General features: G+C 37.2%; 2 protein-coding genes across 4 annotated transcripts; one reads left to right on the plus strand and one right to left on the minus strand.

Moving 5' to 3' along the window:
- Window positions 1-2678: 2678 nt before the first annotated feature.
- On the minus strand, window positions 2679-106672 carry PSME4 (proteasome activator subunit 4). Of its 3 annotated transcripts, none has more exons than XM_047069962.1 (47): window positions 106429-106672; window positions 87206-87346; window positions 86454-86570; window positions 75702-75746; window positions 73515-73664; window positions 71947-72010; window positions 71347-71421; window positions 69858-69980; window positions 67495-67587; window positions 66480-66745; window positions 64073-64259; window positions 63226-63315; window positions 61784-61848; window positions 61372-61522; window positions 59215-59313; window positions 58924-58993; window positions 58361-58428; window positions 56078-56293; window positions 55421-55578; window positions 54377-54472; window positions 46956-47011; window positions 45873-45929; window positions 45615-45670; window positions 45423-45521; window positions 37653-37715; window positions 37410-37505; window positions 36307-36438; window positions 34061-34270; window positions 32845-32981; window positions 32094-32147; window positions 31245-31374; window positions 30265-30346; window positions 28927-29080; window positions 28317-28386; window positions 27174-27299; window positions 26465-26617; window positions 24636-24740; window positions 23750-23841; window positions 22855-22986; window positions 22284-22492; window positions 20039-20124; window positions 11132-11260; window positions 10292-10447; window positions 7590-7752; window positions 5639-5772; window positions 4753-4891; window positions 2679-4213 (listed from the first exon to the last, which is right to left on the minus strand). In XM_047069962.1, the coding sequence occupies exons 1-46, from the start codon at window positions 106668-106670 to the stop codon at window positions 4757-4759; spliced, it is 5532 nt and encodes a 1843-aa protein (XP_046925918.1). In that variant the 5' UTR covers window positions 106671-106672; the 3' UTR covers window positions 2679-4213; window positions 4753-4756. The 3 variants fall into 3 exon arrangements, with proteins under 3 accessions (XP_046925918.1, XP_046925921.1, XP_046925920.1); XM_047069965.1 differs by lacking the exon at window positions 106429-106672 and adding an exon at window positions 103869-104056; XM_047069964.1 differs by lacking the exon at window positions 37410-37505.
- On the plus strand, window positions 106669-119281 carry LOC124503910 (uncharacterized). The gene is made up of 4 exons (XM_047069183.1): window positions 106669-106672; window positions 106762-106929; window positions 106971-107274; window positions 118842-119281. The coding sequence occupies exons 1-4, from the start codon at window positions 106669-106671 to the stop codon at window positions 118990-118992; spliced, it is 627 nt and encodes a 208-aa protein (XP_046925139.1). The 3' UTR covers window positions 118993-119281.
- The last annotated feature ends 24898 nt before the right edge of the window (window positions 119282-144179 follow it).

Below are 144179 nucleotides of genomic sequence, written 5' to 3' on the forward strand. Positions count from 1 at the left end.
AAGCCCACAGCTAACATCATCCTCAATGGGGAAAAACTGAGAGCCTTTTCCCTGAGATCAGGAACACGACAGGGGTGTCCACTCTCACCGCTGTTGTTTAACATAGTGTTGGAAGTTCTAGCATCAGCCATCAGACAACAAAAGGAAATCAAAGGCATCAAAATTGGCAAAGATGAAGTCAAGCTTTCACTTTTTGCAGATGACATGATACTATACATGGAAAATCCGATAGACTCCACCAAAAGTCTGCTAGAACTGATACATGAATTCAGCAAAGTCTCAGGATACAAAATCAATGTACAGAAATCAGTTGTATTCTTATACACCAATAATGAAGCAACAGAAAGACATAAAGAAACTGATCCCATTCACAATTGCACCAAGAAGCATAAAATACCTAGGAATAAATCTAACCAAAGATGTAAAAGATCTATATGCTCAACACTATAGAAAGCTTATGAAGGTAATTGAAGAAGATATAAAGAAATGGAAAGACATTCCCTGCTCATGGATTGGAAGAATAAATATTGTCAAAATGTCAATACTACCCAAAGCTATCTACACATTCATTGCAATCCCAATCAAAACTGCACCAGCATTCTTCTCGAAACTAGAACAAGCAATCCTAAAATTCGTATGGAACCACAAAAGGCCCCGAATAGCCAAAGTAATTTTGAAGAAGACCAAAGCAGGAGGCATCACAATCCCAGACTTTAGCCTCAACTACAAAGCTGTAATCGTCAAGACAGCATGGTATTGGCACAAAAACAGACACACAGACCAATGGAATAGAATAGAAACCCCAGAACTAGACCCACAAACGTATGGCCAACTCATCTTTGACAAAGCAGGAAAGAACATCCAATGGAAAAAAGACAGTCTCTTTAACAAATGGTGCTGGGAGAACTGGACAGCAACATGCAGAAGGTTGAAACTAGACCACTTTCTCACCCCATTCACAAAAATAAACTCAAAATGGATAAAGGACCTAAATGTGAGACAGGAAACCATCAAAACCCTAGAGGAGAAAGCAGGAAAAGACCTCTCTGACCTCAGCCGTAGCAATCTCTTACTTGACACATCTCCAAAGGCAAGGGAATTAAAAGCAAAAATGAATTACCGGGACCTTATGAAGATAAAAAGCTTCTGCACAGCAAAGGAAACAACCAACAAAACTAAAAGGCAACCAACGGAATGGGAAAAGATATTTGCAAATGACATATCGGACAAAGGGCTAGTATCCAAAATCTATAAAGAGCTCACCAAACTCCACACCCGAAAAACAAATAACCCTGTGAAGAAATGGGCAGAAAACATGAATAGACACTTCTCTAAAGAAGACATCCGGATGGCCAACAGGCACATGAAAAGATGCTCAACGTCGCTCCTCATCAGGGAAATACAAATCAAAACCACACTCAGGTATCACCTCACGCCAGTCAGAGTGGCCAAAATGAACAAATCAGGAGACTATAGATGCTGGAGAGGATGTGGAGAAACGGGAACCCTCTTGCACTGTTGGTGGGAATGCAAACTGGTGCAGCCACTCTGGAAAACAGTGTGGAGGTTCCTCAAAAAATTAAAAATAGACCTACCCTATGACCCAGCAATAGCACTGCTAGGAATTTACCCAAGTGATACAGGAGTACTGATGCATAGGGGCACTTGTACCCCAATGTTTATAGCAGCACTCTCAACGATAGCCAAATTGTGGAAAGAGCCTAAATGTCCATCAACTGATGAATGCATAAAGAAATTGTGGTTTATATACACAATGGAGTACTACGTGGCAATGAGAAAGAATGAAATATGGCCCTTTGTAGCAACGTGGATGGAACTGGCGAGTGTGATGCTAAGTGAAATAAGCCATACAGAGAAAGACAGATACCGTATGTTTTCACTCTTATGTGGATCCTGAGAAACTTTACAGAAACCCATGGGGGAGGGGAAGGAAAAAAAAAAGAGGTTAGAGTGGGAGAGAGCCAAAGCATAAGAGACTGTTAAAAACTGAGAACAAACTGAGGGCTGATGGGGGGTGGGAGGGAGGGGAGGGTGGGTGATGGGTATTGAGGAGGGCACCTTTTGGGATGAGCAATGGGTGTTGTATGGAAACCAATTTGACAATAAATTTCATACACTGAAAAAAAAAATAAAGTTCCTAAAAAAAAAAAATAAAGTTCCTACTTTAGGAACCTTGCTAAGGCATAGTTTCATGCAGCTTGTTTAGAAAAATCTCAAAGTGGTTAATATAATGTAAGGCCTCACCATTCAAAGTGTGAGGGCCAGGCATCAATATCATGAGCTAGCAGCATGAATTAAAATTCACATTTTAACAAAATCCCCATGTGATTCTTAGACACATCTAGATCATCAATGATCTAGACCAGACCAGTGCTGCCCAACAGAACTTTCTGTGATAAAAACATTCATCTGTGCTACTCAGTAAGGTAAACTACTAGCCACAAGTGGCCATAGAGGCTGAAGAAATGAAATTTTATTTATATGTAAATAGTCATATGTAGCTATTAGCTACTATACTAGACAGGTCTGGTTTAGGTAATTCATTTTGGTTAGAGGGCATGAATTTATGGATCCAGATCTATGGATGGAAAAGGAATCCATGAGAGTCACTGCCTAGAAAACTGTCTTCTCTTCTTAATGAAGACAAAAGCCAGATGTTAAAAACAATCCATTTATTGGGTTTTAAACTAGTTACACAATTGAAATCATCAGTTTGGCACTACTCTATACAGGGATTAGGCCTGTGTATGCTGACAATTCAATACTATACCGGGACCTCTGCTGTGCTTAGGTCTGTATCGAGTCATTCAGCAAGTAGATACTAAAAAATATACTGTAGTGTTCCTTTAAGGAAGACTGTACAGGGTGTGTTCCAAGATGACATTCACCAACTTGTGAATTACTTTAACCTAGAAGATACCTTGCATTCTATAAACTTGTCACAGGCAAACATGTGGTGTTTGCATTTAAGGATGCACACAAAAAAGTTACATAAAAATCCAGACATTCTAACGATAAGTGAACTCAAACAAAAACCCCACACCTCAGCTTTTGTAACATGAATAGAGAAAATAATTTAAAAACACAAAAAATAGCATTCAATTGGTACAAAAGCCAAAATTTACTATAATAAAGAGCTACATGTGAATCTTTACAAATTAATTACACACAGGTGCTGTGTAAAAGGTTGCATCTGTACAAAGTCTTGCCAATGCTATCTCTACAGTTTATACAGTCTTTTACATCTATATAACATTTATTAAACAAGTTAATTAAATATAAAGACTCAGTCTCTCAACGATTCTGCAGGCAAAAAAAAAAAAAAAAAAGAAGAAAAAAGAAAAAAAACAAAAAAGAAAGAAAATTATGAAATTTCCACATACACAGCAGTTTTCCATTAGGTGATGTATAACAGTTTTCAAAGAGGGTCCAATAGTATATGCAAAGAATACAGGTAAAAATCAATCAGTCAGGGTTTTTGTTGTTGTTGTTGTTTATTTTCAAAATCACACATTGTATACACACACAACAATCAATCAAAAATTTATTCACCAAACCCCCAGTTTTTCAGCAACTGCTCTATCAGCACCAAAAACTCCAGTCTGTAGGAAGAACGTGGACAAAGACTTCACTTCTGTGTCTTGGTGGAGTGATCCATCAGGTCCTTGGTTAGGCTCCAAACTTGGCTCTCTTTTACTTCCCTCTTCATGGCTCTCCAGACCCAAGGCTCTCAGGCTTTGATTTATGGCCCGCAGCCCTACTACCATCTACACCCAACAGCCATTTGGAAAAAATTCAAAATAATTTGAGATGAGTGAAATGACAGGACCTGTATTACAGACAGGTATTCTCCATTACAAGTAAATTGTTTCTTAATGATTTCCTAGACTCTGTTTGTTCTTGGATGCCATGATCATATTGGGTAATTATTTCTAGTCTGAGACACTGTGGCTTTGTCAGATGCCTCAAAGAAAAAGTGTTCAGTATTCTGGAGATACTTCCAGACAAGTTAGGTAATCAAATGGCAGCTGAGAGCCTGTGGAACGTAGACTAATGAGACTAAACACAGAAACCACCAAACCGATGAGAGCTCAGCAGAGGCGGGGTTTAAAAACCTGCAGAGAGCCACCACAGATGGTACCTGAGGATCTGGAATTTTTGATGAAAAGAGCTTGAAGTGAGGACTACTCATCTGTATCAGGGAGGAAAAAAATTTCAGTTAGACAACAGAACATGCAAGAAGTGAGATTTTCTTTATTCTTCTTATCCCAGTGGAAAGGTTTCTGGGTTCTCATCTTTAATTCAGGATGAAAACAAAAAACAAAAAACAAAAAACTTAAGAATACAGATGAAATGTTCTCATAATTGTACAGTACCTAAGGTCCTTGGGGCAACCCAGAGTGCCTAGGCCCCACGCAGGAGGCAAGTAAGAACACAATTTCTCTTAACTAACCATTCCCAGGCTACTGAGCCTTCTCATTTATAAAGGTCCAAAAGCAGTCACATCAATTCTCTGCTTAATACCCAAAGCAGAGAAACAAGGAAGAATTTTCTGGAAACTTACTTCCACTGGTGATAGCAAAAGTCGTATATATATTTTAAATCTAAACAGTGACATCTAAGAATGTCAGAAAAAGGAAAAAACTTAGGAACACCTACTTCCCAATCACCAAACCAATGACATCTGCCTGGGGATGCCAGACTTCTTTAATCTCAATTTTGCTGACTCACCCTTCTATGCATAATAGCATGGTGACACAAGGAGATCGGTGAGAACAAGCAGCTGGTCATCTGTGAATTGCTGTTTGTGTTCTTGCCAGTTGTCATGGTGCGTCCTTCGGAAATTGGATAAGGTCTTTTTTACAGTCATCTGTAGAGTAGGCAACCCACACACATTTTATTTTAACCTCTGAAAAACTAGGATAACTAGTTTAGGATAGTTATGTGTTTAGGATACATATGTGTTTAGTTATCCTAGTTAGTGTTTAGGATAACTAAGTAAAGATCCCTCTAGACTTCAGATCTCACACTTAACTGAGTGCTGCAAAACTAACAAGCCAAATGGAACTTGGCAAAGCCACCAAGCTCACTTCTTTAAAACTATGAGCTGCACTTTAGGACAAGCCCCTGGAACTTACACCGCATGATTAAACCAGTTTGAATATACACCTACATCTACTTACCAAGGTGAAAAGGACAAAGTCATTGACCTTTTCAGCTATTTAGGTACATAGTTAGTCATGAATACTACCATCACAATTTCCTGTTTAATATTAGCTCCCAGTTAGATACTTCCTAGGTATAAAATGTTAGTGAAGTATAAAGATTAACTATCCAGACAACATTGACAGTATTTTACTTCCACTGAACTGGGAGAGACAGAAGCTACAGTATTTTCCTTGCTACCAAAAGATCTCAAATATACACAAAAGCAAGGCCTCTGCAAGATTTTAATAATCACTGATGAGCAGGCTTAGCCCTGGCAGAGGTAGTAGCAGCAGCAGTTTTATCATAGCTGAAGGTCCAGAGTGAATGGGAAATTATTAGCATAAATGATTTCTTACAAAACATCACTGATATAATATGCATGCAAAGAAACTAACAAGAAAGATTTTACCTCAATAGGCTGCGGATCATTTAGATGTGCACTGAGATTCATAAGGAGCTGTGGCATCCAGGTGGGAACATCATAAGGACTAGAAAGAACACACGCACCGAGTCCTAGCACCCCAGCATGACGTTTGACCAACTCTGCAAAAAAAACACCAATGTATGTTCCAATATTTACAGGACTCTACTGCACGTGTTACAGTGAAATGAAACTAGTTTTCAATTAAACTAGTGGTTTTCAGGATGCCTGGGCGGCTCAGTCGGTTAAGCGTTTGACTTTGGCTCAGGTCATGATCTCTCGGCTAGTGAGTTTGAGCCCCACGTTGGGCTGTCTGCTGTCAGCTTGGAGCCTGCTTCAGATCCTCTGTACCACCACCACCCCCGGCCCCTCCCCTGCTTGTACACTCTCTCTCAAAAGTAAACATTAAAACACACACACACACACACACACACACACACACACACACACACACACACACGGCTCTCAGGTGTGCCTGGATGGCTCAGTCAAACATCCGACTTCCCCTCAGGTCATGATCTCATGAGATCAAGCCCTGCTTGGGGCTCTGTGCGGACAGTGCAGAGCCTACTTGGGATTCTCTCTCTCTTTGCCCCTCCCCTACTCATACCCTCTCTCTCTTTCTCTCTCTCAAAATAAATAATTAAAAAATATATACATATATAGTTCTCAAGCAAAGCCACTAGAACATACATTGGCATTTTATTGGAAATTGCTATTAGGTAACTATATGACATAATTAAGACTCTCCTGTAATCAGCACTTAGGAGCTTCACATTCCAAGCATGTCCCATAAATCTGATAAGCCTCCTACTTATTAACAATCTTTCTATATATTTTTCATTCTTCCTGTGACTATGTAGTTAGCAGTCGCAATGTCAGATAGTTCTTTCCAACCATGTTTTTTTTAAAGATTTTATTTTTAAATAGTCTCTATACCCAACATGGAGCTTGAATTTACAACCCTGAGATCAAGAATCACATGCTCTACCGACCAAGCCAGCCAAGTGCCCCACAATCATGTTTAAATGTCTCTTTAAATGTGACATGGTAATCAGATCTGATTCTTAAACAGACTGTTTATCTTTATGCTCCGGTTAGAGTAGAAACTTCTACTCTGAGAGGACTCTTCTTACCCTCCCAACAAATGGCTAGTGAAGTAGTGAATAGACCCCTTTCCAAATAAAAGCAAGGCTGTTTTTACTTTGTATTTTCTTAGTACATTTATACCTAAGCAATAAAATCTAAAAAATGTTTTAGCCTCTCCAAAATAACTAATTCATGTAGGTGGGTAGACCTGATTAATTTAATAGTTGCATGCAGCGGTGTATAGGTTTCTTTGTTTTTATTATTATTATTATTATTATTTTATTATTTTTTTTTTTTGAGAGAGAGAGAGAGAGAGAGAGAGAGAGAGGATGAATCTTAAACAGGCTCCACAACCAGCACCAAGCCCAACTTGGGGCTTGATCTCACAATGGTGAGATGCCATCACGACCTGAGTCAAAATCAAGAGTCAGACACTGAACTACCCAGGCATCCTCAGGTCCCTTTGTACTTATCTCAATTTTTGCTTTTAAATTCCAGGTCTTGCCTTAATAGGCAAAGCTCATTAAAAGCAGGGACAACCTGGGGCGCATGGGTGGCTCAATCAATTAAGCATCCGACTTCAGCTCAGGTCATGATCTTGCAGTTCGTGAGTTTGAGCCCCGTGTCCGGGAGCCTGCTTCAGATTCTGTGTCTCTCTCTCTCTGCCCCTCCCAAACTTGTGCTCCCTCTCTCAAAAATAAACATTGAAAAAAATTATTAAAAAAAAAAAAAAAAAGCAGGGACAACCATTTCCAGTACCCAGGTACATACAAGTATTCAGTAAATATTTGTTAAGTAAGCCTGGTTAATTTCCCAAAGGATATGGGTATTTTTCTACCAGCACAGTTACCTGCAGAAGGAATTGTATCTCCTACAAAACCAGGGTCTCGCTTTCTTTTCTTCGGTAGTTTTGTTTTGCAAAGTTGCTCAAAATGAATCTGCATAGGACTGTCCATGGTCAGGAAATTACATTGTAACAGACCACTTAAGGTGGTAGCAGCCATTTCTCGAACCTGTAGAGATAATCACTTCTTTTAGAGTTGAGATCCTAAATCAAGTGGAATGCTAGGGAGGGTGGTTTTGGGAACTGGGCTGGGGGCTTTCGCTGGCATTTGTTTGCAAACTGTGTAAATACTCTCACATGCTATTTCTTAATGGAGACTTCATCAGATCCTCAAGGGGTCTGTGACCTCAAAACGGATGAAAGCATTAGGGTTGCAGAGAGTAACATACAAAATTAAATTTCTCCATAAAGCATTTTCCCATTGACCGACAGTTCTTATCAGGGCTATAACTGTTTAAAAGCAGTGCCAGAGCCTAACATTAAAACAAGGTTTTTCTGGAGTCCAGATCTCTAAAATCTACTGCTATTGTTGTTTTCATTGGTAACAGAGATACAGGACAATTTCTGCAATGGGCATATATTGTAGCTACTTCTGTGCAATTTACTTCTTAGGAATCTCACAAGCTTATGTCAGACTACAAACATCGTTTTCAGAAGTGCTAAATGCAGAGTGTATCATTTCAAAGTGGAATGGGAACTCAAGTTTTGTTGAAAACAAAAAAGCAGTAAAATGCTATCTTCTCAGATATATCACAAAATTCCTGCTAAATATTCATAAAGACAGGAAATAATGATTTGAAAAAAAAAACCTGAATATTTTGCTACTTATTGCTTCAAAAGGTTTTGTCTTAAATGTTTTAGTGTTGACAGTTTTTGCATACTTAACATTTTCATCACACTATTAAGTGAATTACATTATAAAATGTTTCACTACTTCATATTTGGTTGCATTATTTCTTTTAATACCATGATTCATTTTTATATCCAACTATTGATTAGAATGCTTTCAACTTCTATTGTGCTAAAAATATTCTTAATTTATGTATATAATTTTTTTCCATATTGTTATGTTTTCTTAAGTTGGATCCTAAAAATTGGGATTACTAAATTCCAATGTATGAACAATTTTACTGTGAATTTTGTGGCTATCAGCTGCTTTTCAAAGAGCCAGTGCTAACATACTATGACAGAAGACTAATGTGGAATACTCATTATATATCTTGACAACCCTGTCATCATCATTACACATTCTTTTTTTAAAGTAGGCTCTACACCCAACATGGGGCTTGAACTCACGACCCTGAAATCGAGTTGCATGCTCTACTAAATGAGCCAGCCAGGCACCCCTAAAAGTTTTCCTTTAAATCAATAGTTTTCTTTAAACATTCCTCATTTAGATTATTATAACGTTTTTTCAGTATTATGAGTAGCTGTCACTAATTATTACTGATACTCAATATTCTGTTTTAAAAAATATGACAGAGGTGCCCGGCTGGCTCAGTCAGTGGGTGGAAAACGCGACTCTTGATCTTGGGGCTGTGAGTCCGAGCCCCACACTGGGTTGAGAGATTACTTAAAAAAAAAAAAAAAAAAAAAAATCTTTAGGAAAAAAAAAGAAAGGTAGTTTTAATGAATGGCATGGTTATACTTATAGTAGCAGTTATGCTTAAGCCTACTACATGGAATATAAAAATAATTATGAAAATGTTCTACAAGGTCCAGCCAAACAGTAAATGCAATTTAATGTGATTACTGTAATATTTAAAATTAGGAAATACTGATTTCAAGATTTCCACCTTTTCATTTCCATTCAAGTTACTAAAAAATACAAGTTAAAAAGTTATGGATAACTGTAAATATTTACATTGAAGTCTGCTGTGGTTGTCATAACCAACTATGAGTATCTAAGGGACTAGACGATATTGGCTCCCATAAAACAATAAAGCTGTACTACAAAATGAATAGGCTCATTAGGGAGGTAGAAAAATTTCCATTCCTAGTTTCCTACTGATATAATCTATTTTCAGTGCTCTCAAATAGAATATATAATTACTGGGAGTGTTCTACCATACAGAAAACCCATAAAGCCCATAAAATTAAAAAAGTACAAATTTCACAAAAATTTCAATGAATTTTCTTTACCTAAGGCCAATTTCAAAAGTTGTATCTTAATCCGTATTTACTACAACATGCTTTTCTTACATTTGGCTATTTTAACTAAGAGATTTATCTTTTTGTACAAAATGTTAATGTAACCTCACCTCAAAAGCTACCTTTAATTTCTCTACCAAGAAAAATAAAAAGGGGCAACAATCCTATTTTAAGTCTACTGGATAATAGCATTTGTGTGTGGATTTTTATTCTCTTGAAATTGCCTTCATGGACATTCCTATTAGCTCTTAAGTTAGTAAGGAAAATATTATCACCTGCAATTTCACATATAAGAAAACTTTGGTTCAAAAATGTTATCTGTCCACGTTCAAAGAGATGCCAGAACAAGTACATGCCCAATGTTTGTTTCCATTTGTACGACAGGAAGTCATGATTAGGGTATCAAAACCAATCACACAGAGTATGTTAAAATGAAAGTTACTTTTAATAATTTACACTTTAAGAAAAGCAATCAGTGCATACTTATTAAAGAGGGGGTAGGGCATGATGCCTTCTTTAAATGTATTACATTTGATTTGCTGTATCTCAAACTTTACCTCTAGTTGCTCATCCTCCAAAAGACTTATAACCAGCCACCTGATGTCTTTAACTGCATCTTCATTGTTAAGGAAAATAAAGAGGTTATAAAATACCATGGTCTGGAGGTAGGTCAGTACTGTGTATCTAGCATGCCAAGAACTGCTTCTTGCTGTCTGTAAATGAGAAGAAGTAGAAACAATGCAAACAGTGCTACCAAGAACAAAAATGACAGAAATTACACGCAAATAATATAATCTACTACAACTCTACTTTTACAAGTATAGTTAGAGCAAGCTCATGTCCTATATCCTTCTAAATAAAAGGTTGCATAAACAATTTCAGGTAAACTTAGTTATTTAGAATGGTTGAAAGTAAAGGGAAAGGAACACATTCAAAAGTCAACTCTTGAAGAAAATTATTTATAACTAATGCTCTGACTCCTCTAAGAGTTGCACATTATTATTATTATTATTATTATTATTATTATCATCATTATTTTTAACCAGAAACCAGGAAATACAAGTGAATAAAATAAAGGGGATATTGATGAAAGGGAATGACCACCCCCCTCACTCATAAGCACATTGTATCTGAGGTGCTTCAGTAAGTGGCTCTTTGTGTATATAGAAAATCTGGGGGTTGAGTGATTGCCCCCAAGGTCACAGAAGTTGGTGGCAAAGGCAGGTACAGAATCTAGATCTGTTTCTTTGGTCAATATATGTCTTCCCTCATACTAAAAGAAAATTCAAAATGAAAAACAAATTTCAGGTTTTATGTGCACTACAGCGGACTCTGTGAAATTCTTAGAATGATATACCAAGTTCTAACAAAATCATATATTTGTTATACACTCTTACTTGTTTTAGCACCTGAAGTACCAAAGGCACTTGATGAGGGTAAAGCAACCCCTGAGACATTAGTGACAAACATAACTTTGCATCTCTTTTCAGTTCATCATAGCTATTGTCATTTTCCACTGGGGCAATCTAGAGAACAATAAAAAAGACAAACACGTAATTGAAAATAACAGCCAAGAAGTACAAAGGCATCCTTACATAAAAAAAAAAAATCACATTTTACTTTTAAAAGTAAACTTCTATGCAAATTTTCAGATATATACAAAAACTAGGGAATAGTACAAGGAGTCTCCATAAAATCAATTACCTCTTCAACAATAACAAACTCACAGGTAAACCCCTCATTTTTTACAACATCCCCCAATTATCTGAAGCAAATCCCAGACATACTTCACCCACGAATATTTTATTATAGATCTCTAAAAGATAAAATTACTTATTAAAAACAAACCTGGAATGACATCACCCACTAAAATTCATTATAGTTAAAATATAAAGTGTACAGTAGTGTTCAAATTTCCCCCAATTATTTTGTACATGTGTTACTGCAACTGGTTGTTTGGAATCTGGTTCAATATAATGACCACACACTGTATTTGGTTCATGTGGCTCTTAAATGTAAAAGATTCTGTGAAAAAATGTATTTTAAAAAATCTCTAAATTCTCTCCATCCTCTTTTAAAAGTCCTTGCCTTTTCTCTTATTTTTTAAATGTTTATTTTTGAGGCGGGGTGGAGGGGCAGAGAAAGAGGGAGACACAGAACCCCAAGCAGGCTTTAGGCTCTGAGCTGTTAGCACAGAGACTGACGTGGGGCTCGAAATCAGGAACCACGAGATCATGACCTGACCTGAAATCATATGTTTAAACGACTGAGCCACCCAGGCGCCCTGCCCACCCCCCGCCTCCCCCCGTTTTTAAAACAAAGTGGAGGAAGGCCTGGCTCCTTAGTTTTGTATTGTCCCCTATAAATGGCCTTCTCTTATTGCATCCCTGTGGTGGCATTCATTGGCTCCAGCATGATTTTTTTCAAGTTTAACTGTTTGAGTACAAAATAAATGGTGTGTACTTCCTTCACTTATGGTCAATATTCTTTGTGATGAACCATTATAAAAAGGTTTGCAAAATGCTGACACTCATATCTTCTTCATAGAGAAAAGCCTTCCCTCCTTCAGAAGGTTTCCTTCCTATTCTCCAAATGTGAACAATGAATTTTTTTTAAATGTCATTATGAACTAATGAATTTCAACAAATTTAATGGTTTTAATCTTAGTGGTGCTCAAAATGGCTCCTGAGTCCTTTAACATAACTGTAACATCCTTGATTTCTGCTATAAGATGAATGAGGTCTATCCTGTACATTTCTGGTCCAAACCTGAAATCAGCTATTTCTCCAAGGAGCCCTGATTCTTCTAGTGGGAAATGATACCTAGAAACCATAATCTGGGCACTACGAGTAGTGATCACTACTAGGCTGATTAGTGGTTATGAATTTTTGTGGACATTGCTAGGAAATAAGCATATTTTCTAAAGAGAAACAGATCATGAGATCATACTGATGTTTTCAAATTTAGGATGACTGAGATTTTACTAAACAGCTGTATTTTTATATCTCTTGTCACTCATGCTAAAAATTTCAGTTCCTATTGCTAAAAAAGGAACAGGCTCAAAATGATGTCAACTGCCCCCAACCCTGCAAACCAAGACTTAACTGTAGTTTTCAGTTAAGTCACGCCCAGGAATATGACCATCACCCAGGTAATGTGGAATTACCTTATCAGTGACAGTAATAGTAAACTCCAAGACAGACCTCTGCCCCTCCCCTACAGAAAGATGACCTTGTTGGAAAGAGTCCTTTTTGTTTATGCCCTTCCTTGTCCCATTCCCTTACAGCCTTTAAAAAAAACCTTCTATGTTGTAGAATTCCTTGAAGCTCCTTTCTATTTGCTAAAGGGGTACTGTCCCCATTCATGATCACTGGACAAACAAACCCAGTAAGATCTTCAAATTTATTCTGTTGAATTTTTTTTTTAACACTATTGGCAATTAATATTTGCTCTTCATTAAATAACATAATAGCTTCATTCCAATATTAGAGGATGCATTTCTCACAAGGCATGCATGATTTTTTTTAAGTTTATTTATTTTGAGAGAGAGCGAGAGAGCACGCAGAGCCTAATGTGGGACTGGATCTCATGAACCGTGAAATCATGACCTGAGCCATTATCAAGAGTCAGACGCTTAACTGACTGAGCCACCCAGGCACCCTGATTTTCTGTTTTAAAAGTCACCACTCTGTGTATTTATCCTTACAACCAGTTACATAGTGAGGTGAGATTCATTTCATTTCGCTTTTTGTAAAGGGAATTTTCATTTAATTTTGTTTTCTGATCATAAAAAGTATTTTTAAGTCTCCAAAGACAAATTGGTAAAATAAAGTACACTTAGGTAGCCTTCTTTGTCCCCAACCCTTAAATAAGTGTCCTCTAAAACAGCGTAAGTATATTTTATTTCTTTTTTCAAAATTTATTTATTTTTGAGAAAGAGAGAGAGAGAGAGAGAGAGAGCGCACATGTGTGTGCATGGAGAAGGGGCCGAGAGGAGAGACAGGATCTGAAGGCTCCACACTGACAGCAGGGAGCTGGATGCAGGGCTTGAACTCAAACTGTGAGATCAGGACCTGAGCCAAAGTCAGACACTTAACCGACTGAATCACCCAGGCACCTACCTCTCTTGTTTCTTCTGAAAGTATAGCTTTAATATGGGAAAAAAATTATTTTTTTCTAAAACACTAAGGAAGTCAATTTAGGGGAGATATTCAAAGTTTAGTATTCCCAAATTTCTTTGCATACCCATAACAAATGGGAACTTAACCATGCCTTTAACTATCCTTATTTACCCAGCTTTAGCCTGGTTACTCTGAGCTCTCTTTTAGTCCTTGGGCCTGCTGAGTCCAGTTGTAGCAAGAATCCTGACAAGTCTGTTTTTAGAGAAGACCTCACCCTCTGTATGTGATCCAATTCCTGACCTCCACCTTTGGTATCTGATCGTCATGGGCTGCTTTTCAGGAAGAATCCTGTCAAGTCAGTTTAGCAGGAATCCCCTGCCCTTGACGTCTCCTCTTAGTACACTATCCACTGACACCTCCTCCCATTCGTCTTGTTGGCTAAGTATCCGCAGCTGTCTGCTGTATTAGGCTTGGAGCCCAGTCTCTCTCCCCTACTCAGTCTTGACACCTATTGCAACAGACCTAAATAAAGTCTTCCTTATGATTTTAACAGGTATCAGAATAATTTTTCTTTAACAACTAAACCTCCAAGTAGAGTAAACTAATTCACCATGTTAATTTCCCTTAGCAGACTTTACTAAAACCAGCATATCAGATTCCATCTCAAATCAATCGAGAAAAGATAGATTATCTTGAAAAGTAAGCTGTACCTTTACATCAATACTTTATATAAAAGTAATCATATCAATTTTCTATCTTATACTGCGAATTTAAATTCAAAAGATAAAACCATAAAAATAAGACAAAAGTTGTTTAAAAAAATAATCTTGGACTAGCAAACTTCAAAACATCATTAAAAATAAAGAAACTTATGAAAATGGAACACCTTTATAACACAAAAGAAAACTGGCAAAATACAGATAGCTGGCAGAAAAATAAAAAGAGCCAATGTACAAGGAGGCAGTCTCACTAAAGAGGTACAGTGATTTTATTTTTAATTATTTATTTATTTAAAGTAGGATCCATGTCCAAAGTGGGGCTTGAAGTCACAACCCTGAGAGTAAGAGCTGCATGCCAACCAGGCACCCCAAGAACAATAATTTTTATTTGACCATCAAAGATTTAAGAAACATCAGGGTTTGCGGGAAAGAGATAAGACAGGCTCTTTGGAGGGCAGTATCCACTAAAATTACCAACACAAACAGACCTTTTACACAGCAATTTCATACACAGCAATTATCCTACAAAAATACTCATATTTGCAAAAGACTATTATCACTGTTTTTTTAACAGCCAAAAGCTGGGAATAACCAGTGACCATCCACAGAAAACTGATTAAACGGTAATACAGTCGTCATTATAAAGAGAGGCAGTTATGTGAAAAGATGGCCCTTATCAATTTGCAGCTTGAACTAGTTCTAGTTTTTGTACAACAAACCCATACACACACCAACCAAACTGGTGTATGGTACAGGTGTGTTCACAAAGGTATAAACAGATACACACCAAACAAATTCAGCGTAAAAATTATTACAAATACCCAACAGTACAAATGTCCAGGCCATGTAGATGGAGCTGTTTTCCTTTGTCATTTAACTCCTCCACAATAAAAATGAGGTGGTTTAGAGTTTGGTTAGTTGAACTGTAGTATAAAAAAGAAGATACTCATTTGCTGCCAGGCCTACCATTACCACCAGAAAAATTTAAGGTGACTCACTCACCTATTGAATCAGTAGTCTCTCTTCCTACCATTCATGAAAAAAATTTGTTTTATGAATAAAATTAGGACATAATGTTCTCAAGTTGAGAACAGATTAAAATGTTCTACTAAAACCAGTAAAATCCTGAAGTCCAATGGATAAACTTCACTATAAAGAATATCATGTTCCAAAGCAGCAAATTAACCATTATTAATTACCAGCATAGGATAACAATTCATTTGGAATAGACTACTTTTATATGCCAGTGAGATAAAAATCTCTTAGATATAATTTTTCAAGTTTTTATTTATTTAAGTAATCTCTACTCCCAATGTGGGGTAGAACTCACAACCTTGAGATCAAGAGTCACATGCTCTTCTGACTGAACCAGGCAGGCACCCCCAAATATCTTAGATATTTTACTTTGCAGGGATTTTCTCTATGAACAACATCCTGTTTGTGGAACGAAAACCTTTTCAGTTACAAATAAAGCCTCTAAGTTTGGAAGAGTACTCCCCCTCCAACACTTTTTTAAAAAAGTATTTATATATTTGTTTAAGTAACCTTTGTACCCACTATGGGGCTCAAACTCATGACCCCCAAGATCCAGAGTCACAGGCTCTACCAACTGAGCCAGGCCATCTCCACAAAAGTACTTTCTTCTTAGTTCATCTCAAGAAACAACATCTACATTTCTTTATCAGCAACTGCTCTATAGGTAAGTTTGCCTGAATCATACCAACTCACTTCAACTTTAAAATTTTCAACTTTAATATTTTCTTAAAAGCATTATTTTTCTTTCTAGATATGACTTTTAAAATAACACATGTGTACACTGTCTTAATGTTCTAACTACCATATGTGTAGTTATAGAAACACGAAGATTCACACAACCTTAAAGTTTGCGAATGTTCATCTGGGACCGAAGGGGGTATACACCGAAGGGGTGTATAGACTTATACACAGTATAAATTGGTTAAACGATTTCAATTTTCTGATGTTGAGAATACACTGCAGTTTAAAAAAAATGTAACTACTAGAGAAAATTGAGTGAAGAGTATGTGAGACCTCTTTGAACTATCTTTGTAACTTCCTGTGCATCATTATTATTTTGAAATAAAAAGTTTGGGGAAAAATGTGCCCATGAAATTTAGGGGCTTTCTTCGGGTAATGCTAATTATTATCATTTGCTTTCTGGTCACACTACAGAACAGACTGACATACAGTGATTTGGGTTTTCCTTAAGATACGAAGTAAGAAAGGTGTTTTATGGTCTATCTGTAGCATAAATATGTGCATTTCTTTGCCAATTTATTCATCCCTCCTGCTGATAACAACAGTTTGATTAACTTTGGAAAAGCATCCTTTTCTGTCATTCTGGTAGGTCTGTCAATCAAGGGATCATACAGCCTAGCCAAAGTGTAGCAAGAGACCCAAGCCCAGCCAATGAGACTTCTTCTGGACACCTGAAATCTTTTTTTTTTTTTTTTAATTTTTTTTTAAATGTTTATTTTTGAAGGAGAGAGAAATAGAGTGTGAGTGGGGAAGGGGCAGAGAGAGAAGGAGACACAGAATCTGAAGCAGGCTCCAGGCTCCGAGCTGTCAGCACAGAGCCCGACGTGGGGCTTGAACTCACAAACCGTGAGATCATGACCTGAGCTGAAGTTAGACGCTCAACTGACTGAGCCACCTAGGTGCTCCTGGACATCTGAAATCTTGAAGAGAGAAATGCAAGGAGACAGCATCTTGAGGAGGCTGTTAAATTCTGTTACCTAGGTCCCCAGGTACTGAACTGCCTAGATATTTCTAAGTGATCTATTAATTTCTGACTGAGCCACCCAGTCACCCCAATGGCATGTAACTTTGTACAACATCTGTAAATTTTTCTCTAAGTTTGGTATATGCAAAACTATTATTGTACAGTGGTGAGTTTTGATGAGCCCTTAGTGAAGTCTGAAATAAGATATATAATACATCCTCTCTTCCTCCCTGATTGTAGTCATCAGAACTCTTTATTATTCCAAACTAAAATGCGGTTAGGGGCGCCTGGGTGGCTTAGTCAGTTAAGTGTCTGACTTCAGCTCAGGTCATGATCTTACAGCTCATAAGTTCTGTGAGTTCATTTGAACTCACAACATTGGGGTCTGTGCTGACAGCTCAGAGCCTAGAGCCTGCTTTGGATTCTGTGTCTCCTTCTCGCTCTGTCCCTCCCTTGCTCTCTCTCTCTCACAAAAATAAATACTAAAAAAAATTAAAAATAAACAAAATAAAAAGCACTTAAAGATTATTAACAAAAATAATCTACAATAATTACAATATATACAAGTATCTGACACCGTGCTCTCTGCTTTACAGGCATTGTCTCATTTCATCCTTGCAACAACTCTGTGAGGGATATTGGTATTATCCCTCACTTTATATATAAGGAGTCAGTCTTACAAGTTCAGTAGCCTGTGCAAGATCACAAAATTGCACCTCTCACAAACAGGATTTTAAAGTAGGTCTCTTTTTTTAAGTCTAAAGCCAATGTTGTGTAAACTATTCCTGTTTGAAAATCCTCCTCCTTTAACCTTTAGCGGTATGCAGACTCTTCAACTAGAATAGGCAAATAATAGAAACTTGCACTTTGATATAGATTTCAAGGTTTTTTGTTTTTTGAATTGCTACACAACTGTTTTTTGTGGGATGAGATATATAACACTTTATTTAGAATCTAAGAAGCATCTCAAGTATGTCCAAAACAGAATTTCTGATCTCATCTCCTACCATTTCTGAGTGCCTCCCACAGTTTAATAAGCAACAATGTGCTTTCAGACTCCTTTCTTTACCTTCACTCTACAAAGCTGATGTGCATGCAAACTGACTGCTCATTTGTGTGCTATATAGTGTCTTTGTACCCCAGACCCCACTCACCATGATGACCTAAAGCAGATTCTCAATCTCAACATCTGAAGATGCAGGTGAAATGTTAGGCCTGTCACAAGCAATTCATACAATACAGCTTTCTGATGATTTCAGTTTTATAAATGTCACATGGATTCAAAATATCCTTCTATCAAACCTCACTCTCATACACCTCCTTACTGATTTTTTTTTTTTTTTTTAAATTCTACCCCTAACATGGGACTGAAACTCCCAACCCTGAGATCAAGAGTAACATGCCCTTCCAAATGAGCCAGCCAGGCTCTGCTCTCCTTCCTCCCTCCCCGTTTCCCTCCCTCTCTTCCTTTCTTTCTTTCTTTCTTTCTTTCTTTCTTTCTTTCTTTCTTTCTTTCTTTCTCTTTCTTTCTTTCTTTCTTTCTAAGTGAAAGAAAGGGGTAGAACTCCAACTATCCCCAAGTTCACCGCACATTATGCATGTAAGAACCTATGAGATCATGTTCTATATCCACTGCTTATGTGGCAGTGGAGAAAAGTTTAAGCACCACTGACCTAAAGAAAAACCCTATGTACCCCAATGACTTACAAGTAACATGGACCTATATACACTAATAGCTACTGTCCATTCTTCTATCCCAAAAGATCCCAGAGGTGCTCATGGGCTTTAGGCCCTACACAGAATTCTTAGAAGTATTTTAGTGGTGAATCTTTTGAAAATTACTATGTAGAGCTCTATTTTTTGAAATTTCCCAAAGACAAAGTATACTGTGGCAAAACAGAAGTTTAGCATTATACTTGGTGAGAAACAGTAACAAGGACGTTCCTACTGAAATGGTAACTATATTGAACAGTAACTGTCAAGTAGTGGTGATGTCTGTCCCAACGGTTCCAAATGTGCAGTGATACCAGACTGCTTCCTAACCACATGTGACTGTGGACTACAACTGTGGCAGCCAATGTATCAGTCTGCGACCTTAGTTCATTAGCTTCATCATCCGACTAGATGATAATTAGAACCACCTCAGGTTATACCTTTTGTCAATGTCGTTATAGGATTACCAGAAACAAGTTATTTCTGGCAGATATTTGTTACAAGCTATTATAGTCCCAATGAACACTGTAAAATAAATACGATATACTGTATGTAGAATATTTAATAAAACCTCAGATTATACACTAAATAAAAAAAATCAGAAATAGCTACATTCAAAAACTTCATTGTGTCTTTTTTTTTTTTAATTTACGAATATTTTCCTAAACTATTACTTTGAAATTGGTTATCGGTAAAACAGTACTGTCTATGAACTCTTCACGTATCTGTCAAGATCCTAGGCTTACCAAATGCTAAAAAGATTATTTAAACAAGTATTAAACTACCATCACCTCATGATTTCCCTGCAACTATTCTACTTCTTAGAGATCCAACCAGCTCCTACACAGTCTATAAAACTATAAGCCATCAGATGATAAATATAAAATATAAATTCCCGGTGAAGGTCAGAAGGGGATGCATTCTTTTTTTTCCCCTCCTTTCCAAGTTGTTATTTAGATTCCAGTTAGTTAACAGAGGGTGATGCATTCTTAATTTCAGCCATAAACTTACCTTAAAAAACAAAGGTAGAAGTTGAAGTTGTTCTGTGACAGCTGTAGAGAAGGATCTTCCGGCACTAGCCATCAGCCATTTCAATACTATTTGAAAACACACACACAGAATCAGTCTTTGCTATATAGTCAGAGAGCAAAAAGTAGAATAATATTGTAGTGCTGGTGTCAGAGAGTCACTCTGATAACTCCGGTAACTAACTCTTCAATACTAAGAAAGAGATCATCTACGTTACTTCATAAATTAGACACTTACTAATCAGCATGATGACAGGAACCACAATAACGGGTGTCAACCAACGAGGGTACCAAAGCCACTCTCAAAAATGAATCAGCAAAATTATTAACAACCTACTAAATAGCAACACCAACTACAAATTAAAACTAGCCTTCATTAATTTTCATGCAGTAAAAGTGATAAGTTAGTTGTTTATACTTAGAATGCTTGAAAAAATTTTAAATATAAAAGTAACAAGACACTTCCGATAACCAAGACAATTTTGAAAAAGAACAAAGTTAGAGGATTCATACTTCCAGATTTCAAAACTTACTAGTAACTACAGTATTCAAAATAGTGTGGCACTGACATAAGGACAGACAGACATAAAGACCAGTGGAATAAACTAGAGAGTCTATAAGCCCTCACACATATGGCTAATTTTCAGTAAGAGTGCCATATTCAATAAAGAAATGAGTCTTTTCAACAAATGGTGCCAGGAAACTGGGTACCCATCAGCAAAAGAATGAAGCTGACCCTCACCTTACACCATATACAAAAATTAACTCAGAGTGGATTAAAGATCTAAACTTAAGAACTATAAGTACAAAACTCTTAAAAAAAACTTAAAGGAAAAACTTCATGACATTGGATTTGGCAATGATTTCTTGGATATGATACCAAAAACAAAGACAACAAAAGGGAAAATAGATAAATTAGACTTCATCAAAATTAAAAACTTTGGTATCAAAGGATACTAATATTAGACAGTAAAAAGACAAACCACTGAGTGAGAAAATATTTGCAAATCGTATTATGAGATAAGGGGTTGATATCCAGAATATATAAAGATCTCCAACTCAATAACAAAATTAATAACCTAGTCCAAACATGGGCAAAGGACTTGAAGAGACTTGAAGAGACATTTCTCCAAAGATTAAAAAAAAAAAAAAAGGGGGGGGGGAATTAGCAAATAAAAAGATGTTTAACTACTGATCATTAGGGAAACACATCAAAACCACGGGGTTATCGGGGCGCCTGGGTGGCGCAGTCGGTTAAGGGTCCGACTTCAGCCAGGTCACGATCTCGCGGTCCGTGAGTTCGAGCCCCGCGTCGGGCTCTGGGCTGATGGCTCAGAGCCTGGAGCCTGTTTCCGATTCTGTGTCTCCCTCTCTCTCTGCCCCTCCCCCGTTCATGCTGTCTCTCTCTGTCCCAAAAATAAATAAACATTGAAAAAAAAAATTAAAAACAAAACAAAACAAAACAAAAAACACGGGGTTATCTTTTTCACACTCATCTGGATAGTTGTAAGTCACAAAAACAGAAAACAAGCATTGGCGTGAGCATGAAAAAAATGCAACCCTCTTGCAGTGCTTGCTGGTAGGAATAGAAAAAGGTGCAGCCAGAAGAAAAGAGCTTGGTTGCTCTTAAAAATTAAGTCAAACATAGAATTACCATATGGTCCAGCAATTCCACTTCCAATATCTCAAAGAATTGAAAACAGGGACTCAAAACAGATACCCATACAATACTGCTCACAGCAGCATTATTCACAGTAGCCAAAAGGCACAAATAGCCTACATGTCCCTCAACAGATAAATGGATAAATATTGAAAACACTATGCAAAGTTAAAAAAAACAGGCATAAGAGGACAAATAATGTATGATTCCACTTATATGAAGTACCTAGAATAGGCAAATTCAGAGACCGAGTGGAATGGTGGCTGCCAGGGCAACGGGAGGGTGGGAACAAGAATTTACAGATAGGAATATTGGGTGCAGAGCTTCAGTTCTGCAAGATGAAGTAATGGAAATGGACGAAGGCAATGGTTGTACAACAACATGAATGTATTTGATGCCACCAAACTGTAAATTTTATATTATGTATGTTTTACCAAGGTAAAAATAAGGGGGGGGGGGGAACGACAAAAGGATGATCTAAATAAATGTCTGTTTTGTTCGGTTCCCCCCCACCCCAGTTATAAATTGTCTGTTTTTAAGTGAGTTTCTATTAATTTTAGCCACTCACTAGTTTTCAAGAGTTTAATGCCTTGAGTTCGTTCATCTTCTTCACCAATTCCATTTTCTTCCATAACATGGTTCTGAATTTCTTCATCCACATCCATGAGGGGTTTCAGTTTGTCTAGAATTCGAGCAGTAAACTCAGGGACCCGAGGGGATGCTGTTGGCGCCGTGTTTGGCAAAGAAACATCTATCATAAATATGTAGGTCAGCACACTGTGAAACGAAATATGTATAATGAGAAGAAATCCCACATTATCAATAAAACTAAGGTTCAAAAGCGATGACCCAAGCAAAATAAATATTTGAATGATGACTCCTGTGAGAGAGTCTCTCGTGCTGTGCCTAGAATTTGGAGGCACTGAGAACCAGTCAAATGCTCACCTCTGGCTTATGAGCTCACTGCTGTCCTGTTTTACATGATGGCCTCCTGTCTAGTGTCCCAAACACAATATATAACACTACTTGAAGAGTACCATGGAATTCAATATAACATAACCAGTACTATGAGACACTAAAATTTAATTTAAAAAAAGAACTCAAGAAGTATACCATACCACAGAGAAAATAATACCTACCTCCCTATTCTTTCCCTAACATTTTTGTAAACCTGGGTGAGTTTGGGTTCCAAGTACTTCAGTAGTCTGTGCAATAGCTCTGGCACTCTCCACTCTTGCTGGGCAAGGCCACCTTGCAGCACATAGAGTCGACTAGAATTAAAGCACAGGACAGTTGTGTTAGAGCCTGTCCCTGCCTTTCCATATGACAGTATAGATTAATGGAGTCTAGACTCTACTTCAAATTGTTTCATTTTCTTACCTAATAAATAATAAAATGGACAATTCAAAACAGCACCTTTATGAAGATTTTATTACTTTTACTGCATCATTTTCTCTGTATTCTCATTTCCTCTCCACTACTACATAATCAAAAGAAATACTGACTTGAGAATATGAATTGATTTCTAAGCATCACAATATTCCCCATTAAATAGTAATAGCAACAAATTGTTATTCTTGTTAACAAGATTACCTAGATTTCCTTCTCTAGTCTACTAATTTTTTCCAGCTCCTTATATCCCACACCAAGAATACTTTTCCTTGAAAGGATTACTCTGTTCTTTCCTAATAAGAAAGAGTGAAAAAGGAGAGGATGTGATGAAGAAGTTAGTGTTGTCATGGCATAAAAAAGCAGCCCCAAAAGAAAAGATCTGACAGTGGAGATGGCTGAATCTAAATTTTGTCTGAATTGCTCAGGTTGCCTCCATTTCTACTTCTTCCCAGCTGGAGAAATAACTCTACTTAGTGTCATAAATTGTACTGAACTGGATCATTCATCTCTCACAAGAAAACAGTTACATCATCTAGCCTTTAGGAGTATAGACAGTTCACTTCCATTTACACATCAAGAGCAAAGCTGTTATCTTTTGTTGCAAAATCTTTTGTTAACCTTGTAAGTTTTCTTTTTATTTACCATGCATCTACAAAGGATCCTCCTTCACCACTCAATGGTGATTCCAACAGTAGCTCAAAGAGCCAATGAAGTTTCCGGGGATCTCTGCTTTCCTGTGTTGAAAACATAAAATAACAATAAAAAGAGGGGTCCTACAATTTTCTATATATACCAGATCCTGTTAGTTTAAAAAATTTTCTTTTTAAGTTTATTTATTTGAGAGAGAGAGAGAGCGAGCGAGCATGTACATGAGCAGGGAAAGGGCAGAAAGAGAGAATCCCAAGCAGGCCCTATACTGTCAGCACGGAGCCTGACGCAGGGTTCAAACCCACGAACTGTGAGATCATGACCTAAGCTGAAACCAGTAGGTGGACGCTTAACCAATGAGCCTCCCAGGCGCCTCTGGATCCTGTTATTTTAGCAGTATTATAAATAAATACAAGTATGAGAGGAGAAAATCAAACTAAAACTCATAGGTTAGTCAAATCCAAATATAGGTCATGTTAGAAAGACTAATAGTAAGAAAACTGTTCTTAGCTAAATGGATTGTCTTTAAATCAAAGTTTACAAGCTAGGGACATATTTAGTGTGGAAAGTAACATCTATATAACCTTGTATCATCTGGCTTTTACTATATGTAAGTCACATTTCCAGATATCTGATACAATTTGCCATTTAATCTAAGAATGCATTACCATGACAAAGAAGATGTAATTAATAATCACTTAAGAATTATCACTCAAGGTTTATGTGAAAGGCTAAACAGCCATCTTTAATTATGTTAGATGACAAAAACGTGAAGAAAAATTTCAAGACTCAGGAGATATAATGAGATTTCACAGGTTTTAAGAAAGGGCATGAAATAGTTTGAATAGATCAGTTAGACACAAAAAGAAGCAGCACTTACACAGGATGTCGCTATACAAGTTCCCCAGTCATTGTAAGTTTCTACTGTAATGTTGGACAGTGCTGTTCTAAGCAGAGGGCAAAGAAGCTCCCAAAGCTTCTCCACCTACTCAAAACGAAATACATGGAGAAAAGTTAATGACATATTCAGAACATTTCTTTTCAACCATCTTTCCCTACCTAGAAATACACACAGATACATGATCTGATACTTATTTAAATTATTTCTTAGAACACCCACATAATCCAGGAAAATTAACTTCACCATGTTATCATCATAAATACCCATGTATAAAAGTGAACTATTCAGAAAAGAGGAGACACCTTTTATGGTTCCTTACAATATCTCATACTACTGAAAAGCTTCCTTTTAAAAATCTTGAGTAACATAGTACACTGGACTGAAACAAAACCTCTTTTTTCTAAGTTTTGTATGCTTATCGAGGTCACTTGATTAAGTCCTAATATGAGAAGCAACAACTTTTTAATACAATTCAGTATTAGCCTGAAGTATAATCTTCAAGTTCCAAGTTTTAGATTACTATAAAAAGCCTTTTAAAAGTGCTCTTATACAGAGACTGCAAATACATGTGTATAGATGCTTCTCACAGGTTACTGAGAATACAAATCACCTTGAGATCTTGATAAAATGCAGATTCTGATTCATTAGATCAAGGTGAGACCTGAGATCCTACTTTTCTAACAAGCTCCAGAGTGATGCCCATGCTGCAGGTCCAGGGACTGCACTTTAGTCAAAAGGACCTACATAGGACAAATGGGGAGGGAGGGATTGGGATAAAATTTCCAGTGGTAGCATCAGGCGTTGAGGTGGCGGTGGGAGGGCGGGGAAAGCTGTACCATGAACAACTAATAAAGAAAGGAGATGTGCTCTGGAAAAGAGGTAACTACAAAATGACAGAGACAGGATGACAAGGATATGTATGACATGTTTAAATAAAACTGTTTCATGATATGTGAACAAGAAAAAGGCAATATTACAAATCCCAAAAAGTATGCATAATTAAGTCTGCCAAAACCAGCAGCTGCATCTCTTCCTTGAGGAAATGGTGGCCTGCCTTGTATTTTCGCATTCTGGATATTTTCAATCTAGTCCATCTTGCTAAGAAACTAACCTTAGGGTAGGTGTGTAAAACTAAATCTATCAATTAAAAGGAGGGATACTTAAAAAAAGGATGTCAGACTCAGACTGTAAGACTAAACGAGTGATGCAGATGAGCAAGAAGGCTAAGAGAAAGGATTTTTAAAAAAATGTTTATTTATTACTCTTGAGAGAGAGGAAGTATGTGTGTGCGAATGTGCACTCGCAAGCCGGGGAGAGGCAGAGAGAGAAGGAGAGAATCTGAAGCAGACTCCACGCTCTCAGTGCAGAGCCCAATGTGGGCCTGGATCCAACAACCCTGGGATCATGACCTGAGCTGAAATCATGTGGGACACTTAACTGACTGAGCTGCCCAGGAGCCCCTAAGAGAAAGGATTTAATGAGAAGCTAGAGAACACCTCATGAGGGGAGAAGCCCATGCCCGGCACACATGAGGCAATGCAATAATGTAAGACCAGTATCAGGATCTTCCCATTTTTCAAGAGTAATTAATATCTTTTTTTAGGGTTCTTCTCCTAGTGATGGCAAATAATTCAAATTCCAAAAGATAATGAATGTTGCCTTTACACCACTAGTTTGTGATCTATACTCAAAAGCAATATGGAATTTGAACACTTCATATTTTCAGTATTAATACTTACTGTGTTGGGAACTACTACATAAGTGGGTATTATAGCTTTAACAGGGAATGTGCTGTACAAATACATCACCTTTTCAAATGTCCAATGCTTAGAACCTCTGATTAAACCAGCTATAATTTCTGCAACACATCGCTGGGTGCTTTCATGTGAATCTGCAACCAAACGTTCTAAATGGGGCTTCAGAATTGGCAGAAACGCATCATCAAAGTTTCTGAATATGCCCTATAAAAACAACAACAACAAAAAGTTCTTCAGTGTTCAAATGACTCCATTATAATGATAATATGCTTATGTTTATTTACATTACTACTGTGGTTATAAAACCCCAAGTGTTCTTCCCTTTAGAAATGCTTTAACAATCGCTTCTCAGCCTTTTGGCTAAGATCAAGTGTAGAAATGCTTTACCAATGTCTACAAATTAAAATAAAAACTGTTACTTTACATATCGCATTAAAATATAATGAATGAAATCAAAATTACTAACCTTTCTGACCTTAAAAGTATCACACACCTCAAAAAACTCAAATGAACATCAAATGCATATAGTCTTGTGGGTTTCTCCTTAGGCTCTAATTACAAATATTAGAGATAAATATTAAAGGCTTTTCTTAAAAACTCCTAGACTTTAAGCTAAGATCAATATGACTGGGGTAACTTCCAGAGCCATTTTAGATGAAGACGGCAGATGGCCAAACTCAATTGTGACTTTAAAACTTATGAACCAACAAACTGATAGTCACTAAGCTTTATGAAGAAGGATATTAAATAACACATTTACCTTAAAGAGGCAAAAACGGCGAGGATTAAACTTATCTTTTCCTTTTCTGTCTTCTAAAGATAGAAAAGTAATTAACTGTTCAACAAATTTAGGATCAGAAAAATGATCAAATATAATCTGTTCAGCCTATAAAGTTAAAAAAAAAAAACAAAACAACATTCAGGGTTTAAGATCTATTTAAAAACAGGATTCTGAAACATCAAAATTCAATTGTAAAGTTTTAATTATCAACGGTAGGCTGTTATTTTTGTTGTAGAGTTTTTACTTCTCATAGAGGCTTTCTACAACCAAAATAATATCATCAGCTAGAAATGCTAAATCCGTAATAGTTTACTTTTCCTTCAGACCTTCAAGTTTGAATTCCATAATCAGGCTGCTTGTGAAATGAAGACAGAGCTATTGTGCCTTCCGGTGTATAATTTAGGAAAACCCCCCAAACTATAAACCAGACCCCAACAAATTATTTCCATTATTTATAAAACATCACAAGTTAAAAGGTAAACTTTGTTGAATTGTAAAATAAAAGCTAGGGGCACCTGCCTGGCTCAGTCAGTAAAGCCTGGGACTCTTGATCTCAGGATCATGAGTTCAAACCTCACATTAAACACAGGGCTTACTTTAAAAAAAAAAAAAAAAAAAAAAAAAAAAAAAGCTACATCATTAACTTACTTGAGAAACACATTAACTTACAAGTCTTTAACCACTTTCAAAATGGTGGAGAAATAAGCTTTATGAAAACAAAGGGGTTTCAACTTAAATCTGCAAACATCTAATTACTGAGTATCCAGCATTTATATGCAATAAAAAATTAAAAGCCAAACAAATAAACAAAAACCCACCTAAAAACCAGGCATTATCTTTGCCCTCAAGAAGCTTCTTACCACACAGAACTGATACAAGCAACATGCAGATAACTATATAAAGCAGTACCCAGGTAAAGTGGGGGTAGTAACATGAGAGTAACCTTAAATACAAAGACTTTTGCCAATAGGCCCTAACAGAATGGGGAGTACATGTTTACCAGTGTTTACCTAGTGATATCCTGAAATACACTGAACTCCGTTTGAAAACAAATCAGAAGCCCAAAGTAAGATTCATGTGTACTGGGTAAGTGTTTACACACAGTGAAAATGGAATGCTCACCTCTGTCAAATCTTCCCTGCTTCTGCCCAGCTTAGGCTGCTCTTCCACACCAGCATAAACAACCATATTCCTACACAGTAAGAGTTGATTTTGTAATACATATAGAAAAAATAGTAGAGCTTCATAGAGAGCATTAGAAGGCACTTTTAATGAACTCTAAATCAGATGCTAAGTTTGGTGGTATAAGTACATCGCTAACAATCTTGGCCTTAAAAATCTATCTGGTCACTGTGTGACATTAAGTCCTTGGAGCCAACAATAAGAATAAGTATTTCTCTGGGCTGGTTCAGGCATATGTAATAGTGATTGGTAAGAATATAATTTAGAGCAGCTATTAACAACTCCTTAGATGCATAAGGGTGGGACTAAGAAGGCTAAGGGTTTCAGTGGAAAGATAAAGAAAAAGGCAGGACTGAGGCATACATAGCATTAGTAGGAGCAAAAGAAAAAGAAGAAGGAAGAAGAAAAAAGAAAGAGATTGTGTGTTTTTGGTGGCATGTACCTCTACCTGCTTTAAGTGCCTCTGAATCTCTCCAAACATCCAAAATGATAAAACAAATTATATCCTAGACAAGCTGTTTAACGATGTATATGGCAAGCTGCCACTTACTGCGGCCAGGTGTAGTATCCCCAGTGAGTTTTTTCCACAAAGCAGCTTGACTCCCATTCTTTTTTGGTTCTCGGTATACTTTTGCTATCATAATGCAACCAATGATTATCAGGCCTATCACCAGCAAGAATTTGGGTAGGTTTAGAATATCCACCTTGAGGAAGAGACAATTACATCTGATAAACTTAAAAATAAAATAAAATGAATAAAAATGCATGCAATAATGATTCTCCAGTACTAGTGTGACTCTGTCTTCATAACAAGATTATCAAACTTGGCTCAAGGCAAGACCACATATATAGGAGGCATTACTCATTAATGGGATAATTATGGGGGGGGGGTAGAGGATTAAGTATGATACATACTTCAGCCCTTTTACCAAAATTTAAAGGATTAATTTTGTTAAAACCTTTTAGATTTGAATTATTTTCATGCTTAAAGAGCTCAAAGAATCCCCATATATTCTTCACCCAGACGCCCCAAATTGTAACATTTTACCGTGTGTAGTTTGACATTCTTTCTATACATGCACATTTTTTGGAACCATTAAATATTCATTTACTATGGGACCTACAAACGTGTGTCAAATGAGGATAAAACAAGGTTAGTAGTAGGGAGTGTAATGGAAGTCTTTCCCACATTTAGTAAACACTACTTTACAGTGTTCCCCCAAAAAGATGGTGGTGCATAAATACACTCTCCTCCCAAAGATGGGGTGGGAGAGGACTAAAGACAGCTGTCCGAATGTCACAGAAGCTCTCAGGGATAGAAAAAAATGTGGTAGCCAGAGGAGTAGAAATGACATCTTTCTTTCCAAAACCAAGTTAATTCATTATTTTTTCTGCGCACCATTCTCATTAGATTACTATTCAGAAAATCTGATAATATAGTAAGGAATAAAGAAAAAAATTAACCTTGCCTCTAATCCTACCACTCACAGAGAAACACTTAACATAGTGATACATTAATGATAATGGTATTTGGTAATTAATGTTATTTTAAGTCTGTGAAAACACAGTTTGATAAATAACTAGTATATTGCTTGGTTGGTTAGATAAATAAGTAGATAACATGTTTGTGGACAGTATGCAAAAGGTACATGTTATTATGAAGATACAGACTCCATCTATTTTTTTAAGGTGTATTTATTTCTTTTTGTAGTAATCTTTACACCCAAGGTGGGGCTCGAACTCATAACCCCCCAAGATCAAGAGTCGCATGTTCTTCCTACTGAGGCAGCCAGGTGCCCGAGAATCCATCTATTTTTTTTTTTTTAAAGCTTATTTATTTATTTTGAGAGAGAGAGACAGCATATTAATTACATTTGGTAGTACTTACCCATTTCATAAGGATTGATGGTCAGCTTTTTGTGGGTTCTTTTGAGCTGCTTAAGAATACCAGCCACAGCTGAGATTGCCATCTAGAAAAGAAATAGGTAAGGTACGTGTATCAACATTTTAAAATCTCTTGAATAGTTAGCTGCCTGTCTTGATCAAAGCAGAGGCTGGATTCTGCTTCTTTCAAAAGCAGGTAAATGCCTCATCTGTTGACATCTGGCAGCACGGCCATGTGAGTGCTAAATGTGAGTGGGAATGAGTCACTGAACGTTCTTACTTTCACCTGTGCAAGTCTGCCTAGGAAACTTCCATACTTTCTTTGTTAAACCAATATCTGCTCATACTTCAAATCTTAGCCTAGACATTTCTTCTTGAAGGTCTTTCTCTAATGCACCTGGCTGGGTCAGCCCCATTATATACTCCACCTCTAATACTTCGTGAATAAAACCAAAAAGTTGTATCCTCAGGTATCTTTCCCTTCCTGTAAGACCTCATACCTGTCATAAATTTTTCAAAATCAGTATTTCTCATGAATCTATAAATGTGTTCCCTACTATATCCCCAGTGTTGAAATGCACATTGCCTGAACATGTCCTCATATATTTGTTGGATAAAAAATTATCATCCCCGGGGTGCCTGTGTGGCTCAGTCGGTTGAATGTCCAACTTCGGCTCAGGTCATGATCTCACGGTTCGTGAGTTCGAGCCCTGCGTCAGGCTCTGTGCTGACAGCTCAGAGCCTGGAGCCTGCTTCTGATTCTGTGTCTCCCTCTCTCTCTGTCTCTCTCCCCCTCATGCTCTGTCTCTTTCTCTCAAAAATAAATAAACGTTGAAAAAAATTTTTTACATAATTATCATCCCTGAACCAACAATGATAAATTTCAAATCAATACACTTCAAGGCAAAGTGTCTTGGGAAGACTTTAAGAGCTTCAGGTGAGGTAAAAATTCTCAAACCCAAGACTACAGTTACAACAGAGTACCTTTCGGACTACAATCGCATCATGGTTGAGATTCTCAACAAAAAAACGTATGGCACGAAGAGGTAACACTTGGTCATCTCTCAAGAGTAGAGACAGAAGCCCAATGCCTATATGTTCAAATTTCCAAGGCCTAAAAAGAAGAGAGAAAAAAAAAAAATCACAAAACATATCACTCCTAAAACCATTTTTAAACTGTATTTGAACATTGCAATTTTAAGTATCCTAAGAATTAAAATAAGTATAGTGATGAACACCACTCCTATCACTAGCCCCAAAGTTCACCTGTTACTTTTCTTTCAATTCATGAATCAGACTGTAATTTTTTCTGACACAGTCATTCACTGCTTTCAGGGAAGAAACCTCCTACAGTATTTAAGGTAAAAGCTTTGAGAACTTAAAAAAAAAAAAAAAAAGAAGAAGAAATTTTGTAGGCACCTAGGTGGTTCAGTGCATCTGACCCCTGATTTTGGCTCAATCATGATCTCACTGGTTCATGAGTTGAAGCCCGGCATTGGGTTCTGTGCTGACAGCTCAGAGCCTGCTTGGGATTCTGTCTTCCTCTCTCTGCCCCTGCCCCCCTCACAAGCGCGTGCTCATTCTAAAATAAACATTAAAAAAAAAACTGGCGGTGCCTGGGTGGCTCAGTCGGTTAAGCGTCCAACTTCGGCTCAGGTCATGATCTCATGGTTTTGTGGGTTCGAGCCCTGCATCGAGCTCTGTGCTGACAGCTCGGAGCCTGCAGCCTGCTTTAGATTCTGTGTCTCCCTCTCTGTCTGCTCCTTCCTGCCTTTGCGCACTCTGTCTCTCTCTCTCAAAATTAAACATTAAAAAAAAAAATTTTGCACTTACAGATTTCTTTGCTCCACACCATCTAATAAAGTGTTTACCAAATTTTCATAGTTCCTTAAAAAAAATAAAAAAAGATTCAGGTGAGGTATTGTTTTAATACAGCACTAAGACGATCATCAAATAATGTAACATAAATTCAAATTCTAGCCAAATTCACCATTCTCTTACATGCTATCACCAGACTATAAAAGGCGTGGTGAGACTCAAGCCAGAATGAAAGCAGATGGGTGAAGAGAGATGGTGGGAAAAGACCACGAACAGCAGAGAGAAAACAACACAAAGCTCTAGGTACAACTGTTCCCAACAGATATTCAAAAGTAAACCTGTGAGTAGTAATCAATGTTAGAAGTGGTCTACCTATATGGCACTCTAGGTATACACAAGGTAGGCTATAATAGTTTATTCTTACGTAGGCATGTTAAAAAAAAATTAATATGCATAACCATAAGGCAAAGACAAAAATCAAGCTAGAAAGGCTCCCGCTTGAATGCTATCACTGAAGCCCTGAACTGCTTGGGTTCCAGAAATCTAAAACCAGTCTTTTGAGATAATTTTAAGATGGTGTTTTCCACTTCTATAGCTAAAAGTAACACAGGGACCTTCACAATAATTATTTCCTAACAGTTTGTATTTTTTTAGAATCAATGTGTAAATTTCATGAGGTATTCATGGTGCATCTATATTTCAGAAATACTTAAAACCAGCTGTCTTTAATGCCATCTATCTGGATAAAATGGGCATTCATAATTACCTCAGGGCATCAGCATTCTTTTCTTGTTGGCGTTTAAGTCCTTCTTTAATTTCTTCTGAACTAAGCATTATCTGGTTGGAAGAGGGGTTTTTTGATTGTTGAAGTAATTCTGCTATTTCAACACAGGACTTCGGGATCTTACAAAAAAGAAAAGCGAGGGGGAAAAGTGAGGTACTGATACATGCTACAACATGGACAAATCTTGACAACGTTATGCTCAGAGAGAGAAGCCAGATACGAAAGGCCACCTATCGTATGATTCCATTTCCATATAAATGATCTCCAGGGACTCCATATTAGTGATCTCCAGGGACTAGGAATGCTGGGGGAAGAGCAGTGACTGCTCCTGGGTACAGGGTTTCTTTCTGAGTGATGACAGTGTTCTGAAATGAGAGTAGTGATGGTTGCAGAGCCCTGAGAATATACTATTGTGAATATACAGTATGCTATTGTGTTAAGTTAAAACGGTATATTTTTTGTTATGTAAATTATGTATTAAAAAAAAAAAAACCCAAAACTTTTTTTAAAGAAAGCATAAGCTGGGGAGCCTAGCTGGCTTAACCAGTAGAGCACACAACTCTTGATCTCAGTGTTTTGAGTTTGAGCCCACGCTGGGTGCAGAGATTACTTAAAAAAATAAAATCTTAAAAAAAACAACAACACATAATCTAATGACAGCTGCAAATAACAAGACTATGTTTTACAGAAAAGGAATATGTTTAGAGCAGTGGTTTTCAAACCAAAGGATGGATGTCAAACACAATTACTTTAGAGAAGAAGGCAATTCATCTGCACTCACACCACTTTTATCCACCCTCAGTTATGATGGGTGTATACATATGTACCTGCTATATCTCTCCATATGAGCACCACTGAAATTGATAGCCTTCCTCATGTGTCAAATCATCCAATTTTAATATTCATCACTATAAATGATGAACCCTCTGATCAAACTTATGTGACTTTGACTATTAAGAGTGACCTTCTAAAATATAATCAACTCTGAAAAAACGAGCCCATGCATATACAAAGAATAATGGTAAATGCAACAGTGTAATAACTTTTTGTTGCCTCTTGGAAGAAAAACCTCCTACCTGTCTCCTGGCCAGGCTCCAAATTCACACTCCACCCTGCTACCTACCATAATGATTACTGAGTACAAAAAGGAAACAGAAAGCAAATGTTAATCTGAATTAAAAAAATGGTTTTTGCTTACTGAGAAGTCCAAGCCAATTGTTTCATATTGCCGATGAATCTTTTCTGCAAGATCATCAAATAGTCTCACTATTGATGGTTTTTCCAGGGACATCGCTTTGCTAAGCCCAGAAGAAACAATTGCTGGCCACGTCTGTACAATACAGTCCCAATCATGAAGGTTTGCCAAACATACACCACTGTGATTTCCAAGGAGACAATACAAGGCACCCTGCAGGAAAAAATAATTAATATGGGAAGTAAGAGCACCGTTTAGCTGTAGCCAATTCACCTACGAGTTGTTTTTAAATTTACTACTATTTAAGTGTCTGATACTGGTTGGTAAAATAGGTTCACACACTTAACATGTTACTTTTAGAAACCTGAACTTGACCTTTAATTCGCATTCAGTAATATTTTCCCTAAATCATCTACTAGAGGATTAGCTCAAAGAATAGCTATTAGTAAGATAACACAGAAATGTAAAGCTGTTGTTTTTAAAGATAGAGCTTCCGTTCCAATTCTCTTCTACTACAATTATATCACGGAGACCATAAAATATGCCACTCTTAGCATTTTAGGGCATGTCTGGAATAATTTCTAAAATCTGGTTGTGATGTATTTTAAGTATATAAAAACTAGGTTACTTTATTATACTGTGTACTTTTTACTCATAGACGCTGAATTAATCAGAATGATTCTGATGACACGGGGTACCCTTTTCAAAGATACCTCATTTTCATGAAAAGAGCTATTATGTTATTTTCTGAACATTCATCCTAACTCCATTCTGATCTGGCTTATTACCTACCATGTGCTCTACTCCTCTTTACAGGTTCTCATAGGTCACTGGTAATTTGGTTTTACTGACCTAATAGACATTTTTCACTTTTGGTCTTACTTGATCTACCTGATTTTGTCCCTTTAAGCTGCTCCCAACATGGTGGACAATGTACCACTCTACGAGTTAGACATTCCACAGTACTCCTGAATGCTACATCTACATCAGAGGTCAGCAAACTTTTTCTCTAAAGGGTTAACAGTAAATAGTTGGCCATATGGTCTCTGTCACAACTATGCCATTGTAGTGTGAAAGCAGCCACAGACATGACATGACTGTGTTCCAATGCAACTTTACTTATCAAAGCAACCAACTGAGCCCAAGCTATGGTTTGTTGACTGGTATTATAAGCCAACATCAAGGAACACGTAAAGTTGTAATCTTAACTCCCTCCGGAAAGCAAATGATCTGCTGAGTCTCTCTTCTCTCAGGGAAAGATCTCCCCGTGGCTTCTGTAACCTCTTGCTTCTTAGTATCTCTCGGATCTTTCCCTCCTTGGTTACCTCTTCTTCTTGGGGTTCTAATGGAGTTTTCTCAATACTTGTTACCCTGGTCCTCTTCTCTTCTCACTCTCCTCCTTGGCTCTCTTACCCGTGCCCAAAGGTTTCACTGTCATCAACACATGCTGAAATGGTGTGTTGCGGAGAAATGAGGTCTGCCTGCCTATTTGATAATGACTCTTAGTTTACAGGAAACACTTCAAATATAACTTGTTCAAACAAATTCATCATCTAGTCTTCCTGTTGTCTCTCTGATGACCCAATAACCAGCTGTACAATTTAGAACCTGTATAATTATGATACCTCCTTTCAGTTCACTACCTTCATATTCAGCCACCAAGTCTTATCAATTCTCTCTCCTAAATCATGTTCAATCAACCTACTTCTTACAGTATAAGCAATCATTATATTTCATCTATACTCTATTGTACTCCTGTGGGATATACTATTTTCCTTATGTCGTTCCCTTCCCCCTCTGCTCCAATCATACGAGCTTTGACTCAGTTACTCAAACTCACTATGTTTCTTCTGGTCTCAGGCCTTCCAACACGCTGGTCTCATTACCCTACACCTTTTGGTCTTTCACCTGCCTCTCCTACAGGCCAGCCAGGCTATTTACCACTGGTGCTCAACTCAAATAGCAGCCTGCATTTTCTCCACCGTAACAACAATCATAACATAGGTAAGTCAACTATTAGGGAGAAAAAACAACTGTATGTTTAAAGGTGAAGGGTATGGATGTCTTCAATTTACTTTGACATAAAAAAAAAAGGATGGATATAGAGACAGATATGTGATAAGGCAAACACAGCAAAATGTTAAATACAGAATCTAAGTGGTGGATATATGGATGTTTACAGTATAATTCTTTCAACTTTCTGTATATCTGAAAATTTTCAGGATAAAGTAAAACAGAAAACCTTATACCTTGAATTGCTGTTGTGTGACATCTTGTCTATCGGGCCGTAAGAACTCCAAAACCAAGGGAATGATATCTCTACAACAGAAGTTATATGCGCCCAAGGCAGCAAAAAACGTTTGCTGAGCCTTATTTCTGACCTGAAGAAAGTACAGAGGATGTTTATTAAATGGTAGACAAACTACAAAATGTTTCTAAATGAATTACCAAAAATAACTTAAATATTGGTGTAGTAACAGAAAAATACATCCAAGCACATACCTTAGCAAAAACAAATAAAGGACTATCTTTTTACTAAAAGGAATGCATATTACCACCAACCACATCCATGGTTTAGGTTACACAGGTTCAGATATTTTTGATAAAGGAGAGACTGAATAGAGCTGATATGTGCTTATTCCTTAACATAATCAGCAGACTAGTCAACTTTCTCTTCTGACTTACTTTTGATGAGAAGAGTTAAGATTTTCTTTCCTGTCTACACAGAGAAACATAAAGATTTTCTTGAACCCAAACAGAAGATTCAGTATAAGTTTATAACCCACAAACCAAATAGTAACAAATAATAACTATAGTAAAAGTGACACAATGTACATATTTCAAACTCTTTTAAACATTACTTGAGGTACAATCTTTGAGTTAGAGACTAGTTTCCTAATTTATATTATTTTATAAAGACAGAGTAATTAGCTGTTCATGAATTTTGGTTTTTCCAGTTGTCTCTGCTTAGAGATAATCTCTTGGTCCTATGCTACCTGAAAGGATGGACCCCATAATTCAGATGGCAGCAGGTTGCTGAAACCCAAGCATAACACCTAGGAGGAATTATACCACCTTCCCAGACTGGCCTTCATCATGTGATCTGATTAAGTGGGAGCAACATTACACAATCTACTAACTTTACATTTTTAAAGAAATTTGAGAAGCAATAACAAACCGTAAAAATCAACATTATTTTAAAAAGACTACTAAAATTAGCTTGAGAATATTTGCAATTTGAAAGGTGTTTTCTATGCCAATAAATTACTTAAACCTCCTTGGATTTGAAATGGGGATATTCAGATTGCCCTGTAATAAAATGGGAGGGGAAGGTCGAGTTGACTGGCTTTACCTGACTGTATGAACTTGTAGATAAACGAAGTAGATCTCTGATCATATCTTGATGTATCCTTTTATATTCACAACCCTCAACAGTCAGTGTTCGTAGCTATGAAAATTAAACAGTGTAAAATCAAACCCCAAAGTTTTTTACTAAAAAGTAAAAAGTTCATTTAACTATGAAGTAACACAAATAATGTCATTCATATGGAAAACTGTCATTTAAAAAAGTCGTCATGATTTTAAAGAGATTTACCTCATGCTGCAACATTACTCTGTCAATCAACAGTGCTCTGATATGTTGTTTTTTCCCATGGAGCTAAAAAACAAAGTAGAAGACACTTCAACATTGTCTGGAAGTTCCACACCAGTGGCTTCCCCTGAATCCTTTATAGAAAAATTAGTGCGGTCCTGGAAGATGGCGGCGTAGGAGGACGCTGGGCTCACCGCGCGTCCTGCTGATCACTTAGATTCCACCTACACCTGCCTAAATAACCCAGAAAACCGCCAGAGGATTAGCAGAACAGAGTCACCGGACCCAAGTGCAGACGAGAGGCCCACGGAAGAGGGTAGGAAGGGCGGCGAGGCGGTGCGCGCTCCACGGACTGGCGGGAGGGAGCCGGGGCGGAGGGGCGGCTCGCCGGCCAAGCAGAGCCCCCGAGTCCGGCTTGCAAAAGCGGAGGGGCCTGACGGACTGTGTTCCGACAGCAAGCGCGACTTAGCGTCTGGGAGGTCATAAGTTAACAGCTCTGCTCGGAAAGCGGGAAGGCTGGAGGACAAAGGGAGGGTGAGCTGCGGAGCCCCTGGACGACAGAGCTCAGTTTGGCGGGGAACAAAGGCGCTCGCCAGCGCCATCTCCCCCGCCCATCCCCCAGCCAAAATCCCAAAGGGAACCGGCTCCGGCCAGGGAAATTGCTCGCTCCGCGCAAACACCCAACTCTGTGCTTCTGCGGAGCCAAACCTCCGGCAGCGATCTGACTCCCTCCGGCTGCCACAGGGCCCCTCCTGAAGTGGATCACCTAAGGAGAAGCGAGCTAAGCCTGCCCCCCCTGCCGCCGTGCACCTTGCCTTCCCACCCCAGCTAATACGCCAGATCCCCAGCATCACAAGCCTGGCAGTGTGCAAGTAGCCCAGACGGGCCACACCACCCCACAGTGAATCCCGCCCCTAGGAGAGGGGAAGAGAAGGCACACACCAGTCTGACTGTGGCCCCAGCGGTGGGCTGGGGGCAGACATCAGGTCGGACTGCGGCCCCGCCCACCAACTCCAGTTATACACCACAGCACAGGGGAAGTGCCCTGCAGGCCCTCAACACACCAGGGACTATCCAAAATGACCAAGCGGAAGAATTCCCCTCAGAAGAATCTCCAGGAAATAACAACAGCTAATGAGCTGATCAAAAAGGATTTAAATAATATAACAGAAAGTGAATTTAGAATAATAGTCATAAAATTAATCGCTGGGCTGGAAAACAGCATACAGGACAGCAGAGAATCTCTTGCTACAGACATCAGGGGACTAATGAACAGTCACGAGGAGCTGAAAAACGCTTTAAAGGAAATGGAAAACAAAATGCAAACCACCACAGCTCGGATGGAAGAGGCAGAGGAGAGAATAGGTGAACTAGAAGATAAAGTTATGGAAAAAGAGGAAGCTGAGAAAAAGAGAGATAAAAAAATCCAGGAGTATGAGGGGAAAATTAGAGAACTAAGTGATACACTAAAAAGAAATAATCTACGCATAATTGGTATCCCAGAGGAGGAAGAGAGAGGGAAAGGTGCTGAAGGGGTACTTGAAGAAATAATAGCTGAGAACTTCCCTGAACTGGGGAAGGAAAAAGGCATTGAAATCCAAGAGGCACAGAGAACTCCCTTCAGACGTAACTTGAATCGATCTTCTGCACGACATATCATAGTGAAACTGGCAAAATACAAGGATGATGAGAAAATTCTGAAAGCAGCAAGGGGTAAACGTGCCTTCACATATAAAGGGAGACCTATAAGACTCGTGACTGATCTCTCTTTTGAAACTTGGCAGGCCAGAAAGAATTGGCACGAGATTTTCAGGGTGCTAGACAGCAAAAATATGCAGCCAAGAATCCTTTATCCAGCAAGTCTGTCATTTAGAATAGAAGGAGAGATAAAGGTCTTCCCAAACAAACAAAAACTGAAGGAATTTGTCACCACTAAACCAGCCCTACAAGAGATCCTAAGGGGGACCCTGTGAGACAAAGTACCAGAGACATCACTACAAGCATAAAACATACAGACATCACAATGACTCTAAACCCGTATCTTTCTATAATAACACTGAATGTAAATGGATTAAATGCGCCAACCAAAAGACATAGGGTATCAGAATGGATAAAAAAACAAGACCCATCTATTTGCTGTCTACAAGAGACTCATTTTAGACCTGAGGACACCTTTAGATTGAGAGTGAGGGGATGGAGAACTATTTATCATGCTACTGGAAGCCAAAAGAAAGCTGGAGTAGCCATACTTATATCAGACAAACTAGACTTTAAATTAAAGGCTGTAACAAGAGATGAAGAAGGACATTATATAATAGTTACAGGGTCTATCCATCAGGAAGAGCTAACAATTATAAATGTCTATGCGCCGAATACCGGAGCCCCCAAATATATAAAACAATTACTCATAAACAGAAGCAAACTTATTGATAAGAATGTGGTAATTGCTGGGGACTTTAACACCCCACTTACAGAAATGGATAGATCATCTAGACACACGGTCAATAAAGAAACAAGGGCCCTGAATGAGACACTGGATCAGATGGACTTGACAGATATATTTAGAACTCTGCATCCCAAAGCAACAGAATATACTTTCTTCTCGAGTGCACATGGAACATTCTCCAAGATAGATCATATACTGGGTCACAAAACAGCCCTTCATAAGTTTACAAGAATTGAAATTATACCATGCATACTTTCAGACCACAATGCTATGAAGCTTGAAGTCAACCACAGGAAAAAGTCTGGAAAACCTCCAAAAGCATGGAGGTTAAAGAACACCCTACTAACGAATGAGTGGGTCAACCAGGCAATTAGAGAAGAAATCAAAAAATATATGGAAACAAACGAAAATGAAAATACAACAATCCAAACGCTTTGGGACGCAGCGAAGGCAGTCCTGAGAGGAAAATACATTGCAATCCAGGCCTATCTCAAGAAACAAGAAAAATCCCAAATACAAAATCTAACAGCACACCTAAAGGAAATAGAAGCAGAACAGCAAAGGCAGCCTAAACCCAGCAGAAGAAGAGAAATAATAAAGATCAGAGCAGAAATAAACAATATAGAATCTAAAAAAACTGTAGAGCAGATCAACGAAACCAAGAGTTGGTTTTTTGAAAAAATAAACAAAATTGACAAACCTCTAGCCAGGCTTCTCAAAAAGAAAAGGGAGATGACCCAAATAGATAAACTCATGAATGAAAATGGAATGATTACAACCAATCCCTCAGAGATACAAACAATTATCAGGGAATACTATGAAAAATTATATGCCAACAAATTGGACAACCTGGAAGAAATGGACAAATTCCTGAACACCCACACTCTTCCAAAACTCAATCAGGAGGAAATAGAAAGCTTGAACAGACCCATAACCAGCGAAGAAATTGAATCGGTTATCAAAAATCTCCCAACAAATAAGAGTCCAGGACCAGATGGCTTCCCAGGGGAGTTCTACCAGACGTTTAAAGCAGAGATAATACCTATCCTTCTCAAGCTATTCCAAGAAATAGAAAGGGAAGGAAAACTTCCAGACTCATTCTATGAAGCCAGTATTACTTTGATTCCTAAACCAGACAGAGACCCAGTAAAAAAAGAGAACTACAGGCCAATATCCCTGATGAATATGGATGCCAAAATTCTCAATAAGATACTAGCAAATCGAATTCAACAGCATATAAAAAGCATTGTTCACCATGATCAAGTGGGATTCATTCCTGGGATGCAGGGCTGGTTCAACATTCGCAAATCAATCAACGTGATACATCACATTAACAAAAAAAAAGAGAAGAACCATATGATCCTGTCAATCGATGCAGAAAAGGCCTTTGACAAAATCCAGCACCCTTTCTTAATAAAAACCCTGGAGAAAGTCGGGATAGAAGGAACATACTTAAAGATCATAAAAGCCATTTATGAAAAGCCCACAGCTAACATCATCCTCAACGGGGAAAAACTGAGAGCTTTTTCCCTGAGATCAGGAACACGACAGGGATGCCCACTCTCACCGTTGTTGTTTAACATAGTGCTGGAAGTGCTAGCATCAGCAATCAGACAACAAAAGGAAATCAAAGGCATCAAAATTGGCAAAGATGAAGTCAAGCTTTCGCTTTTTGCAGATGACATGATATTATACATGGAAAATCCGATAGACTCCACCAAAAGTCTGCTAGAACTGATACATGAATTCAGCAAAGTTGCAGGATACAAAATCAATGTACAGAAATCAGTTGCATTCTTATACACTAACAATGAAGCAACAGAAAGACAAATAAAGAAACTGATCCCATTCACAATTGCACCAAGAAGCATAAAATACCTAGGAATAAATCTAACCAAAGATGTAAAGGATCTGTATGCTGAAAACTATAGAAAGCTTATGAAGGTAATTGAAGAAGATTTAAAGAAATGGAAAGACATTCCCTGCTCATGGATTGGAAAAATAAATATTGTCAAAATGTCAATACCACCCAAAGCTATCTACACATTCAATGCAATCCCAATCAAAATTGCACCAGCATTCTTCTCGAAACTAGAACAAGCAATCCTAAAATTCATATGGAACCACAAAAGGCCCCGAATAGCCAAAGGAATTTTGAAGAAGAAGACCAAAGCAGGAGGCATCACAATCCCAGACTTCAGCCTCTACTACAAAGCTGTCATCATCAAGACAGCATGGTATTGGCACAAAAACAGACACACGGACCAATGGAATAGAATAGAAACCCCAGAACTAGACCCACAAACATATGGCCAACTCATCTTTGACAAAGCAGGAAAGAACATCCAATGGAAAAAAGACAGCCTCTTTAACAAATGGTGTTGGGAGAACTGGACAGCAACATGCAGAAGGTTGAAACTAGACCACTTTCTCACACCATTTACAAAAATAAACTCAAAATGGATAAAGGACCTAAATGTGAGACAGGAAACCATCAGAACCTTAGAGGAGAAAGCAGGAAAAGACCTCTCTGACCTCAGCCGTAGCAATCTCTTACTCGACACATCCCCAAAGGCAAGGGAATTAAAAGCAAAAGTGAATTACTGGGACCTTATGAAGATAAAAAGCTTCTGCACAGCAAAGGAAACAACCAACAAAACTAAAAGGCAACCAACGGAATGGGAAAAGATATTTGCAAATGACATATCGGACAAAGGGCTAGTATCTAGAATCTATAAAGAGCTCACCAAACTCCACACCCGAAAAACAAATAACCCAGTGAAGAAATGGGCAGAAAACATGAATAGACACTTCTCTAAAGAAGACATCCAGATGGCCAACAGGCACATGAAAAGATGTTCAGCGTCGCTCCTTATCAGGGAAATACAAATCAAAACCACACTCAGGTATCACCTCACGCCAGTCAGAGTGGCCAAAATGAACAAATCAGGAGACTATAGATGCTGGAGAGGATGTGGAGAAACGGGAACCCTCTTGCACTGTTGGTGGGAATGCAAATTGGTGCAGCCGCTCTGGAAAGCAGTGTGGAGGTTCCTCAGAAAATTAAAAATAGACCTACCCTATGACCCAGCAATAGCACTGCTAGGAATCTACCCAAGGGATACAGGAGTACTGATGCATAGGGGCACTTGTACCCCAATGTTCATAGCAGCACTCTCAACAATAGCCAAATTATGGAAAGAGCCTAAATGTCCATCAACTGATGAATGGATAAAGAAATTGTGGTTTATATACACAATGGAATACTACGTGGCAATGAGAAAAAATGAAATATGGCCTTTTGTAGCAACGTGGATGGAACTGGAGAGTGTGATGCTAAGTGAAATAAGCCATACAGAGAAAGACAGATACCATATGGTTTCACTCTTATGTGGATCCTGAGAAACTTAACAGGAACCCATGGGGGAGGGGAAGGAAAAAAAAAAAAAGGACGTTAGAGTGGGAGAGAGCCAAAGCATAAGAGACTGTTAAAAACTGAGAACAAACTGAGGGTTGATGGGGGGTGGGAGGGAGGGGAGGGTGGGTGATGGGTATTGAGGAGGGCACCTTTTGGGATGAGCACTGGGTGTTGTATGGAAACCAATTTGTCAATAAACTTCATAAAAAAAAAAAAAAAAAAAAAAAAAAAAAGAAAAATTAGTGCAGTAAAGGTCCATGGTGGCTGGTGGGTAATAGAGGAATTTCATTTATTCTAAGTGATCAGGCTTATATTCAAAGATACTATTTCAGTTAATTTTATGGCTAATAGGAGAAATATTACCCCGCCCCCCGCCCCTTTTGAAGAAATATCCCCTTTAAATGGGTCATCCAACACTGTGTTTTTCTCTGGTAGTTTATTAACGGATCCATGCGTGGGAAAGGAACTAAGCTGGTCCTTATTCAGTCAAATACTGAAAAGTATAAAATCAGACTACTAAGAAAATTGCTTGACCCTGTTACATTTATACATAGCCTTTCCAGGTTAACTGTGTATGTTTACTACAGAAATTAGTATCTGTTATTTTTCTAAGAATTATCTTTTACGTTCTCCCCTACCACCCTACCTTCCACCTGCTCACTAACGGCAAATGGCTGGAACTCAAAGATTGCTCCTCTTTCATACCTTCTTCTCACTAGTCATTAAGTCCCCACAATTTCTTCTTTTTCAAAACACCTTATTTGCATCCCAATGCCACTGACTTGATTCAGGTTGTGTTTTTCCATCTGGACTGTTTATAATAGTTTAACTGTCCTGCCTGCTTACAGTCTTAATTTCCTATTGCTTATTTTTCACAGTGATGACAGAGCTTTTCAAAGTTCATTGAATTCATTTTAATTTTGATTGATCAAAGACTGGTCTTTCCAATATTCAAATCAGATCTACCTGAGAAATTTTAATGACTCCCCCAATGCTGAATATAAAACTGAAGCACTTTCTTGGGATGAAACTATAAACGACCTTGTTACCTCATGCCATTCTGTTCACTAGCCACTGTTCTCCAAAGCATGCCATGTTTGTTTGTTTCCCTGCCCTATTTTTTTTTTAATTTTTTTAAGATTTATTTATTTTTGAGACAGAGAGAGACAGAGCATGACCGGGGGAGGGTCAGAGAGAGAGGGAGACACAGAATCCAAAACAGGCTCCAGGCTCTGAGCGGTCAGCACAGAGCCTGATGCGGGGCTTGAACTCACGGACGGGACTGTGAGATCATGACCTGAGCCGAAGTCGGACGCTCAACCGACTGAGCCACCCAGGCGCCCCTCCCTGCCCTATTTTACATGCCATTCCTTCCAATAATGTACGTAGCGACCTTTGCCTAAGTAACACATTCCTACAACCTTTTTAGACTCAAATTCAATAAAAGTCTCCCACAGAAGAACACTGCTGTCAAGGTCAAAGGGCTGGCTTAAGTATTCTTTCTTCCAAATTCTCGAAAAGCTTGTACTGAGGTCTGGAGTGCAAAAATAACATAAGACATATTTTTCTGAGATCTCCATAAAGTGAGATGCTTTAAATTCATGCCTGTGGACAATTCCTCCTATCTTTTATTCCCTCAAGTTGTTACACAGCAGCCTGCCAAGTTATCACACTCCAAATACCCAGTAAGAGTTCAGAGACTCATGGAAATTCACAGAAGAGTTTATATCAGGAAAACATTTTTCTACAATCCTTCTGATTATACCACGATACAATATTTGAAAATCTACTATTTTTACGCATAGGGAAACTTCATGTGTATGTTGAGCAATCGCTAGATCAAGCGGCTACATCAATATTATACACATTTTAAAAAATTAATTCAGAGTTTGTAGGTGAAAATACTGACCCGATTTTCCATTGATTTCTTTACTAGGTTAAAGCTTTTCCAACGAGAGTCAAATTCATGCTTGTGAGATCCTTGGAACTGCAAAAGGTCTCCAATAACCTGTGTCAAAGAATTTTAAATTTTACATTTACAAGTGATCATGTCAAACCTCGTCACATTAATAATCATGCACCTACTAAAGGATAACTGTACCTTTATGATAAGAAACAAAGACTTGGTATCATCCTCTGAATTGTTAAGTATGTGGTCTATAATAAAAGAAGAAGGATTTTGTTTAAAATATTTGGAATTACTACAAGAATACTGATATATCAGTTAGGAATCTATTAGTTAAGAAAAAAAATACTACCTTATATTCTCTTTAGAATTTAGATAAAGTAAAAGCACATACGCTACAAAATGCCTAAATATTTATTAGTAAAAATAAGTTAAAAGCATACATGTACTTACTGAGAAGTTTCCTTATGACCCTAGCAATTGCTTCTCGGTGGTTCTCTCTGGATAGATCTATTTTTTAGAAAATGAGACAAGGCATTTTAGACACACCGAATGCTCCCCAGAATGCTGAAGCTTCTATCAAGTTTATGTCAGGAATAAATAATGTATCATGGAAAAAAACCAAATGGGTCTGCCTTTTATCACAGTTGGATTAGTGTCTAGGCATGATCCAGAGTAACTTTTAAAACCTTCACATTTACAAAGACCTGCTTATAAAACTTTATTGGGCAGTAAAGGAGGAGGGAGAAAAAAAACCACTTTGCCAATATTTCAAAGGCTCTAGACACTAAGTAGTGATCATAAATGCGTAGGATTCTCTAATTGGTTAGGGGTAACCCAAATCAAGCAAACAAAAATTACACCTTAGCAATTAATTCCACTGTTAATCCAGCAATAAGGAAATGTGCTAAATTTCTATTAATGTTAGATTCAGAACATTAAATTAACACGTTTTACATACTTATATGAAATTTAATTCACTATGACAGGAAGACACAAAGATCATTAGAATAAAGGTTGTACTATTCCTACATTCACATCAAATATAAAGTATCAGTTCTAAATCAATTCTCAACATAAATGCACATGACTAGATATGAAAAACTGCCTTTGCACACAGAAAGCATCCAAATATTGGGGAGCCTGGGTGGCTCAGTCAGTTAAGCATTCAACTCTTGACTTTGGTTCAGGTCATGATCTCATGGTTCACGGGATTGAGCCCTGCGTTGGGCTCTGTCCTGACAGCACGGAACCTGGTTGGGACTCTTTCTCCCTCTCTCTCTGGTCCTTCCCCACTCCCTCTCACAAGTAAATAAGAAAGCATCCAAACGTTTATCTTTTATTGACTTTTCTTGTATAAATAAATTTCCAGTTTCTCTAGGAAAAGCAAAGACAGCTATTATAGTTAACTAATATTCATTTTATATGGAAAAAAGACTAGGAAAATTCTAATGACACATTATTCCATGTTAATTATTATAGAGTAACTGACCAAAATTCTCCCCATAAAACTTATTCAGATCAGAATTTACATACCGTATTCAAGTCCAGTATACAACTTTGTCTCTTCCAAGGACACCATACTTGGTACCCTGTATAAAAACAAGAGTGCTTGCATTTATTAATAATACCAATAAGAAGGATGAAAGGGAAAAGTGTCATTGCTAGAATGTTTAAATCAAAACAAAGATGATGCTTTTTTAATAAACACATTTCTCATCTTCAATACTTCAACTCTTTACTCTAACCTTCTGAAGATTAATGCTATCTGTTTCAGTAAGGACAATATTAATTCATCTTAAAGAAAATGTTAATTAATGACTTTATGGGGGAAAATTCACCACCCAAATAAACAAACAATATTTAATATTCAAGTGTAAAAGCTTAAATCTGATGATAAACATTTACACATTTATCCAAAGAAAAGTAGGCTTTATAATGGTATAATAAAGGTTAAAACTAGACACCAAAAACTCAAGTTTTACTAAAGAATATACAGCTGACAAGCTTCTTTAAATAATCATTACCCTTCCCCTTAAAACCACCCACAATGATCTCTCCTAACACCTGCAGTAAAATGCCACTACTTCTGTTGAAAAACGATCAGATATAAAAACACTGCGTTTCCTAAATAAAGACCTGCCACAAAGAATTATGTTACCAGAACCAGACCTAGCTACTTAAACTCATCAAACAATTAAAAGCCACTGTTAAGGTATGTAAGAACAGATTTTACTAGGGAATATAAATCTTTATATTTGAAATCTAAATTTTCTTCAATGAAAAATATTTTCAACATTTAATTTCAAAATACGTATCAATTCAATGACTTTTTATAAACAAAAAGATAATACTTTCTAAGAGGAAGAGCATAGGCACAAATGCCAAGGGAACATGGGGTAAGCATATCCAACACAAAGCTAATTAGTAATAAACAGAAATCTTATAGTGATTACTCCTCATTCATGAACTACACATCACTTGTCATGAAGAAAAAACTAACCTTAAATCAACATACCCCTGTCTATATTGTATTTTTTAAACTTGAGTTAAGCAAGTTATCTCTATCTTAATATTTGGTAGTTACGAATTCTGGGATTTGTCTAAGTGGGCAATAATATTAAGATTAATAAACTGCCAATTATTTTACTATGTTCCTCACTAGCAATACTGTTTGTGTTTCAAACCAAGCCTAATAAATCACAATTATATACTTTTTAAATTTGTCTTTTATTTTTTTAACGTTTATTTTTGAGAGGGGGGAGAGAGTGCGCACTAGCGCAAGTGGGGAAGCAGAGGGAGAGAATTTTCAGCAGGCTCCACACTGTCAGCGCAGAGCGCAGTGTGGGGCTTGTACTCACGAACCATGAGATCGTGACCTGAACCAGTATCAGGAGTCAGACGCTCAACCGAGTGAGCCACCCAGGCACCCCAGAATGGTTATATCTTATAACATAAAATACGAATTTGCTTTTCAGAGACTCAAGTTCAAATTCAGATTCATAAAATTTGTGTTTTCATCCTATAAAGCTTCAACCTTTGGCAACATCTTGCAAACTGGAACATTCTGTAAAATTGTGTGTGATTAAATAATATATATGTATCCAAAATCCAGTCAGTTAAAACTAGAATCATATTCCTTTACAATGAAGGAGTCCAACATCTCTACTGAAATTAGATTTCACCACCAAAGAGAAAAAGACTGTGCTCAGGCACTAAGCATAAAACATAAGACCATCCCCCACTCCCCCATCCTTCCTTTCCTGTTACAGCACAGGAAATGTTTGCCATAAGCAATCACATGAGAGCTGATGTCTCCTCACTGCTGCTATATAAACATCAGTAGCTTTGTAAAGTAAGAATGCTCTTGTACCTTACCTGTCTGTACCTAATACCAAATAATATTGAACCAAGCAAGCATTTTAACTAGTCATAAAATTCTTCTTACAAATAACATAAAAAAGCAATAACCCTAACTATCAAACAAACAAACTAACAAACAAACAAACAAAAAAAGACTATTAGTTGGGAATTTGCAATGTTTTGCTTGTATGCATTTCTGACTCTAGTAATGGCAGTATAATCACATTCAAAAACAAGTCTCATGTAAGAGCCCTGATGCTAACCTTTAAAATTCCTGTGTCATTCTGAACTGTTACCCTACTAGAAAATCTGAAGAAATATTATCACTGATTACAAGTGTTTTAAAATATCTCAACCTGTACGGAATTTTGAAATATTAAGAAGTACATTTAAATAAAATCAGCTTAGGCTTTTACTTTTGAAACCTGAATTAAAACACATCTTTCCTATCTTAAGTGTACAAAAGGCATCTGGTCAGACATGTATTTCAGCTTTATTTGTTCTGATCCATCACAAATTCCTTCTACCTTTCTTTACCTAAGATTCTGTTTTAATAGATGTCTTCTTCTCTAACAAACTAATTAAACTCTGATTGGATTGACAGGTTTTACACTAAATGTTTCTCAGAAGTGTAAATACATATTTATACAAAATATTTACTCTGGTCTTTAGAAGAATAATTACCTAAAAGAAATCTCTATCCACTACCCAAGTAATACTGTGATTGTATCTTTTTGTGGCCACACTAAGTATATATGTACTGCCCTGTACTTTGACACTGAAAACTGCTCTTGCCATTTTTAGTTACTTACACAATCTTAGAGGAGGAGCATATTTAAAGTGACAATAGCACTTACAGATGTGCGTTCTGATTTAAAGCTATAGTAGCAATATGTATAATTTAAATCAAATACCATCACTACCCCAACCCACATGAAATTCATTCTTTTCTTCTTGGTGCATTTTACAAACAATCATAATTTGACCTCAAGAACCAAATAAAAGTCTGACAAAAATTCCAACACAACATATTATAAATAATACCATTTACACAACAATAATAAAGTTAAATCAGCTTCAAAGCACTAGACAGCACAAGGTCACCACCTCATTTATAAGAAAATGCGTTCAATATTTGTGCCACTAAAAAAGAAAAAAAAAAAAAAAAAAAACCTAGAAATTTTCAACAGCCATGTTATTTGTACCACTAGATGGCAATCTTCTCCAGATCGGATTAGAGTAGAACTATGAAAACAATCACTGGTGGGAGAGAGGGTGGTGAAAAAGGAAGAAATGACTAATAAAAGAAAAACAAAATATACAATGCTTATCAGATATGCAAACGAAGGCTAGGTGAACTGTCATGAAACAAGTACAAACAATAATTTTTTTCTGTAGGTGAAAGAACAGCCTACTCTTCCCAACAATCCCCCCCATCATGAAAGCAAACATAAAAAGTATAAAAACCAAGCCACTAATACACAAAGATTTTTTTTTTTCCCTTTCAAGGTTACAAGTGTTTCACAAGAAACAATTGGCCCATTTCTGTGTTCTGTTGTCCATTTCAGTCCTAGGCATCAGTAATAGCTATGAACACAAATGAAAAGCTGGCTCTTACTCTACCATGGGAATTAAAGGTTGCTAGGTTTAAAATTAACTCTGAGCAAAAGAGCTATTTCCACGTCTGACACACAAGCTTTTAAAAATCAATGAAAACAGTCAGAAGGTGAAATAAGGAGAAAACAGGGTTACTCACCGTGGAGTAGTAACTGTTTCCTTTCCTGTGTGCAGCTCCCCCAGCAGAGCTGGGTAGTTTCCTGGAGGTGCCAAGAGAGGTTAGCTAGCCCTGCCCCTCATCGCAGAACAACACATCCTTTCACATATTAATGAAATGGTCTCAACTTAAATATGAAGTTTTCTTTGACTGAGAAGTTAGTAAAAGCTGAGATCCTAAGAATGGTTTAACTAAGAATGACTTAACAGATCTATCAGAGGAAAGGGGGCACAAAGTAAAGAAGAAATATCTCAGATGAAAAATGGTGACTCCTCTACCTTGAGTAACCCTGTTTTTATAGATGTTAGTTTTTTGCATCCTGTGATAGCTGGTTAGACCTAAAAGATTATAAAGAGTGGACTGCAAAAGGAGAAATTAATGACGATTTGAGGATTAAAGGCAAATGTCCAACATTCCTGTGTGACCCTGCAAAGATATAATCCAACTTCCACATCTATAAAGGTAGAACTAGGAGTATAAACTATACCACACATATTTCTATTAAGTCATTAACTAAAGGTTCCAACAGCAAAATAGAGAGGTTCCATTTGAAGATTAATTCAGCAACCTTGGTACCTAACAAAACTGCCCAAAATTCAAATTGCTCTAAAGAAATTTACCCTTCATTACTCTCAAGGGACCTTTTACCCATCCTTTGAAACTGTAAAATTTATAATAAATACAAGATATTTAGTAACCTTACACTGCCAAAGGCCAAAAAGTACGATGAAGATACCATTAGGTATATCATTTACTTTATACCTAGGACAATCAAGTCACCTAAGATTTTATGTTTTGTCAGTCTCTAATACAATGCACAGAAAACTGGTTTTCACATCTAGCAGCCATTTACTTGAACAATGGGATTCTAAGACTATGCCATATATTCTATCAGGAACTAAGATCAGGAAAACTCAGAACTGAACCAAGTTCCCAGTTTCTCATTATTGCAATTTTCTAGAAGACAAATACTACTAGTCCACGTGCAAAGCTAATTTAATAATGAAAGATCTGATGAAAAAAATTAAGTAGCCGGACCGTTTTACCTAACTGAGTTTTATATAAGAAAAATATAAGATTAATTTTAAAGAAAGAATTGGGTTGGTAGGTGCTTCCAAAAACTGGTCTGGTATTTCAGAAAATATACCATGTCCCACAATACCACAGCCAAAGTGTTTGTTATTAACAAGAGTGATTTCCTCAGGCATCTTAGGCATCTAACTAATTCATCACAATTATACCTTTCCTTTTCTCCCCTACCTGGTATTTGCCTCTGTTTCTTATAGAGACTTGCTGCTATAATCTCCAAGAATTATGCTACAGATATTCTTCCTTCACACTAGGCAGTGTGGTTTATTATCACAAAACAATGGCATCATCAACTGAAATTATTTGACTAGTTTTTTCTTTTTCTTTTTTTTTAAAGTTTTATTTATTTAAGTAATTTCTACACCCAACATGGGGCTCACACTTATGACCCTGAGATCAAGAGTCAGCATGTTCCTCTGAATGAGCTAGCCAGGCACTCTGATTAGTTTTTTTCAAATCAATTTACATTTAAGAAATCTTAACAATTACAGACCCATATTAGAATAAGAATTTTTTAAATTTATAAAGCTAACTTTATGATACTTCAGTGACAACTAATTTGCTATGTGCAAAAAAAGCTGAAATGTTAAACAAAATAAATGTAAAAAGTCCTATGCTGTCAAAATTAAAATTTCAGATGAAGGAGACACCAGACAGAAATTGGTTTTAAAGGGAAGGATTCTGTTAAGAATTATTTAAAAGCCTTTATAAGACTTTATAAACCCCCTCTTCTGGCAATTCAAAGGCCAAGGGCTGCTCATTAATCTTTGATTCTACTTTGTATAATCATTATCCCTGCCTACATATATGTATGTAACTATTACGTATATATATAAAGGGACCTAAAAATGTATATCACTCAATGATTAAAACAAATTAAGTTTCGTTCTGTATTTTATTTCATTAAGTATTATTAAATATACCAGAAAACATTTCATATTTATACTAAATATAAATTTTTTATTACTTCATTATCTTTTAGGGTATTAAAATTTCACTCTGAAAGTGAAAATTCTGAAACACAAAACTTTCTAGTTTAATTATCTTTCCTTCTCAATTTTTCTGGGAAAAACCTACAAAGATGCTCAAGATCCATTTTAAGGCTTATCATGTCTAATAATATAGGCAAACAGTCTACTTATTTCTATTCCATGGCATTCATAAAATGTTAACAACATGGTATTCTTCTCTTTATTGAAAATGCATTTCATTATATACAAACCTAATTGGTTTTATCATAACCAAAATATGGAACTTCTGTCCTGATGTGCACTTAGTTCAAAGGATAAAGACCTTCCTTCGATTCCCTGTCACAGTGCACATGGCACATGTGCATACTGATATGAACTGCACAGAAACCTGTCAGTCTCCTGACTGGACCCTTCAGCAGTGCATCCTCAGGATAACTCAATACTAAAAATCTGCTAATCATATATACAGAAGATACATGCTTTTGCTCTTAGATAAATTATTGGATTAAACTACCATATTTCTCAAAGTCAACATGTTATAGAAGAACTCAATTTACTGATGTAATAAATCTGTTATATATGAAGTAGGTTTTTAGCATGCCAAAAGAGTTAAATTCTTACTATATTACATACTGCTAAGATCATCAGGAAAATCAAAACCATTTCCATAGGTCTCTCATTTTTAAATACTGTTTAAAATCAATCTCTCTTAACAAAAATGAATTTTGGTAAAACTGCCCTTAGATCAAACTATAATACTGATGAAAACCAAAAGTGCTTTAAAAGAACTCAGCAAATTCCTAGACAAACTTAAAACACATTTCCTTACCTGAGATGACCCTACTTCTCCCTCTTAAATCTAATTAGCAATCTAAAGTTCAATGCCTAGGAACAGTTTTTAAAGGAAATTAAATGGGAATCATGAGAAAGCAGGACTCCAAGCAATGATTATACAAAATATGTGAAACACAAGCAAGCCAACCACTCCTTGAAGTGTTTAAGAATTTTGTTGCAAATCAACAAATTCCTCCCTTTGTGTTTTTTGAGGGGCAGGGGTTACTTACTTGTTTTTATGGGATTTTCATGAACTTGCTCAGCAAGGAGATGTTGATGTTGAGAAAAAATGATCTAAGGCAGTATAATGACACTAGATCTGAAACTAGCATCTATCTACTTAATAACTGAGCTAGAGTTATTTTTCTATTATTTTCTATTAATCAGTTATTGCTGATTTCATTTAAACTCAATTTTTTCAACTTACATGGTTGCACTAACAATGGACTAAATAAAGACATTCATTCACAATAGTTATAGTCTGAAAAGCACTTAAAATCAGAAAAGCAACTTAGTAGAATTTAAAAGCTCAAAATAACACTCAACAAATTTTTATGTAAAAACACGCAGATTTTTCCAGTAAAATCCTTAATGAACAGTGATTGCTGACCAAAAAAAGGAATTTTTTTTTAAAGAGCATTTTATCTTAACTCAGAAACTACAGGATGAACTTAGTATCAATATTTTTAAACCGATTAACAATGAAAATTATCCTACAATGGTATCACATGAAAAACTGAATAAAGCCTTAAAGTTTATAGACCTAAATTCTGCCTCAGGTATTTTTGGCCTAACAATGACAAAACGGTTCAAGTGATACAGAAACAACACCAATAACAAAACCAGTGACTCGTTATTTGACTAAGACTTAAAATCATGCCAAATGTCAAAACAGCAAAATATGTAAAGTGGTTATTTTTACTTACAAGTTAGTAACTGGCTCTCCTTTCAGTGGAGGGAGGAGGTTTCCTGACCCAATTAAACAGTTGTGCACTATAGTCAGACTCTGTAGAATATCATCTCTGGAAAAGACAAAAGGTATCCTCATATTTTAGAAGACTCCAAATCCCCTTCTAACAAGAGGCCTTCTAGAGTCTAGGGTGGAGTACAAGAACCTTAAGTGGGGATATACAATATTAAGGTAAAAAAATGTCTTAAGGCCCACTTAATAATACAAGGTAATGAAATAAGTATTTACTGGTAATACAGACCTGCTTACAATTAAACAAGCTCTAAATAATCACAAGTAACAACAAGTGATTACCCTTTGTGAATCAATTCTGAATGCAATCACCTATTCACCCAAAGATCACTACCACTAACAAAAAGGGAAAACAGTGTTACAGAAGATCTCCCAACATAGTTCATCTTTCAAAAATGGACTAGCTAAACATTTACTCCAAAAAGCAGTTCAGTCATCAATTGTACTTCTTTCCTTCTCCATTCCTACTGAATTTGCTTATTAAAATTTCCTGGTATTTGACACATAGTAACTTTCTTAATATTATTTTAGGAACTTTCAAAGATTTAAACTATAAAAGTCTAATGATCTTAAATAATTGTTCCTTGTTAAAGCCTCTTGGAAATGAAAAACATCTCAGATATTTCACTAAGTAATGTTAATGTCAATAATATGAATTACAGAAAAAAAACTAAAAAAACATCTAATCTGAATCTAGAAAAATAGGCATTTCCATACACTTCCCAAAAAATGCTCAAGCTAAACTGCTAAGTAGAAGTCACAAAAAGCAAACTAGAAAAAAAAAACCAAGATTTTCTATTTAACAGGTTTAAAAATCATGAAGGAATTTGTTATACTGCTCTATATTAAATAGTTCTCTAATTGCATTTATGGCAGATATAAACACACACTGAAAATAAATCATTCGGGTACGCTACAGAGAAAGGAAAAGCACAAAGATTTTAGTCTGCAACTATGTAACAGTTCCTGGTTATGAAAGAAAACTAACCTAGACATTTCAAGTTCGCCATCACCACAGTGCTGGAGTTTGATGAGCTCAGGTTGAAGAAAAGAGTCCAACAGATAGAATGCAAAAGCCACTTCCTCTGAAGAAGGAACATGCCACTGGATGCCCAGATTCCACAAGTCCCCTGGTTTACCCCAGTCCTAGAAAAAAATAGCATTTGTTCAGCAAGTTGAGAAGTTGAAAAAAGAATATACACATGTAACATAAAAGGTCTTCCAGAAAATGTGGAAGTAATCCAAACCTAAGGTAGCAAAAAATGTACAAAAAAGGGCATGAAAACATCTTACCCCCCTTCATTATCACTCCAGAAAAAGGTCTCCCTGAAGAGCCACTCAACTCTAAGAGCAATAGTGAGTTTCTGTGAGTCTACTGAGTTCCTCAATAAAATTATATGGAATATAGAGGTTACAAATAGCATACCAACTCACTTCATATACAAACAAAAAAGAAGAAAACTAGGCCGTTCCAGGGCTATGTTGCACTTTCCAAGTTTAAAAATTCCAATAATAAACTTAATAATCTACTTTAAAGATAAAGAAGTGATACCTTTATACACAAGAAAAACTCCCACACTTTGAATCCTTAGAAAAATAGCCCAATATGTATGTACTTGAAATCTTGATTACTGACAACACCTGCCTTTATAGGAAAGTATTCAGAAGGAGGCTTGTCGAAGCCACCTGGCACACTGCAGTACTCTGTAGGGTAGATGAGTGTCGTAGAGCGAAGAAGGTGGTGTAGAAGGTTACAAGACAGAGTGTAACCCTGCTTACAGGTCAGGTGCAGGGTTCTTTGGAGAATCTTTACAAGTTGCTCCCTATAAAGAAGCAATTTCTTCCCATCCACTCGAGTAATCTAAAAGAGGAAGAAAATAGTTCAAGACATTTTGGTGAAAAGATTAAGAATCCATAATTAATGCAATGGACACAATGTTTAGCTACTAAAGTAGCCTAAAATAGTAACAGTGTCTCTTCAAATGACTTTAATTCATTTTAGGACTGTCATTTTAAGTATATTCTAACAATTCTTTTTTTTTTTTTTTTTTTTTTGGTCTAGAGAAGTAAAGTTTATTTATTTTTGAGACAGAGAAAGACAGAGCACGAGTGCGGGAGGGTCAGAGAGAGAGGGAGACACAGAATCTGAAGCAGGCTCTAGGCTCTGAGCTGTCAGCACAGAGCCTGACGCGGGGCTCGAACTCACAGACCCTGAGATCATGACCTGAGCCGAAGTCAGAAGCTCAACTGACTAAGCCACCCAGGCACCCCAGAAGTAAAGTTTATTACATGAAAAACACATAAGGGTGAAAATTGGCAAAACACCTATATTATTCCCCTATGGAAACATATATGTATGTTATTTTAAACATTAACGTATGCTACTTTACAAAAAGATCAGAAAAATAGGAAAAGGGAAAATCATATGGGACCAGTAAAATGCAAATATCAAAATAGCAGCTAACAATGCTTTTTTAAGATCAAAACACATTCTCTGAATTCAGGCTCTCATGTACCATAGTACCATCCTTTCCCAAACAGTTTATTTCTTCAGTTCCTCAAATAAAAATAGAACTACCCTACGACCCAGCAACTGCAATTGTATTTATCCATGGGATACAGGTGCGCTGTTTCAAAGGGGAACATATACACCCCAATGCAGCGCTATCGACAATATCCAAAGGATGCAAAGAGCCCAAATGTCCATCGATGGATGAATGGACAAAGAAGATGTGGGGGGTGTGCACGCGCGCGCGCACACACACACACACGCGCGCCCACACGCCCACACACACACACACACACACACACACGAGTATTACTCGGCAATCAAAAAGAATGGAATCTTGCCACTTGCAACTACGTGGATAGAACTGGAGGGTATTATGCTAAGTGAAATTAGTCAGATAAAGACAAATATATGACTTCACTCATATGAGGAATTTAAGATACTAAACAGATGAACATAAGGGAAGGGAAGCAAAAATAATATAAAAACAGGGAGGGGGATAAAACATAAGAGACTCTTAAATATAGAGAACAGGGCACCTGGGTGGCTCAATCGGTTAGGTGTCCGACTTCAGCTCAGGTCAAGATCTCACAGCTTGTGAGTTCAAGCCCCACATCAGGCTCTGTGCTGATCTAAGAGCTGGAGCCTGCTTCGGATTCTCTCTCTCTCAAATATAAATAAACATTAAAACAAATTTTTTTTTTAAATATAGAGAACAAACAGAGGGTTACTGAAGGGGTTGTGGCGGGGACATGGGCTAAATGGGTAAGGGGCATTAAAGAATCTACTCCTGAAATATTGTTGCACTATATGCTAACTAACTTGGATGTAAATTAAATAATACATATATTAACTAAAAAAAAAATTTTAAAGATGTAAAATCTACTGATAACTGATTAGAAACAATAAGAAATCTGCAAACAAACTAGTTTTACATACATATATGTATGTATGTATATGCTTTCCTTATATATTAATGAGAACTAATTAGAAAATTAATTAAATGTAGATATAATTCATAAGGAAAAAAAAAGGTCTATCTCCTCAAAGAGACAAAACTTAATTGTAGTTCTCTGTTCGCTACCCAGTGAACTAACCCATAAAGGAAAATGAAGTCTCACTGAGAGCCAAATTTAGAATGTAGACAGGGGGAAGAAAAAAAAAAAAGAATTGCCCAAATGAAAGTTAGTAATATCAGAATTAATCAGTAAAAAGCAGAGTGCTGCACATGTAAAGTCATCAACCAATATCACTCTTTTGATAACAAGAAAATGACATTATCTCATTTTGTAGCCATATCAAGAAATTTCTAAAACTTAAGATTTTTCATATTTTTATGTCAATTAAAAAAAATTGACATTCTAAAACGAAGCCAACATTTACATACTACTATTTCCTTAATCCAAAGACTTACAATACCTCAGACAAAAGTTGAAGATTCCACAGCAACTCCTTATCTAGCTCTTCTTCATTTAACACATCATCATCTAAAAATGGCAAAACAGTATCAAGGAAAGAGAACCATGTATCCAACTTAAATGCATCATTTTTCAATATTTGTCTTTAGTGTCTCTAACAGCTGAGAAGACTCTCTTTTTGAGAGACTTTTCATTCCTTCCTCATGTGGCTGAACTTGCTCCAGAAAAGGTAAAAACTCAATTTGCAAGAAAATAAACACATCAGTCAGGACTCCTGCTCCTCCAGTTCTCACAAAATAACTGATATTTTTTTATGGCAACCTCTGAATGGTTCTTGTATATATGAAAATACTAATTTAACAAAGTAAAATTTCTAAGATGTCACCTGGATGATACCTTAATTTGAGTAATCCCTGTCCCAAACTACAAGATTTAATTTAATTATTGCTTAGCTTACAGAATCTGTTTTCATCAACAGAGTTCTAGAAACCAAAAAAAAAAAAAAAAAAAAAAAAAAAAATTCACCTAAAATTGCAAATACAGAATAGTAACCTTATGACTTACTCATTGTAAGCTGAGTTATAACACTGCAGCAGTGAGGAACAAATAACTTCAAAGACTCCTCTGGGCAGCACTGAAAACAAATTTGTATAAGTAAGTTTTCTGGAAGGCCACGAATATTCAACACTCACAAAGTATACCCTAACACTATTTTCAGAGGCAAATAAGGGTTGTAAGCTGCTACTGAAAGAACGATATATTTTAAGTTATAACAAACATGTCTAAAAATAAGTAACCATATAAACCTGCTGGTTACTGATGCATTAATTCATCCAAAAAAAAAACCAAACTCACCTTTACAGCAGCACGGCACATGTCGGCCACCATGCGGCCTGCTACTCTTGTTTCAAATATATGTGAAATAGAAAAATTAAAAACTTTCTGAAGGGCGACCTATTAAGATATGTAAGAAATGAAAATGTCTTATGAGCATTTTTAAGAAAACTAAACATCTTATGAACCATAAAAGAAAAATGAGATTCAGACTATAAAAAAAACCACGTAGGAAATTTAACCATCTGAATTACAAAAATAATTCAATATAACATCAAGATCTATGAACAATCTTTGCACAAAACCCTAACGTGAACAAAACATTTCAGACACAAGATTTTATTTCCTACAGAAATATTAAACACAAAACTACAGCTGTTGGAAGCAAATGCAAATTATCTTGCTGGCTAATCCAACACAACAAAGGGAAGTTTTTGGAGTACTTAATATTTAGACTTTGTCATTCTGACAATGCTACAAACTATAAATATTTATCTCTACTCTAAAAGACCTGGAAGCAGGTTTTGAATCCTGCTTTTTTACAATCACATCACAGAAAGCAATTTTACAATCATATCATAGAACTGTCGAATGAAAGAATGGACTCTTGACATTTACAATTTTCAGGATCGTTAATCCACAACTCCTTTCAAAAGATTTTGGTTAAATGAGAAAATTTACATTAATTTCTATACTAACATATATCAGTAAATATTTCATGCATCTGTAAAGCAGTTTAGCTTTTACCCAAGATAAATACATTCAACAGTCATAATCTCAGATGAAGGGAGATGAAACATGAACAGAAGTAAAGTCTGGTCTTAAAGACCACACTATACATAACGTGTCAACCAATACTGAATAAGTGAATGTTTACAGAATATCTTGGGAGGACACACAAACTCCCATTCATTATAGTTTGTGGGTTTTTTTTTTTTTTTAAGTTCATTCATTTATTTTGAGACAGAGAGAGAGAGAAAGAGTGCAAGCAGGGAGAAGGGCAGAAAGAGAGACTCCCAAGCAGGCTCTGCACTGGTAGCTTTCAACCCTGAGATCATGACCTGAGCTGATACCGAGTCAGACATTAAACCAACTGAGCCAACCAGGCACCCCTACAGTTTGCCAGATTTTTATACTTGGGATTTAATTTCTATCATGTGATGGCATAAACAATTTCCAAAACTTTCCTCCCAAACAGTATTCAATTGATTAAAAAAATGCAGTCAATTCTTGTTATATGTAATATATTCTATAAAGTTGCTTTGAGCACTGATATAGCAAATACTGAATCACTGTTCCTAGAGGAAATGCAGGATTAAGTACTAACAAGTCTCTGGTTTTCATCAACTGATAAATATATAATTTTGCTTTATGTGTATTTAATATATATTGTTGATTCACTGACAGTGAAGTCAGCCAATGGCACTGTAACCCATGCCTGAATAAAGCTCATCTAAAACATGTTATTTTCTGTGAGGCACATCATAACTCTCTTACACTCAGAATAGTAGACAGTGCTGCAACACTACTCCTGGGGGCCATTTTAAACCACAAAATCCCCAACAAAAAGCACAAAATGTGAAAACCCGGCACTAAATAGACGTAAAACTTGCCAGGGTGCCCGGGTGGCTGAGCTGGTTAAGCACCCGATTCTTGATTTTGGCTCAGGTTATGATCTCATGGTTTTTGAGTTCGAGCCCTACGTTGGGCTCTGCACACTGACCACGTGAAGCCTCCTTGGTATTCTCCCTCTCTGCCCCTCCCTTGTTCACATTCTATCTCTCTCAAAAATAAATAAACTCTAAAATAAATAAATTAATAGACACAAAGCTTGTTTACAGTATTAGAGCTGAAACAAGAAGGCAGAGTGTGTTACATTATTCAACCTCAGCCGTGAACACGTGCAACTCATAATTTTTGCCAAATTTACACATCTGCACAAGAGCACTCTGAGTACAGATTTTGGGATTACAAACAAATTTTCTAGCAAGCAGATGAATTTGCAAATATGAAATTTGCAAATATAATGAGAATCAACTGTTCATCTTTTTCAAATTTTAGTATGAAACCAAGGATAAATGGCATGATATAATATTTAAAGTAACTTGAAGCTCAATTTTTAAAAGAACAAAGAAAACAAGATTGGGATTTAATTTTTTGCAGCAATGAGACTCTTACCATAAATATTTCTTTGGAACATTGTGTGAGGATTGTACTAAACGTAGAAGACAGACCTAATTCGACCAAACTCTCCAAATGAGTCATTTTCTCAGTTTCTGTCTCTTCTCTTGTTTGCTCCAATGTGCTACTTTCTATAAGTCCAAAACATCTAAATAATCCAAAGAAAGGATAATTTTAGCAACTAAGAACTAGTTTAACATTTTTGATGATAATTAGATAACCCTCCATTGTCATGACTATTCGAATGACAGCTATGCAATTTGTGCAGGTTCACACATCACTTGTCCTTTTATAACTTCAGAAGCTCGGTCCCAAGGACAGTAGTTATGCAGAGAGACTGAAGTTGTTTGGACAGGATAGTCATTTCTTTCAATGTCTAATAGAGAGCGGGTCTGGAGCACATACTCACCTGTCCATAAATTGTAAGACGAAATCCTCAAATTCAGCTGTGGCTGAACAAAGTTCTCGTTCCACCTATGACATTTCAATGCGGAGAAAAATTAAAAATAGCCTTTGATTTTTTTCTCAGAACTAATGAAACTCAATTATGGCCTACAAAATAGATTTAACACTACATTATTATACTGAGTACGATGAGAAACAGTACCAGTACCACATATCAATTTAGAAAAACTCAACCTACTCCTTTCCGGGAACCAAAATAAGCAGCAATTAGCATTATTTTATAAGGGCCCAAAATAGAAGTCAAATAGCCATCTTTCTCAATAACTACAGTTTTTAAACTTCTAGTGTATGTATAAAGAATTATCTTACGACTTGAATATTCAAATGACAAAATTCAAGTAGAAACATGCCTACAATAAAGAAAATAGTTCTAGAAGAATCAGTCAGTAATGAAAAAAATGTCTGTTCATTAGATGTCAATCCCATCAATACATTTATTCCTAAGCTAAAACCAAACAAAAACAAAATTTAAAAAACCCACCACTACCTTTGCTTAACAGAAAATTAAAAGTGACAAAAAATTGAAATGCACCTCCAGATGTCAGTTGTTTACAAAAATAGCCCATTTTCTAGGGCTCCTGTGTAGCTCCAGTCGGTTAAGCATCTGACTTCATCTCAGGTCATGAACTCATGGTTCATGGGTTTGAGGCCCTTGTCTGGCTCTGTGCTGACAGTTTAGAGCCTGGAGCCTGCTTCGGATTCTGTGTCTCCCTCTCTTTCTCTGCCCCTCCCCCACTCACAATGTCTGTCTCTCTCTCAAAAATAAACAAATAAAAAAATAGCCTATTTTTGACCTACAGCATTTGGTGGGTGCTCTGCAGATTATCTTACCAATGACCTGGCCTTCCATTTATATCATTCTAATCACAAAATAGTAATCTTAATGTTTATTTATTTTGAGAGAGAGAGAGAGAGAGAGAGAGAGAGAGAGAGAGGCAGGCAGGCATAGGGGCAGAGAAAGAAAGGGAGAGGCATAGAATCCAAACCATGAGATCACAATCTGAGCTGAAATGGAGTCGGATGCTAAACCAACGTGAGCCACCCGGCGCCCCACAAAATAGTAATCTGAAACTGTTGGTATTTAAACTATCAAATTTTACTATGCAGGGTGCCTGGGTGGTTCAGTCGGTAGGGCATCTGACTTGGGCTCAGGTCATGATCTCACGGTCCGTGAGTTCAAGCCCCACGTCGGGCTCTGTGCTGACAGCTCAGAGCCTGGAGTCTGCTTCAGATTCTGTGTTTTCCTCTCTCTGCCTCTCCCCCACTCATGCTCTGTCTCTCTCTCTCTGTCAAAAATTAATAAACATTAAAAAAAAATATTACTAGGCATTTACATAAAGTTACAACTCAGTTAACAATCTTTCTACAACCAGTAAGCATCCTTACTTCTGTGAGGTCACTTCTTTCTTGTAGTACAGATGAACAATCTACTAAAGGCACCAGAGTGGAAAATGTTGCTATAAACTGGAATGTGATCTGTGGGAAGATGCAAAAAATTTAACAGTAATTATGTAATTCTAATTCAAAAATACAAGTATACCATAAGCTACAATAAAAAAGTACCCAAATAAATTATCTTAAGGGAAATACCACAGTAATATTCCAGGAAATTTTTTACTTAGATTTGAACATTTTAAGATTCCTCATAATTAAGCAGCTGTTACTTTAGTAATGAAGTTACATTAAATTTACTTCCATAGTTATTTATTATGTTTAAGCACAACATTCTCCAACTCTCTGTCAATCAAAAGTTAACTTTGCCCCCCACCCAAAGATGCAACATTAATTAAGGATAAAAAGGAAATGCTTAAGCAAAAGCTACAGATTGGGGAAGAGGGAAGGTGAGCCAAAATTCTAAGTCAGGAGAGGAGTGTATAAATGGGATCTGGCATTTTGCACCCAGCAACTGTTATCATGCCCTTGTCATCAGTGTAGATGAAGGGAAGTACAAATGATCACATGCTGATTTTTAATATCTCTACTTAAAGAAAATAGTAAAAATATAGCAAGCGTTGAAAAAATCCTGTGATCATTAAATGTATCCAGATTATGGCACATTACTTCTGAAGGATGACATATAGCTCAACTAACCATCCAGAGATCTAAACTTGGGCATCTACAGACATAATCCTTTTAGCATTAACAAATTTTATATGTTCTAAACAAAACTTAACAGGATGCCAACTCACACAATTAGAACTCAGACACAAAACAGAATGATAAATATGCTTACCATGCATTTACTGAAGTCATTTGGATCCACCCCAGGCAATGCTCTCATCAACAGAGGTAGCATGTGTGTTGGACCTTCAGGAAACCATTTGCCCCCTGATACCAAACTGCGGGCTACTCCAATTACACAACTTAAAGTAGCTGTGAGCTGGTGAGGTTCTGTTAAAGTCTCTAGTGCAGGATACGTTCTACAGTTGAAAACAGAATTAAAAAAAAAAAAAAAAGATTCCATCACAGATAAAAAGGCACAATACATTAAATCTCCCAAATTCATAAACTACATGTTGGCTTTAAGACTGGTAGCTAGCAGAATCTTTTGAGTGAGTATAAGTTAACAGAATCACACACATAAAGGAAAGGTACATGTTTCCCCAATCCCCTGCCACCTCACCATGGCTCTCCATGCATATTTCACAGTGAAAAAGAACATAAACTGGCAAGATCTAGCATTATTTCAGTCAGCTGAATCTACTTCCCTATGTCAATAGGAATGCATCTAATCTAATGGTCAGTGACTATCAGAATTCAGGAAGAGCAGGTGATAATTATCCCACTCTTCCCTTTTATTCGAAAAACAATCTTTACTAAAACCCTGAAATTTCTCTTATACTTTTTAGAAGACTGGTATTTTAAAATTGGAAATCTGCTCTAGGAACATAGTAGAAGATTCCTGACACTAGAGTGCATAAACAAGGGAGAATAATACAAATACAGTCTTTGATCATCAAGTAAAATACAAGGCAAGAACATTCACTCTTTGACAAGTGATTTCATTTTTGAGAATCTATCCTGTGGGGGGTGGGGGGGAGTCTAAAATGCAGTCATTTTAAATTTCTCTTACACAGAAAAAGTAAATAATAAAGGAAATTTCATCATAAGTAGAAAAAAAGAGGATTTGGAACGGGGTAAAAAAAACTAACAAACCTATGCTTACTTTAAAAGATGAAGAAAACAAACCAACTCTTTAACAGAGGGGTTGGGACAGAGTAGAAAGCGCCTAATTTCCCCATTCTATTTCCTAATTAAATTATATGTACTGGGAGAGTTTCAGTGCCCCCAAAGTGCACACAAAAAAGGGAGAGGTTTGGAAAATGAGGTAAAACTTGAATATTTATGGCAATGGGGACAGGGCCAAACCAAGAGGTTTGGAAAATGAGGTAAAACTTGAATATTTATGGCAATGGGGACAACTTGAATATTTATGGCAATTTATAAATAATGGAGACCTATTTTAGTCAAGATCTTTTTTTTATCTTTTTAATGTTTCTTTTTGAGAGAGAGAGAGCGCGCAAGCAGGAGAAGGATGAAAAGGGGGGTGGGACAAAGGACCTGATGCAGGATCTGAGGCGGGCTCTGCACGGACAGCACAGAGGCCAATGTGGTGCTCAAACTCATGATATATCATGAAATGAACTCGTGAAATCATGACCTGAGCCTAAGTCAGACGTTCAATCAACTGAGCTGCCCAGGCACCCCAAGATCTTTAACAGGATACCTGTCTCCAAGCAAATGTGCCCAATTATGCTATTTCAATGGTAAGTAAGATAATAGGCTGTCATGTACATTATCACTAAAGGACCTTGCACAAATCTATTTTATGGAACTCAAACTGTTAGACCCTTCTTAGCCCTAAAAAACTAGTATTTTTTTTTTTTTTGAGTAAGACATTAAAAGAGAAATCATAAAGCTCAACTTCAGACAGCAGAGGAATTAACAGAAAGCTTAAGTATTATTATAGAAGTTCAGAAGGCCTATAATGTGACAGTGACTAGGCAAACAGAAAACTTGTTACTATTTCAACATACAAAACAAAATGAATGTAATAAAGTCTACATTGTGGAAATAATACATATAAGATTATATAGTACATGAAAATAATAAAGATAGTCAAATTTTCTTCTGTATCACTGCTTCTAAGAAATAAAAGAAATCCAAAATCACTGCCACATTCTCAATATTTAGTGACACTCACATTTTGATGTAAAAGCAGTCAGAGCTTGCTTATTTGCTTGCTTGCTTCCTAAAACAATTTTATTTTTAAGTAACCTCTATACTCAACATGGGGCTGAAACTCACAACCCCGAGATCAAGAGTCACATGCTCCATTGACTGAGCCCACCTGGCACCCTTACTTTATTAAGCACAAACTTCAGAAACTAAAATTTGCCAATAATTCAAAAATATTTTATCCATTTAGTATCGATTTTCTTTTCTCTTCAGTAAACCTTTATCAAGCTACCAATCATTAGGTTAAAATGCCTTGCTTCTCCTCTAGGAACAGGAATAAGTAGCAAGAGAGCAAAAGAGAAGCCACAGAAAAGACAACTAAGTAGAACAGCAGAGTAGAGGGAAGAGATAACCAGAACGGCCGGCCAAGTCTTCAACCAAACATGTAAAGCTACACTTACCTTTCAAGTACAGGGGGTATTACTAACTCAGGTCTCATGAGTGCAAGATTCTGCAGAGCCTGTGCTGCTTCTAAACTACCAGTTTTGCTAAACATAGCCAAGAGGACAGGTTGAATAATGCATCGTACAAAGTCTGTAACATCTTGATCAGTAAGCTTATGGCTATCAGGCACAGGAGTTAACCAAGAAGGCTTCTTGTATCTTTCACGATGCAATCTTCTAACAACACTGTTTGGCAACCGCTGAAGTAGTTTCATTAACTTGTTCTGGGGACACAGAAGCAAAAAGTCCAAGGTAGGTTTGATTTCCCACACAGATAGTTATGGTTCCTTTCTACAATCCAAGTAAAATTTCTTAAAATAACAGCTCTTACAATCTATTACAAGCACCTGCATAGCATAACTAGATAGAATAAAATACTTTATCAATTAATTACTGATAATAATAAATATTTGTTTTAAATGTCAATTTTATTTTTTTTTAAATAAAGTTTATTTTTGAGAGAGAGCAAGCACGAGCAGGGGAGGGGCAGACAGGAGACAGAGAATCCCAAGCAGGCTCCATGTTGATCTCCATGAGGAGATCTCTTAGGCTCGAACTCACTAACAGTGAGATCATGACCTGAGGCAGGACACTTAACCGACTGAGCCACCCAGGCACCCCTCAAATGTCAATTTTATTTTGTAGCACCATATGAACCTTCCATTACATGAAAAACTATTCTAACCAGGCAATGTGGAAAGAAAACAAAATCCAAAACCAAAAACCACACTGACTGTACTTTCTATTACCAGAATGTGACATTTTGTCACCAGTTACTGGACCAGTATTATCTTATTTTTATGTTCTATGAACACAGTATCTTAGTCTGAACTTAATCAGCTACATATAGCCAAAAGTTATACTTATATGAAGGACAGAAATAGTATTACAGGTTGCATAATAGGCAATAGTTATGTGTGACCATAACTTTAAAAAGTTCCAAACCCTACAATAAAAAAATGAACATACTCACCAGCCAGCGCCCATTATTTGAAGGGTGGTAAAAAGATGTGATGCTGTTAAACAAACCAGCCAAGTGTTTCTGTACTAACTTACTTGGTCCACCCTATTCAGATAAAAGAATAAAAATATCAGTACCCTCAGTACCCTGGAAAATTGAAGGGATCAATAGGCCCAAGCCTACATATAACTCTCCAACATGGTGCACATCCATCTTGATGAGAAAAACCAATTCTACCTCCAAATAAAAGCCAAAAACAATTTGCTAGTAAACTTCCCACAATCCTCAATTCAAAACACTCTACTAAAAGTAAGGGCAACCTACTGAAACCAAATTAGGTAACTGCAAAGACACCTTTCAATTTAGGGTATCAGCATATTTTACTCTTCTGCAGTGAAAAAACTTTTGTCAGTAAGAGAGTCTTAAAATAACCAAGAGTGCTAACATCCGGCATAAAAAGCATTCCTTAAATGATTTGAGAAGTGAATTTCTTATTGCAGGAAATGAAGATGTGAGATTTACATAAATGGATTCAAATATTTTATTATTACTCCTAAATGTTTCAAATGATTAAACCTGTGGTATGTGACCACATTTAAAAAAATTTTTTTTTAAATGTTTATTTATTTTGAGAGAGACAGAGAGAGACGGACAGACAGAGTACGGGCAGGAAAGGGGCAGAGCGAGAGAGAGAGACACACATAATTCAAAGTAGGCTCCAGGCTCTGAGCTGTCAGCACAGAGCCCAACACAGGGCTCGAACCCACGAACTGTGAAATCATGACCTGAGCCAAAGTCGGAAGCTTAACCAACTGAATCACCCAGGTGCCCTTGACCACATTTTGACTCAAAGGAAAAATAGTTTTTTCTCAATCTATTACCCAAACAAACACACCAAACAACAACATGACCTGGGGGAAAAATGAGGGAAAAAGTTAGTATTCAATCTTATCAAGTTGAACAGCCCTGAGGATAAAGAACTACAGCTTGGTCTTGAAACCTTCTCTCTCTCTCAAGATGATCTTTCAAGAAACAGCCTAGACCTAAGGTAGACTGTCCAGTTACACGAGGAACATGTCTTCCTGCTGAAATGAAATCCACGTTCATGTTCCCAATTTAGAGTAGGTCAACTGCTAAAGAGACCATAATAATTCCATAGCAAAAAACAAAACAAAACAAAAAAAAAAACCAACAAAAATTTCAAAATCCTAGCATAATAATTAGCATTTTTTATTATATTCAATATTCATATCTAACACAAAATAAACATGTCAATGGGAAAAACTGTATGAGAAAGAAGAGCAACATGAACTAAAATAAAGTTGATACTAATCATGATATAATTCTGTTGCTCCTAAAAAAAAAAATTGCTGATATAACATAGTAAACATCCAGATGTTTTTGCTCATTTGGAGTATTATAAAGAAAATAGGATTTTCCTATTTAATAATGAAATTGCAAAAACGGGGGGAGAATGAATTTCGTTTTTTAATTTTAATGTTCATTTATTTTTGAGAGAGAGAGAGCGAACAGGGATGGGGCAGAGAGAGAGAGGAGACAAAGAATCTGAAGCAGGCTCCAGGCTCTCAGCCGTCAGCACAGAGCCCGATGCAGGACTCTATCCCTTGAGCTGTGAGATCATGACCTGAGCCAAAGTCAATGCTTAACTGACTGAGCCACCTAGATGCCCCTGAATTTCTCTTTTTAATCTAAGAATAAAATGTAAGAGCTAAACTTCTCACAACCATCCTGCCTTATCCACAGAAAAAACAACAACGAAACAACATAACCTGGGGAAAAATCTCAAACACAGAATAATAATTTTAAAAAGAGAGAGCTGTAGAAGGAGAATGAATGACAATCCAGAAAATTACAGTATGAAATTGTTTTAATATTCTTATTTGGAAGAGGACACTGAAATCCAAGCATGTGGATATATTTTTACTTTCCTTCAAGGATGTCAGTAAAGTAATCCTCCATACTTCTCCCTTCACCAAGATTACTTTATTTAATTAGCTTTGTGTTCAGTGCCATCTTCAACACTGAATGCATTAGTACTGAGCATATGCAAAACCCCAAGTTCTAATCCTTTTATCACTATCATTTATCATTTATCACTATCAACTTGACCTTTTATCTGTGAGATTGTTAGACATTCTAAATCTCTCAAAACTCTAAACCCTGACTCTATTTTTAGGATTCATTGGCTAGAGAGATTTATAAATGGTGTGTTATGACTACATTCTGGGTCTGAGAAACATTAGCTTACTACATCAGAAAATATCGAAGAATCAAATGACCAACTACGATACTAATATAGGCTTATGTTTTTACATGGTTAACACAAAATTTAGAAGAACTAATGTGTTACAAACCATCATGGCGGTGATCCATATTACAGCATGTCCTATATCATACGCATTTGTTAAAAATCTTGGGACTAACACTTGACTGCTTCCCACTGGGAGGTTCAAGCTTCTCAGGATTCTCGTAAATATCTTTCAAAAGAAAAAAAGAATTAAGAATAAATATTTATAGGTATCAAGTAACTCCTTAAATAACTGAAGTGATATATATTAGTGTTGGTGCATGTATTCTCACTGGATCAGTTTTTTTTTTTTTTAAATTTTTTTTTTTTCAACGTTTATTTATTTTTGGGACAGAGAGAGACAGAGCATGAACGGGGGAGGGGCAGAGAGAGAGGGAGACACAGCATCGGAAACAGGCTCCAGGCTCTGAGCCATCAGCCCAGAGCCCGACGCGGGGCTCGAACTCACGGACTGCGAGATCGTGACCTGGCTGAAGTCGGACGCTTAACCGACTGCGCCACCCAGGCGCCCCTCACTGGATCAGTTTTTAAGCAAAATTACATACTGTTTGGCAGCTTTATATACTGCTATATTCCATAAAATTTACATAGAAGATCTACTTTTTAAAATGTTTTATTATTTTAAGTTTATTTATTTAAGTAATAGCTACACCCAACACGGAACTGAGGGTCAAGAGCTACATGCTCTAACAACTAAGCCAGCCAGGCACCCCTATTTGCTTTTTTTTAAATGACACTGAGGTCACAGGAGTATGAATCTGAAGCAGCTGTATCCACGAACCCATAAACAAACAAATGAGATATAAATGCAAATACTTGTCATACTTGTCTTCTAGTGAGTTATTTTCCCTTTCAAAATTCTAACACTGATTTGATTTTTTCCCCAAGAATTTGCATTTTAATCTTAATTGCATTTTAATAATTTATATTTAAAACCTGTCATTAGTAACAGATAGGGAGCCCAAATGTAGAAGAAAATGACTTTTTCTCTTTAGTTTCTACTGGACAGCACAAGCAGAGGTAAACAGTAAGCTTAATGTTTGCTGCTCTGCCTCCCTGCTCTACAGTCAAGGTGTGGATCAGAATCACCTGTACACCCCGTGCAGGCCCTCTTGGATTTATGGCAGCTGAAACAAACTGTTAAGAACACTGCACCTAGAGACACTCTAGCTTTATTTGCTCGAGGAAAATGTGACGTAAAAAGTGGAGAACACTCTAGAATAGCAATCAAATACAATACCCAAAATTTGTTGGAAGGTATGAATTAAGACCCTGAATAATACACTTTGTACTTCCTAAATTACTCACTCTGAAACTTCTATTTCATGTCCTGCGTAGGCAAGACAAAAATCATACATTTCTGATACCTTAATATGAACCAATTAATTTTTTAAAATAAATGGTCTATCCCGGAAAACTTTATGTTTTACTAGTGGTCAAAAAAATTTTAGCAATTAGCATACAAAACACACTTCTTAAAGACACAAAAAGGGCTATCAGTATTATTGTATGTTGTATGTTCACATGTTAATTACCTTTGGTACATATGGATCCCAATCTATGTACCCTATATTATCTGTAGCCAATCGAGCAAAGAGATTTACTAGTTGCTGAAAGTAAAAAAAGAAAGACAATTAAGTACACTTGTTGTTATTAATAAGTGTCAGTCACACCCCTTATCCATTTGTTGTTCTCAGCTATCATCATTAACACAACTTAATACATGGTTTATGGCTCATTTTTTAAAAATCTCCAAATTTCAGTTTTGATTGTCACCATCTTAAATCAACTGTAGTTGAAATGCTTATTAAAAGGGAAATGACAAAGCATCATTCACAATGCAAACAGAAGACATTTTAATCTAAAAAGCATAAAGAAAACATCCACAATGTTTCTAACAACGTGCCAGTGAAGGTACAAAAGCAGAGTCTTACATTTCATAATACATGCACATGCTTCTAGATATTGATAAAAACAAAACAAACAAGTGTCTGTTTCTGTTACAAAATAGCAAACAGAATTTAAAAACAAACAAAAAATAATAACAACACTGCCAAGAGCCAATTCTAGGAAGTGAAGTTACTTATCAAATGATCTGATATATACTGTCAGAAGGAAAAAAATAGGATACTCACCCCCTCCCACTGTGGGAGATTTTGCACTGAAACCCAAAGGCCAATTAATTCATCAAACCAAAGTCTGAAGAAGAAAAATGGTGTTATGAATAGCAAGTGATTTATAGAAAGTGGTTCAAAGCCAGGTATCCTTTGTATTTTTTTAATCTATTATTCTTACTGATAATACAACCTAGAAAAAATAATACTCAATGTACAAACTTAATGGAACAAATAACTATTTTTTCTGAATATTCCACTTCCAATACACTTATGCCAAAAGAGTAATCTCATCAACCCCCTACTTCATTGTTAAATAATTACTGACCACCCCTATCTAACACTGTTTACAAGTGTCTCCTTCCTCGCTTTCTCCTTTAATATTTTCCTATTACTACCTATTCTTGCAACTCTCCCTTGCATTCTGTTTTTTAATAAGCCAATTAATAATTATGCCATTAACTACCACTATAATAAGTGTTCCCTAAAAGAATGAGTCACGAAGTGTTAGGTAGAACTAAATTATTGTGGGGGAATTATCTCAGATTAAACAGAAGAGGATGTCAGGGCAAGAAAGTGCTGCAATATTATTCACCAATCTTTACAAAGGTCAAAGAAATGCTTTTAGAATTTCTGGATGAGAATTAACATTTCATCAATATACAGCTAAATACAAAATTTCTGATTTGAAAGAAATAAAAGATTTGGCATCTCACTATAGAAAATATGGGGGGGGGACTGGGGAGTAAGCATGAATCCACAACACAGTAATAATACCTATTTCCTTCCAGTCTTCTTTTCATACCTTTTCTTTTTTCCATAAAAGCACAGTCTAAATTTCTTCATTCTAGCACTTGTTTTATACCTATAGTCATCTAGAAAAAAAGTTCTCTTTTTTTTTTTTTAAAGTAGGCTTCATGCTCATCACAGAACATAGCGGGTCTTGAACTCATGACCCTTAGATCAAGACCTGAGCTGAGATCAAGAATTGGACACTTAACTGAGCCACCCCAGAAAAAAAAAAAATTCTTAAAAGCAGTGCTAAGACTAGAACAAGTAAAGAAAAAAAATTATAGGAAAGGCCCAAGAAAAACTACAAGTGATGAATAAAACCAAGTTTTATAAAAACACTTTTCCTTTTCCTGAACTCCACACAATTTAACACTTTTATCACTGCTTATTTACTGATACTTTCTACTCCTTTTTGCATTTTTTATTCTTTCTCTCTTGCTTTCTTAAATTAAAGCCCTCATCTTTCCTTTTTTGTTTTTTTAAGATTTTATTTTTAAGTAAGCTCTACCCCCATCATGGACTCAAACTCACAACCCCGAGATCAGTAATAGTCACGTGCTCTACCAACTGAGCCAGCCAGGAAAAGCCCTCATCTTATTTGTTTGACATACAAGCATTATTCTCTCTTCATTTACAATCTTATGTTTAATTGTTTCACCCTTCACACACTTCAAGTATAATCAACATAATGGCTGAATTAGTAAATTTTTGTTTACTTATAATTGCTTTACTGGTCTGCTTATACATCTCTATTTCTTGCTCTATTCTATAATTTGTTAAGATATGTATATACTTACTTAAAACCTTTATGATGAAGTTCTGGAGGAAGGGAGGTAGGAAGAAATATTTCAAAGTAAGTGATGGCCTTTTGCATTGTTACGTCAAAAGGGCACATTAAAGGCCGCCATTCTTCTAGCATCTCAGCTGTGGCATCTGCTGGAAAGTATCTAATAAAAAAGAAGATTTTCATTTACCTAATCAGTGCTTTAAAAAAACATTCTACAACATCAACATGTGACTGGCAAAAAAAGGGGGAGGAGGATGGATTTTATACGGCATAGCACACACACTACAAATGTCAAGTTAACTTAAACACATTTTGCCACTCTAAATAACCTATAAATATAAACATACATGTTTCTTGCAGTTTTTCCCTTCCTGTGTGCTATGTAATAGCAACAAGAAAAAAATTTAGTCAGAAAATCCAGTCTATATATATGGATAATCAGTGACATGAGAAAGAGAACACCGGACAAACCATTTCCTTTCACTGTACCACAGAGCTCCCTTGTAATACAAGAGCGGGTTAGACCAGACGGTCTGGTCCTACAGGTACTAATATTTTACAAGTCTAGGAAATGGGCAGGAGAGCCCTTGGAGTAGAGAAGATTCACAAAATTAAAATCTGACGTGTGCATTCATACACAAAACAAGGTAAATGGAAAAAGAGGACCCATGTATAATTACTAAATATCCATTAAGGGATTTAAAATAACAACAACAAAAAAAGTATATGACAAATTCGATTTGAGTATGGCCAAAAAAGTTAGGAAACCCTTTCAAATACATCTGTAGGTTTGCCCTACAAGTCACATTATTAATCCTATTATATCTTTTGTCCATCTGTATTAATTAGAATCACACTTCATTCCTTTATGTGAAAAATAAAACTACACTTCCAGTAATACTTCTTTGGGTTCATCAAGCATCTATGTGCCAGGTCACTGTGCTACAGGTTAGAACACACACACACACACACACACACACACACACACAACCACACACAAAATATATCCTGCCTTTAAAGATCTCATACACCAATTCTCCTTTCTAATCTTTCAGAGTCAACTGTTAGTTTAGTAATCCAACATAAAAGCTTGGGTGTTCTATGAATTACCTAAGAACCTAAAAACCACTAAGTACCCCAGTGATGATCAAGTATCCAGTTAGGAAACATAGACTAAGAGGTAAGTGCCTTGCTCAAAATGACACTGCTCATCGGTGGCTTATGACTCAGGTTAAATCTTAAGCCTCAATCTTAAAAGGGAGACTATATCTTAAAAATACATTTGCCCAAGACTGAGTAGGATGGTAGGTCAGCAATAAATATCTGATTTATAAAATCATTTATAACTTTAACTCATAAGAATATGGCAAAATATGGATTTCTATTCAAAAGAATTCACTGCATCCATACATATCAGGATAAGCAGTCTAAGAACACCCTGATAAAAAAACACTTCAAGTCCACAGACTTGGACTTTAGTTGATTAAAACTAAATTCAACCCATATTCATCTTTAAATATAAGAATATGGAATATTTCTGTATGTTCCACTGAAAGAGAACTTTAAAAAAATGTCTTTTACTTTAAAAAATACACAGGGGTGCCTGGGTGGCTCAGTGGTTAAGCGTCCAACTTCGGCTCAGATCATGATCTCAGGGTTTGTGAGTTTGAGCCCATGTTGAGCTCTGTGCTGACAGCTCAGAGCCTGGAGCCTACTTCAGATTTTGTGTCTCCCTGTTTGTCCCTCCCCCACTTGCGTCCAGTCTCTTTCTCTCTCTCTCAAAAAATGGATAAAAAACATTAAATTTTTTTTTTAAAAATACTTTAAAAAATGTCTGAACACCTTTCCATTATTACTCACACATTTTGATGCAATACCTACAATACGTATTTTGGAAAATATTTTTGATCTGAGTAATGATACTCTAGGAAAATCTTTCAAATAAAGACAATTATACATAAATTATGGCAATCTTACTTTATAATGGGGAACACCCACATCACTTAAAAATTTCTAAATTTATAAATGAAAGCTAAATAATTTAGTTCAAGAGTTGAAAATGATACGTTGTGCCCAGTGACTAACATGACAGTGTTAGAAACTATTTATACCTTCAATTTTCTCTTCAAAGCACACTAAGAATGGGAAAAAGCACAAAGAAATAACAAGAGGTTTCATAAAATGAGAAGCTACTTACGGTCGGCAGTTTTTCACGAGTGTTTTGAGAACATTTTCTACAGAACTGGGGGGGAAGAAAGCCATTTGATAAATTAGGTTGCTGTATTTTAAGAACACATCTAATCCAATTAATAAATATCTTGAAGATATGTTCATACGTTTAAATATTACCTGTGTACGTGCAATAACTGCTCCTCTTTCATACAGACAGAACTATTAGGATTAACTATCTAAACTCTGTAACCTACTCTTTCCTTTGCCCTCAGTTTGCTCATTCTCTGTTGCAAACCAAAGGGAAGAAAACTGGGAAAAGGACAAATCATTTTCAATCCTTACAAAGTAGGCAGCAATAACCGTACTTAACAACACATCAAGAAGTATGCTCAGCGGCTTAAAACTTCAAATACTAATTTTTATTTTAATTAAAGTGCTTTTACATGGAAACACAAGAAGCAGACAAAATCTGGTGTGCTCATATCAGCAATTGCCAGAAACTAGTTTTCTATAACCAAGTGGTGAGAATTCTATAACCCTACAAGGTTACTAACAATTATCGAAAATAGCAACAGCCATCTTTTTGACCAGCTACTTAAATATTTCTATATGGATTCATAAGAAATGTTTGCTTTAATGAAAAGGCCAATGTGTAGTCATTCAAACACACATGGACAGAATGGAATATTTAAATTAATTAGACTACTGTCAAAAGAGGTATAATGCAAATAAGCAAAACAAAGGGCACAAGGTAATTTTGGACTGGAATTTTAAAATTAATGTGTGACTATTTACAGGATGAAGTGTACAAGTAAATAAAACAAGTCCCCAAACGTCAAAGAAAAAAATTATGGGGGGAAGGGGTAACTTTCAGGCAGTGCTTCCACCTGACATTTTCTCATTAAGCTTCTTGAAATTCTTAAGTCCAGAAGTCTATCCAACTTCTCTGAAAGCTTAAGAACTAATCTATAAAGAAATTCCAAGGGGTAACACAAACCAAACTCAGCACAAGTAATCAATTATACAACCAAGAGAGCAAACTATCATTTCATTACTAGAAGCTGTATAAATCCTCTTTAATTTCAAAACTACTCAGAAAAAAATTAACTGAAGAGGAAACCAGGCTACAACACATGAGATCATTCTAAAATAAAAAGGAGGACCATATGGTGAGAAAGACATAGAACATTTTCTTTGAGTATTAGGGAGAGATTCTACCTTCTCTCACAAAAAAAACCCTAAGCAATTGAGAAACACAGAATTATTAGTTTAGAGAGTATCTAAGTTTGCCTGGTTAAAAAAAACAGGTAAACTCTCCGACTACATTTAAACTCCCTGAAGACCACGACTATGATTTTTATTTCCGGGCATTTCCAAAGTATTTATACCAAGGCTATGGTTCATATATATTTATGCATATTTATATTTATTATTTTACAATACTCAATGGACATTTTCTATCAGAGCAACAAAAAGCACAGATCTTTGGATCTTCTTTTAGTCTGGACTGAAGAACTCCATTTAGAAATAAATTATAGCCAAGGTTTAAAGAAACACCTAGTTCCTAGTGCATCAATTTAAATGTAGATTTTAAAAAGATAATTCTAAAATGGTAAAGTGTCTGTCCAAGGAAATAAGCAGAAGATTTGTAATTCTACCAGTTCCTAAAGTTTGTGTTCATGTTAACTTTACATTTATTTTACTGTTTCTGTGGCAACTCATTTGAGAGTACAACACAGAAAACCTGTTATTTTCACTGGTAATTTTTCTATTCCACCAAACTTTCAAATAACATCAAAAATGATTCTCAAAAGCAAGTCATAAAAGCCTACATAGCTACCTGCTCTCTCCAGTTCCCTTCACTCTTCAGAAGGAGGTTAATTATAATACTTGATAGCTGTCACTTTACTTCATTAGAGGAATAGGGTATGTGGGAATGTGCTTTAGTTTCTCTAAATAAAATCAATTTCAACCCCTCTTTATATATATATAAGGCCTGTGCCAATGGATTCATGCTCTTTATCCAGAAAAGGGTACAATCTCTCTAACCTGTGGTATCTGTATAGTGACCTTTTGTGATTCTTGTAATCTCTCAAGATGAAGGGAACAATGTTTCTGTTTAAAAAATAAAATAAAAGGTTAAGGCTAGATGCTACTAGACTATATTTCACTAATTTTTAGAGGGAGTGAATAATCACTATGTACTTTCCCAAATGCTGGAGTTTATAATACTAAAGTGACTACAATTCAAAACACTTTTTTTTTTTTTTTTTTAATCAAAAGGGCTCTAACAGAAGGAATAAGCTTTGGATGAGTTTTCTCATAACCTATTTTCTCTTAGAAAAAGCATGCTAAGTTGAAAAGAAAGCCATAGTATACCATGCAATGGTTCACAACTTGCGCTTTAGAGTCAGACAGATCTAAATTTGATTACCAGTTATGTCTCTTACTATCAGTTCAATATTATAGCCGCAGTTTTTCCAGCTATATAATAGTAATAATACCTACCACTCGGAAGGCTGTTATAAAAACTCAATGAGGTATTATAAAGAAAACAGTTATCTGGCCCAGAATTAAACACAAAAAGTATTAACTATAATTATTATTTCTTACTAGCCAAAACAAATTATATTTTCAATCTCCTTAAAAACTAAAATTTTGTGCTTATTTTGTTTTTACATTTACTCTACTGCCTCTTGAACAACTGTTAATTTATGATTTAGGAGACCACATCAAAATAGGAAATTCTTCCCCCAATTCCCACCCTATTTATTAGGGCAGAAAGTTAAGGTTCTGGTCCCAGTTCTTGAGCTCTTATCCCAGTTTCAACCAATGACTGTATGAATTTTCCTCTATGGACCACAATTTCCTCACTCTTTATTATTATTTATGACACTAATAAAGTTAAGTGCCAAATATGTAGCAGAGAAGCTTGAGGAAAGCCAAAAACCTTAGTTTCCAGTTACACTGGTTACTGAGATAGGGGACTTACATAAACCTAGCGGTTAAGGTTTCCTACCTCCTTGGCCTTACCTAATTATCAGAACAATATTCACTTTTAAACCAGAGAAATGTACAGCAAATGATATATTCAAGTTGAAAGTAGTGTGGAATGTCCATAGCCAGAGGTATTTTTAGCTTCACATGACAATTCTTGAACTAAAATTTAGCTTCAGAATTATCGTATTTGCTTTTTAATAAATGAACTGGGAAATTATAACACTGGCTTATTCTACACACCTCTGCCTTAACCTCCTTATAATTCAACCGTAATTGCCTATATATTTTCTTTCTTAAGAATGTACTTCCCTGGGGCACCTGAGTGGCTCAGTTGGTTGAGAGTCTGACTCTTGATTTTGGCTCAGGTCATAATCTTGAGGTTCATGGGATCGAGCCACATGTCTGACTCTGCACTGACAGCATGGAGACTGCTTGGGATCCTCTCTCCCTCACTCTCTGCTCCATCCCCACTCATGCACATGCCCTCTCTCCAAATAAATAAACTTAAAAAAAAAAAAAAAGAAGAATGTACTTCACTTAACCTAAAAAACTCAGTTTTACCTGCTTTCTCTAAATCTAAACAAATACAACCACCAAACACTATTCATCTCACAGCTAATCTTTCAAAAATCTAACATTGCATAGTTTCATGAGTCAGTACTCATTTTTCACAGCCACTTCACACAAAATGAGGGCCAAGATAATACCATAAGAAAGGTATAAATACTTAAAGAAAGAAGTCTGCCTCATGGCTAGTACTAATAAGTTGTAATAATCCTGACCACATAAGTAAAAAGAACATGCATAATTCCTGAAAGTGATGATAAGCCTAATCAGTGTGAACTAAATATTTTTAAATGCTTCTAAAGAAAAATCATTGTAACACAGATACAACTTTTGGGAACACACTACCAAAGTCATTAATAAAATAAAATCAACCATTTATTCTCTCATTTCCAAATAAAAGTAAAAATAGTATTTTTAAAAGAGCAAATAGAATATTCCTCAAATACCATGTTAATAAATCACTACATCTAGATGCCTGGGTGGCTCAGTGGGTTAAGCATCTGAGTTTTGATTTCGGCTCAGGTCATGATCTCACAGTTGTGGGATCAAGCCCCAAGCTGGGCTCCACACTGGGCATGGAGCCTGCTTAAGATTCTCTCTCTGCTCCTCCCCCACTCATGCACTCTGACTCAAATAAGGAAATGATCACTAACCTTATTAATAATTACTGCTTATTAACAAAATAACCATAAACTATTTTAAATTTCAACAGGGCCTCAAAGAAATTGCTCTCATCATTTTATTATCACGTTAAATTCTGTAGCTAGAGATCATTCTCGAGCTGCAGATAATGACTTAAGTTTATAAATATAGCCACATGTGTCAAGAAACTTCCAGCAGAGTAAGAACATGTCATTTCCATGTGTTGAAGGGGGAACAGAGGATTTAGCTGTATCTTGGGGATAAGAGCACCAAATCAAACAGTCCTTTGTCAGATTAATTGAGAAACAAAAGCCATCAAGAACAAGCACCAAAAAGGGAAATAATCAAGTTTCTTCAGAAGCAGATTAATATGAAAAATGAAAATATTTAGGGACGCCTACGTGGCTCAGTCAGTTGAGCATCTGACTCTTGATTTCAGCTCAGGTCATGATCTCACAGTTCATGAGATCCAGCCCCTCTGGGATCTGTGCTGATAACTCAGAGAGCCTGCTTGGGATTCTCTTTCTTCCTCTCTTTCTGCTCTTCCCCCTTCCCCCTGCCTCCATGGGCTCTCTTTCTCTCTCAAATAAACTTTAAAAAACATACTAAAAAAAAGGAAATGTTTAATACTCTACGATCCCCTTAGAGAATGATCTATATGAAAGAAAAATAGATCTTAAAAATATATTTTGAAAAAAGTAAATGAGTTATCTAGGCTCAAACTGCTCATGATGCAAATATGTAAGCCTTTTAACACTGAACAACTCACAAAAATCAAACTGATGGTGACAAGACTAAACAAATTTACACACATGTATCTACTCAAATATGAATTGTCTGTGCCCATTTGTAAAAGCTGATTTATGCATAATTCCTCCATACCTTGTTAGTAGTAACAGCCTTTATTAGTAACTTGCAAGATGCTACCCCAATTAAGTGTGGGGGACATTATTTTATAAAACTAGGCCCCTAAGGTTCAAATGCTTCTTTTGTAATATAATCATTAAGTGATTCTTACATTACTATTATCAAGTTCAAACTGCCGAATTCCTTTCCAATTTTGATTTATCAAATAACAAAATCCTACAATTTGTTTCTCCAGTAGAAATGAGAAACAGAGAAGAATGAAAATGGTCTCTTGCCCCTGAAGCATAAAGGCAGAACAACAGAAGGAATAAAGGGAGAGTCGAAGAGAAGAGGAGGGAGAAAGATAAGGGAAAAGGGGAAGGGAAAGAAGAAAGCTGAATAATCCTTGCTCCAAAAAATAGAACCCGCTTTTAAAATCTTATTGACATGCGTGGCACCCTTAGCAGTAGTTTCAATAAAGAAAAACACATAAGGCACATGAGTTTAAGACCTGAAAGACAGTTAACAAATGAAGCAACCTTTCACTTTTGATTATAAAAATAGTATTCTAAAAATAGTATGAACACATGCAGTCAGCTGACAAAACTGTTTCAAAATGAGTCAGAATACAGCTAAGATGAAAATACTCAAAGCAAAAATACCAATTCCAAAAGCATGCCATATTAAAGGGTTTTCAGGGGTTTTCTGAAATAAAATGTTTGTGAAGTCATAACATTATCCCTGGACTATAAACACTTGCTATACTAGTACAATGAACAGAAGCTTAAGAAAAAAAACGGAATTTTAAAATGTTTTAAATGATTCCCTATTAGAAATCCAGAGGACATAGAACAGCTCTAAGAAGCAGAAACTAAAAAGTAGTGCTGTATAGTTCTCCAACTGGTTTCTCTAATATTTCTGCCTAAGAACTAAGACTACTAGATTTCTGATTTTAAGATTAAGGCAAGTGTGACGAACAAAGTCCAAGAACCAAAGAGGTTGATAATCCTTCAAAGGTGAGGTTTTATAACTATATAGGTATATAGGTATTCCTTTCAAAAGGTGGTAAATATCTGATGGTAACAGTAAAAAGATTATAGAAAGTTGGAGAAAGTGAATAAAGAATTATAGTCCTGAAAAGTGTTTTAAGTACAATTCCTTCTACTTTTCTTACAGAGACATTAGGTTTCTAATTTTGTCCTACAGTTGCCTCTCATCAAGCAAAATCCCCCTCAAAAGTGGTTCCAGATCCTTAGTATTCTTGTGATCCCTTTAAATTGGAACAACACATTACCATTTTTAAAAAGTGTCTGCATCACAGAGCTACACTTCACAATGTGTACTCCAGGGGCGCCTGGGTGACTCAGTCGGTTGAGTGTCTGACTTCAGCTTGGGTCATGATCTCACAGTCCGTGGGCTCGAGGTCCGCATCGGGCTCTGTGCTGACAGCTCAGAGCCTGGAGCCTGCTTCAGGTTCTTTGTCTCCCTCTCTCTGCCCATGTCCTACTCCCGCTATGTCTCTCTCTTTCAAAAATAAAAAAACATCGGGGAAAAAAAAAAAAAGAAAGCACAATATGTACTCCATTCAATGGCACACACAGCCCCTGGGTGTGAGCAATCCAAACCACAGAACAAATATGGTTCATCTTCCAGGGGCATCAATTTTAGTCAAGATATAGATTGGAGGAATTTTTACTTATGAAAATACTACTTTTTAAAAATGATTCTAATTTTATGTAATCTCTACACCCAACATGGGGTTCAGACTCACAACCCTGAGACCAAGAGTCACATGTTCTACTGACTGAGCCAGCCAGGTGCCCCTGAAAACATTATTTATAAGCCTAATACCAATATCAATGTTTAAAATAACATGTGAAATTTCCAAGAAATTTCTCACACTAGACCACTTTAAGAGACACCTCAAAGCCTCAAGGAAAGAGGAGGTATTAAGTGGACAGTTTGAAAAGTACTGGTCCAGGAAAAAAAATACTGGTTTGGAAACTAAAAAACCGGGATTTTTTTTTTTTTTTTTTTTAGTTTATTTATTTATTTTGAGAGAGACTGAGCCAGAGAGAGCAGGGGAGGGATAGAGAGAGAGGGCAGAGAGACTCCTAAGCAGGCTAAGCACTGTCAGCACAGAACCCGATGTGGGACTTCATCTCACAAACCCTGAAATCATGACCTGAGTCGAGATCAAGCATTGGACACTTAACCAACTGAGCCACCCAGTTAAAAAAAGTAAACTGTAAAGTAAAAAGTAAACTGTTTTTAACCATTAATTATTTTTTGTAAAGTTTTAACAGACACTGAATCTTCTAGGAATATAATAAACATATAAATTGAAGTAAGTATTTTGATTTCTTGAAAACTTTACCTAGGGTTATTCATTACTCCCCGCCCTCTCCCCCCAAAAATCACACTATCATAGCAATTCCAACCGCAAAACTCGATCTGCCAATGCTATACGCATGAAGAGTGAAATATGCAACTAAGATTGAAGACTATTTTAACAGTTTAGAACCAACTGTCATTACATTGGCAATTAGCAGATATAAAACATGGCATCACAGAATTTCATTAGTAATTTTGCTGTTAAAAAGCTTCATATTATCTCTCAAAAAGAAATAAACACTTTAAATGCTTATGTTATTGTCATCCTTTTTGGTATGGCACATAAAGCAATTTATGTTGCAAAAATTATATACTGACATTATTTATTAATTTACTTTAGCACTGCTTGTTAGTTTTCAATCTTACTGATACTGTCACTGGAAGCCCACTGCACAAATTCTCTATGGCTTATCAATATTTCTTTTCCCAATTCATCCTTTGCCTCTATTTCTTTCAAATGTAATAATGTTCAAGAATAATGTTTTGTGATACCAAATAACTACACTATTCCATATCATTACATAAAGAATTATTGTGACACTATATAATAAGGCCAGCTTATCTGTAAGAACATCATGCTTTCTTTTTCCCCAGCTCAGTACTCTGAAATTAAAGCTACTTCTCTCTTGCCATATTTAAGTAAGTCCTATTTGTTATTCTTTATCCTAGTGCTAGTTTTTACTTTAATGTCCATTCATAATGCTGCTCTTTTATTCTCTTGTACTTCTTATACAAAATGTTTTGATGTTCTTGCTTTTAAATTCAAACTTACTCATTATAAGTAGGTGCAAAATCTCAATACTATATTGTGTCTTTTCGTGTAATATTGCATGCATATTCAAAACACATATTGTTTTATAATAAACTACCTTCCCATTATGGGAATCATTTTATGGTTAACAAATTATTTATATTGATTTTTGTCACTGAGTACAGATAAAGAGTATAGGTAAGTCATATTACTTATGAATTTCATTTTAGAATAGTTAACTACAGAATACAAAAGTGGATGCTGCCTGCTTTAAACCAAGCAAAGATTTCAACAAATACATGATGTTTCTTCAAAAGACCAAGAACACTCATGGTGAAACTTCTTTTTTTAAGTTTATTTATTTATTTTGAGAGAGAGTGCACGCAAACAGAGGAGCGCAGAAAGAGGAAGAAAGAGCGAGTCCCAAGCAGGCTCCACATTATCAGCACAGAGCATGATGCAGGGCTTGAACTCACAAACCGTGAGGTCGTGACCTGAGCCAAAACCAAGAGTTGGGTGCTTAAAACGACTGAGCCACCCATACAGCCCTCATGGTGAAACTTTTAAGGAAGAAGGTTTCCATGAGAGCAAAGATGATGGGAAGATTCAGGAAAAGACATGGTAATAATAAGTACAGTATCAAGATGCAGGGGAGGAACTATAAGCACTGACTGACACTAAGTGTGATAAGTTCTGACAAAACTTCCAGGAAAGCAAGCCATAGATAAGTATTAGCGACCACACAAGACTTAAAAGGAAGCAGCTGTCTTTGAAAAGGTACACCTCAGGGCAGGAAGTACTTACTGCAGGAAGGACTTACTGAAGAATTTTTTTTTTTTAATGTTTATTTATTTTTGTGAGAAAGAGCACAAGCAGGGGAGAGGCAGAGAGAGAGAAAGAGGGAGACACAATCTGAAGCAAGCTCCAGGCTCCAAGCTGTCAGCACAGAGCCGGATGCAGGGCTTGAATCCACAAACCATGACATTATGACTTGAGCCAAAGTTGGATGCTTAACTGAGTCACCCAGGAGCCAGAAGAAAGAATTACTGAAGAAATTAATAGCCTTTTCTCCTCTATCATTTACCAAAGATTTTTCTGAGGCAGCCGAACAATCAGCCTGAAAATTTTCAAAAAGATAACTGATTTTGAACATCATTTAAAGTTCCCTGAAATTGCTGATTCTAGTGAAAGCCTAAATGGCCTCATATTTTAAGAAGACCCAGTCAATCTAGTCCGTGCCATATTTCCTCCAGCAGAAATACTCAAAAGGAACCTTTATAACAAAGCTTTTATGCTAAATTTTGGGTTTTCATAATAAATATTTATAAAAATATATTTGAATGATGTACCACTTAGTTTCATGGTGAATTCTGTTCATTTTATGGTTGAAATGGGTTTCCTTGTTTTAACCCATGAAATCTTTAGGAAAGAAATGATTTCTTACCACTCTGTTTGTGACCACCGTCCAAAAACCAATTAGGGCCTAAGTTCAGGATCACCTATAGTCATTTTTCAAAACTTCTTTTCATTTACATCATTTCGCTATTTAATTATGACCTGAAAATCTTTTAAAATCTACCATCTGTGGTCATTTTTCAGAAAATTCTATGTAAGGGTGTAACAAAGACTGCTGAGTGGTGAAGCTGAGTGGTGGATTAAATGAACTGAAAGGGGGAGACTATAAGAAGTCATGAAATAATGAAAACATGCCTAGAATTCAGAGAGAAACAACAGAAACAAATCTTTAAAGACTTAATTTATAAAAAAGAAAGAGGAAAATAATACAAGTGTATAAAATGGTGTTCTTCCGGAAATGAGTACATATGTGCATGACAAACAGTAGAGAAAAAATAAATTGAAGAAAACTGTAGAAATTTTCCTAAAAAATAAACCTCAATCAAAATAGTTTGAGTACTTTAAGCCAAACATGCTAAGACTGAGAAAAGAGCTAGATCAAATCTAAAATCACTATTAATTAACCAAAAAGGACAGATCATCATATTGTACTCCATAAATTCAGAATAAAATACAGAACACACCAAAATTAGAGATCTGGAAGAGCTAGGAGGCATGTACAAGAAGGCAGAATTAGTCAGAGGTTCATAATCCTCGTATGTCTAAATCAAGAAGTCGTGCATCCGAATAGCTTACATTCACGAACAGTCACTGAAACTAATGGTTCTCTAATTGTGATGTGGGTGTCTCCTGGAATATGCCAACCTCCTCTTCTCAAGGCATTTGTTTTATTTGCAGTATTAAAATACGTGTGGATATATAATAAAGAATACCAAATGTGTATTACTTTCAATGACAAAATTCAAGACTTCAAACAAAAATCTGTTTTCTTTGCTCAGCATGGTAATATTAGTGATCAGATATCCTGGTGGGAAATTCAAAACTGCAACTTCAGATATAGTTTAAAGAAGGCAATAAATTGTTTTAGGAGTTAAGTTTCACAGTAATGAGCACATTGAAATGTGTATTTGCTTATCTCAAATAACCCAATTATTTATCAATTATGACCAAATCCTAAAAGGCCCAAGTGCTCCCAAAGAAGTACTTGAAGGAAATACTTACTTAGGAAACCAATTTAATCCCAGGTGCTCTGTCTTGGAATATAATATTCTTTCCACCATGTCATAAAGTGGTCTCCAAGGTAACTCCAAATCATCTCTTGAAAGAAGTTCTTTTTTCCTAATTAAAAAAAAAAAAAGTAAACATATATGCATATATTCACGTGCAGTTGTTTGTATATTACCGCTACACAAGGACGACAGTTGTTAAATGTTGCTGTCATCCTGGTGGGCCTTGCTTTTCCCCATCCATGGCAACTCATTGGTAGAACGCAGCAGTAGGAAGAACAATGCACCAGATTCTTACTGCTGCTCACATCTCAAAGAGCACCAGGTAAAAAGGGGCATTTACATTTGTGCCCCCATTATTGCCAAAGAATTTCTTATTTTTCCATGTCATTGATGGAGTACTTAATGTTTCCAGCATTGTTCTGGGTTTCCAGGAATAAGAAAAGAATAAATGATCCATGTCTTCTCAAGGATCTTACAACATATATCAGAGAACTAGTTTAAACAAACATCAGGTAACATATAGTTCAGTGTCTGCTACAAAACAGAAGGCTTCATCGAGGAGATGGAATTTTAATTAATTAACACATATAGCTTAAACTTATGATAGAGTTTTCTGCAACCTTTTTGTTAACTGGAAATTTGGGACTTGGGTCTTCTTACCAAAGAACACTTAGCTCTCATTCCCTAAAACCTTGAAGAAACAAACCAAAAAATGTTAGCAGAAACCATAGGAAATTTACTTACTTTAACAAGTTGATCAAGAGACGGGCAAATCCCTGCATCATGCTGATTTCCAGTTTTGGAATTGATACCAGCTCATACAATAACTTGATAAAAAGAACATGATCTTCTTTGCTAAATTTTCTCCCATAAAGTCGAATATATCTGCAAAAAAAAAAAAAATCAATACAGCCTTCAAAAATAAGTATGGTGACACATCCACATTCACAGTAGCATTTTTCATAATAGTCAAAGTGTAGAAACAATGTAAATGTCCACTGATGGATGAATAAATAAGGATAATGTGGAATACACACGCGTACACACACAATGGATTATAAAGCCTTTTAAAAAGAGATTTCTGTCATATGCTACAACATGGAGGAACCTTGAGGACATTATGCTAAGTAAAATTAGCCAATCATAAAAGACAAACGCTGCATGATTCCACATATATGCAGTATCTAAAACAATGAAACTCACTGAAACAAACAGAATGGTAGTTGCCAGGAACAAGTGGAGGTGGGGCACACAGGGAAATGGAGTTATTCAGTGGGTACAGGAGACATGATGAAAAAGTTCTGGAGATCCGTTGTACAACAACGTACATATAGTTAATGATACTGAACTATATACTTAAAAACTGTTAAGAGGATAAAATTATCTCTTTTTGCCACAATAAAGAAAATATGTGGGGCGCCTGGGTGGCTCAGCCAGTTAAACGTTCGACTTTGGCTCAGTTCATGATCTCATAGTTTGTGGGTTCAAGCCCTGTGTTGGGCTCTGTGCTGACAGTGCAGACCTGTTTGGGATTCTCTCTTTCCCTCTCTATGCCCCTCCTTGACTCAGGCTTTCTCTCGCTCTCAAAATAAACTTAAAAAAAAAAAAAAAAAAAATATATATATATATATATTATATATATATAGTGATACCTTAATTTCAAATGTCCTTGATGTTAAGCATTTTATACTTACTGTTATGTAGGAAGAATTATTCTGTATTTAATTAAGAGACTACCCAATAATAATTAACAAAAGGCTTATAATGATAACTGAATTCTCATCAACATTCAATGACCAATTAAAAACACTGCTGTCTTATTGTTGTTTGTTCTTAACTGGCCTGTGATCATAAGTAACCTTGAAAGGAGTTTCTCTGTCCCCTTCCCTTTATTAAGCAAGGGCACATTCAAGAGAATCATCAGTTTATAACTCCTTAAAGTATTTAAAAACAGCATATCGCAATATAAAAAATAGAACAAGAGAGTACAGATAATAGAAGTTTACTGTTTAACCACAGAATCTTTGAAGAATACATAATAGTTTGCTTAGAATCCTGTAACAATACAGCAAGTTACATAACTTACACTATGTGTTCCTGAGTTAACTCATAATTATAATAAAATTAAGTTACTACCCAAAATAATACAGTATTTTACCTCAAAGTTACACATTTTCAGTACTTTTAACTTTAGGGAACCAAGGCCATCAAAAGCATCAACTACAAGCAAATTTAAGGAAAAAGCATCCCCAAAAGGAAGGATGACTACAGAATATTTTAGGGATGCCTAAGTAACAAAAACTTAAGTAATCAAAAACTTACTTAGAACAAATGACTGGACACTTAAAAATCATAAAATCCTTTGAGGAAGACCACTTTACAGACAAATATATAAATGAACAGAAAACATGACATTAATACTCCTTATATGATCTCTAGCACTTCTCTGATAGCTAAGATCAAATTGAACTTACACTTAACTTCTAAAATTAGGATATCTAGGGAAGGAAAAATAAGATAAAAACAGGGAGGAAAACCATAATACACTCTTAAATACAGAAAACTAGGGTTGCTGGAGGGAAGGGGAGTGGGTTGATGGCCTAAATGGATGATAGGTACTAAGGAGGGAACTTGTTGGGATGAGCACTGAGTGTTATATGTAAGTGATGAATCACTAAATTCTATTCCTGAAATCATTATTATGCTTTATGTCAACTAACTTGGATTTAAATAAAATTTAATATATAAAATAAAATAAAATAAAATAAAATATCTAACTGCTTTTCTCTCCCAGAAATTCCTCAAAATTCTTGGTCCACTAAAAACACACTTTTTCATTTTCTCAGACTATTGTGTATTTATTTATTCATTCAGCTCTTTTCTGTTGTTTCAAGGTATAATCCCGTGATTTCACCTTAGTACTCTGTTGATCAGATAGTATGGGACGCAGAGCAATGAGACCTGAGATACTGTTTTGCCTCTACCAGTAATTACTGTGCAAGTTTCTTAACCACACTGGACTGGTAAACAGATTAGTAAAGGCAATATCTAAAAACCCTAAGCCTGGGGCTACCTGAGATACTTCAAAGCTGAATAAACATGGTATAACCTCCTGCAGCCTCCCTCAATGTCACTTCAAATTTTGGAGTGAAAGGCAGAATCAATTAAATGCTACTTTCAAATGAAAGCTATATTCCTAAATATATTCCTAAAGCAGCACACACAGAAGAGTTCAAAGACGTCCCTTGCTTTCAGTGGCTACTTCAGGTCTGGCCAGGACGCTAGATACCCCTGAGGTCCTGCATTCACTCTCCTCTGAGGCTAGGATACTTCTGTGGAAAAATTGGGAAATACTGCCCTAAGTCACTGAAAGAAGTTAGCTAGAGCCCACTGCATTTACCACAGTAGAAAGACAACTATGTGCTTATTAACATTAGGAACGTAAAATTCAGAGCCCCAAATTCAATATGCTGAAAAGAGACAAACAGGGGGATTCCTAGAGGAGGTAGAACTGCTGACAAAACGCGAGATGTTAGGGGGATTACTCAGAAAGAAACCTTTTATTTTCCCTGTCAACCAGGAAATAGTTCTTGTCAGCCAGAAAATGGTTCTTGTCTCAGCATTTTTCAAAATGCAGTCCAAGAAAATTTCTTCTGAAGAACACAAGGAGTACTACATGAAAATTAATAACTGGTATTCATTAAAATTGAGAAATTCTATTCACAATAAAACACTATTAAAAGTGAAAAGCCCAATGAAATATTTGGAATACATACATCTGACAAAGTATTCATATCCAAATTACATAAGAACTCCTTCAAATCAGAAAGAAAAAGACACAACCCAATAAAAAAGGCAGAAGACTCGGGTAGGTGCTTCTCAGAAGACAACATCCAGACGACTAATAAGCAAATGTAAAGGTACTCAACACCCTTACTCCTCAGTAAAAGTAAATTAAAACCACAGTAAGGTACCACTACACCCACCAGACTGGCTAAAATTAAAAAGCCTAATAATATCTGGTTTGGGTGAGAATGTGGAACAACCGGACCTTTCATATGTTACTGGTGGGTGTATAAAATGGTACAGCCACCCCCAAAAAATTGCCTGACATTACTTAGTTTTCTTACACATTAGATTGTTTAAAATATATACTCCTGACTTCCATCTTAAATCTAGTCCATTAAATATACAGGAGTGTGAAATGCAATAAAACTGTAAGAAAAAAAGAAAAAAAAAAAAGGAAAGGAAATTTAGTTGGTTTTTCTGTGTATTTATGTTCAAAAATCCTACTTTAGACCATATTAAGAGATGGTCTATTCTTTTTCCAATTAATTTTCACATTAAATTTTAGAACTAAAAATTACTATTAGATGTCTCAAAATAGTTGAAAACCTTGGTAACAGTCAAGATTGATCTTTTGAACAGAATATTTTTTAAACTATCCAGAATATACAGATGACAAGTCATTATGTTCCACCCTCTCACAGTGGCGGGGGGGGGGGGGGGGGGGACAGTTAAAGATAATACAAAAGTACTTCAAATTTTTTTTTTTTTTTTAGAGAGAATGTGTAAGCAGGGGGGAGGGGTGGGGGGAGAGAAAAAAATCTTAAGCAGGCTCCATGCTCAGCGCAGAGCCTGACACAGGGCTCAATCCCAGGACCCTGGGATTGTGACCTAAGCCAAAATCAAGAGTCTCAACAGACTCAGCTACTCAACAAGTAGCTCAACAGACTAAGCTACTCAGGTACCCCACAAACACATTTTTTAACTGCTTCCTCCTCACAATCTTATAGTGTATTAATCAAATGCTTTAATTTTTAATCTTGAGTAAAGAAAGACAGCAGCATACCAGGAAGAGTAATTAATAAGATGTTCAATACTATCAAAGTTTTTTTCTACTATACATCCTGAAGATAGTATAAATATAAAATTATACATTATTGAAATGAACTAAGATTCAGAGGTTGCTAGGCGCTAAAAATACTCATTTTCAATACAAGTTTTGTCATTCACTAGTTATTTTTCTTCAAGGCAATCACTGGATTTCTAAGATTCTAACTACATCTACCTATCAAGTGAAATTAACATCATTTCAGAGCAACATTAAGACTATTTGTAATTATAGGGACATCTGGGTGGCTCAGTTGGTTAAGCGGTCGACATCAGCTCAGGTCATGATCTCACAGCTCATGAGTTTGAGCCCTGCATCAGGCTCTGTGCTGACAGCTCAGAGCCTGGAGCCTGCATTGGATTCTGTGTCTCCCTCTCTCTCTGTCCCTCCCCCACTTGTGCTCTGTTTCTCTCTCTCTCAAAAATAAATAAATGTTAAAAAAATTTTTTTTAAAAGACTATTTGTAATTATAAAACACGTGAGACATTCAGCAATAACATTTAACCTTAAATAAATGCTTTATTTCAGGAAGTCCTCCTCAAAAGGCAAAAAATGGAATTTTAACTTTAAAATTTAAAGGCCAGAGTTTAACTATGTTCATTTAGAACACTTAAAAGTATTTATGGATAACTTTTTAAAAATCCTACATCTAGCAATATATCCTAAGTAAAAATCCAGAATATCATAGTCAAAATACCAAAGTTTTTCTATGTACACCTGCAATAATCTTCCTGGAAAAAAAACCCCAAAACTGGAAATCCAACATAAGAGAACAGTTTGTTAAATTTAGTGGATGTGAAATGAAATGTCATATAAAAAAAGCAGGATACAAAATACATATGAATACAACTAAATAAAAACATATAATCATACGTTAAGATGAAAAGATAAACACTATAACATGTTACCTCTGAGTGGTACAACTGAGTGGTTTTCATGTTCTTCTATATACCTTTGTTTATTCAAACTTTATAAAATAAAAAGGCATTATTTTTATAATTAACATGTCAAAACATTTCATATCAAATTTCTGTTATAAAATACAATGTTTAAAATCAGGCAATCAATATTTCTGCATTTCTACATTTCTCTTAATAAAAACAGCCCTCTTATCAAAGACTTAATATTAAAGTCCTACTGAAAAATTTTTTTAATGTTTGTTTATTTTTGAGAGAGACAAAGTATGAGCTGGGGAGGGGCAAAGAGAGAGACAAAGAATCAGAAGCAGGCTCCAGGCTCTGAGCTGTCAGCATAGATGCGGGACTGGAACTCAAATGGTGCAATCATGACCTGAGGTGAAGTCGGATGCCTAACCCAGGTGCCCCTTAAAGCCTTATCTAAAAGAGAACAGGAGTCAAATTGTACAGTTCTCAATAGCCAAAAAATGTCACCAGAGAGCATGAATCAGGATAATTAACTACCATGAATGTTTAAATATAATGATACTAAAAATATAAATACAAACAAAAGAAAACTCAGAGCGTTTGAAGAATGCTAGGGAACAAAATCATTATCTTAAAAGCTGGTAAATGAAGAGAACCAATGTCACATTTATCCTGGTTCCTATAGGAATTGCACCGCAGGGTAAACAATAGTTCAGGAGGAAAAGTTCTTTTGAGAAATTCAGCTAATAAGCATTTTGCATTCTTTAAAGAATGTAGGATGGTTACTAACATCACAAAAAGAAAACCAGGGATTATGCATCTCCTGAAAAAAGTATACAATACACCTACTACCTAGTCTTGAAGAGGAAAATAAAACTTTAAGTGCTGAAGAGCAGCAACAAAATCAATGACTGGATGTCTTTAACATTTCAATCAGACTTTGAATGTAATTAAAATCATGTAATTAATAAAGCTGACTTTTAAAGACAAATAAAAATTGTGAGATTACAGAAACTGTGCCCTCTTTTCCCTCTCTGTGGAACACTTACAGAACTGGTCATAAACTAGGCCACAAAGAAAAACTCACTTAATTCTAATAAGGACATTATTCTGGCCAAATAGTCTGATTATAATAAAATATAAATTAGAAAATACTAGCAAAGTGTTTGAAACCAAATTACTTAAAAACATGCAGTCTTAAAGGTTAATATCAGACTTGAGGCATGCTGCCCTCTCTAAGAGGCGCTTCCTTTAAAACCAAAAAACTTTTTTTTTTCCTTTTTGCAAAAAACCACCTTTAAAAGTCTAAAACATTTAAAACCAGACAGATTCAGGGCAATAATGACTATTCTTACTATTATTATTTAGCATTATTCTGAATGTAGAGATTAAAAAAGTAACCTAGGAAACACAAATAGGGGCAACTGTTTCAGGAACAGTAGAAGAGAATATTGTCAATACTAGGATTTTCCCCAAGACATCCAAAACTAGCAACAAAAAACTACTTTTACACTACATAAGAAAATCCACAGAATATGTCTTTTGAAATCAGTAGCCTTCCTGTATGGCACCCAGATTAAAAATAATGATGAATGAAGGAAAACTGTTCCATTCTCATAATATCAACAAAAAGATTCATTAGAAATTTCTCTAAAAGAAATGTGCAAGAAGTACATTCTAAAACAATAAAACTGTACTAAAATGTAAAATATCTGAATAAATGGTGACACATAAGAATTTTCTAAACTATGTCTTAATACCCGACAGCTAGGACTAACTGACAAGTATTTTAAAGCAAATAAAATAACCATGACCAATGAAATACCTGAAACATTCTTCCCTCTAACCAGAAAACAAAATAATACAAAAAAACCCAACCTCCCTCCCCACTTTACTATCTTCTGTTCCTAAGACAGCATCAAATTGAAAGAAAATAAAAAAGGCAAAATTTGCAGAGAACACTAGAGGATCAGGAATTTATTACTCTGACTTTATTCCAGGACTAAGTCTTTCATCATTACGTATAATATTAAAAATGCAGATATAGCTTCTCATTGGTAGGAACAGTGAGTGAACAGAAAAAATAAAGAGTTTTCTCAGAAATCCACCTCTCCTTCTCTTTTCACTCAACTACCCATGTATTCAAAAAGCATTTCTAGAGCAAAAGACATACACAGGACAAGAATATGATTCATATACTTTGTTCCTTTACACTATGAACTCACAATCAGATGTGAGGAAACACATACTGGAAAACTATACAGAAGGGGGGGATAAATGAAGTAGTATTAGAGTTTTGTGATTTTTTTTTTTAAGCCAATGTTTCATCACATTTAAGTGACCACGGATGTGAATCTTCAAAGATTAGAAAGCTGTCATCACTGTAAATAAGCAACCCAAGGTCAAGAAAATCTGAGCATTTGGGGAAAGAGGCAGGAAGAGGCACAAGAGATGGCTCTAGGGAGAGGAACAGAGCCAAGAACAGCATACTGTGGCAAAAAGACACAACCAAGAGAATGTTCCTTATTCTCCCATTTCACTTCCAGAGAGGTCAAGCTGAGGATCAAGAAAAGGGATACACTATCAGAAACAAACAACAATAAAGGATATCAATTCCAAGTGTCTGCTGACAAGGAAGAAAGGCAAATTAGGTGTTATCTAAAGTAGAGAATACCTTACATTTCCATGCTCTAGATTGCTTTGCAACTCCCAACATTATCTATTCTGAATAGACGAATAGTTACTGATTTCAACACAGTAGCCAAGCCAGCAGGCGCAGCATGATTTTACAAGTTTGCAGAGAATTCAAACTGCTCCAGGTCAGTCCCTAGGGCAAGTCATTTAATTCCTGTATTAGTAAAACCTGGATTTCCTCACAAGGCTATGGTGATAGGTAATTGATTAATGTACAAGGAAGTCATTCTGACTTAACTGATCTACAATGGAGACCCAGGTACCAGTTGTTCTACTACATTTGAGAACCACTCACTGCACCTTAGCAGACTGACTGGAGCACAATGTATGGCTTAAAATATATTTCAATCATTAAAAACATAATACTAATATAATCTGTTTCAATTAATGAGGCTACATACATCTTAGGATATTTGTTTACTACATAATTATTTGTTCATAGTCAAAGGATAGCCTGTCTATCCTTTAAGACTTCTTTTCATGAAGTGCTCCTTCATTCCCAACCAAAAGTGCTATCTCTGTTCTCTGTCCCTTAATAGCTTGTACCAAACCTATTTTCCACACTTTACTTCTTAGAGTAGTTATATATGTGTTTCTTTATTCATTATTGTATTTCTGGCTCCTATACATATATCATATATAACCTTCAACTCTAACCAAAGAATGAAACAAAACAGACATTCTGAAAAACATTTCTTTGACTCAAGATATGAATATATCTTGAGAAATATACTGGCTTATGTAACTAAAAACAGCTCACTAGAGCTAATCTATTTTTGAAAAGAAAAAATACACTTCAAACAATAAATATTTTACCTAATTAAGCAAAATGACTTTGAAACATTGAGTAGGTTTCCAAAACACACTAAAAAACAGGCCTATTATCTTTACCAAGTATAGTACTTCTGATGGATGGAAGGTTTTAAATGGACAAGAAAAGCTGAAGTATACATTTCTCTTTTTCCCCATCTATACGCCAGGCTAAACAATAGTCACTCAAGTTTCAGCAGATTGTATTTCGCAGTTATATTCTTTGTGATATATTAAAATTGACAACTTCTGGAATAATATAGTCATCCACTATTAATACCTAATAATGATGCCTCTATTCTTTTCCCAGTTGCTTCTCTCTGGAGGCATGGATAAGGAGCATTCATATGTTGAAAGACTTTATTGAACATTTAAGAGCCAGACATGGCAACAGGGAATGGAAACATTAAAGTAACAAATGGTCTTGGAGCATACAGCCTAGAAGGAGACAGACAACTGATTATTTCAATATGATGCTCTGAATATAGACTTTACCAGTTATATGGTTAATTTGCTCATATCTCTGTTCCCCCACATTAAAAAGCTTTTTCAAAATTCCTCCTTATCTAACCAAATCCCACCTCAATGTTCAGGTGCACTTCCCCTTTCCCAGGTATACAGCCTGGGGGTTTCTTTCCTCTAGAACACAGGGTTAAGAGCAAGAGCCCTGTGGTTTTCAGGCAAACCAGCCAATATATTACCTCACTAAGCCTCATTTCTTCAAAGGTAAAACTGGGGTAACAAACATACCTACAATTCATAGGGTTGTTTGTGAAAATTAAATGAAAAAATGAATGTAAAGTTATTAGCATAGTGCTGGCACGTTCTGAGGCCTCAATATATGATAGGTAGTATCTGTACCTCTCATTCAACAATCTATTAATTAATGCTCTCTTGTAAGATCCCTCAGTTTAATTTTTGAACTGTTGTAACTTTCCATTTTCTTCCCTTATACCTTTATAGCTCAAGGTGTAGTTGTTGATGATACGACCTGAATCACAGAAAGAAACCTGTAAAATTAACAGCTTTCATATTTTGGGGGCCACAACCTGCCATCACCTATAATCCATGATATACACGTAAACATATGTATAACAAATTAAGGTCATGAACATTCACCTTTATTCCTCTAAATTTACACTAATAATTCTAATGCAGTTCACTAGAAAAGAAACAAAACGGCCCAAAACAACAACAAAAAACCAAAAAACTGGTAAGACCTAAATTGATTTCACAACTCTATGGTTATAACCCACAAGTGAAAAATTCTCTATAAGCATTAATAAATCAAAATGTAGATTTAAAAAATTGTGATACCATACAAACTAAAAAAAAGCCCACAAAGTGAAAACCTTTTAAGATATTTGTTTATGTAATTATAATTTAAAAAGAACTATCACATTTTAAATAATTCCTGAATTTGTTAAGTAACTTTTTTCCTGCCATACACAAAATAGGGACCTCTGCTTGACACATGTTGACAGAAATTTGACAACATCTTATTTATTGGTATCTCTGGAAGTAACCCATTTTCCCTCAAAAGAGAAACTATTCTGACTAAACTCTTCAGGAATCTGGGGTGCCTGGGTGGCTGAGTCAACTGAGCAACCGACTCTTGATTTCAGCTCAGGTCAAGATCCCAGGGTCATGGGATCAAACCCCACATCGGGCTTCAAGCTGAACGTGGAACTAAGATTCTCTCTCCCTCCCTCAGACCCTCTCCCCCACTTGTGCACGCTCTCTCTCTAAAAAAATTAAAAACATAAAAAACACTCTTTAGGAATCAGCCTAAAATATAAACACTCAACTGCAAAAGCTTGCGTTCACAAAATTTCTTACTCTAAAAACTTCTACTCTATTCTTGGCTTAAAAAAAAATTTGTCAGGGGCATCTGGGTGGCTCAGTCAATTGGGTGGCCGACTTCAGCTCAGGTCATTATCTCACGCTTTGTGGGTTCAAGCCCCACATGGAGCTCTGTGCTGACAGCTCAGAACCTGGAGCCTGCTTCAGATTCTGTGACTCTCTCTCTCTCTGCCCCATACCATGTTCGTGCTCTGTCTCCCTCTCAGAAATCAATAAACATTAAAAAAAATTTTTTTAGGGGCGCCTGGGTGGCTCAGTCGGCTAAGCGTCCGACTTCAGCTCAGCTCATGATCTCGCAGTTCGTGGGTTTGAGCCCCACGTCGGGCTCTGTGCTGACAGCTCAGAGCCTGGAGCCTGTTTCAGATTCTGTGTCTCCTTCTCTCTCTGACCCTCCTCCATTCATGCTCTATCTCTCTCTGTCTCAAAAATAAATGTTAAAAAAAACAAATTTAAAAAAAAAATTTTTTTAAGAAATTTGTCAGAAAACGAGATGAAATATCTATGCTGAAAAGCCCCAAAATGTTTTAGTAAACATTCCATTTAGAGTGTCTACCATTAGGAGATTATAAACCATTTTTAAATAAATTTTCTTTAATGTTTATTTTTTTTTTGAGAGAGAGAGAGGGCGCGTGCGTGCACATGAGCGGAGGAGGGGCAGAGAGACAGGGAGACACAGAATTCAAAGCAGGCTCCAGGCTCTGAGCTGTCAGCACAGAGCCCAACATGGGGCTCAAACTCACCGACTGTGAGATCACGACCTGAGCCAAAGTCGGACACGTAACCGACTGAGCCACCCAGGTGCCCCTAAACCATTTTTTAATAATTCTTAAGTAATTTCTGCCTTATTTGAACTACAATACTATTCTCAAACCCATTTCATAGCTGAAATGGTGTTAGTTTTTTCTTGGTAAGGGAAAAGGTCTTTAGTATATTTCAATTTTTTTTTTTAAGTTTTTATTTATTTATTTTTAGTAATCTCTACCCCTAATGTAGGGTTTGAACTTACAACCCTGAGATCAGGAGTAGCATGCTCTTCCAACTGAGCCAGCCAGGGGCCCCTTCACTATATTTTTAAACTCTAAAGTTTAGGTTCTATATATTTTTTTAAATGTGTATTTATTTATTTTGAAAGAGAGAGGGCGAGCATGAGCAGAGGAGGGACAGAGGGACAGGGAGAGAAAGAGAGAGAGAGAGAGAGAGAGAGAGAGAGAGAGAGAGAGAGAGAATGAATCCCAGGCAGGCTCCACACTGTCAGTGCAAAGTCTGACATGAGACTCAATTTCACAAACTGTGAGATCATGACCTCAGCTAAAACCAAGAGTTGGAAACTTAACCAACTGAGCCACCCAGGTACCCAGTTAGGGTCTGTGTATTCTGAAAAAAAGTCAAACCAGCCTAAAAGGTGATTACCATTACCCAAAACTATGGTTCACCTATCAAAAAAACTGTATTACTGTACCCTAAATTATTTTATACTAAATATATTTTTTAAGATTCTATTTTTTAATGTAATTTTTGAGAAAATGCATGCATGTGTGCATGAGCGGAGAGGGGCAGAGAGAGAGGGGAGACAGAGGATCCAAAGCTGGCTCTGTGCTGACAGCAGAGAGCCTGAGGTGGGGCTCAAACCTGTGAACCATGAGAACATGACCTGAGCTGAAATTGGGTGCTTAACCAACTGAGCCACCCAGGTACCCCAATATTTTATTTTTTTAAGTAATCTCCACACCCAACGCAGGGTTCAAACTCACAATCCCAAGCTCAAGAGTCTCATGCTTTACTGGCTGAGCCAGCCAGGTGCCCCTTAATACCAAATATTCAGGCATAAAAATTATTATAGATTTATTTTTATTTTTATTATTATTTTTCCTAATGTTTACTTTTGAGAGAAAGAGTAGGCACAAGCAGAGGATGGGACAGAAAAAGAGAGGGAGACACAGAATCCAGAGCAGGCTCCAGGCTCTGAGCTGTCAGTGCAGAGCCTAACATGGGGCTCAAACCCACAAACCATTAGATCATGACCTGAGCCGAAGTTGGACACTCAACTGACTGAGCCACCCAGGCGCCCCTAGATTTATTTTTAAATGAAAGTCTCAAACTCACTGATGAAACCTATTCTCCCCGACCCCCACTTTGGATTATGAAACACACCATTCTTTTATTTAACCAAAATGCTCCTTTCCTCCACTTCTTTTATTAAATATATACTACTTTCTTTTGAATAGAGTATTAAAATAGACCTCATCCCAGGTTTGTTTTCTCCATTTGACTGTAAAAGTTTTGTAGAATTTCATAATGTTTTAGTTTACAAAAAATAAAAAAGTAAATTATAATATTATTGAGTATCTATGAATGTATACACTGCAGTACTAAATGCTGGGAGTGGAGGAAAGGTGTTAAGCATGGAGGACATTGACCTCCAGAAAGCTCACAGTAGAGGGAAAATATGCACACAGACTACAAAAGCATGAACAAGGGATCAAGAGGGAGTGTGCTAAAAGGGAAGAAATGCTGAGTGTAGGCCGAATATGGAAGTAGCCAACCTCAAGATTCCAAATGGGAATGAATATTTATAGTATGTGCTTTTAACATTCCACTGGCTGTGTCAATGAATATAAAGGTTTTGTTGTTGTTGTTTGCTTGCTGTTGCTTTTATTACCATGTTCTCAGCTTGCCATTCATACTGTATGAGATTTTGATCTAATTTTCTACAAAGGTTAGAGAGAAACACAGATTTGGATTTTGTACAAAAAAGATGTGCAGTGAGAGGAAGATTCACTACAAATGAGCCTCATTTAACAGAAAAATTAACTCCCAGGTTCCACAATGAGAAAACTGGTTTGGAGGTTGTGCCCTTATTTACCACTAAATAAATAAGCACCCCTTAAAAACAAACAAGTCGCCTCCATTTCACTTAAGAACATGTCTTTCTAAGACAATTTTATAATACTGCAGCGAGACGACTTAGGAAAATTGTTTAAAAAAATTTTTTTTTTAATCTTCATTTATTTTTGAGAGAGAGACAGAGACAGAGACAGAGTGTGAGCAGGGGAGGGGCAGAGGGAGAGGGAAAGGGAGACAAAGAATTCGAAGCAGGCTCCAGGCTCTGAGGAGCCTGACGTGGGGCTGGAACTCCCGAAACCTGAGTTCACAACCTGAGCCAAAGTCAGCTGCTCAACCGATTGAGCCACCAAGGGGGCCCTGGGAAAATTATTTTTAAATGATACATTCAGATTTCTGAAGAACAATGAATGGTTCTGTTTTACTAGATTTTTTTTTTTTTTCTAACTGCGCTTCTCAGTGCCTCCATTTAGGGCATTAAAACATAAGATTTTTTTTTAAGTAATGCACTTAGAATTCATATTTTCTTCCCCCAAATTTGTTGACGGAGCTACACCTTGCCTAGGCTGTCCTTAACGAACAAAAATGTGTGCTAAGAAAAAGAGCACACTGGAACTTCCCAAGAGGGCAGAAATCTTTCACTCACTAACATATCCCAAGTGCCAAAAACAGTGCCTGGCCCACAAAGAGCACTCAGAAAATAACTTGTTCAAAGATTCCTGCTTCTACTACTTTACATCAAACTATGTATTAGCTAATAAGAACCTCAGTGTCTTTGTTTTTAAAAGGGAGATAATTCAAGGGAGTCCTTGTTGCTCCAGGGTTGATTTTATGCCTTCGAAGTTAAGATGTCATAATACACAAATGTTCATTAATAAGCTGTATTTTAAATTTCTGTCCATGGGGTCTATTTGCAATAAGCCTTAGACAAAACAATCCAAATGGAAACTCACAAGTAAAATCACAAATTTTGCAAAGTAGAACTTCATGAGGTTGACCAAAGTGATAATGGATCATCATTCATGTTTTTAGCTTAGATAATGGCATCAGTATTGACTTTTTTGGTTTAACCCCTTTTCCCTTAGAGATACATCCTGGAAGCACTTATGAATGAAGTAATATGTTCAAAAATAATGGGGGTGGGTGGGCATGGAAGGAACATGATTGGCCATGAGTTGATAATTGGAAGATGGGTTAGAGAACTATTCAAATCACATATATTGACAAATGAGATTCTGGCAATAACATCCTGTTAACTAGAGGAGAAAAAACTGACGAAGTGTTTTAAAAGAATGAGTAAGAGAGGTCCTTGAGGGGCACCTGATTGGCTCAGTCAGTAGAGGATGTGCCTCCTAATCTCAGGGTCATGAGTTCAGGCCCAACATTGGGCATGGAGCCTACTTAGAAAGAAAGAAAGAAAGAAAGAAAGAAAGCAAGCAAGCAAGCAAGCAACTAAAGAGGTATTTGAAAAATGGGAAGGGCTTCATATATATATGAACTTTGTGCTCAATTTTGCTTTGAACCTAAAACTGCTCTAAAAAATAGTTTGTTCATTAAAAAAAAAGGATAGTTTATTGCACTGTTACACAACTTTGTCAGAAAAATTCATATTCCCAAAATCATTTAATTCATTTACTTTGTCTTTCTATGGAATCAACTTTACAAAGAAACTTTGGTTCTTGTTTGGAGTGTTGTCACATAGTAACAATGGCAAACCTTTTCTACTACTTTCCCAGCTGGTTTTCACTGATGAATGTGGTAATGTGTCAAGACTTTAAGATTTTTTACTAAAAACAGGCACTTCTATTTATTGTGTACTTTACAATTTCAACACACAAACATTAGATATCCTAAATAAGTTCACTGTGTTAATAGATAACTGAGATTCAGCAGTTAGCATTTTCCACTTTCTCCCTTAACAAAGAGATGATACAAATTTGGGTGCTCTTGTGGTCAGATTATTACTTTCCATAAAAGGAGTTCAGTGTATTTGATAATTCTTATCTTGACTAAACCTTAGGTTTCCGGTGGTTATATAATCTAATTAAATACATTATGTGGTTTCAACTGGGATAATCCAATTCCTATTTTAGAAGCCTACATAATTAAACAAGGAAGTTACAGTTTAATTAGCAAATGAAATGATTTATCAATATGTCATATCATAATAATAAAACAGCACAGAAGTTAACATTTCACTCTAACAACAAAAAAAACCACATTTAAATGTGGGGGGGGGCGCCTGGGTGGCTCAGTTGATTAAGCATCTGACTTTGGCTCAGGTCATGATCTCAGGGTTCGTGAATTCGAGCCCCACGTCGGGCTCTGTGCTGACAGCTCAGAGCCTGGAGCCTGCTTTGGATTCTGTGTCTCATCCTCTCTCTGCCCATCCCCTGCTCATGCTGTGTCTGTCTCTCTCTCTCAATAATAAATAATCGTTAAAAAAAAATTAAAAATAAAACATCTTGGTAAAAACATTTAAATGTCCTTCATAATACAGTAAGCCCACATCCTTCACGAGAATCAAAATTCTGATTGAAAAAAGGAAACACTAAAGAATTACATCCATAATGTAATTATAGGTAAACTTATAGGAAATAATAGCCCATTCACTTGTTTTCCTTCCTCTAGACCAACTTAAAGGAACACAGAGCTAGAAAGGCCCTTTAGCACTAACTCAGTGATTTTTGGATCCCTGAGCAGGCTTCAGGGGCTTCTATGGTCAGTGAAGTGTTAAAACGAAAAAAAAATCGTTGCAACTGCATTCTTCCCAAAGACCCCAACACTGTGTTTCTGATTTTGCTTTTCTACAACAGTCCGTGGCTAAGTTTTAAGTTTGAAAAACCACTAAGAGTCTATCACACTTTCCAAGAGGACTCTAAAGCTTCAGAGAGGTTAAGAAAGACCAAGATGATAATGTTCATGGCAAGGCCAGGTAAAGAGAAACTGACATCTTCAAACTAGACCTCCACCGCCTCACGTGAAAGGTCCAAAGGACAAAGGAAGAAAAAGTTTCAAGATTACCTTTATTCAACTCCATCATGGGCCATACCAGTTATCCACCAATACCTTTCACTTAGTGTCCAGGAGCAGTCTTTCCTGTGACCATTATTAGGTTTGAGCCTCTCTTCTCCAATTTGTTTCCTTGCTTCTTAAAAACTGTCCCTGTGATATTATGTCACACAATGTCTCTTCAACAGGCAGTTCTAATACTTTAACTTGTTCATGCAAGAGAGCTTGTATTTTATCACAGGCCAATTTTTAAAATACACAGAAATAACCTTTCTCACAGAGATACTACATAGACCCACAAGTCTTGAAATGGATGGAAACAGAATGACAATAAGTACTAAGGTGAGGTAAAAAGTAAAAAAAAAGGGAGCCTGAATATACCCAAACCAGAACTCTATCCCACACAGACCTGTGATGCCCTGATTAGGGGTGTATACTTCTGGTCCGGGATCCAGTCCCAGTGCCTCTGAACAGCATTTACACTCTGGTCTTCTTTAGGAATGTGCTTGATCTATGCAACTATTCCCAGTGCTTTACAAGCTGCTCAAACAGTCCTTGCAGAAAGATACACATTGGCTTATTTGAGGCTCTACAGGATAAAAAATAAAATCATAAAATACCACACCAGGGCTGTCTCCCAGGAATTATTTAGTCCAACCCCTTAATTTTTTACAAGAATGCTAATATACATGAATTAAAGTCACTTTCCCACCGTCACAGAGCTACTACTGGTAGAAGTTAGATTTTGTTTTCATTACTACTTTCCATTCTTCTACAAAGTACTAAATATGATCACTGCTCAGGTAATTGCCAGCTATCATCACATGTTTTGGCATCATTTAGATGTAAACTTGTGCAACACAAGGCTTATTAAAAAACAACAAGTGCAACTATAAACAGGTCACCTTAACATGACTTAAGAGAAAAAAATACACCCAAGATCACAACATGTCCCACCAAGTTCAGAATGTCTCATACTGCAATCCTTAGAATCAGTTTGTTCCAAAATAAAATCCTGACAGCATTTCTTGCTAGTTACTTCAACATAAATGGTTTGAGTTTCATAGGCTAGTAAGCTTTATCAACTGCAATCTTGCCCTCAACACCAAGGACTGTCTCCACTGTATTTTTAGCCATTTCCAAATAAAAGCTATATACACATAATAAGCCAAAAATAATCAAACTCTAGGTGCTAATTTGCCAAGCTTAGTAATAAGTATGTCAGAAAACAATGCTTAACTATGCCTGTGAAGATTCTAGATTCAGAAATCCAAACCAGGTAAGCATTCACACATTGGTATATATTGTGCATCTAAAAGAAGCTGTGTCCCCCAAAATGGTTATTCTCCAGCAAATCTAATAAGAATGATTAAAATGGGGAATTACTGGAACCGACAAAGTATTTTTACTGTGCCTGAGTAAGACAAACACATAGAAGCTCACATGAAAAATCATTTGATTTCAATCAGTTATAAAACATAGAACATTGCTGTTTTGACTAAAAGTGGTTCTTTTCCCTGTTGCATTTCTTTTTTCCCAGAGTCTCCTAAGAATCCTAAATACACAAACTTCTTTACACTCTCTTCAAGAGGAGAGCTGTTAACCTTGACATTTTATGGTCACTCTTTGAAAAGGGAAAAATTAAGTGTTTAGGTTTTGCTTTTTAATTAAAAAGGTAATTATTCCCACCACCACCGAGCCAAGTGGAGATGAGAAATTTGTCAGAGTTTCCCTAATAATTGGCAGATAAGAATCATCCTGTGAGGAAATGTAGACAAGACTATTGCGTTACAAAACCCTGAGTCATCACCCAGTTCACTCAGCAGATTTGGGTAAACAGTGGATAAGTGACTTATGTCTTGTGTGTTTATCCATCCATACCCACATTCATGAACATACAATGTTACCAGATTTTGTGTACAGTTAACCAAACAAGATACAGCACAACTTTCTTAAAAAATTCTTCTCTCACAACGAAGATACCCATCTAGCAAATAAAGTGCCTAACCTTTCCCCCTCAGACCGTATTTTTACTTGCTGCCCCCCCCCCCCAATTTCAGTGGCACTATAGCTTAAGGAGAGTTTGTGCAAAAAAAAAAAAAATAGAAACAGTAATCAAACAATAACATAACTCCTGAAACTGATTTTTAGGTCATCTATATTCATCTGAGCGACTCAAAAATTAACGCAAGCCCTGTACTAATAACGCCCTGAACAATATGACAGCTCTCTTCTATTTTCCTTAGGGTCGCACATTTCCAAAGGAAATGTCACAACTGGAGAAACATACACTTTCCCGATGTTCTAAGACTCAACATTCTCAACATTAACTGTCTAGTATACAGCTCAAGAAAGCGCTAAGAGCTGATTTTGAACCAATCTATTCAATCAAACCCACAAAGACTGAGCAGGCCCAAAAAAGCAGAACCTACAAGTTCCCTACGGCCTCCTTCCCATTCAGAAAGTTACGAGACCTGAATTGAGGGCTATAAAGAGGCGGAGACCGTAGACGAAGAACCGGAGGAAGCACCAGGAAAAATCGAGTTACTCCCCCATAGACGAATCCTCTCCTCCCACATCCCCCGTGGGCAAAAGTTCAGGACCCTTGGGGGACCCTTCATCTCTCCCTGAGGGCCTGGTGCCCTCCGGCTCCCCAAGATGCCGTAGGTCGCAAGACAACAACCTAAACCCTTGGGGAGAAGCAGCTAGGGAGGACGTACAACGCTGGTGAGGACAGAGGAGGTCCCGCTGTAAAGTGGCAGGGAGCGGACTTGAGTGCTTCCCAGGCTTCCTGTAGCGATTCTCCGACTACTGCTCGGAGACCACCGGAGGGTCGAGTCGGGGCAGAGCTGTGTCCAGCGGTCAGGTGTGGACAAAGAGCCGCCGCTGCCCTTGCCCCGGACGCTTTCCCACTGAGCCTTTGCCCCCCTTTGCCCACGCACCCACCCTGCAGACCCGAACACGCTTACGTGGAGAGTTTCCTGGTCCAGAAGAGGCCCCCGGGCCACAGCTCTTGGAGCTGCACGGCCCGGCCCAGGTTGCTTTTGATCTGGGCCAGCTGCAAGTCGGACTCGGCGTCCAGCCGCTCGGCATAGGGCAGCAGCTTGTTGTAGACGATCTCCTTCTGCGGGACGAAGCCCCGCGAGTCCGGGCCGGGACGCCCGCCGGGCTCCGGGGGATCCCCGCCGCCCGCCCGCTCGGCCGGCTCCATGAGCCTAGGGACACCCCCCCCACCCCCTCCCACCCTAACCCTCCCCGGCCCCCACCCCTCTCCGGGCTCCGCCTCCTCCGCGTCGTCGTAGCCCCGCGGCCGTCGGCAGTCCGTAGCCCTCGGCCCGACCGCTGGGCCCCCTGCGCTGGCCGGCGCGCTGCTGGTCCCCGCGCGATCCCAGTTCGTTGGCGGCGGCAGCGGCCGCTCTGCCCGCCCCGCACCGGCTCGGCTGGTGACGCTGCAGCAGCCGGGCCCGCAGGTTCCGGACGGGCCTCAAGTCACTTCCGGGGCGGGGCGGAGCGACGGCGTCGGAGGAGGTGGCGGCGGCGGTGGCGGTGGCGGCGGCGGCGGCGGTGGCGGCAGCAGGAGCCCAGCGGGCCGCGCCTTTCTCGCCGTGGGCCGGGCTCGGAGCCCCCACCCCCGGGCCTCACTGGCCGAGCGCGAGCCTGCCCCACCGGAAACACGAAGCCGAATTCCAGGCTATTGTCCTTCCTCGCCTGGGGTTGCGCGGTCCCTGTGGCTGTCCTCGGGAGCCCGTAGTCGCGGTGCTCTCCGCCAAGGCGGTGGGCCTAGTCCCCCACGCCGAGTGTGTGGAAAAACCTAGGTACTCTGTATCCATCTCACTTGTTAATTATAGATTTTTTTACTCTGTCTCCTTTAAGTCCCCTCTTTCGGGTATTTTTCTGGCCGCTCTCATTCCAAAAAGGTGAATTGTTATTCAACAAATATTAATTGAACTGCTATTTTGTGTGTCAGCCGCTACTTTTAGGCCCTTGAAATGGGAAGAGCACGTGATTTCTGCCCTCCAGGGTTTTAAAATCTACCTGAGCTTTAGTCTAGGGAACGAGCAATTACAAGACAATACTGTTAATTACTGGATAAGTACAGGATGCCTTGGGAACACCTAAAGAGAATTTCAAACTGTAGGGGTGTCAGGTAGTTTCCTAGAAGTGATAAAGTTGAGGTTTAAGGGGGTTGAGGGCAGAGTTGGTTAGGAAAAGGAGGAGAAGGTACAGAAACAGCTTAAGAGGCCACAAGCATGCACTCTAGGAATTCAAGGAAGTTCAGAATGGCTGCAGATTGCTTGCAAGAGGGGAGTGCAGGATTGAAACCTAGAAAAATGCTAGGGAGTTTTTAGAGCATTAATCCTAAAAGCAACAAAAACTCTGAAACGTTTTAAGCATAGGAGTGGTGTGATATAACTTACAGTTTCCAAGAATCATTCTGGCTTTATGTGGAGAATGGATTAAAATAGACACCACTGGAAACTGGAGGAACTCTTAAGAAGTTGTGACATAATGATGTCCTGGATGTCAGTGGAATGATTTGAGAGCTACTGCAGCAAGTAAAATGGCCTGGACTTGGTAGCTGACTGAATATGAAGAGTGAAACAATGGGAAGAGACAGGATGATTTCAGATTTGTGGTTTGGGAAGATGGATAGTAAACTCCTTCACTGAGATGGAGAACACAACAGAAACAGATTTGGAGACAGAATGCCTAAGGGATGGAAAAGTACTTTGATGTATGGATCAAGGGGATGACCTAAACTGAAATATTGATTAGCATATAGGTAGGACTGAAGGGAATGAGACAGAGACTTACTAACAGATAACAGGCATATTAAGAATTTTAAGAGTTTATTGAGCAAAAATCTATCGAAATTGGGCAGAGTAAAAGCAGAAGTTTGGAGCCCACAGGAGCCAAGGGAAAGATTTATGTAGAGAAGGTGTGGAGACAAAGAAAGGAAACTATCTGATTGGCTATACCTTAAAGCCCAGTTGGCTGTTTATGATTGGTTGTCCTTAGCGTTTAGATTTCATAACCTTGAGTCATTTACACAGAATTTGGGCAAGGACATTAGAGCCACCTCAGTCTAATGGCTGTTGTGTAATTAGGTTAACAGTATGAAAAGAGTAGGGTCCTTGACCAGCCTCTCAGGGGTACCATATTTAGGGATGTGTAGAGAAAGAGGAGAGAGACCACAAAGAATGCTCATGAGAAGCTGTCAGAGAAATAGGAGGAGTTCTAGGAAAGGGGCCTTCCTAAAGATGGAGTGTTTCAGATGGAGGAAGTAATCAGTGTACCAAAAGTGATTTGAGCTGTTAAGTGAAATGAGAACTGAGTAGAGTTTATAGGTGTTGTTGATACAGCAGGTAACAGTTTCAGTGGAGTGTACAAATGGAAACCAGATTACAATGACAATGGAAAAATAGGAAGTAAATAAATAGAGGCAGCAAAAGCAGACAACCTTTTTTAAAAGTTTGGGTGGGAAGAAAAGGAGAGAGATAAGGAGGTAGCTGGAATAAAAAGGAATTTTTGAAGGTGGGATATGTTTTAAATAATAATGAGAAGGAGCCAATGGAGAAAGGTTGAAGTTACGTGGGCGAGCATGACAGAGAGTGGGAGAGAATATGGAGTCATTGTCCTTTAGCAATAAGCCAGACTGTGCTTCATTGTCAGAGGAGGAAGGCAGGGGAGGATAGGTGCAAATGCAGAAAGGTTTGCAGTTTTGGGTGGCTAGGTTGGAGAAGTTCTTTCTGATAGTTTCTTTTTTTTTTTTGTTTTTCTGTGTAATGAGAGAATGAGAACAATGGGAAGAAGTGGGGAGAAGGAGATTGGAGGAGACTGGAGAACGTTTATAGTAGTCTCAAAATTCAGAAAACTCATTAGAGAAACAGAATTATTTGTCAGTTAAGTCTGGAAGCATGAATTTACTGCCATCTGTCCGAACACTTTAGTGATTTTTCCCAATAATGTTTAGCAGCCCCAGATTGTGTGCCGTGGAGTCTGGTATGATACAGTGACAAAAGAATAAGAATGTATGCTGGTGGTGGCGATGGTAATGGTGTTAGCTACCCTTTGTTGAGCCCTTCTCTCAGCCAGCGCTTTACCCACAATATCTCATTGAATTCTCTTTCCTAAGTAGGATCCTTGGGTTGAGAATATTTAAAAGAGAGTGGTTAATGTCAAAATTGGTTGAAGTCTAAATGAAAGAGAAGAGGGTTAATAGAGAGGTCAAGGTACTCGGATCCTAATTAGGTACAGGAGCAATATGAAAGGATTAGCCTGAACAAGGGATCTGGAAGAACAGGAATGTTTGGACTTAAGATTTCAAAGAAGCAGTTCCTGATGATGTCAGTTTCCCTGGGAATGGATGTCTAAACTGGAAAGGTCGAAAGAATTACTGGAACAAAAAAGATGAAGTCTCTTTCTGTTATTCTATGTGAACTTTACTGGAAAACACTAGTGAGTGAAACCTATTCAGGTGAGAAAGTTGAGAAACCTTAAATCTCTCTGGGGGACTTAGTCCACTTATCATTTGAGATAGTCATCCAAAGTCTGGGGTTAATTTTCTCTTCTGAGACCAACTCCCAAGCATTTTTTATCTTTTAGAGCTCCGGATCCTCTGCCAAAAGATAACGGCACATTATGCTTTCATTCAGACCCTGAGGGAGACATTGGCTTCTTATCAGACCCCTCCAGGAAACAGACTAAAATCTCCTTTCTTGGAAAGTGCAATAGCCCTTCATGGAAAATATTCTGAAGACAGAGCTTTCTCCTCAGGTTGGAGGAATTAATGGGGATAATTACCAATCAAATATTTATGCCTTTGGTTCACTCTGCTTGATAATCCACTTAGTAGCAGTGAACAAAAATGACAGGTTGTTAATTTCCTGCCTTCCCTGCCTTATTCTGTATATGATACATTTGAGCCTGAGAGTATATTGAATTTATGTGGTCAGAGCATAATCTTTAGAAGTATTTGAATTCGATTAGAATGATTCATTCTAATGTAATCAAATGTCCAAACTTCTGCTGTATTTCAGTTCCTAAAGGCACAAGAATATTGGACCTGAGAAATGAGAGGTTTTTTCCTGTTCCTATATGTTTTTTAAGTTTTGATTTTTTTCATCCCAAAGCCCTTCTCATCCAGCCATAGTATCTACTTTCCTTCATTAGAGTGTATTTAGAATTCATTTTTTTAGTAAAGAGAAAATCACAGCTAAAGGAATGAATTCTTCTGTGATTACTACTTTATAGTTTTCCTCTTTGTTAGGCATTTTGCCATTTTACTATGATGTATCTGGATGTAGGTTTCTTTTTATTTATCTTGCAGGGGATTTGTATTTCTTAAAAGATCCATGTCACTCATCAATCATAAAAATTTTTGGCTATTATCTTTTCACAATTTTTCCCCTTCTTTCTTTGTAGAATTCCCATTAGACGTATGTTATATCTTCTTATGCTACTCTCCATATTTGTTACTTTCATTTTGCAAGTCTTTGTCTCCTTACTCATTCTGGATAACTATCAGACCCATTTCTAACTCATAGAATTCTTTGTTTATCTTTACCTGATCTGTTTAACTTATCTATTGAGCTTCTAATTCCAACGATTATATTTTTAATTTTACAAGTTCTATTTAGTTCTTTTCCAAATCTACTATTCTATTTTCATTGACTTTTGTTCTTTATGGTTCCAATGACTCTTTTCATCATTTTGACATGTGTATTTAATTATTTTAGACAATTGTATTCAAACAGTCCTTTCTGTTCTTTCAGATTTTTAAAAGTTTTTTAAACTTTATTTAAGTAATCTCTATACCCAACATGGGGCTCAAACTCACAACCCTAAGATCAAGAGTCACATGCTCCTCTGACTGAGCCAGCCAGACACCCCTGTTATTTCAGACTTTTGGGGATGCTATATGTTTGTTGACTTTTGTTCATGGTGGATCATTTGCTTCAGTTTTATAATTTTTTATTTTATGAAATTATCTTCACATGGCTTTTTTTCTCTGTGGAAATCCCATGTGACCCAGAGCATTTTGTTGGTTTGTTTGTTTGCACCAGACCCACAAAAATATCACAGGCTCAGTACCAATAAATATTTATGTTAATTTCTCAGCTATGTAAACTTCTCAAATATAAATTTGGATTTCTGTCCTATGCAAGTTACAGGCCTGAGAATTCAGCCCTTGGAGAGTTTTATTACTATGCAATATTTGACTTCCAACTCCCTTAGGTTCAAGGCTTCAACTTCTTTCCCTGAGTAGATATTAAAGTGCAAATCACTTGCTGTTTCAAGATTCAATAACATTGCCCCAAAATTGATGCAGAGTTAAGTCACACACTTATCACTCTGGCTTTCCTTTCTTTTTTGTTTCTGTCATCTGGAGAGTTTTTTCTGTGTGTGAACTCATCTATTGTTATCACTTGTTGTGTTTAATGCAGCTTTTCTATATTAGGGTTTCTGCATTACTCAGGATGCCATGTTACTGGAACTGGAGACCCTTAAGGAATGAACTTCTAGCTCTGAAGTATTAGACATCATTTGGAGCAAAGGGGAATAATCGTGGATGATTCAGAGCTTTTTTAGAATCCTCATATCACATAGGTGGTCACTGGTGATGCCTATCTATCAAGGCATATTTATTAAAGGATTAAAAAATTATTAAGTTATTATTTAGAAAATGCCTATTTGATATTTAAATGCTAGGAGTTTTTCAACACAACTGAAGCTCTTTATGTTTCTTCTTTTTGACAAGCTATGGATAATATAGGAGGACACAGCTTCCTTCATAATCAAATATGGTAAAGAGATGTATTGTATTTAATGATAGTTGAAAAAGTTAACAGTAGAGGCAGTGGAGAGATAATAACTAAAGCACAAAGAGGATATATGCTCTTTCCACCTACCCCCTGCTCCTAAGCACAGAATGGAATTGTCTGCATGAATAATTTGAATAGCCAGCAAGACACTCACACTATATCTGATGCTTGAAATGCTACCCTTTGCAATCTGTTTCTTTGTACTAAGCACAATCTCTTTTGAAATTTACAGACTCATAAGAGGGGTAATATATCAAATCCCTAATTCTCCAGGGTGAATTATATATTCATTAATTCAGTAAACATTATTAAGTGCCTCCTGAGTGCCAAGTTTGAGATCATAAGATGAATGACACAGTACTTGTCCTCAAGGAGTTCACTATCTAGTGGGTTGACAGTCAAGTAAACAGATAAATTAAAACTGTAACTAAATGTCATCTGGGATCTTACTACCTCTTAAAATCTCTAGATAAAACTAATTCAGACTGCCTTCCATAGACTGAAAAATTCAGTGCCTCACCCATTAGTTCTGCCTGCCAGTTTTGGAGAATGGGGACTTATGTTTTTATAGCAATTCCCAGATCTGAACTTTTGCTCTGGTAAACTACTTCTGTCAAGTGATCATCTTATCCTGAGGCTTCTGTTGTTCCTGTTCCAGTAGTGCTTTAATCTAAACATTTCCACAATTTCTGTAATTTCCACAAACCATTCATACAAGGCTCTATGTGTATGTGAGAGAGAGAGAGAGAGAGAGAGAAAGAGAGACAATAAATGTAAACAAGTTAAAAGAGACAAAGGGATTTATATGGTAGAAAGAATAAACAACTTAAAATTTAATATAAAATATTTTTCCTAAAAGATCAATTTTCTATATGATTACTGATATGGAGCTCACTGACTGGCAGAGCAGTCAGACATTAAACATTTCCTTTTACAGGTATTTTAATTATGATTTTGTTAAATGCTTTAATAGGATAAGGGGTGCTCTGATTGTGTAGAATAGGGGGACCTGGCCTAGACCAGGAGGCCTGGAAAGATTTCTTTGAAGAAGTAGTAGTTGACAAATGAGTTGGGGAAAAGGATGATTAGGAAGGATCTAGCCAGGAGAACAGTCTGAGCCAAGGCTTGAGGTAGGGGAAGAACTTAGCTTGTTTGAGAAGCTCAGAAAGACCAATGTGTACAGAGAGAGAGGATAATAATGGCAGAGAGGGTAAGCAGAGTTAGGTCATGTAGTATCTTGTAAGTTGGGTTAAGAATTTTGGATTTTATACTGAAGCTATTTCAGATGTATGAATTCAGTGCTTTGGGCAGTAACCAGATACTTACAGGAAGCTGCAGTGGTGACATTAGGGTATTGAAGTCATGAAGTCAAGTGGATAGGTATACCCTAGGCAGAGGCAGAAGTATGTGGAAAGCATATGGAGTTTTCACTGGGCCTAATTAGGCCAAGGAACATTGAGTACAGTATGGTAGGAGCACAGAAAATGTGCATAAGGCAAGAGAAGAGACAAGAAGGTAAACTGAAACCAGATTACAAACAGTCATGGATCTATATGTATTAACAATAACGATAGTAGTGTTGTTAGCTCATCCCTACCCATAGAGAGTGGGCTGCCTTTCTGGACTCAGAACCTAAGTACTAGAATTCAGTTTTTGCCTTGTTTTGTTTTTTAAGTCCTTTTATTTTGAGATAATCATAGATTCACATGTAGTTGTAAGAAATAAAGATATCCCTTGTGCCTTTTACCCAGGTTCCCAAAATTGGTATCATCTGTAGTACAGTATCATAATCAGGATATTTAGACTGATACAGTCAAGCAAGATACGAACATTTCCATCACCACAATGATCCCTGCTTTTGCCCTTTATACTCACATTCGCATCTCTGACCCCTTTCATGTCTCTAACCCTTAGAAATTACTAATCTGTTCTCTATTTCTACAATTTTATGGTTTCAAGACTGTTCTATAAATGGAATCATACAGGGTATAACCTGTTGGGATTGCCTCTTTTCTCTCAGATAATTCCCTTGGGATTCATCCAAGTTGTTGCATGTGCCATAGTTTGTTTCTTTTTATAGCTGAATAACATTCCCTAGTTTGGATGTGCCATAGTTTGTTTTTGGCTATTCCTAGTAAAGTTGCTGTGAACATTCATCTACAAATTTTTATGTAAACATAAGTTTTAATTTCTCTGGGATAAAAGTCTAAGAGTTTAATTGCCGGGTCATGCTGGGTCGCATTGTTTAATTTTATAAATAAAATAATCCCAAACTGTTTATATGGTGCTATCTCATTGTGGATTTAATTTGCATTTCCCTAATGGCTAATGGTGTTGACCTTATTTTCATGTGCTTATTTGCTACTTGTATGTCTTCTTGGGTAAAATGTCTGCTCATGTTTTTTGCCTGTTAGGTTTTTTTTACTGTTGAATTTTGTGAGTTCTTTATATATTCCAAGTGCTATTCCTTTGTCAGATATGTGGTTTACAAATATTTTCTCCTTGTTTGTAGCTTATCTTTTTATCCTCTTGATAGAGTCTTTTGCAGAGTAAGTTTTTAATTTTGATGAGGTCTAATTTGTCAATTTTTCCTTTTGTGGTTCAAGCTTTTGGTGTCAGTTCTAAGAAATTCTGCCTAGTCCTAGATTCAAAGTTGCTGTTGTTGTTTTTTAAGTTTTATGTTTTGCATTGAAGTCCATGGTCCATTTGAGTTAATTTTTTGTATGAGGTGTGACATTTAGATCAAGGTTCATATTTTTGCCAATGAATGTCCAATTAATTTAGTTTTAAATAACAACACTTGAAGACTAACTACCAAGAGTCTAGTCAAGGTAGCATTATTTAATACAGTCATTTCATGTTAGTCTTTACTCAAACATGCAGCGGAAAGGCACATGCTAGCACCATCCACTCTTATGATCCACTGTGAGCCAATACTTGAATGAAAAGACTTAACTCCCAAGAACAAAGAGTAAGTTTTTTTTTTTTAATTTTTTTTTTTTCAACGTTTATTTATTTTTGGGACAGAGAGAGACAGAGCATGAATGGGGGAGGGGCAGAGAGAGAGGGAGACACAGAATTGGAAACAGGCTCCAGGCTCTGAGCCATCAGCCCAGGGCCTGACGCGAGGCTCGAACTCACGGACCGCGAGATCGTGACCTGGCTGAAGTCGGACGCTCAACCGACTGTGCCACCCAGGCGCCCCATGCCACCCAGGCGCCCCTCAAAGAGTAAGTTTTATGGATCCTTCTTAAGTCCATAATTAGTAGTACAAAGAATACATTTGACTAATTCTGCTAGAAAGTGGTCCTGCTAAAAATACACCTAATTTACTTTATTCAGAACACTTTGAATAGTGGGCATCTGTAATTGTTTTTGACTACTCAGCATCTGAACCCATTTGCTAGATTTGGGAAATCCTCTCATCATCTAGGTCTTAGTGAGAAGTAGCCTCCTCCTTCTAACTTTAGAAGCTTAATGGGTGAGATTCACCCTCTACCCATCCCCCTGACAGCCTCGTGATCCGGATTTTGCCAGTATGTACTTTAAATCTTGAGCAAGTGATACTAAGATGAAAGGATGTTGGATGATACTGGATCTCTGATAGATAGGCAGTGTGGCATCCATGGTTGTGTTGTCAGGAGCAGCAGCTGCCTACAGTGACCATTATGTCAAATAGGAGAGATGGCATATGTTGTTGGCGGCAACAGCGCCTTAACCAGATTATTTCTGTTACCCTCACTCCCTTGGTTCCTTGATTCCCTAAGAATCTTTCTTACCATTTCTTACCAATTCTGAGAGTTACTTGATATTTGCCAATAAATTTATCTTCAATTTAAGTTAGCCAGAGTTGGTTACTGATAGTAAACATAGTTGACATCAAAAACCTTCACTGATACTTTTAGCAAATTTGTCTAAAGCTGTGGTTTGGAGAGCTCCCACCCTCAGAGTTTCTGATTTAGTAGATCTGGAGTGGGGCCTGTGAATTTGCTTTTCTAAAAAGTTCCCAGCTGCTGCTGCTTTTGCTGATCAAGTGACCACACTTGATCTTCATCATGTTGTTGGTATGATTCTATAGTTTTCTCTCAAGCAACTGCTGATTAGTGTTCCATTTTTTAAATATACCACAATTTGCTTATCCATTCATCTGTTGATGGACATTTTGGTTGTTTACAGTTTCTGGTTAATACAAATAAAACTGCTATGGATATCAATGTGTATGTCTTTGCGTGGGCACATATTTCTGTCTCTCACGGGCAAATACCTGGGAGAAGATAGGCTGGATCATATGGTAGGTATATGAAACTGTAAGCTATTTTCCAATGTGGTTCTGCCATTTTACATTTTTACCTGTAGTGTACAAGACTTCTAGTTGTTCCACATCCTTGCCTGTTTGGTATGGTCAGTCTTTTTAACTTTAGCCTTTCTAGGAGGAGTGTAATAGTATCTCATTGTGCTTCCAATATGCATTTTCCTAATGTCTAATAATGATGAATATCTTTTTGAGTGCTAATTTAGCAATCATGTGTCTTTCCTGGCAAAGTGCCTATTAACATCTTTTTTTCCGATTTTTTGGAGCCTTACTTGTTTTCTTACTAAGTTTTGAGAGATCCTTGTATATTCTGGGGATAAATCCTGTACCATATATGTAACTTGCAAGTATTTTCTCCTATTCTGTGGCCTCCTTTTTTCACTCTCTTAATAGGCAGAAAGTCATTTTTACCAAAATTATTAACAGCCTCATCAATTTTCCTAGTGCCTTCCCTTAATTGCTTGATATTCAAATTATTCTTTTTTGAAACAGTCATTTTTGATTTTCTCTGCTCCTATTGTTAACTGGTATAACTGCAGTCTCACTTGCCAACAGCCTTGTGTGTGATTTAAAGAATTCTTTAACATCACTTTCATCAACTTCATGTAATCTTGTACTTGTAGCAAATTGTGCAGTTAAATTCTTTTGATTCATTTGATTTGTACTTGATTGATACTTGGGGATATTAACACAGTCTCACAGTTCAAACCAATAAGGATGTCAACTGAGGGCACTGAGTAAGATAGGGTAGGGAAAATAAGTGCTAGTGTTTTGTATGGAAAAATATTTGAGTTGGGACTCATAAATGATCATTTCATTAGAGAACATTATTGTGACTTTTGTTTCTGTATGTCAGCACAAATTTGTGAAATAAATACTAAAAAACAAGGCCTGCAAGCAAAGACCACTTTCTGTCTTAATGTTTCATCTTATATCTTGATCTCCCCTCACTCATTCTGTTCTAGGTACTCTGGCCTTCTTTGTTTCTTGATCAAGCCAAGTTTTGTTTGTTTGTTTTTGTTTGTTTAATGCAAGAGCACCTACTTTTACTTCTAACCTAATAAGTGGGCCAAGAATTTAGACTTACTCTGAGTGCAATGGAAACCAATAGACAAGTTTTTATTCAGGAAAATGACATAATTTGATTTGAACTTTCAAGGATTTCTCTGACTCTGAATGGAGAATAGATCACACAGGGGTAAGAAAAGAATGGGAAGTAGAGAGACTAATTAGGAAGCTATGTCAGTAGTCCAGTGAAAGATGATGATGACTTGTATCAAGGTGAAATAGTGAAAAGTGGTCAGATTTGAGATATTTTGAAGGTGAACCTAATAAAATTTGATGATAGAATGTGGTGTGAGAGAAAGGGAAGAGTCATAGGTCACTGCCACATTTCTGTCTTTGGTAGTAATAGCACATATGGTAAAGTCATCACTGAGATGGGGAAAACAGAGAGGGTACCAGGTTTAGGAAGAAGCAGTCATGAATTCTGTACTGGCCATACTAAGTTTGCCTACAAGATCCTAAGTGAAGATTCAAGAAGGCTTTTGGATATAAGTTTCTAGAGTTAGTGGTAGGATTTAGACTAGAGATATAAATTTGGAAGTTGTCAGCATATGGATGATATTTTATTTAATGTTAAAGTATCAAATAAAATTGTTTAAAAAACAGTATATAGAGAGAAGAGAGTAAAACCTTGAGGCTCCAAGGGGGACAGAGCAGGAGAAACCAATAAAGGAGTATGAGAAAATGAAAACCAGGACAGAGTGATGAAGACCAGCTCTGCATTTGGATATTCACTAGGAGGTTCCCTGGAATCAGCATATGATTGTACTCATGGTTGAGATTTATCACAGGACTATAGTAAATACATACTGGCAGATCATAAGGGGGAAAGACACAGGTGGAGTCTGGAAAAATCCATGAGTAGGTTTCCTTAATGCCCTTTTTATTTTGTAAGGGGTCAAATAGAGCACACTCTTCCCCTGTCAGTGAAAACACACTGATATGTCTGTGATGTTTCTGTACAAGGAAGCCCATTAGAGACATAGTGCCCAAGAATTTTATTTGGGTTCTGATCATGTAGGCACCCTCTGTCTAGGCACAGTGAGCCGTTATTATCAGTTAGGGAAAAAAGGAATACTACTGAAAATCAAGTTTTCAAACGCTAGCCAAGGGCCAACCTTGCAAGCCCTTTCAAAGGATAGCAATCTCATGTCTGCTATGTTAACTCTCTTCTGCACAGAATGGCATCACAGAAGCTAAAAGAGGAGAAAGTTTCCAGGGAGAGAGATGCTACTCAAGAATCAGGTAAGATAAGGACCAAAGTAGCCAATGGATTTGACAGTATAGAGGTCATTATTGACCTTGACACACACAATGCCAGAGGCATGTAGGACAGAGAAGCTGGATTGGAGAAGATTCAAGAGTGACCTGGTGAGGGAATAGAGACAGCATGCAGAGATAGGATATTTCAAGAAGTTTTCTGTGAGAGGAAAGCAAAAGAAGGAGAGGTAGTAAAAAGATGATAGAAGTCAATAAAAGGCTTTTTACTATGTCAGATACTAGCACATGTTTGTATTAGGATCAGAATTATTCATTAGAAAGGAGAGGTGAGATTGTGGAGGGTGAGGGATCGGATCCACAGCAGGAGTGAAATGATAGGAAGAGAGATACTCCCTACATTGAAACAGGAGGGAAGAAGGAGATATACAGATTTGGAAATCCCAAAATGAGCAACTTCTTTTTTTTCTTAAAAAAATTTTTTTTGGTAATATTTATTTATTTTTGACAGAGAGCGAGCGGGGGAGGGGCAGAGAGAGAGAGGGAGAGAGTGATAGAGAATCCCAAGCAGGCCCTGCACTGTGAGTGCAGAGCCCAATGCGGGGCTTGAACCCACGAACCACAAGATCATGACCTGAGCCAAAATTAAGAGTCCGTCACTTAACCAACTGAGCCACCCAGGTGCCCTCCCCCCCCTTTTTTTTTCTAATGGGTACACAGTGCTTGGGCTTTATTTAGTATCATGTCCGTGACCCAGGGCCAACTTGGAATCCACAGTCAGGACAGAGTCACATGGCCCACAGCTCACTGGGACCCTCATTCTCCCAGTCTATCTACCCTGGTGCTGACATAAGCCAAGGAGGCCCCATAAAGAAAGAAGGTGTGGGACTCAGTTCACTTACAAGTTTTTAGAGCCCTGGCAAACTGAACTCCCAAAGCAGCTGCTTCTCCTGAGACACTGGTGTGTGGGTGAGGGTGGGGTACTAAATGCTGGTCTTCTTTTGTTTCAGTCTATGCTTGTTCCAAACCCTCTCCAGGGCCACTTTTCCCATGAAGAAGGTGATGGCAAAATTATGCTTATACCAGTCTCTGTTTATAATACATGTGCTTCTGAAGATTTTCATTTAAAAGTTCCTTATAAAAGTCAGCCATTTCTTCTGCATCTGTTGTTGTTTTTTGACCTGATCTGGTTCTCAGTTCCAGGCCTTTAGCTTTTAGTCTTGAATAAATAAATTCTTCTTTTTGCTTATGTCAAATTGTGTTTTTCCCTGAACTGTTGGCTCTATTCTTGTGTTTCTTATCTTAATTTTCTTAGTTTTTGTTCCAACAGTCATTTTCATGGATGGAAAAGTGAACAGGTAAAAGGTTTGAATTTTTATATAGGGGTCCGTCTCCAATTATGATAAGATTTTCTTGGCTCAGCACTGCATCCCTGCGTGCTTTGGGCGAGAGCTGACAGGTGGGCCAATGAAGGCATGGCAGAGCAGAGGGAGAAGGGCCCTCCTTGTGGGGCTGCAAGGCCACCATGGCCTGTAGGCCCCCCCCCCCCAAATGAGCAACTTATGATGGCTTTTATTTTCTCAGACAAGTGTGAGGCAGTGTCCTCAGTTGAGAGTAGAGAGTTGTGGAAATGATGTGAAAGGTGTAAGGAAAAGGTATAAGAAAGTTGGGAATTTGTAGAGTAAGGAGGAAAATGATTTGGGAAAGAGAATGTATAAAATGGGAAGCTGACAGGAGAGAGGACATACTAGAGGTTTAGGAGGACTGTGGAATTATGTAAAATGTTTTATTCGTGAGTGGCAATAATTTGAATTGATGTCATTGAGATGTTTCAACCTCTACTAAGATGTGCTTCAAAAGGAAACTGTTGTATTGGATAGCAGTTAAAAATAGGAAGGAAATGATTGGGCCTTCAATCAAACAGTTCTTTATTAGCTCAAAACTACTTTACTGTAACAATTTCATTCCCAAATTACCACTGAACAGTTGAAACTGAATGGCCAGCTAATCTTCTCAGCCTAACGCACATCAAAAAATACACCTCTAACATTACGTTATAACTTCCCCCTTCAAACAAAACAGGAAGAGTGGTTATGTTTAGCTGATTGTGTGAGATGGTCTGTCATATAGAGTTTCCGTTAGATCCTGATTATCAAGTTAGTGTATTATGTGGCAGTTACATATATGTGTGTATATATATATATATATATATATATATATATATAATTTTTTTTTCGATCCTGCCATGGTGGGAATATCTTTCCATTTTCACAGAAGTGTCTCATGAACACAGAGTATATTCAAAGGCAGCTTCAAGAATGTTTTCTACCTGACGGATATTGTTTTAGTATGTGTACAGACTCTCCTATTTGCTGAAGCCCCTCTGAAACACTTGTCTCAGCCACCTTGCTGCTCCCGTTATCCCATTATTACTTTAGTTGTGACATGAAACGATTCTTTTTAAAATAAATTGGTTCCTCTAAATAACGATATGTTCAAATGGCTACTTTAGTCTCTTACTTAATCTCAGGTTAAATCAGAGAAAAGATTTCAGCATGTAGAAAATTTGTTCAAGCCTGCAGTGACCTTGGTGTTTTTTTCAATCTGTAAATCACTGTTAACCATATTTCTTAGTTTGCTAGTGCATGCGATAATTAAACTTAGATTATGCCTTTCCTAGACACAATTAATTCAGTGCTATCAATTTAATTTTTACTTGTATGAATTTTATAATGTGAGCTTTTCATGTATTTCCAAAGTATTTTTATATTATCTGGGGAGAGGGATATAACACCTATGAGAGAGAAAGGTGGAAGAAGGAGGACTGAGTAGGGAGAGCCCTCAGACCTGGGTGCTGATCTGACACCGGTGAAAAAGTGGCAAGGAAACAGGATTGGATGGGGAGAGCCTCAAACTTTGATGTCCACCTAGCAAAGTCTCAGCCAACCCAGTGGGGAGCTCCAGAGTGAAGGCTGCCTGTCAGAGAAGTCCTGTGTTAGGTAGAAATGGCTAGGCCCTAGTAGTGCTGTCATGATCAGTCATTGGTGGGGGCTGCACGGGAAGATGATGACCTCAGCTTGGATACTGCTGTGTGAGGTCCTGAAGGGGCTGCAGCTGGAGGCTCTTAGCTGACTGCATTCTAACAGGTGAAGGGAGATCCAAGCCGCACGTCTTCATGCCTCCTACATCAGTTGTGCCCCTTTCACTAAGATACTCTTCTCGAACAGTTCAGTTCTGTAGTTCAGAAGTACAAACCGTGGATTATTGCACAGTCCCTTAACTTAACTCCTTTGGGCCAGTCCCTCATTTCTCTGTTAGATACTCTAAACAGATTAATCTCCTAAAAGATCATTTTTATCCTGGCAGTCCTTTGCTCAAAAATATTCAGTGTCTCCCTATTATTCCCAAAATAAAGCCTTAAGGCTAACACCGGACTGGTTTCAACCTAGCTTTCTGTTTTTGTTTTTTTGTTTAAAAAATTTTTTTTAATGTTTATTTTTGAGAAAGAGAGAGGGAGAGAGACAGAGCATGAGTGGGTGAGGGGCAGAGAGAGAGAGAGAGACAGAGAGAGACAGAATCTGAAGCAGGCTCCAAGCTCTGAGCTGTTAGCACAGACCTCGACAAAGGCCTTGAACTCAAGAGCTGTGAGATTATGACCTGAGCTGAAGTTGGACGCTTAACTAACTGAGCCACCCAGGTGCCCCTCTAGCGTTCTGTTTTTATCTACCTTTGTATCCTTTCTGGTCATTCCCTGTCGGACCTACTTATGATCTCTTCAACATTTCGTTTATATTTACATGTTTCTTGTTGTTCACATAATACCTTCTATTCTATTTGACACACAATTCTTCCTTCTATCTACTTACCCAAAAGTCCAGCCTGTCTTTCAAGGTCCAGTTTATACTCCCTCTCTTACAGAAAGCAATATCGGACCCTTCTTCATAAATAGTTCAATATTTCTCCCACTTTTTCATATTCTTCCCTATCTTATTGCTCAAGTTTTAATGTAAACATGTCTCTTTCCCAACTATCCTGTCATGTCGTTTGGGATAAGAGGAACACAATGTTGTTTTTTTACTTCACAAGTACTCCATGATTGAATGAAGAGAGAGATGCATGAGAGAATAGTTAGTATAAGAAGCCACTACAGAAATGCCAAAAGTAGAGGAGAGACAAAACTTTAGGGTAGGGTGGTATAGGAAAATACCTCGGGAAATACATATGTGTGTGTGTGTATGTGTATATATATATATATATACACATACACACACACACAGACATACACGATTTTTCTGAGAATAAGATTCATAGCTTTTTTTCCCCTTAAGATCCCTAACTTTTATCTGATTTTCAAAGGAGTCTTTGATTACAAAAAGATTTGATACCACTTGACTAGAGTTTGGGGCCTTGGTAGAAGAGAGGTTGAGCAGGATTGAATGTGATTTGGGAAGTAGGAAATCATTGGTAATCTCAAAATAGTTTCTGAAGAATGAAGAAGCAGAAGCGAGATCCCCAGGAATTAAGCAGTGAGTGGGTGGTGAGGAAGTGGATGTAGCAAATATAGATTTTACTTCCAGAAATGTATCAGTGAATGAGAGGGAGATATATGATAATTTAAGGACTAGGGGAAAGTTTGTTTTTGGGGGGTGGGGGATAGGAGATACTTGAGCACATTTACAAGGAAGAGGTGAAGTCTGGGTAGTCTGGGTTTGTGCTATAGCCGCAACTCCAAGAGAGTAGTGGCAGAAGACTTAAACGTTTATTTCTCACTAGTGCAAACTCTACTCTAGATTGTTATCTTCTTTGCTGAGACCATTGAGGCTGGCTGCTTCAGTCCTTAGGCTGTATGCTAATGACCAAAGGGGAAGAGAGAGATGAAGGAATGGTGCAGAGGGGTCTCACTGCCACCACTGTGAAGTGACACTTGTTATTTCCATTCATGTTTCACTAGGCAGGACTAAGTCCCTGGGTCATGCTTCATTTGGGGAGGGTGTTGGGGGGATGGACAGGGAATATAGAAGAAATATGAAAAGAGATTTGGTGAACATATATAATTATCTTTGCTACATGAAAGGATCACAAAAAAAAGCAAAGAGCATTTTGTGAAGTTGAAAGTGGAATGGTTTTTAAATATCCTCATAGCTTCCTACAAAAACAGAGCAAGTTAGCAAAATCTCAAACCCATGAACAACATCAATAGCACATTTAGGTAGCAAGGTATGAACCTCCAAATATACACAGGTGGGGACACATCATGAGAGCAGCAAGATTCACATGTGATAGGAGGCAGAGAAAGCCAAAACAAAACAGAACAAAACACAAATTACACAAAGATGCCCCCAAAAGGAATCCTACTTGGTGTATTAAAGTTCATCTAAGGGTAGCAGTTAAAATTGAAGAGAAGTTTTGTGGGCTCAATTTTTCAGGTAAACCAAGGGAACTGTGGGAAGATCAGATGGTGCTAGCATGGTTTAGGGCCTATGGGATGGTGCTAGAATATTATAAGCTGTATGTACTTTCACAACCAACCTAAGCTCCCTTCCAGGAGCCCTACATGAGAGAGAAGCTTCTAGGACAAGACATAGAACAGGCCATGTTTTATAACTACCACAAATAGTATATTGATTATAGAAACTCCAAATCTGAAAATCCATTCATCTATTTTCCTTACCAATTATATTCAGTAGTATTGTCCAATCTCACATATAAGAGGGCTTACAATGAGATTACATAGCACTATTGAGGTACTTCAATAATAAAATACAGTCAACACGGAGACCCTTCAAATTTCACCAAAAACCTCCCTCCCATTATCAAATTCCCATTCTCAGGAAAAATAAAAGTCTAAAGATTAAAACTCCTTGACAATTTAAGGAGCGCCTGGGTGACTCAGTCGGTTGAGCGCCTGACTTTGGCTCAGGTCATGATCTCACAGCTCTGTGGGTTCGAGCCCCACATCGGGCTCTGTGCTGACAGCTCAGAGCCTGCAGCCTGCTTCGGATTCTGTGTCTCCCTCTCTCTCTGCCCCTAACCCACTTGCATTCTGTCTCTGTGTCTCTCAAAAATAAATAAACATTAAAAAAATTTTTTTAATAAAAAAAAATAAAACTCCTTGACAATTTAAGTCTAAAGAAATCAGTGATTAAGCTCAAATTCTCTTGCCTTTGAAATTTAAACTTCAAAGAAATATAATGTCCAGAATTCATCCTTTCTGTTTCATATTTCATTCAATCTTAGTTAGAAGAGTTTTTTTTTATTAGTTCTTTTTTTTCCTAATTTTTTATTTTTGTTTAATTTACATCCAAATTAGTTAGCATATAGTGCAACAATGATTTCAGGAGTAGGTTCCTTAGTGCCCCTTACCCATTTAGCCCATCCCCCATCCCACAACCCCTCCAGTAACCCTCAGTTTGTTCTCCATATTTATGAGTCTCTTCTGTTTTGTCCCCCTCCCTGTTTTTATATTATTTTTGTTTCCCTTCCCTTATATTCATCTGTTTTGTCTCTTGAAGTCCTCATATCAGTGAAGTCGTATGATTTTTGTCTTTCTCTGACTAATTTCATTTAGCATAATACCCTCCAGTTCGATCCACGTAGTTGCAAATGGTAAGATTTCTTTCTTTATGATTGCCGAGTAATACTCCATTGTGTATATATACCACATCTTCTTTATCCATTCATCCATCGATGGACATTTGGGCTCTTTCCATACTTTAGCTACTGTTGATAGTGCTTCTATAAACATGGGGGTGCATGTGTCCCTTTGAAACAGCACACCTGTATCCCTTGGATAAATGCCTAGTAGTGCAATTGCTGGGTTATAGGGTAGTTCTATTTTTAAATTTTTGAGGAACCTCCATACTGTTTTCCAGAGTGGCTGCACCAGCTTGCATTCCCACCAACAATGCAAAAGAGATCCTCTTTCTCTGCATCCTTGCCAACATCTGTTGTTGCCTGAATTGTTAATGTTAGCCATTCTGACAGGTGTAAGGTGGTATCTCATTGTGGTTTTGATTTGTATTTCCCTGATGATGAGTGATGTGGAGCACTTTTTCATGTGTCGGTTGGCCATCTGGATGTCTTCCTTGGAGAAGTGTCTATTCATGTCTTTTGCCCATTTCTTCACTGGATTATTTGTTTTTTTGGGGTGTTGAGTTTGATAAGTTCATTGTAGATTTTGGATACTAACCCTTTATCTGATAGGTCATTTGCAAATATCTTTTCCCATTCTGTCAGTTGCCTTTTAGTTTTGCTGATTGTTTCCTTTGCTGTACAGAAGCTTTTTATTTTGATGACGTCCCAGTAGTTAATATTTGCTTTTGTTTCCCTTGCCTCTGGAGACGTGTTGAGTAAGAAGTTGCTGTGGCCAAGATCAAAGAGGTTTTTGCCTGCTTTCTCCTCGAGGATTTTGATGGCTTCCTGTCTTACATTGAGGTCTTTCATCCATTTTGAGTTTATTTTTGTGTATGGTTTAAGAAAGTGGTCCAGGTTCATTCTTCTGCATGTCGCTGTCCAGTTTTCCCAGCACCACTTGCTGAAGAGACTGTCTTTATTCCATTGGATATTCTTTCCTGCTTTGTCAAAGATTAGTTGGCCATATATTTGTGGGTCCATTTCTGGGTTCTCTATTCTGTTCCATTGATGTGAGTGTCTGTTCTTGTGCCATAGAAGAGTTTTGCAAGACTTAAATAGGGTTGGAATTTTTTGTAAACAGTTGTAGCTTAGTCAAACATTTTATTAGTTTAGTATCAAGTCTCTTACTGAGTTTCTAGATAATCAAAAGAGTCACTAAGACATACAAAATTATTGCATCCCTGTTCCCACTCCCATCAGATTTAGAAAAAGCTATTCCCCAGTCACTGGTGTTGTCATTCCGGGCAAAATTTTGTTCTCAAAGCACATTTATTGGTGTTGTTAAATACCATGTAAAAGACTCTGGAGTCAGAGAGATTCTGAGTATTAGCTTTACCAAGATAGGTGATTTGATACAAGACTCAGTAATTGATGTTCTGTGAACATAAATGTAATTAGGAGCTGTTAAATTTGGCACACTGAATTTTCCATTTCTAGGGTGGATAATTTGCTATTCATATTAATTCCTGTCTCAGACTAGCATTTGAGATATTGTTCTCTTGTGAATCTTAGAAATTTGTACAGTTTTGGTCACCTGGATGGCTCAGTTGGTTAAGCATCCACCTTCAGCACAGGTCATGATCTCAAGGTTCACACGTTCCAGCCCCATATCGGGCTCTCTGCTGTCAGCACAGAGCCTGCTTTGGATCCTCTGTCCCTACCTCTCTCTACCCCTCCCCTGCCTGTGTTTTCTCTCTCTCTCTCTCTCTCTCTCTCTCTCTCTCTCTCTCTCTCTCTCAAAAATAAATAAACATTAAAAAATTAATTAAAAAATTTGTAGAGTTTGAAGACTCTATCAGTCAGGATAGGGTATGTTATGCTATAGGAACAAAGAACTTCAAAATGTGAGTGGCTTAAGGAGCACCTGGGTGGCTCATTTGATTAAGCATCTGACTCTTGATTTCAGCTCAGGTCACGATCTCACAGTTTGTGGGATTGAGCCCCACATCAGGCTCTGTGCTGACAGTGGGGAGCCTGCTTAGGATTCCCTCCTTCTCTCTCTGCCCCCTCCCTGCTGCTCACATGCTCTCTAAAAATAAATAAATAAACATTTTTTAAAAATGTTAGTGGCTTAAGACAACAACAGTTTATTTTTCACTTATACTACACATCCATTGTGGATTGGCAGGGAGTTCTGTTCACACTGTATTCACTTAAGGAACTAGGATGTCACAATCTTCACAAGTTTTTCCATGGTCCACATAGCAGGACAAGGGAATGTAACAAGTTATGCCCTGTCTCTAAAAAACTTCTGCCCAAGAGTAGCACATGTCTCTTTCACTCACATCACTTCCATTCACATTCAGTTGATCCAAATATGCTATGTAGCATTCTAACTACAAAGGGAACATGGAAGAATACCAATGCCTTGAGCTGCATTTAGAGTGAACTCTGTTCCCTAACACTGCTTGTATCTTCGGAGCCAACAGTTGTAATCCTTGGCCATCAGTTGCTGTAACTGCTTTCAAGTATAGAAGAGCCTAAACCAATGTTTCCCAAATTTGTCTGATCAAAATAATTACCTGGGTGCTTATTATTATTTAACAACTGCATGCAAAAAAATACTGATTCCTATATCCTCTTCCTACAGAAATGATTTAGTAGTTCTGAGATGAAGTGTAAGAATCTGTATTTTAAAAAATACCCTCTGTTAGACAATGAAACCTCCTTAGCATAGGTGTTGTTGTTGTTGTTGTTGAATAGACTTTATTTTTTAGAGTGATTTTAAGTTCACAGAAAAATTGAGTGGAAAGTGCAGAGAAGAGTTCCTGCATATCCTTTAACCCCACACATGTACAATCTGCCCCACTATCAACATCCTGCATCAGAGTGGTACATTTTTTACAAAGGATGAAGCTACATCAAGGTATCATTATCACCAAAAGTCCATGGTTTACCTTAGGGTTCACTCTTGGTGTTATATATTTTATAGGTTTGAACAAATATGTAATGACATCTATCCACCAGTATAGTATCTCAAAAATCATCTGCTCTGCCTCTGCACCCCTCCTTCCTCAACTCCTGGCAACCATTTATCTTTTTACTCTCTCCATAATTTTGCCTCTTTCAGAATGTCATATAGTTGGAGTCATACAACATGTAGCCCTTTTAGGATGGGATTCTTTCATTCAGTATTATGCATTTAATATTCCACCATGTCCTTTTGATGGCTTGATAGCTTATTTCTTTTTAGTGCCTAATAATATTCTGTTGACTGGATATGTCACAGTTTGTTTATCCATTTACCGACTGAAATAGATCTTGCTTAGTTTATGAATAAAGCTGCTCTAAACATCCACATACACATTTTTGTATGAACATAAGCTTTCAGTCCCTTTGGATAAATATCAAGTGTGACTGCTGGATTGTATGCTAAGAGTATGTTTAATTTAGTAAGAAACTATCAGGTTGTCTACCAAAATGGCTATACCATTTTGTATTCCCACCAGTAATGCATGAGCATTCCTGTTGCTCCATATCCTTCCCAGCATTTGTCCCAGACTGTAGCTGTTAAAAGCCCATACAACTGCCAAAGTTAAAACGTTCTGAAGTCCACTCATACCTCTGAATTTATAAAGCTCCTCTAAATTCCCAGTTTTTTGTTTTGATTTTTTAATATTCCTCAACATCTGTCTGTTGGGAGGTCTTCTGACTTAAGAGCTATACTCCCTTTCCAAACTACAGATTTCCCTAGGTCCTCTAGAGGCAGCTGGTCTCCTGTGCATCCTATGGCCAGTGAGAGAATGATTGGTCTGGGCTGTGTGGGCCTGCTGGCTGCCAAGAGATCTAAAGGCTACTTAGAGAATGCTGATTTATTCTGCATAAACTTAACAGTCAAGTGAGTCATTCCACTTCCCTGAAGGGAAAGTGAATACAGAGGCAGAGAAGCCAGGAGTTACATTCATTGGGTTCCTTCTTCATGGGAAAAAACTAAAGTATAGGAGAAGCTTTCTCTGTAATAGGGTGGCCTCTGTCTTCTTGGGGAAGTAGGAGACAACCTTATGTCATAAAAATATTTCAGGCAGGGCAAGATTTGGGGACTTTAGGAAAATAGAGGTGGTTTAGAGTAGCTGTTGTGGGGAATGGAATAAGGACTCAAGAAGAGATTAATTATAAAAAAAAAATTCCTGAGTGTCCCCAATGGTCTAGAGTTAGAGTCCAATTAGATTTAGGAAGCAATCAAGGTTTAAATTAATCCAGGAGCTGAGATGAAAAACGTGAACAATGGAAGGGACTAGTACTAACCAGAGTGGGAGAAAACCAAGATCACTACAGTGACCAGGCTTCACAAAGGACAAGTGAAGCAAATTAGAATACTGATACCACTGGCTAATGTTCATCATGGATTTAGTGTGTGCCAGATTTATGTGGATTATCTCATTTAACCTTCACAGGAAGCCTGTGAGAAATTTAGGGCATAAAGGGATTAAGTAATTTGTCTCTGGTCACTCGGCTAGGGAAGAGAGGGTCAGGATTTAAACCTAGACAGACTGACTCTACAATCTCTAGCCTTAACCATAGCAGTACTAGATGAGGAGTGATGGAATTTATGTTACTCTGAGGACAAATACCAGCTTCAGTAGAACGGAAGAAATGGTGAGATGAGAGGTGATGGCTGGGGATGGACATTTGTTTAAATTGTGAGAGGTTGAGCAGATTCAAGATGCACAGAAGGTAGGTGGCAAGAAGTCAATCAGGCTGAGAAAACACAAGGTCAGGTTGTCAAAACGTCATGGACAGGGATGTTGAAGTTGTCAGGGGTGATGTAATTGGAGAGAAACTGCAATGTTCCAGAAGCTTTCAGGGTACTTAAGGGATAGATAAATATGATAGGGAAAAGAGAGTGGTATAGATATTTGTCCTAAATATCAAAGGAGAGTATGTAATTTATTGGAATCACTCACTCTCTCTCTTCTATCACTTTGGAGAGAACTACCCTCCTTTATTTTACTTAGGAGAAAGATAAGGAAAAAACAAAAGGCTAAAAACACGTTGCACTTCTAATAATCATGCCTGCCTGGTGACAAAGTAAAACAAATTGTTAAACCTCTGTTTGGCCTGTCTCATTTTAACACTGAGAATTGAGCTATTAAATACTAAGTACAGGTTTCCCCCCTCTATTTGAAAGTAGAATGTCCCTATGAAACTTTTCATAAGCTGAAATGACGCAAAGGGAAGAAGCAATTACCATTAGTTTATATGGAAATTTTTTTTAGCATTCCCAGACCCAAAAAGTAACCTCTTAGGCTTTTTTGAGGCCTTAGAACACATGTTGCTAATGGATGTACAACATAAATCAAGATAAAGCACAGACGCTCATAGACACAGTTCAAAGCTATGCCGTCTTGGTGCTGAGATGCTGAATGTAGTTCCCAGGAAGAAGCTGGGTGGTGCTGCTCTTGCTGGTCTAGGTATGCAACTGCCTCTATCACATAAATTTGTTCTGCTGCAAAACCAACACAGAACACTCTTTGCACTTTTCACCTTTTTTATTCAAAGCGAAAATCCTCTTTGGATTTCTTTCAGTTAGCACAAATAGGTACCAGTGGAGGTCTTTCACAAGAGCAAAGTGGCATAACGTGAACTTTCAAAAAGCAGGGGATACCTGAGGGTTGATGGGGGGGTGGGAAGGAGGGGAGGGTGGGTGATGGGTATTGAGGAGGGCACGTTTTGGGATGAGCACTGGGTGTTGTATGGAAACCAATTTGACAATAAATTTCATATATTGAAAAAAAAAGCAGGGGATACCTATAATCATTTATTATGAGAACATATGTGTATAACGCTTTTATTCCCAGAACAAAAATATAACACTTTTATCCCCAGAAGCTGCTTTTCTATTTTTCATTAAAAATTTTTGATGTAGTGAGAAATGTCCCATTTAAATATAACTTTTATTTCCTTGGATACTCTTGAATAAAACATTCTCTCTTGCTGTTCCCTGGCAGAAATAATATTCACTGGCACTGTTTGATGACATTTCAAAAATGTCTCCTGCTTTGTATTATTCCATTCTCGAATTTGTATTAGGTTATACTTCATGAATACATAGCATTTTTTGTAGTTGTCTGTCTGTCTCTATCTCTGTTATCATAATAGAGTGAGGCCCCTGCTGTGCGGTTCTTAATCCCTTTTCAAGTCACATACATTTAATGCCATACTTTGCTTTGAGTCCTTTTTTATTTCCACTGATTGCCCTTTGCTTGTTCTAAATGGTTTGTGTCATTTAGCACTGAGTTTTGGTACTTTTGGTATTAGATGTTTATTGGAAATATTGGATGATAATCTGGCACATTGTGATATCTAGGTGTATTTTCAGCTTTTTTCTATTTATATCTCCTTTGGTGTGGCTTTTAAAAAGAAAATCTAATATCTGTTTTGTTTTTGTTTTTTTTCCTTCTAGGGTATTTTTTCCTTGAGTAAGATATTTTGTCAAATTCATAAATGCTTTCAAAGAATCTTATATAAGTTTTAAATGGTTTCAAGGCTCTTCTGGTTTCCAGAATATCTATACCTGAAAGGTTTATACTTGAAAAGCACCAGTAGACTTTACTGATTTAAAATACTCCTGCAATAGTCAATTTCCCCTTGATAGGTTAGTTAATGAATTTAAATTTGTTTTGCATTTGTCTCTCTGTTTTGCCTCTGCCAAATACAAGCCCAACACGTTACTATCACATTCAGGGAGTTACTTACAAGAATCTGCTTATTCCTCCCGTCCTCATTTCCTCCAAGGGCTGCCACTCTGACCCACAGTCCTTGCCTTTATCATCTCTGGCCTGGGCTGTTTCAAGAGCCTCCCAGGTGATTGACTGACCCTGGCATTCCATCCCCTATCATCTTTATCCAGAATGGTCCTATTGAAACATCAGTCAAGTCATGTCACTCTTTGGCCCTTGAATGGCTTCCCATCTCATTCAGAGTAAAAGCCAAAGTCCTCATAATAGCTAAGAGTTCCCATGTGATCTGGCCCTTCTTTCTTCTCCCACCCGATCCCTCCCTCCCCCTCTCCCTCTCCTCCAGCTATCCTAACTTCTTGCTGTTCCTTGAATATTCCTAGATGCTTCTACCTTCAAGTCTTTGTTCAAATCATGGCCTTCTCAAGAGGCCTTCTCTGATCCCCTATTTTAAATTCATCTCCCCACAATCTCTATTCATTTCCCCTGCCATTTTTTGTTTAATAAAACATTTACTATCATCTGATATACTTTAATGGATGTATTGTTTATTACCTGCACTGCCACACACTCAAATATAAGTTCCATGAGGAGCTTATTGAATGGTGCCGGACACAGAGAAGGCTCTGCAAGAAGAAAACAAAAAAAAATTGAATGAATTAACTTAGCAGTCAGCATGAGAAATGAGAAATGTATACAAAACAAAATGACATGCAAGTGAGGGCACTGGATATGAATCTGTGGTTACAATAGAATCTTTCTTTGAGAAGCGTAGTGGAATCCTAGAGGGCAGGGCACAGGGAATAAAAGCCTTTTCGTTTGTATGGCAGACCTTCCTCTTCAGCTTCTGGGCTCCCTTGCCGAAGGTAACGTGGGGCTGAGGTAGTGCTTATCTTCACATAGTTTAGTTAAGCTAAATTGAGGCTGCAGGATTGCTTTTACTTGATGATCTCAAAGTACAGGATACCATTAGGCTAGCTTCTCCATTCTTCAGTCTGTCATAAATTTTCATTAGGAAATCTCGTGTCACTTTTATGGAAGAATATGTAGCTCCTTCTTTCCCTGATTTGTCATTCTTCCTTGATTCATAAAGCCCTTTCCTAAAGATCTACTTCATTATCATTTCTATCATGCTTTGTGTTGGGTTCTAAATCCCACATGAAACACAGTTTTATCTTAAGAAAGAAATTGAAGCTGAAAAACTAACAAATCTTTAATTCCAAGTTCTGTTTTAGGCTGCTAGACCACAACCACCATTGGGGTGACATAATTTTGCATTTACTGCAACATTGGTTTAAAGAACCTGCCAGGGGGTACATCAAGTGCATGTGACTGCCTCCTTGCAGTGTTTGCTGCTGCAGGTGGCGGTGGTGTGCTGGAGAAACCAGAACGGAACATGGAGGCGCACAACATCCTCAGCAAATGGGAAGTCAGTGTCCTGTTCTTTGGAACAGGAACTCATGTCAAGTTTTCAGGAATGACACGTGACAAGCCAAATATTTAGAATTTTGAAATTTTTTTTTTTTCAACGTTTATTTATTTTTGGGACAGAGAGAGACAGAGCATGAACGGGGGAGGGGCAGAGAGAGAGGGAGACACAGAATTGGAAACAGGCTCCAGGCTCTGAGCCATCAGCCCAGAGCCCGACGCGGGGCTCGAACTCACGGACCGCGAGATCGTGACCTGGCTGAAGTCGGACGCTTAACCGACTGCGCCACCTAGGCGCCCCTAGAATTTTGAAACTGTATGATCAGGTGCACAATGATCTCCTTAGGAAGGACAGAATAGCATTTTACATATGTTGGACAGAAGTAAGAGAATCAAGTCCTGGCCAGAAAGTCTCCAGAACTGTAAAGATCTGTTTAATCTGATCCTCACCTGTGAAGAAAGAGTGACCAACCCACCAGATGGTTGAAGATCTGAATTCCAGAGAGCAGGAGGCCTGCTAGCCAGTGTGCAATGTGGACATCCAGGGCAGCCATGGAGAGGCCACCCTGGGGCGTTCTTCATCTGTGAACTATGCCGGTGCATTCAGCACATGGAAAACATGAAGAATTAGACTGATGAGCTGTTGCAGGAGTTGGAGAAGAGCCACAGGGCTTTCGTGAACGTAGTCTGCTTCAACTGACCTGCCTGGCCTGGTGCCCAGTGGGCTGCGCACCCTTTTGAACCCATCTTCTTGAGCTTCCTCTTGTTAATGCTTTTTCCTTTCTGATATTTGTGTTTGCTTTTAGGTATTCTGCCAGTGGATAGTAGTAGTACCCAAATAAACTGTACATATGAAATGAGAAGATAGACACAAATGCCACATTAAAAACAATCAAGTTTTTTCTATCTTATGAGTGGGATATTGATTATAAAGGTTTTTTTTCTTTAACCAAAAATGAAAACAACGGTTTATAGTATATTTCCCCCCATATGTCTGTGTCTTTCTTTGTAGTTTCTTTCCCTTCCCCCCAAAAGTTGCTGGAATGTACAAATAACCAGAATAAAGCAGTGGGCTTTATCTTATTAGGAAAAATAAAAAATGAAAAAAATAAAGAAGCTGTTGGACTTGAAGGGTACAGGCAAGACTCCCCTCCCCCACCCCCATTCTCCATTTAAACCAGCTCTGAAGATTCAGCCTTCCCTACAAAATCTTGGTCAGCTCTCATAATTTCAGATAATTCTTTTTTTTTTTAAGTTTACTTATTTATTTTGAGAGAGAGACAGTGTGAGTGGGGGAGAAGCAGAGAGAGGGAGAGAGAGAGAATCCCAAGCAGGGTGTCAGCACAGCAGGGCTCCAACCCACAAAGCCATGAGACTGTGACCTGAACCTAAACCAAGAGTTGGACGCTTAACCAACTGAGCCACCCAGGCACCCCTCAGATAATTCTTAGATAGGGAAAAATCTAATCCACATTAGAAGTTCCACATTTGAGATAGTATTGCTCTTTAAAGGGGCAGGAACCCTTTAAGTCCAGGCCAGTTTCTTCCTGTAGGATTGTACTGTGTTCAAGTCCCACCCACCTCCACATCAGCTTGAGGGCAGCTCACTCCCGGGACTGCATCCCTCTCTCCTGCCCTTCACTCCCTTGGCTCTTCCGTCTCTGGCTGATGTAGCCACAGCCTTTTCCTTTTAGCATTTTCAAAGTGAGACAACAATCCCCACATACCCCCAAATTTCAAGCTCTACAAGTGATTCTCTTGAAAATCTTTCATGTGAGGGACAAGAACTCCCATGTTGTCTCATGCGTGTGGGCTAGGGGAAGGGAATGTCTAACAACACAGGGAACAGACCTCACCACCTGCTTCTTCAACCTCAGTGAATTTTTCATCAACTCATATACTCTGGAGGAAGATACCTTAGGGCTGACAGAACTGGTTTCTCAATTTTTTTTTTTTTTTTTTTGGTTTCTCAATGTTTTAACATGCTCAGAAAAGCACATGCCTTTAGAGCAAGGGAAGTACTTGACATATGTTATGCAAACAATAGAGGCCTCAGCTGAACCTGAGAGTCTTCCCGCCTGTCATTTTGACAGATTTTTTCATCTATTTGTTTACCATGCCCAACTGTCCATCTTCATTTCACTCATAGACCCTGAAATCTTATAAGAAAGACTCTGTCTAGGTAATAGATGATTGAACCAGAGATGGACTCCTGACCTTCATGACCAATCCAAAGACTGGTCCAAGCTGGTTCTCTCCTGAGAACTTGAACTGAGACTTACAAGCCTGCAGTAAGATGGTGGTGGGCACTTCAACTGAAAGTTATTCAGAGTCAGGAGTGAGAGTCCTAATGGGCAAACTGAAGATGAGTAAGAAGAAGGAAGCATGAGAAGATGGGAGAGCATGTAGCAGAGAGGCTGAGAGAGCAGTGTCTGGTTCCTTTCCATTTCCCCAGGGGGGCATTGTACCATACTTTTTGCATTTATTTCTGTAAGATTCTCTTAGGCTCTTTTTGTTGTTGTTGTTGTTGTTTATTTATTTATTTTTGAGAGAGAGCAAGCTAGAGGGCTTGCACGATCGGGGGGAGGGCCAGAGAGAGAAGGAAGAGAGAGAATCACAAGGAAGCTCCTTGCTGTTGGCACAGAGCCTGCCCTCGGGCTTGATCTCATGAACCATGTTCTCATGACCTGAGCAGAAATCAAGAGTCAGATGCTTAACCAACTGAGCCACCCAGATGCCACTCTTATGTTCTTTTTTTTTATAGCCCCCACTTTCTTTTTAGCTGCTTGAATGAGAAATGTCTTTTCTTGCAAACAGGTAAACAGACTAGCATCATAAATTTGTAAAAAAGTTATTATTATTTTTTTAATTTGCCCCTTCTTTTTATTGGGTGGTTGTATTTCTCATTGAATTTTGAGAGTTCTTTGTAAATTCTGGATTCAAATTCTTTATCAGATACATGATTTGCAGATATTCTCACCTAGTTTGTGGATTGTATTTTCATTTTCTTAAAGGTGTCTTTGAAAGATAAGTTTTGAATTTTGATGAAGCCAAATTAATCCATTTGTGTGTGTGTGTGTGTGTGTGTGTGTGTGTGTGTGTGTTTTAATGAATAGTGCATTTGGTGTTGTAAGCAAAGAAATCTTTGTTTAAACTAAAGTCACAAAGATTTGCTGCTAAGCTTTCTTGTAGAAGTTTTATAGTTTTATTACATTTTACATTTAGGTCCACGATTAATGTTTGGTTAATTTTTCAACACAGTGCAAGGTTCTTTTTTGGGGGGGGATGGGGCACATGAATATCCAATTGTTTCAGTACAATTTGTTGAGAAGATTCCACCCAATTGTCTCTGAGACTTTGTCAGAAAATCAGTTAACTATATATGTGTGACTCTAATCTATTTCACTGCATGTGATTATTATTATGGTTTGACTACTTTCTATTTTTTCCAACCCATTGTTGTTCTTTGGTTCTTTCTTTCTTGCCTTCTTATAAGGCAAATAGAATAATTTTAGTATTTTGTAATTTATTTATCAGCTTTCTAGCTATATCTCTTTGTATTAAAAAAAAAGTTATTTTCCTTATGGCATGCTTTCTCTTCCTACTTCAATATTAGACCACAAGGGGATATCTTGAATTTAGAACCATACCCTAATCCTCCACTATTCAAAGTGCTGTCTGAGGACCAGAAGTCTGGGAATCACTGGCATTGTGTTAGAATCTTAGCCTACACCCCAGACCTACTGAATCAGAATCTGCATTTTAATGGGATCCCAGGTGATTTCATATGCATTTTACAACTTGAGAAGCTCAACTGTAATCTACTCTACACATTTAGTCAAATCAATCTTCCTAAAATACTGCTTTCATCATGTCCCTAGAATTTTAAATAGTTCTTCATTGCTCTCAGAACAAGTCAAATGCCCCAGCCTGACATTTAAGTAAATGTACGTAGTACATTTAGTGAAATGGACCTAATCTACTGAATTTTTCCTGTGTGGGTTTCCTACTCCAGCTAAATTGGTCTACTCTATTATTCTTCATATATGCAAAGTATTCATAGTCTTTGCTCATGGCATATGCCTATCTGGAACTTTCATTCCCATCTCCCTACACATCCATCCTTCAAAAACCCATTCAGTTTTGGGACATCTGGGTGGCTCAGTTGGTTAAGTGTCTGACTCTTATTTCAACTCTGGTCATGACCTCATGGTTCTTGAGTTGGAGCCCAGGTTGAGCTCTGTGCTAACAGCACAGAGCCTGTTTGGAATTCTCTCTCTCCTTCTTCCTCTCCCCTTCTGTCTCTCAAAAAATAAATAAACATTAAAAAATATCCATTCAATTTCCACATCTGTTTGGAGGGTCCTGCTGCTGACCTTGGTTCTCTTGTTGTTTTAGCCTCTGAACCTCTTAACTGGCTATTCCAGTACCTTTTTAAAAATTTTATTTTAATTTTGTTTTTAATTTTATTTTAGTTTATAACCTCCTCAACCACTAATGCTTATTATAATACAGTGCATAAAGTAGGATTTTCATTCATTAGTTACATCCATAATTATTTTAAAAAATTGTTTTAATTCTATAAATTGTTAATTTATAGAGTTCTAATTTCTTTGATCAGGCAGGAGTTAAAGCCAAACAGAAAGAAACTGAAAGCAATGTGTTCATGTGCTTCTGTATTTGGAGGTAAATTTTCACCACATTCTGAGAGTGCAGTTACTTCAGGGACATTTTATCCCCCATAATTATATAAAAACATGTCATATATAAATGAATTTCATAAAAGTAAAGGTTCTAATGGATCTCTTAAAAATATGCCTAAGATAGGGGCACCTTGGTGGATCAGTCAGTCAGTTAAGCGTCTGACTTCAGCTCAGGTCATGATCTCACTGTGAGTTGGAGCCCTGTGTTGGGCTCTGTGCTGACAGCTCAACAGCTCGGAGCCTGGAGCCTGCTTCAGATTCTATGTCTCCCTCTCTCTCTGCCCCTCCCCTGCTCACACTTCTGTCTCTATCTCTCTAAAAAATAAATATTTTTAAAAATTCAAAAAAGATATTATTGCAATTGATGTTATATATACACACGGTTTAGGAGTCAGTTGCTCTGTAATTCTTCTTATGAAAAATAGTATTCCTCCCTGTCCTCAGTATGCATTCTTAGTCCTTGAGTTTTAGCTGAGTGAGAAAGTGTAGATGCCTCATGTACTACTATGTTAAGTCTACATGTGGGTTAGGTGATTGGTGATGAGCAAGAAGAGTACCAGTTATGAGTGGGCTTCCATCTGTAAGCCATTTTCACTCTCCCCTCCTTTAGATCCAAGCTGGTAAGGGGAAGGAGATTTGAGAAGGGCCTGTGCTGGGACCTAACAACTGAAGAGTATGGCTCTTTCTCTTTTTTGGTAGCTACATAAACATCTGCCTAGATGTAGATCAGTAGTTCTCAAACCTGTGTGTGCGTCAGTATCCCCTGGATGGTTGTCTCTGGGCGCCACTCCCAGAGTTTCTTATTCAGGAAGTCTGAGGTAAGAATTTGTATTTCTAACAGATTCCCAGATGATGTTGATGCAGTCAAAGATTACATTTGAGAACAACTAGTGTAGTGGGGAAACATCAAAATGGGAAAATAGTCCAGTAAGTATGAAATGTTAGTGCAGGCCACATTTCAGATCTTTTTTGCTCTGAGGATGTGAAAATTGTAATCATTAATTCTAATAAATGTTTTTAAATGAACAAAGACTTTGCACCCTTTGTTTAAATAGAATTGTTTATGGTTCTTGCTCTTTATTTCAAGCATTTGCAAACATCAATCACTGTCTGAGAAAATATTTTTAGTTTTATTTTTTAAAATTTGTGAATGCCAGGGCATCTGGCTAGTTCAGTAGGTTAAGCATCTGACTCTGGATTTTGGCTCAGGTCATAATTTCACGTTTGGTGAGATTGAGCTCTGCATCGGGCTCTGTGCTGACAGTGCAGATCCTGCTTGGGATTCTCTTTCTCTCTCCCTCTGCCCTTCTTCCCCACTCTTACACTCTCTCTAAAATTTAAAAAAAAATTAAAATAAAAAAATACTATTTGTGAATGACAAAGAAATGTTTTGTTTTCATGTGGTGATGAAATTAACAAAAATGCTAGAAGTACTCTGTAGATTGCTTTCACCTTGTATTCTCTTTGATTGTTTTGAACAAACTAATATTTTACTCACTATTAATTGGTCACATTATCATTTTGACACTGATTTTTTTTTCTTTTAAAATTTTTGAGTTTATTCACTCAGGGAGAGAGAGAGAGAGAGGACACAAACATAGGAGGGGCAGAGAGAGAGGGAGAGAGAATCTCACGCAGGCTCTGCATTGTCAGTGAAAAGCCTGATGTGGGGCTTGAACTTATGAACCATGATATCATGACATGAGCCAAAGTCACTTAACCAACTGAGCCACCTAGGTGCCCCTTGATATTGAGTTTTTTGTGTGTATGCTGTGTTTTATATTTATGTGTTTTTCTCCCTTTTAAACAAAGATTATGTTGATACTGAGTAAGCTGACCTCCAATTACTTCCTGAAGAATGGAGTCTACCAAAATCCAGAGTCAGATGCTTAATGGATTGAGCCATCCAGGTGCCCCTTATGATTTTCCTAATAACATTTTCTGTAGCTAACTTTATTGTAAGAATACAATGTATAACACATGTAATACAAAATATGTCTTAATCAACTATGTTATCAGTTAAGTTTCTGGTCAATAATAGGCTATTAGTAGTTAAGTTTTGGGGGAGTCAGAAATTATATACAGATTTTTGACTGCCCAGGGATGGGCACCCATAAGCCCCATGTTGTTCAAGGATCAACTGTATTTATGTCAGTTATCTATTATTACCTAAAACACGGGTCTGTAAACAGGGGCCTGTAGGCCAAATGTGTTCCAAAAACGGGTTTTGTAACTAAAATTTTATTGGAATGCAGGTAAGCTCATTCATTTAAGTACTGTCTAAGGCTACTTTCCTACTACAGTACAAGAGCTGATTCGTTGTGACAGAATCCATGCGACCAACAGAGCCTGAAATGTTTACTGTTTGAAACTTTACAGAGAATATTTGTCCACCTCTGGCCTAAAATAAGAGCTCTTATTTGTTTCTAATTTTACAGACATGAAACTCTTTTTTGAATAGCATTTATTTTGGCAATTTTTACTTCGTTAAGGTAGTCATGATTTTTTAAAAATACCAACTATTGTGTGAGTTCAAGAATGGCAAATAAGTTGAGTGATCACATGTTCACATGTCATTTTGTCCTAAATAAAATGTGGGTGTATTTAAAATAACCATACTGATTTTATTAGGAGATTCACAAATAGGCTCTGAAACACCAGAGTGAGATTCTGAAAAATGTTTGAGCAACAGTACCATTGTTGAAATACACATACAGTCTCCCAAGGGATGATTCTTTTAAATCAAAAATTGGTTAGCTTATCTTTATTGCCTACTTTACCTTCTTTTAAGGTTGATTCTGAATAAAAATGTCTATATGATTCTAAAACAGCTGGAAAAGTAAATTAAACATGACCTGGAGTCATGGAGTACAAAAGAAGTTGTTTGATAGAACTTTGTTTTTAACATCTGAGTTCTGCTGGTGTTAAACATATAATCCTAAATTTAGTTGAACTATCTGAGAAACTTTTAATAAATATTTCATAGTTTAAAAAACATGTTATATTTCACAGACTGTTCTGTGAAGATAGTCACATTTAAGTGCTCAGGCAACATAAATACTTTGGCTAACCTCCAGCCACTGAGCAAAATAAAAAAAAAAAAAAAACTTGACCAATAGAGAAATTCATATCAACTTACCAGTGCTATTACTGATCTTGCTTTCCCCCACAACTTTCTATTCTGCTAATTTCAAATGTATACTATAGGAAAGTCATAAAAATAATATGACTCATTCATCTCTTCATCTTGATTCACCAATTTTTAGCATTTTACCATTTACAAGTTTTGCTGCTTTCTCTCCTCCCTCCCTCACTTCCTTCATCTTGTTTCACGAGTTCTCTCTCTCTTTTTTAAGTTTATTTATTTGAGAGAGAGAGAGAGCAGAGACAGAGATAGAGACAGAGACAGAGAAAATCCCAAGCAGGGCCCACTCCACCAGCACAGAGCCCAATGCAGAGCTTGATCTCACAACCCTGAGATCATGACCTGAACCAAAATCAAGAGTCGGATGCTCAACCAACTGAGCCACCCAGGTGTTCCCTTGATTTACCAGTTCTCTTGATCTTCATCTTGATTCGCCAATTTTTAAAATTTTTGCCGCACTTGCTGTTCCCTCTCCTCCCTCCCTCTCTACCCTCCTTCCTTCCTTCTTTCCTTCCTTCCTTTCCTTCCTTCCTTCCTTCCTTCCTTCCTTCCTTCCTTCCTTCCTTCTAAAATTATTCCTTCCTTTTTTCTTTTGCTGAGTCGTGTGAGAATAAGTTGTGGACATCATGACGCTTTACCCCTAAATATTTTAGCACGCCTAACCTAAGAACATTATTTCAGGATTTTCAGGATTTTCCAAGTGACAATGCTTTTTTAGTTTTGTTATCTTTGTGATTGATGATACCATTTTACATTGTATGTATGTATGTGTGAGAGTACATATTTTATTATCCTTGGGTAATTACCTAGGAGTGGAATTGCTGAATCTGTGGAAAGTGTGTTTAACTTGTAAGAAATTGCTCATTTGTTTTTAGAGCAACTGTATCATTCCCATAATCAATGTTTGAGAATTTCGGTTGCTCTATATCCACACAAACACTTGACTTTCCCAGTCTTTTACATTTTAACCATTCTGATGTGTTTGTAGTGGTATTACATTATGGCTTCATTTGTGTTTGCCTTATGATTGAAGATGTTTATAATATTTTCATGGACTTGTTGCATTTATACACTTTTTTTTTTTTGGATGCTGTGTCTATTTTTAAGTGTTTTGCCCATAGGGGTGGCCTGGGTGGCTCAAGCAGTTAAACATCTGACTTTGGCTCAGGTCATGATCTCACAGTTCATAGGTTTGAGCCCCACATTCGAGCCTGCTTTAGAGACTGTCTCCGTCTCTCTCTCTGCCCCTCCCCTGCTTGCACTCTGTCTCTCTCTCTCTCAAAAAATAATAAACATTTGAGAAAAAATTTAAAAAATGGTTAGCCCATAAAAATGCAAACCTTTTTGTTTTAGAATAATTTTTGATTTACAGAAAAATTGCAAAGATTTTGTTCTCTTATGCCCTTGCACCTAGTTTCTCCTATTATTAATATCTTATATTAGCCTGGTACATTTATTATAATTGATGAAATATTACTACATTATTATTAATAAAAGTCCATATTTTATTAAAATTTCCTTAGGTTTTGCCTTTTTCTGTTTGAGAATCTCATCTAGGATATCAGATTACATTTAGTTATTATATATTTTTATTTTAATTTATTTATTTTTAATGTTTATTTATTTTTGAGAGACAGCATGAACAGGGAAAGGGCAGAGAGACAGGGAGACACAATTTGAAGCAGGCTCCAGGCTCCAAGCTGTCAGCACAGAGCCTGATGCAGGGCTTGAACTCACAAACTGTGAGATCATGACCTGAGCCAAAGTCGGATGTCTAACCAACTGAGCCACCCAGATGCCCCTATAATTACATCTCTTTAATAGCTCCTCATGGTTATGACAGCTTCTCAGACTTTTCTTGTTTTTGATGACCTTGACAGTTTTGAGGAGTACTCATCAGGTATTTTGTAAAATGCCCCTTAACTGGGATTTGTCTGATGTTTTTCTTTTGTTTATACTGGGATTATGGGTTTCAGGGAGGAAAACCACATAGGTAAAGTGCCATTTTCATCATATCCCATCAAGAGTACATACTATCAACATGACTTATCACTGTTGATGTTGACCTTAATAACCTGGCTGGTGGAATGTTTGTCAGGTTTCTTACATTTTATTTTTTTCAAAATGCATTTTGTATTTTTGACATTTATACATCTTTCTAAAATAATGTGTTTCTAAAACATTATAGCTTACTGTAATACTCCTAACTTCATTGTGTCCTTCAGTAGAAATATAAAACAGTTTAACCAAGTCAAATTTTTATGCTCTCCAACTTCCTTTTTCTTTAATAAGCCATTATGAATGCCAATTCTGTGCCAACCTTGTGTGCCATAACAGTGACCCAAGTAGTCTATGTTCTCAAAAAAACTCATTGTCCAGGGAGTGCCTGGACAGGTAAAGAGAAAATTGCAATGTAGTGTGATGTATGCTATAATAGAGGAAATTTCAGGATGCTCTGGAGGGATGCCACATCTTATTGGTGTGTCAGGGGAGGCTTTCTAGAGGAATCAGTTTTAAGCAGAGGCATGAATGAAAAGGAACTAGCCAGGTAAAGCTGGAGAGAGGATAAAGAAGAGTTCCAGGCCAAGAAAGTGACTTCTTGCTCAAAGACCAATAAGTTAGAAACCATTGTATGAATTGGATAGTCAGGTAGTTTATGAGGATTCAAGCCCAAGGCAAGCTGATTAGTGAGAATGTTGGCTGGAGAGATGAAT

Source organism: Lynx rufus, unplaced genomic scaffold (genome assembly GCF_022079265.1).
Source record: "Lynx rufus isolate CCGP_SWC_20201006 ecotype Redwood Valley unplaced genomic scaffold, mLynRuf1.p SCAF_8, whole genome shotgun sequence".
NCBI classification, from domain to species: Eukaryota; Metazoa; Chordata; class Mammalia; order Carnivora; family Felidae; genus Lynx; species Lynx rufus.

Coding starts and splice junctions, on each gene's coding strand:
- LOC124503910 (XM_047069183.1), top strand. Junction 106,930..106,970: donor TGCAGCAGCCGGGCCCGCAG/GTTCCGGACGGG, acceptor GGCGGGGCGGAG/CGACGGCGTCGGAGGAGGTG. Junction 107,275..118,841: donor GAGTGTGTGGAAAAACCTAG/GTACTCTGTATC, acceptor TCTTCTGCACAG/AATGGCATCACAGAAGCTAA.
- PSME4 (XM_047069962.1), bottom strand. CDS start 106,670: ATGGAGCCGGCCGAGCGGGCGGGCGGCGGGGATCCCCCGGAGCCCGGC. Junction 86,571..87,205: donor CTCTTGATCAACTTGTTAAA/GTAAGTAAATTT, acceptor TTTTTTAATTAG/GAAAAAAGAACTTCTTTCAA. Junction 26,618..27,173: donor GCCGTTTTTGCCTCTTTAAG/GTAAATGTGTTA, acceptor TTGTTTTTATAG/GGCATATTCAGAAACTTTGA.